This window comes from Neltuma alba, unplaced genomic scaffold (assembly GCF_004799145.2).
Source record: "Neltuma alba isolate B1F8T4 unplaced genomic scaffold, ASM479914v2 tig00013699_pilon, whole genome shotgun sequence".
In the NCBI taxonomy this organism is placed as follows: domain Eukaryota; kingdom Viridiplantae; phylum Streptophyta; class Magnoliopsida; order Fabales; family Fabaceae; genus Neltuma; species Neltuma alba.
Window position 1 is genome coordinate 1 of NW_021637862.1, and position 129,950 is coordinate 129,950.

At 35.4% G+C, this 129,950-nt stretch overlaps 14 protein-coding genes and 3 pseudogenes across 17 annotated transcripts; 8 read left to right on the forward strand and 9 right to left on the reverse strand.

The window, feature by feature from the left end:
* Nucleotides 1-6,493: 6,493 nt before the first annotated feature.
* Nucleotides 6,494-11,268, reverse strand: LOC114738860 (probable polygalacturonase; annotated as a pseudogene).
* A 3,753-nt stretch (nt 11,269-15,021) lies between these two features.
* On the forward strand, nt 15,022-16,808 carry LOC114738872 (photosystem I chlorophyll a/b-binding protein 6, chloroplastic-like). The gene is made up of 5 exons (XM_028926936.1): nt 15,022-15,068; nt 15,162-15,323; nt 15,430-15,467; nt 15,546-16,060; nt 16,515-16,808. The coding sequence occupies exons 1-5, from the start codon at nt 15,022-15,024 to the stop codon at nt 16,530-16,532; spliced, it is 780 nt and encodes a 259-aa protein (XP_028782769.1). The 3' UTR covers nt 16,533-16,808.
* Nucleotides 16,809-17,752: 944 nt separating this feature from the next.
* Nucleotides 17,753-19,690, forward strand: LOC114738859 (pollen receptor-like kinase 3). Its single transcript, XM_028926926.1, has 2 exons — nt 17,753-18,998; nt 19,125-19,690. Exons 1-2 carry the CDS (start codon nt 17,753-17,755, stop codon nt 19,688-19,690), a joined length of 1,812 nt encoding a protein of 603 aa, XP_028782759.1.
* Nucleotides 19,691-21,089: 1,399 nt separating this feature from the next.
* LOC114738868 (uncharacterized) lies at nt 21,090-22,941 on the forward strand. Its single transcript, XM_028926933.1, has 3 exons — nt 21,090-21,301; nt 21,429-21,550; nt 22,440-22,941. Exons 1-3 carry the CDS (start codon nt 21,166-21,168, stop codon nt 22,761-22,763), a joined length of 582 nt encoding a protein of 193 aa, XP_028782766.1. The 5' UTR covers nt 21,090-21,165; the 3' UTR covers nt 22,764-22,941.
* A 667-nt stretch (nt 22,942-23,608) lies between these two features.
* LOC114738858 (uncharacterized) lies at nt 23,609-25,351 on the reverse strand. The gene is made up of 5 exons (XM_028926925.1): nt 25,249-25,351; nt 25,055-25,127; nt 24,469-24,935; nt 24,186-24,354; nt 23,609-23,911 (listed from the first exon to the last, which is right to left on the reverse strand). Exons 1-5 carry the CDS (start codon nt 25,252-25,254, stop codon nt 23,892-23,894), a joined length of 735 nt encoding a protein of 244 aa, XP_028782758.1. The 5' UTR covers nt 25,255-25,351; the 3' UTR covers nt 23,609-23,891.
* Nucleotides 25,352-30,377: 5,026 nt separating this feature from the next.
* On the forward strand, nt 30,378-34,826 carry LOC114738874 (protein LAZ1 homolog 2). The gene is given in 10 exon segments (XM_028926941.1): nt 30,378-30,527; nt 31,184-31,240; nt 31,944-32,052; nt 32,685-32,869; nt 32,953-33,041; nt 33,229-33,478; nt 34,292-34,365; nt 34,367-34,520; nt 34,645-34,702; nt 34,705-34,826. Coding segments are annotated over 10 exon segments (1,248 nt in total).
* A 1,468-nt stretch (nt 34,827-36,294) lies between these two features.
* Nucleotides 36,295-42,118, reverse strand: LOC114738873 (inter alpha-trypsin inhibitor, heavy chain 4-like). Of its 3 annotated transcripts, XM_028926938.1 has the most exons (14): nt 41,641-42,118; nt 40,847-40,996; nt 40,534-40,746; nt 40,359-40,448; nt 40,153-40,269; nt 39,792-40,061; nt 39,264-39,420; nt 39,019-39,096; nt 38,075-38,175; nt 37,577-37,747; nt 37,369-37,443; nt 37,156-37,266; nt 36,551-36,910; nt 36,295-36,410 (listed from the first exon to the last, which is right to left on the reverse strand). In XM_028926938.1, the coding sequence occupies exons 1-13, from the start codon at nt 42,028-42,030 to the stop codon at nt 36,566-36,568; spliced, it is 2,268 nt and encodes a 755-aa protein (XP_028782771.1). In that variant the 5' UTR covers nt 42,031-42,118; the 3' UTR covers nt 36,295-36,410; nt 36,551-36,565. The 3 variants fall into 3 exon arrangements, with proteins under 3 accessions (XP_028782771.1, XP_028782770.1, XP_028782772.1); XM_028926937.1 differs by lacking the exon at nt 36,295-36,410 and having other exon boundaries at nt 36,446-36,910; XM_028926939.1 differs by lacking the exon at nt 36,295-36,410 and having other exon boundaries at nt 36,446-36,910; nt 40,847-40,983; nt 41,641-41,719.
* A 2,643-nt stretch (nt 42,119-44,761) lies between these two features.
* Nucleotides 44,762-48,939, reverse strand: LOC114738865 (protein trichome birefringence-like 16). 2 transcript variants are annotated; one of them, XM_028926930.1, is made up of 6 exons: nt 48,721-48,939; nt 48,027-48,178; nt 47,502-47,648; nt 46,926-47,177; nt 46,189-46,384; nt 44,762-46,011 (listed from the first exon to the last, which is right to left on the reverse strand). In XM_028926930.1, exons 2-6 carry the CDS (start codon nt 48,175-48,177, stop codon nt 45,183-45,185), a joined length of 1,575 nt encoding a protein of 524 aa, XP_028782763.1. In that variant the 5' UTR covers nt 48,178; nt 48,721-48,939; the 3' UTR covers nt 44,762-45,182. The 2 variants fall into 2 exon arrangements, with proteins under 2 accessions (XP_028782763.1, XP_028782762.1); XM_028926929.1 differs by having other exon boundaries at nt 47,502-47,654.
* Nucleotides 48,940-51,013: 2,074 nt separating this feature from the next.
* LOC114738862 (protein STRICTOSIDINE SYNTHASE-LIKE 5-like) lies at nt 51,014-52,556 on the reverse strand (annotated as a pseudogene).
* Nucleotides 52,557-54,760: 2,204 nt separating this feature from the next.
* LOC114738866 (protein STRICTOSIDINE SYNTHASE-LIKE 4) lies at nt 54,761-56,475 on the reverse strand. Its single transcript, XM_028926931.1, has 5 exons — nt 56,102-56,475; nt 55,892-55,959; nt 55,392-55,628; nt 55,175-55,307; nt 54,761-55,075 (listed from the first exon to the last, which is right to left on the reverse strand). Exons 1-5 carry the CDS (start codon nt 56,465-56,467, stop codon nt 54,791-54,793), a joined length of 1,089 nt encoding a protein of 362 aa, XP_028782764.1. The 5' UTR covers nt 56,468-56,475; the 3' UTR covers nt 54,761-54,790.
* A 2,383-nt stretch (nt 56,476-58,858) lies between these two features.
* Nucleotides 58,859-59,979, forward strand: LOC114738867 (uncharacterized). The gene has a single exon (XM_028926932.1). The coding sequence runs from the start codon at nt 58,872-58,874 to the stop codon at nt 59,337-59,339; it is 468 nt and encodes a 155-aa protein (XP_028782765.1). The 5' UTR covers nt 58,859-58,871; the 3' UTR covers nt 59,340-59,979.
* A 3,117-nt stretch (nt 59,980-63,096) lies between these two features.
* Nucleotides 63,097-68,334, reverse strand: LOC114738870 (aldehyde dehydrogenase family 7 member A1). The gene is made up of 14 exons (XM_028926935.1): nt 68,249-68,334; nt 68,004-68,142; nt 67,433-67,519; nt 67,199-67,330; nt 66,697-66,769; nt 66,535-66,557; nt 66,374-66,437; nt 65,562-65,607; nt 65,223-65,403; nt 64,662-64,838; nt 64,395-64,559; nt 63,985-64,223; nt 63,669-63,818; nt 63,097-63,542 (listed from the first exon to the last, which is right to left on the reverse strand). Exons 2-14 carry the CDS (start codon nt 68,136-68,138, stop codon nt 63,488-63,490), a joined length of 1,527 nt encoding a protein of 508 aa, XP_028782768.1. The 5' UTR covers nt 68,139-68,142; nt 68,249-68,334; the 3' UTR covers nt 63,097-63,487.
* Nucleotides 68,335-72,381: 4,047 nt separating this feature from the next.
* On the reverse strand, nt 72,382-73,934 carry LOC114738875 (protein LURP-one-related 6-like). Its single transcript, XM_028926942.1, has 3 exons — nt 73,560-73,934; nt 72,950-73,195; nt 72,382-72,838 (listed from the first exon to the last, which is right to left on the reverse strand). The coding sequence occupies exons 1-3, from the start codon at nt 73,797-73,799 to the stop codon at nt 72,692-72,694; spliced, it is 633 nt and encodes a 210-aa protein (XP_028782775.1). The 5' UTR covers nt 73,800-73,934; the 3' UTR covers nt 72,382-72,691.
* Nucleotides 73,935-79,100: 5,166 nt separating this feature from the next.
* On the forward strand, nt 79,101-81,706 carry LOC114738857 (guanine nucleotide-binding protein subunit gamma 3-like). The gene is made up of 6 exons (XM_028926924.1): nt 79,101-79,295; nt 79,451-79,606; nt 80,263-80,315; nt 80,495-80,539; nt 80,618-80,665; nt 81,070-81,706. Exons 2-6 carry the CDS (start codon nt 79,460-79,462, stop codon nt 81,473-81,475), a joined length of 699 nt encoding a protein of 232 aa, XP_028782757.1. The 5' UTR covers nt 79,101-79,295; nt 79,451-79,459; the 3' UTR covers nt 81,476-81,706.
* An 800-nt stretch (nt 81,707-82,506) lies between these two features.
* On the reverse strand, nt 82,507-85,991 carry LOC114738869 (subtilisin-like protease SBT1.8). The gene is made up of 2 exons (XM_028926934.1): nt 84,323-85,991; nt 82,507-83,515 (listed from the first exon to the last, which is right to left on the reverse strand). The coding sequence occupies exons 1-2, from the start codon at nt 85,947-85,949 to the stop codon at nt 82,845-82,847; spliced, it is 2,298 nt and encodes a 765-aa protein (XP_028782767.1). The 5' UTR covers nt 85,950-85,991; the 3' UTR covers nt 82,507-82,844.
* Nucleotides 85,992-105,296: 19,305 nt separating this feature from the next.
* Nucleotides 105,297-108,716, forward strand: LOC114738864 (protein SIEVE ELEMENT OCCLUSION B). The gene is made up of 7 exons (XM_028926927.1): nt 105,297-105,539; nt 105,660-105,752; nt 106,023-106,468; nt 106,566-106,660; nt 106,760-106,890; nt 107,277-107,744; nt 107,842-108,716. Exons 1-7 carry the CDS (start codon nt 105,324-105,326, stop codon nt 108,418-108,420), a joined length of 2,028 nt encoding a protein of 675 aa, XP_028782760.1. The 5' UTR covers nt 105,297-105,323; the 3' UTR covers nt 108,421-108,716.
* An 11,204-nt stretch (nt 108,717-119,920) lies between these two features.
* Nucleotides 119,921-122,942, forward strand: LOC114738863 (protein SIEVE ELEMENT OCCLUSION B-like; annotated as a pseudogene).
* The last annotated feature ends 7,008 nt before the right edge of the window (nt 122,943-129,950 follow it).

The window sequence follows — 129,950 nt, forward strand, 5'->3', positions numbered from 1 at the left end:
TCTTTTCACTATGATCGTGATGTTTAATATAAAAACAGAAATAAATTTAAAATTTTTTGCAACAGTTTATATGGTTTCGAAAGGAAATAAGGGGAAGACGATCAATTGAAAATGCTGTAAAAAATAGTTTAATTTTTAATTTTATTCTTACTTTTACTGAAACTTTTTTCAATATCTAAACGTGACTGTTTTGTGAGCCCTTTGATTTCTAGAACGCAAGAAAGGAAGTTTAGGGGGCAAAAAAATAAGAGACACTCGACCTCGTGAGGAGTCAAAAAAAGGAGTTAAGAATTGCGCGTTCGTCGGAGCAATAATAATGCGACACATGGCAGAAGCCCGCGGATGGCTTCTCCGCGTGGAGGGCAAGTTTTTCTTTAATTCGCGGCCGATCCAAGTCACGCGGTTTAATTAGTTATTTATTAAAAAAAGTGTCCCGGATAGAAATTTTTTTTTATTAGATAAATGGATGTTTTTATAGTACACTATCATGTGACATTTTCTTGTATCAAAAAAATCACATGTTATTTTTAAAATGTTTTCTCAGGGCAGTATAATTGGACTATAAATACAATAATAAATAAAAATGTAGAAAAGAAATAATTATGTGCGTTTATATTCTGATGGAATATTACTAATAAATTGATAAGAGAGCAAGCGAGGGTGCAGACGACTTCTTGTCGCAATGAACGTTCCCTCCACGCTCCCATATCAGACCATATTCTTTTTTCTCTTTGTATGGTTTATTGCGTTTCAAAATTATCACAGCGCCTCTATTTTGCTTTGTTTTTTCGTTTTAAAAAAATAATTTGCAGGCACCGTTACAATGGTTTATTTTAGGAGAATGAAATAAAGAATGGGGCAGGATATATGGAAGCAGAATAAAAGAGGTCGAATTTGGAGATATATGAGAAACGTAGAAGGGGGTAAGTAATTAAATTTAGTATGTATAGATATAATTGTTGGATATGGTTATTTGATTATGTCATATTTAAGTATTATTGGTTCTAATCAGGGGTGACTCTCCTACATCTATAGGCACCTAAAAATGTTGGATATCATTAATGTGTGTTGGATTTTTAATAGAATGGGGAAAAGAGTGATGGATAATAAAGAGGGTGTTTAGATGGAAATCAAATCATAATTTTAAAAATAATTTTACAATAAAATGTGAAAAGTTTATTTTAATTTATAAAAAGAGTTTTAAAAAAAGTACTTTTCACATTATCTAAACATCACAAAATGATAAGGGAGAGGAAGCGCGTTACGAGAGGGAGATATATGCGAGGGAAGTTTAGAGAATGAAGAGTGAGGAGAGGCGTGTGGAAAACGCGGGCAGCTAAGGGGGAGGTGGTTGGGATGATTGTGAGGAAGGTTTACGATTTACGAACACGTACTACTTCTTTTTTAATACTACAAAAATAAGCTTGGATTGAGTCCAAAAAAAAAAATAATAAGCTTGGAGGCAGCAAAGCAAATGGATGGTGACGATAACGTGGGAGGTGGATATAATTTAAAAAAAAAAAAAGCAAATAATGAGGTGATGTTAGGCAAAAGAGAGGAGGGAGGGCGGTGGGTGGAACATGTGATGTGCACATTAATGCAATTCACGGGACACCACCCAGACCCAGTCCTAGACATGGATTGATTCCCTCCCAACCTTTTCTTCTTTTATTTGGACCCACCGTTCCACGTGATCTTCCTCTCCCGCGCACTTTTCCCAAATCACCCCTGGCCTTTCTCCACAATTACCTCTTCCCCTTATTCTCATGCAAATACCCACCCATTCTCGCTTCTCTGGCCTCACCCACGACAGCGAGGGACAGCTAAGCTGTCCCTTGCTTTGTTCTGTCTTCCTCCTCATCCTTCCTGCCTTTTTTCCCCCAGCAGCCACCTCTCTCTGTGACCTCGCACAAGCACCAGATGTAAAGTGTTATTTATGGCCCGGAATATGAACAACATATATATATCTCATCAAATATTTGACTGGTAATACTAATTTAATCTAGTTTAATCTGTCATATTGTCCCTATACTATTGTGTTCACTTTTATTTTGATTCTAAATATAAGACCCAAATCCATTTTATCTCTTATATTTATGTATTTTTTCCCGAGGTCTTCCTTTTAATAATGGTAGTTCTAACCGACACACTTAATTGGTAAGAATATTTAGAAAATATAATATTTATTTATTACAAAATAAAACTTAACTTATTTCTTGATCTACTTAAATTAGTCATCAGTTCTTATATTTAGAACTGGATGTAGCATCTTTTCCCTGTCACGATGAAAGAAGGTTAGGTCACAGGATATATGATTCTGTTCAAGTGTTCATACTTATCTGATATGAGTTAAGAAAATTAAGTTATTTACTAAATAAAAGAGAAGGAGAATAATTCGCTATTGCCCTCGTTTATAGTGTGCTCAAGCATCAACCAGAATAATGAAGCCTTAATTTGATGGGTCAGGATTCCTTTCGTACGTGTCTCTTTCTCCCTCTCACAACGCATAGATCAGTGCGAGAACCCTTCAAGATGACGGAAGGGGGAGAAAACTCTAACACAGCAAATCTCTGAAGTACCTATCAATTTGCTTTTTTGTATTTCGGTTCAAATGATCAAACATTCAAATTCAAATTAAAGACAATCCCTCTGTCCAGAAATGCCTGCACTTGAACCCTTTTGCATATTCCGATCCTTTTTTAGGACTCTGATCGAGCTATTAAAAAAAAAAGAGAGGAACAAAACTCATCAACTCATAATCAGCATTCAATGGTCAATCTAATTCTTTGAAATGCTTGATTTGTAAAAAAAATTTTCCCCCGAGGAGCGGTGTTTCGTGATTTTTCTTTTCTAGTAAGAATGTCCCTATTGAATGGCCTCTTCTTACAATTGTGAACTTCTACCCTTTTTTTTTTGTGTGGCAGAAATGTGCACACACTCACATACGAAGATATTGCGTTGATTAATAGCCAACCTTGTTGACTGTGTAATTTAATTCATCCACATAAATTAAACTTGATTATAGATATGTTATGCAAAAATGGATTATGCCAGAGTTAGGCTTAACAATATATAGCGTGCATCACGAGCGTTTTAAACACAAGAGATTAAACGTGGCCTGACCATCCCGTTAATCCGTCTGAGATAACATCCATATATCATACGAATGATTCATAGGATCTAGCATTATATTGACTTTTCATTGGACTTGTCGTTGTTGCTGTTTTCTTTTTCAGTATATGTAGATACACAAGATCTTCGAGGGCGGAAGAATTTCAGAATGCATGGTATTATTAAATATTTGGCGTGGTGTTGCATTTTCAACCAGACAAGTTACCATTTAATTTCCTGGAAGACTCGTATATCTTCACCAGTCAGCCTTGTTCACTGCTTTATCGTCGGCTGCTTTCAATTTTCTTACTTGCTACGATTGACATTTTGACAAAGTCCCATCTAAACTGGATTTGTATATAATATTAACCTGACGTATTATGAGATTTAACACTTGAAATAAACCCCAAAACCTAAATTAATGAAGAAAAAAATCTTTATTTAGGTGGTCCTAAACTATCTATTAACAGCGATTCATAGTGCATCTTGAAACGAAGGGAGCGTGATCAATGATCGGGTCTGGTTACCTTGAGGGTATTATCGTGATTTGTCGATTTGAACGATGACAAATAATGAGACGCCGAGGACGACCTCATTAACCCAAGTGTATAAATTTATTAGTACTTTTTATTCTAAAAATTATAATACAACGGTCCCTCCTGTATGCATGTCGTGATAGTTTTTTTTTAAAACATAAGTTGACTTTGATGTACTATGTAATATGTACTCTTTAAAAATAAAAATCATTTATTTATCTTCTCAATTAGGCTATTTTCTCATTTAAAACCAGATCATCTCATTACAATTTATTTTATAATCATAATCTGATGACTACATGCACTGTAGTGCTGCTTGTGGAAAAAAAATATTTTTCAGGTAAATTTCAAAGGATATTAAAGATTTGATCTAGCATAAGCAAAATTATGAATGAGTACTCGGGAAAAAAAAATCAAATTGAGTATTGAATATATTTTAAACACTAAATCGTAACCAAAATAAAGAAAATAACTCAACCGAGTAAACTGAATTATTGTGGTTTGGTTTTTCGGAAGCTCACTAAATACGTAAGGGATAAGTTGTTTAAAGAAGTATATACGATGGAAACTGAAAATTTTTTTTGGCTCTTGTATATTTTTGAAGTGTTTTTTCTAGCATTTTTGTTATGAACCGTTATTTCCATAAGTTTGACTGTTGACTTTGAGAACATATAAGAGTAAAAGAAAAAAACTTTCAGGTGTGAATGCTTCTTCATGAATATTTTGGGTATTTAAGTACTTTATCCAATACAATTTTTTTTATCAAGTATCCCAATACAAAATTATTATCTTACATTTGAATAGAAATTGACATCTTTCCTTCTTTTCCCTGAAGTTTTGTGTTTTGTTTATAAAAGTCTTATTGTTGAGCCTAAACTTGGACAGAAACACAAAAGCTAACATTCTGCCTTTAATTTTGGTTATTGAGTTTTAAACGAAAATTATTTTCTGATAATCAAACCAAAAACTCAACACCGAATATCTAGTAAAACAAAAATCGAATCCAAAACTGAAGAGAAAAACTGAAATGAATTTGGTTTTGGTTTTCATTCAATTTTAGTTTGGTTCTGCTCACCTCTAGTATTAGTCATGAATTCGCTAATTAAGGACCTTGGGTGGGATGGAATAAAACTTTAAGAAAAACGGAGAAAAGAGATTAAGAGATGGAAAATGACGTCATTATTATAAAAATTGAAGGGAATAATTAGGGTTAAAAAATACTAACAGAAAGTGTATGTAATGAATATTATACAGAGAATCGATTATTTTCTTACCAGGAAAGCAGATGGTTTCTTTTACGCTACCACAGTGGGATGTAAAAAAATGGAAAATAAGAATATACATAATAGTCGTGGGATATTTATCATGTACTACATTATAAGGATATAAAAAAACGTGCACAGTCGCTCTTGTTGACTCTGGATGAGGGAAACAAATCACGTCTCTGGCTTCAATAAGCAATCCAACATTTGGTCGTTTTTTTTTAAGACCTTCCACCTCATATTATGATTTGGTTGACTAAGCGTTTATATATTTCTTTTAATAATGAGAGCCAGTTCCTTAGGATGTATGCTAGATTGCTCAGTCATTTTGCCGGTAACTGTTAATTGAAGTTGACGTAATAGATAAAAGGTTAATTTGTTTCACCGGTGGCGCCTTCTTTTGGTCTTTTATGAAATTATCGTCACGTCAGTGCCAACCCAGACCTAAAAAAATCGTACTAGAGATCATGATTTTTAAATGGATGAGGCATTGGTGACCAAGCCGAGCCCAATTAGTCACATGCGAATTTAGGCTTAGTTAGGTTTGGTCTACTGTTGACAATTCAAACGACAACACAGAGAAGGTGACCCGGTCACACCTCAGGTTTGCTGCCTGCTGTCCCAATTGGCTTTGTCAAGAATATACTCCACCACTCTAAAACTAAAATGTGTTAAAGGTTGCAATTTTTTTGTGTAGGAATTATAGGTTTTTGAAAAAATTTTGTTTGATTAATATTACACTGAAATTGTTTAAATAAAGGTGTGATGTCAATGAAGTGTTTTTTTTTTAACACTTTTGAGGTAATATTGATTCAACAAAAACTTCTCAATACTCAGCCCTTGCACATAAATTTCCAAGGCAAAATTCAATTTTAACCCATCTAAATTCATGTAGTTTAAAAAATAGTAAATTTAATTATCCGTGAAAAATGCGGAATATCTTCTTTTTAAGTATCCATTCTTTTAATGATGGGGGGGGGTGTGCAATCAGTAAAATTTAAATATCCATTCTTTTAACAATGTCCAATATTGTACCAAAAAAAGGGTAATGTCCAATACGGGTTACCAGTTACAGAGCACGCCTTGAGATTTGGGACTGATTAGTCCAAGTCTCAAATATTTATTTAGCTAAAGGGCAGAGATTACAGGATAAGGAAGAAAAAGTTCGGAATCACGGAAGATAATAAGCGGATTTGGATCAGGTCCTTTTCCCCAGTTTTCCCCATATTATATGGAATATGGAATTTGAGAAACTGTGATTTACGAATAATACTATAATAGCACTTGGTATAATATTTATACTACATATTTACGAGTGTAGAAGAATAAGAATACAACAATATAAAAATGTCGTACTGACGGGAATTATCAGCTCATGGCCAGGAAACTTATTTCTTGAGCATAAAAAATGACAACAAAGAACAACATCAAGAAACTTAATGAACTCTCTCAGGGAAATGGCGTCTATTCATATGTTATCTCGTAAATGTTCATATGAGCAGAAGAAAAATTTTCCTTATATACAACTCCATCGCATTGGAAAGCATCTTATAAAATGGAGCAAGAAAATGAAATTGCGAGAGCGGAAGAGACGACTTAAACTGCTCCGATTCCCAGAAAAATAATAACATACATTGAAGCCCCATTGACGGAAACAAAATACGGGAATTTGCGAACCAGACGTTACCTCAGATATCGTAGTCTATATCTGTTACATTCTGGGAGGCAGAACGCTTTACCAACTCTCCTTGCTCATTGTAACGGTCAAGATTCTCACAGGGAGCAGGAAATATGGTTCCTATTACACGACCCTGAACAAAAGCGCACTGGAAGATGCGCTTCTTCTTGTAGGTAGTCCCAACTGAAAAATCCCGAAATGTTACATTCCTTACCGGTTTTTCACTGCCGTGAATCCGAACTGGCACACGAACTCCCTGGCCATGGATAGTGGTGAAGCTTATGTCTTTTAGCACTGGAAGTGCCTGTGGGTCATACCCTGCGTCTGGGTGTTCATTGTAGTCTGTCTTGATAACAATGCCCACACGGACATTGTCAAATGTTAGATTCCGGTAGGTTATTTCGCGAACATAACCACCTCTTCCAGCGGCTGTCTTAATCCTCACAGCACGTCTGGATTGCCACACAAGAACGTTCTCCACGGTCACATGGATACACCCCCAGACATCTCACTGCCTATTGAGATTCCAGCAGTTGCATTTCATTCAAGGTAGATCTCAATTAATCTATCATTTCATTCAATGCATCGATTAGTTAAAGATATGGAACCTAATTTTCTGAGATTTCTAACAGTATTTACATTAAGGCCACAAGTACGTAATTTACTTAAATTCCAATTCCCATTTCCCAAGCAAGAACAGAGAAACTGCCGCACACAGCTGGGAGCAGGCATGATAAGAGGCACTTGGGAAGATCAATGTATCCTTTTAGGCAAAGGAAGCTTGATTTATACAGGTTTGTAGATGTGCAAGTTTTATCCTTGAAACAATATGGTAAGATGATAAAATGCAAGCATAAATTACAAGTGAGTCATGGTTTACCTGACCATAGAGCGAACAACAAGATTACGGATGATTATATTGGTGGAAGGTCTTCCATAGGCAATTCCATACTGATCCCAGCCACTTTTTATAGCTATTGCATCGTCTCCGACACTAATGTAACAGTCCTCTATCAGCATATCCTCAACAGAATCTGTTTGTATCATAGAAAGTGGGGTTTGTTAAATTCTCACGTGAAAATCTGACACCAATTAACATTTCAGTAAAAAGCAAACTAACAGACCATTTCTCAGATTGTATCCAGATAGCTCGTGTCATGTAATGATAATTGAAAACCAAGCTAACTAAGCATTAACAGAATTTAAATGTCAGGGTATCATTGTAGGTCCATCTTGTTGGTGCACAAACGGAAACTACAAGTTCACACAGATTATCAATACTGACTTGAAACTAAAATCAGATTATAGGATCAAAATTAATCAGTCTCAGACAAGACACAATTACACACATACATTCTACATACATACTCCTCTACCATACAGATAGAGAACACTTAATCTCATTCTGCCTTATTAAACGTACTCCCACAGAAAACTAAGCTGGGATTTGCAAATTCATCAACAGAACTAGCCTACTTGGTCCACAAAGTCCGATTGTGCATAAGGTTGAGTTCTCAAACATATAACGCACCAAATCCCACGGTTTTCTGGCTTCCTTATCATGAAGCATCTTTAAGTTAGTTTATTAGGTAACCACTAAAACTTGAAGGGCACACTAGTTAGCAAATCACGCATAAAAACATAAGAAATTAAGTTTGGGCCTAGTATAGTAAAGGACTTACCAGGGTCTATGCCATCAGTGTTTGGAGCTTCAAATACAGGAGCCAAAATTGTAACATTCTTTATTGTCACATTGCAGTCATATGGATGAAGGGTCCAAAAAGGAGAGTCACGCAAAGTTATATTAGTTATCACTATGTCACTCGACCACATGATCTGAACAAGTGGCCCTCTTGTGTGGTTGAGAAGCTTCTGGCGATATTTTTCCACCATGTTTGGCCCTGTCCATTTATTGTACCATTATGCCCTGTCCACCAGCATAAGCCATAGCATAGAATTACAGAAACTTAGAAGCTAAATATTAAAAGAAATGATATAAAGGGATAAATTTTGCTTTCAGCCTGCTTGCCTACCTATTAGTAGTGCACTGTACAATCTCATATAGAAGTATATTGAACAATGAGTTAATAATATCCAAAGCAAACTTTGCTGATAGACACATTTGAGTCCATTGAAAAATAGCCAAGTTTAGGGTGATATTACTCAATCAACCAATCAGAGAAGCAAGGTTGATGTGAATGTACAGTCTTACACTGTCATAGGCCTTCCTCACTTTTTGAATCCTCAAGAGTGGCTTGGGAGGCAAGCTGACTGAATTAAATAAAGCTTTGTAGTGATAAATTAAATACTAGAGCAACTGAATTCTCAATCAGTGTTGAAGCACAGCCGAGCACAATCACTCAATGATTTAACATACAAAGGAATGATAAAGAATGTGGACCCAAGGAGCTACAAACTCACACTTATGAACTATACAAGAGATCTCAAACATGAAGGAAAATTTTTGAGATGCACAAAATTGAATATCATTGGTCTCCTTTAGCTCATAGGTTCAGAACCAATGGTGCTGCCAAATATGACAGTAAGATTCGGCCACTACCAGTAGATACAGACTCTAATGTGCTTACAGTGATATTGTATACCAAGCAAATACCTTTGCCATTAAGAGAAGGCAATGATTTTGTCAATAGAAGAAAAAATAGCCTCACCTGTTATCACAACATCTTTAAGATTTTGACCATGAATCAAACTGCCATATCGAGGTCCAGGATGCTCCCTTCCATACCCATATGAAGGCAGTGGAGGCATCAGCGGCCAGTGCTTTTCATCCTATCAGTCATCACACAAAAAAATAATTCCAATTTAATGATGATAGCTTCCGTTATGAGGGAACAAAGACAGATTGGTGATGAGGATTATAAGAGGTAGCCTCATCTAAGGGAAGATTGGATTAGAAACATTGGCCCTACAATCAAAGAGATAGATGATACAATTTAATAAGAATAGGGTATAACTGAATTTGAGTCATTTGAGTAAGACTTTAAGCCAATTTCTTCCTAATTTCTAGCATCTTGTTTGATATGGTACTCATGTTGCCTTAAAGCCGTATATGTGATTGCATAGTTGCATTGCTTTTAAATGAACTTTTTAATTTTTGCCAATGCCACAAGCTTGATCATCCCTCTGTTACTAGGCTAAAGTTTATTCCTACAAGAAATTTTTCGAACCAAAATCATCAATATTGAGGTCGCGATAAAAGATTGTGCCAAACAACTCCAGTCAAGACAGCCAGATTGGTTCCAGCAGTCTACACTAGAAGTGAGTCAAAATCTTTGATAATGATACTTGCATTTCTAATTTCTTTCTTGTTATTCCCCATATTTTTCCTGTTCCTTCTTAAAACAATGTAGTGCATTGGATCTTAAACTCTGACCATGATATATTTGACTCAAGCAATATTTACATGGTAGATATGAAACAATTTAATATCTAACTATACTCCAAACCAATTATGTGGCATCATGCTTAAACAAATTCTAACAGGATCCATTGCATTGTCTCCAGACATTTCATTAGTTTTTACTGTTGGAGTGCCCTGTCTCCATTTCACACATTAGCCAAAGCCGAGTTACTAAACACGGCAATGCTTTGATTTGCAATCAAGATTTACAACCCTCCAAAGACAATCAACACAGATTTCACCGTGAAAATTTGTTCCACAAACAAGCAAATACAAGAAAGTTATCGCATAGACAATTTGAAAGAATACTTCATCATGTTAAATGTATCGGGCTCTATCAACAATCAAATCACATATCAAAACAATTTTAAGCTTATCACACACCTAATCAATAATCACCATGAGCTTAAATCTTGTATCACTTTCCAATGCTATGAAGAAGTTTTTAGCTCAGTTTGATATTTATATATAAGAAGGAATCTGACCTTGTAATTAAAGAAGAAAATGATCTAAGTTCCTGGTCAAAAATAACAAAAACACAGATATGAAATTTCCAATTACAGAAGATCATAGCATACGAAACGACTAAAAATATTGTCTAAATTCTGAAAATTTATAGTTTCTCCAACAACTAGTTCTTGAAATTTCCTTTACTTTTCTTCTTATTTATACAACTTATCCTTGATCGTTAACTTACAAGAAAAGAATTGTTATAGTTGCGTGATTACTAAATTTAAAACCTCACGATTCGAACGAAATGCAGAACTTTAATTAGCAGCGAAGAATCTTATCGAAACAGTAATATCGCAGATTAACCCACCTGAATACCAAGTATGACAGCATCTTCAGCCAGGAATAGAGTCATATGACTGGTAAGATTGAATGGTGCCGTTAGCCAACGACCTGGTGGCACATTTAGCTGCCCTCCCCCTCGCTTCCCGAACTTAGAGATAGCAGAAACAGCTCTCTCAAAAGCCTCAGTGTTTACAGTAACCCCATCACCCACCGCTCCAAATCCGTCAAGTTGAAGGCTATGGGTCGAAGCTTCGGCATTGGCCTAACTGGGACCCGACCGAATATAAAGAAGCCATCGACTATGTTCCTCTGCCACAGAAAAAACAGATGCAAATGCAACGATCCAAAGAAAAGTGAAAAGGGTCTTGTGCGAGGTCAAGAATGCCGGGATCCAGCGCTTAAAATCGAGCCTCTGGTGGTGGAACCGCCCAAGTGATAAGGTCTCCACCATCATTCAAGTACGAAAACGGGTAGGAATCAACTTGGTTTTAACAGCTAACGGGGTAGGTATCCGGAAAAAGCCTTTGCCTGCTGCACAGTGAACATCGATTCCTTTCTTGGGTATAGCGTTTTCAAAGAGGAGCGAGCATCCCAGGAAAATTTTGACCGAAGATGGTGTGAAATAGTGGTAAAGGTGGAAGATTTCGCGAGTGATTCAAACGCCCTTGTTAGTACTGAGCAGTCTCAGCGGTGCAGGAGATCCGTTTTGAAAATATGCGGTGGAGTAAATTGAAGGCAAGCTGTGTCTTACGATATGAGGTTGCTGAAGATGGACACTTGTTTAATTGCAAAACCACGGATCTCAAACGCGAAAGGAGGCCTGGGAATTTATAATCTGACAGTCTCACACGCCCAACCCCCCCTCCCAACACTTTCGACAATTATTACCGTTTTGTTCCCATGGCTATGTTTTAGTTTTTCCTTCTCCCTTTTCTGTTGACCTCGAAGATGTTCTGGTGTTCAGGTCAAGATTGTAAGAAATAAATGTCGCCGCATTAGTGAATGGCATGTAAAAAAACATATGCTAAGGTACGCCTGTAGCATAAGATTTATCTCCGGCTAGGAAAAAAAAAAAAAAAGGGATTTATCTCCCTCACCTCCCCCGGGGGGTTAGTCCTTTCATTGATGAGAAACGTATGTGAGGGTGCAAATTAATAGGACAATTCATTATTTGAGTATCACTAGTTCACTACTTTACTTTTTTCCCTACTGGGTGCAGGTATTATAAAAATTGGCATAATTGTGGCCTAGATGGTTTTCCCATTAATCATTAGTTTCCAAAAATATACATATAATCTAAAACAACACCATTTATGAGCACGAGACAAAAAAAAACACAATTTTTTTTTTTACCTGAAAAATAAAATTGATAACAAGTTGTTATATTTATGAGTTCGGGATTGTGCAAAAAAAAAAACAAATCTGTATCGTTGAATAATATTCTCAGTTCTCACTGTTGCAAAAAAAAAGAAGGTAAATGATTTTTTTTCAAGTGGATGTTACGTTGCTACTATAGAAAGATATGCGACCTGTCACTTACAACTGCCCCTATTTGCCACCTTAAGGCAAAACACATCAAATTTACGATTCATCTGCATCGATATTAACAATTTCACCTGCTCTGCATACCCATCTTATTTGTTGAGGATGAAATATACTGTTGGATTTCAGATCCGCCTTGATGAGCCAAAATATTTAATAAAATTATTTTCCTAATTAAATATAGTATAAATGAACAATTAATTTATATTATCCGAATCCGATACAAATATATTTAATTTAAACATGTTGAAATTATAATTATATATGTAGATTAAATCAGTATTTAACCTCTTCATTCAATACTGTAAATATATGGTAGAGTTTTTCTGGCGTTTAATTCAAATCATATATACATTATCTTATTGATTGAGATTATAGAGAGATAACGACGGATTGATTGATTTAAATGAATCTCAAGATATTTTGTATTCCCAGAATATTACTCCTTCTAATATTTAATATAAAAACTAGTTTATTAATTTGAGTAATTCAAGAAAATCAATTCAAATATTTAATTGTAATAAACGTGAGATAATTTTTTTAAAATACTCCTGTATAGCATTATATCATAGAGCAGATCAGTTTATAAGTATTAAAATCTTATATTTATATTTATGATCAAATGATCTCTCAGCTAATTTTCATATCAACATCAACGAGGGGAGGTGGTATTTTTCGAAACCAGTGGCTCCTTCCATCAATCACAATTACCCAACTATTTCTCTCTCTCTTGTGGCGCATCTGATCTGCTGTGTCATTGTAAGTTTAGAATGCACCGGCTCCTTAAGTCCCTGTCCCTCTACCTGGTCATGTATCTTGTGACACATAAACCATACACAATCAGCTGTATCAAATTATTATGTGTATTAAATATGCATACAAATAAAAAGCACATGCATAAATACTTTAAAATCCCAAGTAGTCCCTTGTTTTTGGTGAACTCCCAAACAGTTTCCTTATCTACTACTAACTCCCATTCTAAATATAGAGTTAGTTGACTAATTAGAGTATATTGAGAAAATAAGTTAAGTTAGTTATTTATAATAAATATGTGTCGTCTTTCCTAAAATATCTTTATTAATCAAGTGTATTGGTTAGAAGAATTACATATGGAGACGCAAAGTGGATTAGAGTTTTTATTTTATGATCAAAATAAAAATCAAAAGATCTTATATTAAGTACCAGATATAATAATTAAGGTCAGTTTATTTTCATAAGTCCTCATTGCTGGCGTAAACTCACAACTTGTGTCTGAGTCACATCAGTAGAATATAAAAACAAACCCCCCCCCAAAAAAAAAAAGAAGATGGTCAAAATGATTCTGGATGGTCCCGGAAAGCAGATAATATGAGCTCAGGTCCAGAAGCCATTTCCGCGAGGCATGAAAGAGGACATTAATTAGTAAGTGATCATATGTATGGATTAATTCTGCGTCTGCTCATTGTTCTCTTTTCTGTTTCGAACAAAGAAAGCCAACGAGGTTACTCATATATGAGTCCCTGCCTTGTCGAGCAAATCATTAGAATCTCTGGTTGAGAAGTCTCCATGACTAAGTTTTTAGTATTTTCTTACACGTGTTATCTCCTGTAAAAGTATTCTTATTTCTCAAATCTTCATGTTTAAGTCGTCGTCCACTTTTAAATTTCCAGTTACTATCATTAATATTGTTTTGTTAACAAATACTATCCATTGGCTCTTGCTTCACCAAAACTACCGGTCAATGGACGAACTAATTAATGAAGCTTCCCCTCAATGATTTGTTCGCCAACTCGTCCTGTCTTCCTTAGAAATTTAATACCCTATATTTTATTGCGGATGTCGAAAGCGAAGGTCAAAGTTATGTTTGAGAATATAAACAAATGAATATTATAATTGTCACCAAAAATGCCTTTCCGCTTCGAATTCTTATGCAATATATATAAATATATATATTCAGAGGATTTATAACAATATAGCTGAACTGCTTATGAAAAAGGCCGTGTGTATTGCGGTGACATGAAGCAATATATAATGGAGTGGGTGAGCTGGTGGCGAGTTCTTATCAGAACAAGTACAAAATTGAGCTCAATTCCTCTCAAACTCAAACGTTAACATACTTACCTAACGTCTTAATAATAATATCATTGTCCAAATCTCTTCCTTAAAAATTATATATGTCCACTATCAGCCAACAAAACACAAAATTAAAATATCATCACCCTACTAATCATTGTATTGACCAAAAAAGTCTCAACTCCTCAATTCAGCCACAAAATTATTAGTTTTTTTTTTCTGAGTGACAAAATTATTAGTTATTTACCGATTCGATTTCTCTGAAACATCGTTCAATACTAATCCTCGTCAGATACTAACTGATAGCAATCATCTTTTGGGCCGAACACCCAGAGGAAATCAATTTCAAGCTGGCCTCCAATTTTTTGGAATAACTATATTTGGGCTTACAACGAGATCAAAGAAAGAGAAGCAATTTCTTTTTGGGCCTCATCTGGGTCGTGACAAAAAGACCCATACTCACGTATCCTAAGCACGTGCGAACTTCACATGCCATTGGCTTGTGCTTGCTCCCCTTTGTTCCAAGAAATATCCATCACCCAGTTAGCAGATAAACCATCGCCAACTGAAAGTAGAACCTTAGCTTGTTCTTACTAAACTCTGCACATTTCAGGTTGATGATCCATGGCCTTAGCCACATCCCCCACGGCACTGTCAACTTTTCCTAACAGGTCTTTATTCAATCCCTAAAATTTTGATGGGCCTACCATTTAAACCATCCTCTGCGCTCTCATTCTGTTGTAACGTATCTAGTTTTGGTACAGAGAAATACACCAGAAGATCTTCCTGGGAAGAAAAGCAACAAGCCTTCCCAGAAAATTTATCCCCGGTGCCACGAAAGGAGTATCAAGCGTTTGTGAGCCACTTCCTCCGGATAGGCCATTGTGGTTTCCCGGTAGTTCACCTCCCGAGTGGCTCGATGGCAGGTAATCTAACTTGCTGATGAGATACAACGTTTAGTTTCAGAGTTTTCCTAATTCCTAGGACATGTTCTTGAGATATCAAAGTTTCTTATTTTCATGCCAATCACAGTCTTCCTGGAGATTTCGGTTTCGACCCTCTTGGATTAGGTATGTGTTTCATTATGCTGGATTAGGCGAAATTTACAGGGATTAGTTTCTGCCATTAACAAGCTTCAAATCTCTCAGGGTCGGATCCAGAGTTACTAAAATGGTTCGCTCAAGCAGAATTGATGCATGCGAGATGGGCAATGCTGGGGGTATCGGGAATTCTGATCCCAGAAGTATTAGAAAAGATGGGATACATTGAGAACTTCTCCTGGTACGATGCTGGTGCTCGAGAATATTTTGCTGACCCTACGACGTTGCTTGTGGTGCAATTGGGCTTGATGGGCTGGGTGGAGGGCAGGAGATGGGCCGATATGATTAACCCAGGGAGTGTTGACATTGAGCCCAAGGTACCGCACAAGAAGAATCCGAAGCCGGACGTGGGGTACCCGGGGGGATTATGGTTCGACCCGATGATGTGGGGACGAGGATCGCCGGAGCCAGTGATGGTGCTGAGGACCAAGGAGATCAAGAACGGTCGACTGGCCATGCTGGCTTTTGTAGGGTTCTTGTTCCAAGCTATTTATACAGGCGAAGGCCCTATTGAAAACTTGATGGCACATGTTGCGGACCCTGGCCATGCCAACATTTTCTCGGTAATGCGTTCTTATTGCTCCTTTCATTCTAATTCATTTGATTACCGCACTATGCACTGTCTTGTCTCTCGGCCTGTATATGTCAAGAAAATAGTATATAGATACACGAATAGATTCATTTGTAGTATACTCTCTCGTCTTGATTATAAGGTAGGATGACAGTTTTTTTCATCCTATTTTTAAGTTACATTATGACCCGTCATTTATCATGTGTTGATTTTATACTCATGAAGCACAATGTACATTAAATAAAAGCAAAATTTGAAAGTTATTAAATTTTAATAAGACAGAGTTGGTGGGATTCAAGATTTTTATTGGTTTTGGTGTGATAGGTTAAAAATGACTTGTAAATAAGATAAGAGGAGTTCATAAATGATTATTTGTTTTTTTAATTGAATGCTTAAAGCTTGAATGATGTGAGTGAATGGATGTGAACATAATTTTCCACGTGCAGGCTTTCACGTCAAGTTAGCGTCAAGGATTGAAGAGGCGATCTGTTTCCTCGGCGATCGCATGCTATTGCATAATGCTTTGCTCCTTGAAAACTCCTTGTATGCGACAACACTGTATTATTCTAACCACAACATTATATTTGCACCGACAGGCTTTGAACATTTCAGAGTTGGAATGTAATTGTTATTTATTCTTTACCTTTACACTGCGATCAACAGAGTTTCATGTTCCACTCATAATTGTATTATGAGAAAAAGAATTACATGGATATAAAATTTGCTGACATTTGAAAATATGTGCGCTGCTTCCCATTTCAAATCGCGACAGATATATTTACAAATGTTTGGAAATTTAAAAAGTATTTTCACAAACAAAAATTCTCTTACATATTTATATCAAGTTTTATAAAATTATTTTTAAAAAGTTAATCCAATCACTTCTGGTCATATTAGAGTATAGTTTTACGTCCCCTAATTATCATAGAAGTTCAAAAAAGAGTTTTGTTAATTAAAAATGATGGGGAAAAATAAATGAATTAATGTTGGTTATTAATGTAATATAATTTATTTAATTACATTTTTTATGACTTTAAATTCAATTTGTTTAAATTAATTCAAATAAATCTTGATTATTATTTTCCTACATAATGAGATAAATTTTTTTTTTTTGCCAGAACCTACACAATGAGATAATTAAAGGATATGCTAGGAGAGAATGTAGGAGTTTAGTGAAAAATAATTTAATATTTTTAAATTTTTTTCTTTTAGTTGGCGCTTCAAATTTTCGGATGTGTTAAATAAATATCAAGGGTGATTTTACTCTAATTTTCGCGGGCAGACCTTCACGTCAAATCGAAATTAGCGTTAAGGGTGGAAGAGCCGTTCTGTTTTCTTGGTGATTGTGCAATGTGCATGATGCTACTCCGCGAAGACTCCTCATTTGCTAATGGCACAACATATCTACAAAATTTCTGCAAGTCCAGGAATGTCGGAAGCAGAGGAAGGATGGCCTTAGAGAGGAATAGGCTATTTTTAGAAGGCGATGCAAATTTTGGGAGCTTCAGGATCAATGTGGTGTCCATGGCCAGACACAGCACACCAAAATGACGCAACTTTCTTTGGCTTCCCCTTCCATTCCAACAAAACAAAAAACGCAAGTCAACCAAAACCCTCACAGAAGTAGAATCTCTTCGAGCAGCGGTACATTTCAATGCCCACAACCAACCTCTATACCTCTGAAATGGCCGCTGTTCGACTCTCCCTTTTCTTCCTCTTCCTCCTCCTCACTCTTCCTTCTTTCTCTTCTTCTTCCGACACCGACGCCCTCCTCAAGCTCAAGCAATCTTTCACCAATTCTGCTTCTCTGTCTTCCTGGGTCCCTAATTCCTCCCCCTGCCGGTGGGCCGGCATCATGTGCGACAACAACACCATCATCGGTCTCCACCTTTCCGACATGGGTCTTTCCGGCAAGATCGACATTGACGCTATGCTGGAGATTAAAGGCCTTCGAACCGTCAGCTTAGTCAACAATTCCTTCTCGGGTCCTATACCAGAGTTCAACAAAATCGGTGCTCTCAAGGCTTTATACTTATCCACCAACCAATTTTCAGGGGAGATTCCCTCGGATTTCTTCTCCTATTTGAACTCACTGAAGAAAATCTGGCTTTCTGAGAATAAATTCTCGGGGCCCATCCCCAATTCCATATCCCAGCTAGACATGCTCCTAGAGATTCACCTCGAGAACAATGAATTTTCCGGAGCCATCCCACCTCTGTCGCAAAGCATCAAATCGCTGGACATGTCCAACAACAACCTTGAAGGTCCAATCCCAGAGAGCTTAGCGAAATTCGAGGCTAATTCCTTCAAGGGAAACGAGGGGCTATGCGGGAAACCTCTAGACAAGGCGTGCGACCAGCAGGGCGAGAGTAAAAATTCTTCCGGCCACGTCATGTTGATCATCCTCTTCATCGTCTGCTTGATCATCGCAGTCGCGCTGTTCTTAGTGGTTAGGTCAAGGCGCCGTCTAGACGGCGACTTCAGCGTGCTGAGCAGAGATAGCGTGGACGAGGTGGTGCAAGTGCACGTGGGGAGCTCAACCGAAAGCAGAGAATCGGATTCGAGCGGGAGGGGGACGGGTTCCAAGAGGGGCGTGCCCAAGAGCGGGAATGCGGATCTGGTGGTGGTGAATGAGGAGAAGGGCGTGTTTGGGTTGCCGGACTTGATGAAGGCGGCCGCGGAGGTTCTTGGAAACGGATCATTGGGATCGGCATATAAAGCGGCCATGTCGAACGGGTTAAGTGTGGTGGTGAAGAGGGTGAGAGCGATAAATCAGATAGGTAGAGATTTTTTCGACGCCGAGATGAGAGGCTTTGGGAGAATTAAACATGCAAACATCTTGACCATTTTGGCATACCACTTTCGCAAAGAAGAGAAGCTCATCATCTCAGAGTACATGCCCAGAGGCAGCTTGTTATATGTTTTGCATGGTACTAGCTCAACTCAAACGCACCAAACAGATCATACCAGGATTTCAACAATTATATATATATATATATATATATATATATATAGTAACCCCATTTGATCGAGAATCTTTGATCATTATGTTTCAGGTGATCGGGGAACATCTCATGCTGATCTGACCTGGCCCGTGCGTTTGAAGATAATCAAGGGAATTGCACAAGGTCTTCGCTTCCTTCATTCCCACTTCTCTTCCTACGATCTTCCCCACGGCAACTTGAAATCCAGCAATGTCCTCCTCACACAAGATTACGAGCCACTCCTCTCTGATTACGCCTTGCATCCGCTTCTCAACCCCAATTCTTTCAACGCATTATTCGCCTTCAAATCCCCAGACTACGTTCAGCACCAGCTAATTTCCCAGAAAGTCGACGTCTACTGCCTCGGAATCATCATCCTGGAGATCCTCACCGGAAAATTCCCTTCTCAGTATCATAGCAACGGGAAGGGCGGCACCGACGTCGTGCAATGGGTGCTCGCTGCAATTTCTGAGAGAAGAGAAGCAGAAGTGATTGATCCTGAAATGGCAAACACCCCTAACTCCTTAGATCAAATGCTGAAAATTCTCCAAGTCGGAGCCGCTTGCACCGAAAGTAACCCTGAGCAACGAATTAACTTAAATGAAGCCATTAGGAGGATAGAGGAAGTACAAGTCTAAAAAGTCCACATGTCAATATAGCTTAGTTCTTCAAGTTGGGTTTGCTTGCGGGGCATGCGAGGTTGTATATATGATCAAACGTTCAGCCATTCATGATTGATTTTTTTTTGAGGAGGGCATAGCCACCAATTTAACGCAGGCACAGAACAGCAGAGAAAGAGAAAGAGGTAGAGAGGGAGCGAGAAAGATGGAACATGGCTTCACAGGCACGAATATCTTGGCCTTTCTGGAGGTTATATGGACGCCATTGATGCATGAGAACTCACGTAAAAGAGATGGATGCAGCAGAGGATATATTGAAGAGAGGCGAAATGTGGTACCTATGGGAAAAATCAATGTTTCGAATCTAATTTGTAGAAGACAAGTGGGGGGAAGCATTTTTCTTGTATTGGGAAATTGTTTCCTCAAAACTCCCATCTTTAATCCTTGTCTCCCTCTCATTAATCAAGGATTTCGCAGTTTCTGCATCAAATCCTTGGATTGCATCTGTTTTTTTTTTTTTTGACCTGATGGATTGCATCTGTTCGCCACCCTTTTTGTAAAGTTTATTTTCTTATACATGTTAGGTGTGATTCGAGTTGTTCTCAATTAATATATATTCAACTTCCAAAAGTTTTGAATAAAGACAGGAAAACTGGATCAAAACTAAATATCTTCTTATACTTAATAATTTTAAGAAATAAGTTAACTGCTGATAACAGATTTATTTATTTTTCCTTTTTAGGTATCGAAAAATGTGGGCGAACTTAAGGATAAAAAAGCCAAAAATAGAGGTAAAAATTAATTCAATACTATGAATATCACCACAAGTCGATACAGACAGTTTTTGTCCACACATATAACTACTACCTCCCTCTCGTGTTTAATATAAAAGTTAGTTAAGTAATTTAAATATATTAAAAAAACTGTTAAATTAGTTATTTATAATAAATAAATATTATTTTCTCAAAAATATCTTTATTAATTATGTAAATTAATTAGAACTATTATTTGATTAAATTTTTAACATGTACAACTATTAGAAAGATTATTTTAAAAAAATAAATATGAGAAATAAAATAGGTTAAAATTTTATATTTATAATGAAATTAAAAGTTAAATTAATTTTTATATTAGAATTGAATAATTTAAACATGAATACAGTATCTCTCAAGATACAGAGAGTTTTTTAAGATTAGAAAAAGACCATTGGAGAATGCAGAGTTCAAACGCTGAGCCAGGCCAAGCATTGTTTGTCTACTCACGTCGTCATATTAAAATTACATTAGTGATTAGCCTCCAAAAACACTGTACCACCAGCCACCACCGAATCACATATGTAATTATATATATGTGTGTGTGTGTGTAGAGTTGAAAAACACGCACATCTGCAGTGTGTGTAGAGTTGAAAAACACGCACATCTGCAATCTTCTTTTGACCAACACCGCTATTCCCGGACACGATCCTGATTCCTGAACTCTTCGGCGAGAGAATAATGGAGTCTGGGCCACTATCGGCATCAGAGATCGCGGCGAAGTTGAATCTGCAGCCTCACCCTGAAGGTGGATTCTTCGCCGAGACTTTCCGTGATGGCTCCGTTCAACTTCTCAAGTCGCAGCTCCCACCTGAATGTAGGTGCTTCAACCTATCTCACTCGTTCTAATTTCTGTATAATCATACCAATCTTTCTGTTTTTCCTTCTCCGTTTCACCGCCTTCATTCAATTCTATCTGTTTCTACATTTTTTTGTTCCTTTAGATAAAGTTGACCGCCCAGTGTCTACTTGCATATACTTTCTGCTTCCGTCGGGGAGCGTGTCTCGCCTGCATCGTATTCCCTGTGCTGAAACCTGGCATCATTACATAGGAGAACCTCTTACGGTACGCTCCATTATATTTATTAATCGCTCATTTATAGAAAATTTTTATTCCCCTTTTAGGTTCTTCGCACTGAAAATGTTATCCACAAATTTTTGGTGGCAAAAGCACTTACTTAATTTTCCTTCACTTGTTTTGTCCCACTCAAAAGATATTACGAACGAATTCATCGACTAGTGGCTTTTTTCTTTGAACTGATCTTTGTGCCCTGTCTTTCTTTCTTGTCTTTCTTTAAATCTTTTTGTCTATAGACACGACAAATTACATCTCAAGTTCGATTCTTCTGATCAAAGACCTAAAGAATTTTAACCTTTTGTTATAAGATATATCAAGAAAGGTTTGGTGCTAACGGCATCTTTAACATGAGCTAATACTCTGTGTTAAATCTGCACCTAGTTTCCATCTCATGAACTTCTCTGTGCCTGAAGTTGGAGTGTTCACAGTCATATTTTTCTATGTTTTCTCGAGCGTTTCTCTACTCCATCCCTTAGCTCTGAGTACCTATCCACTTACAAAATATGGTGAATTTGGACTTGGTTGGAATTACTAGGAACTCAACATTAAAGTACAGCGTGGCTTTGTAATTATTACGTCTCTTTCTCCTATTAAAAGCATTAATCCGAATATGTTGCTTTTTAACCTGTTGGATGAACGTGCAGTGTGTAGCTTTTAACTCCCATCGATGGGCTATGATTCAGAAAATTAAACACATTCTTCTGAAAACTTGGCTTTCTATTTAAAGGCACCCTGATTAGCTACGAGTAATTGATTGTAACTAGGTGTTAGCAATCTGAAAGGAAAAAAAAAAACATCTGTGGAACTTCTTGCCTTGCAAATTTAATTTGATTCTTCCTGTTCCTCTTCTCTTCATAGCTTATGCGTTTTTTCGCAGGTAGTGGAAATAAATGATAAAGATGGAAGTCTCAAGTTTACCTGCCTTGGACCCAATCTGGCTGATAATCAGAAGCCACAGTACACAGTGCCTCCCAATGTGTGGTTTGGTTCATTCCCAACAAAGGATTTTGACATAACGCCAGATGGGTCTATGCGAGGAACTCCTCCTAGAGATCGTGAGAGCCATTACTCTCTAGTAGGTTGCACTTGTGCCCCTGCCTTTCAGTTCCAAGATTTTGAGCTGGGAAAACGTTCTGTTCTCATTTCTCAATTCCCCCACTTGGAATCTCTCGTCAATGCTCTCACGTATCCTGATTCCTGAGCTAGTCACTGAGTTTGAGAAACTATTTTAAGCTTGTGGTATTGGTTGCCAGATATCAAACCTCTTGTTCTCGTTGGTTCCCTTCTATTCAGGTGTGGATTACTTCTGTATTTTGTAAAATCTGAATATTTAGACCTTCAGGAGAATCAAATAATTGTTTTTCATACACTTATTTCAATATCAGTTAGCGTGATAAAGATCTCGTGGACTCAAAACAAATCCTATTTTGAAGTCCCATGGAAGATTTCGTGGCCTTGTCTCTAGCAATATCCGATTCGAGGTCCTCGATTTAGTGATCAGCAGCAAGATTTCGTGGATCTTCCGTTCTTTTGATATTTTTTAGACAGTCTTGTTTATATAGGTGATGCACAAAACTTTCTTCGTAACTATATAATAATTTTTAATTTTTAATTCTTAATGTCTAACCGTATAACTGGGAAAACGAGAATATGGATTAAATGCATTTTTTATAGCACGCCCCACACAACTCAAATGAACCTTACCCCGCAACAATAAATTCTACTTCATTTATTTCCAGAGACGGGTATTCTAGTTGAACCCTATTGGCTAAACCAACATTCAGAGGTAAACAATAGGATTATTCAATGGTTCAATTGAACAAAATGGACGTTATAAGCTGATTTGAATTGTCCAAATTGCTCGATTGAACAGATTATAAGATCCGCTTAGTGTGTAGCGTTCCTAATTTCGAAGTTTTTTTTTTTCCTTTTTCTTTCTTGCTTTTTAATTTTTTTGGGCTTTTGAAAACATAGATCACGCGTCTCCGCCGAAGAGACACCCTATGCAGGCAAGGCTTTTAAATATGCACAAAGTCCGGATTTTTTTTTTGGGCGAAGATCCCTCAAAGCTTGGAATCCTGCCAAAACGTATGTTATCAATTTATTATCTACTTATTTAGGGCTAAAATCTTCTGCAAGAAATTGCGACATGCTCCCTGGCATGCTTGAGCCTTAAAAGCTCTTGATTTTGCCCGGTTCATCCTCCAATTTGTCGCATTTCCTTGTCGCATTCATACATCCGAAATTACTGGTACAGTTCAACTTGCATTCTGCTTCAGCTATCACTTCAATGAACAGAGTTGTGCAGAATCGGAATACGAGAAGCCATTTATATCTCAAGAACAATATCTGCAATTAGAAAATATGAACGTACAATCAGATCACCATAATTACTTTGTATCTTGCCTTCTTTTTCTTCCCTCCCCAAAGAACAAGGGAACTCTGCGGGTAGAAAAGTACTCAAAGGATGTGCACTCAATTAATGTCAACTAGATAGGTGTTTGTGTTCAAACAACTTAAGTACTCAAATCTGCATGAACATTTAAAAAATGAATCATGTTTATGCATGAATATAGAAGTTACTGGTTGCTCATTTCTTTGGGATAAACAATAAATGACTTACATTCGGAATCTGTCTTGACCCACTTATTTCCATCATCGGCAACAGTATTGAACTCGTCTTCATCATTGTCGGATTTGGCAATTTGTTTGTCCTTCAGGTACTTCTTTTTAACCATCGTCGAACTTGGACCTTGCGGATATATCTTCTTATTGAGTATTGCCCTCAAAATCTAAAGTCAAAACCAGAGCAAAGTAAAAGTAAGATAATCAATCACAAACGAAGTATCATATACATTTCTGCAAATCTACGTTAAGGGCTAAGAAGAGAAGAGCACTGGCTTCACCTTCTCCATTCTGCTCTCTGTAGACAGTGGATCTTTGAAACTGGGAGTAGGATGAAGCCCACTCCTGCAAACAAACATCTTCTTGAGAAGAAAAGTAAGTGATTTGTTGCCAATTGCACTCTTATTGTTGTTGTTGTTGTTATTATCCAAACAAAGATCTTTTCCCCTGCAAGGAATCAAACTGCCGTTTGGTAACAATGTCTCTTTCTTTTCACAGTTTGAACAAGTATTCGTGTGATCAGCAGAGGATTCTTCCCGGAAGCACATCTTCAATTCATTCTGAAAATTGTCGCCTTCTTGTTCGTCAAGTGTAAGCTCTTGTACACAATCATGAGAGCATGATAAATCCTCTGCAACAATTCTTTCAGAGTCGTCTTTCAAATTGTTGTTTCCGAAGGTCCCAATTGCAAGGATTGCACGTGGCCAGTCACTGAACTCGTCTTTGCTAGCTTCATCCGCTACAAAAACTGGTGCGCAAATTAATGAACAAAACCTTAAATCTATATCATCGTCTATAAATCTGGAAATAAGATTCCTTCAATTGCGACAGATACAAATATGATAGAAAAGAGTGGAGAATGCTTACGAGTAGATGAACTTGAGTTAAGTTTGTTCTTCGCCTTACTGCCATTTAGCTTGCTGTGCATCCAATTAAATAGCTGCAACCAAAAGAGGAAACGACAAATGTGGTGAAGAATTAAGAAGCACTACCAACTCACTGTAACATGAGCTATAGGAATGGGTAGGAAGACAAATAAAAAAAAAAGAAAAATTGGTTACCTTCATTTCGAATTGAGGAAACTAAGTAAGGGAAAGATGATGGAAGATCGGCGTCTCCAAGAGATGAAGAGAGCGCGCAGATCCCCTACAGTTAAAGAGGTGAAGCCGTGGAGGAGTATAAATAGAAAGGGAAGTGTGGTGTGTGCAGAATTTTACAGCCAACCAAGTCGACGCCTCTGGTTCAAGTTCCCAAATCCGGCCCTTTGCCGCCACTTCTCTCTCGTCTTTTTCTTTGTCTCATGATCACAAATTATATATGGCTGATGGCAAAAAATGTGTTGGGAGGCTTGCCCAAGGCGCCACTATCTCGACTTTGTCCTAACTTTTTGAATCAAATAACAAGGTTCCCAGAGTTACCCCAGTTTCTCTGGATGCTAAGATCCAAATGGTAAAACAATGTAATTTAACAGCTCCAACGCCATCTCGTTACAGAGGAAATAAAGAGTACCGACTAGCAAAGTAAGGATGAGCTTGACAACCTAAGCAGAAATGACACGTAATAAATGTTTTCGAGTGAATAAATATGCCATTCGTGAGTTCTTAAATCATAAATTTATTTTTTTGTTCAAACAATACGTGTTTATATAATACCTACACTACTCAGGAGATATATAAATATAATCTTAAAGCTTTCAAAGATCATAAATACATTTCTAATATCTAAATACGATCACTGCGAAGGTGGCAAAAAATCCGATTGAGTACGTGTTTAATTTCAAGTTAATCGTGATCGAAATCATGTTTTGACCAAAACAATATGACAATAGTTTTGCCAGCCAGAAAGAGCTACGTACAAAATCACCACAACCACACATACTATAAAATGCGTAAAGATTAAATGAAAAACCTACACATAATCTAGGAGGATGCGTAGAGAATTAAAAAGAATAATTTATAAATAGTATTACCGTTCTTAATTAATATTCGTGTGATGATTAGGTGGGGTTATATGCATTACATAAAGTTTTCAAAAATAATTCACACTGTTAATTAGTGAATATTTGCTGCGGCTTTCATGTTTTAAAATATACTTCTATGCATATAATGACTATTAAGGGCGGGTCATGTGAGTTACACAAGAGTTAGATTTAACAAATTCTCATGTTGCATCTCGGTTTGTTGCCCCTAATAGTACATTGCTAGCATTATATCAGGATACCCGCTCTTCGACGTCTGTTAAAATTAAGATTGCATATATGATTTTTTTCTTTTGGGTTAAAAATTGCATAGTTATTTATTATATCTATCAACGTGCATGGCACAACACGTGCGCGAATCAGTGAAATTGTTTTTGGCTCAAATAATACAACTTATTAAACTTTTATTATTATCAGTAGGCGTGACTACTTTCATATTTGATTTTATATAAGTGTGCGTGTTATACTTTATATAGAAACGCATTATATTCATAAGTTGAGTAATGCTGTTTATCTTAAACGCTGTAAAATGTGGGATTTACATTCAAGTTTCTGTAAGACTAACATTTACAGCAACAAAAAAGCCATATTCAAGATAGAAAATATAACATAATATCAGAACATTGTAGAAGTTAGAAAATGGCCTGATTTGTTGTCACCAAATAAAAGAAGAACGCATGAGAGACTTCGAGATGCTCTGGAACATTCCCTTTGCTTCTCCTTCCCTCCTGATCGTATGTGGTCTCTTCTCTGTGGAACGCTTGAGAGACTTTCCTTTGTTTAGTCTCATTTGAGCTAATTAAATACGTTTCCATTCCACTAATAAATAAAAGATGATTTAATAGGTTTCAGAAATTACTGGATGATAATTTGTGAGCAGAGTTCGCGGGGGGTGTCCCTTACTCACCCGACCCCTGCGTTCTGCTGAGACGTCGCATCACCACCACCATTCCTTTTAAATCCCCTTACCCTTATTGCTCGTACATATTATTCAGGACCAGTACATATTATTGCATTAAATTTATTTTATTATAAAGAGCATTTTAAATCCAGACTTTCAAATAAACGTATAGTATGTGTCCCTGTGCAGGCATGCATGCAATTCTGGATGTAGATGTTGCTTACTAAGTGAGATTAAAGGCTAAATTTGATTCATATTAGTGCGGGAGAGATTACATTTAGGTGTGTGTAATACTAGTAATTAGTTGGAATAAAGAAGCGAACGCGAGTGAGAGGTAAATAATGGAAAAGAAAGAAAAGAAGTGAAGTCAAAGTAATGAAAGGTTTCTCGTACTTTGATAAACGCCAAATCGAGAAACCAAACCCAAACTTACCTAATTAAGTTGAAGAGTGAATATTCTTTGATTCTTGGTGAGGAATTCGAAAATCTAAGATTTGAGAAATGAAAGCGTAGATACAAAAGTGGGTGGCGCAAACACAGAACACGAAGACAGGTGTTGGAGAGGCTTAGGTGAGATGGGAGGGCACGTGAAGATGTTGGTAAGAAGAGTAACGGAAAACGAAGCCAGGCATGTGGGAGGTGGAAGGGAAGCCACGTGTCAAAGAACAGGCGAGGAGATAAAAACACGGGGACCGTACCAGACCAACACGTGGCTCGAAGGTGAAGCTGAGGTGAAATGTTTGTCATGGAGAGAAGCAAACAGGAGCACGTAAAATAGAGGGCACGCAGGAGATCATCCCCACAACACATGCGAAACTTTGATTGCTGCTCAAGGAACGCGCATGGGTTGGTGTCCCACGTAACACTATCTTAATCTTTTCACTCCCTATCAAGCTATCCTCACTCATTTGCGCCCTTCATTTCCTTAATTATTTGTTTGTTATTACTTACTCTAACTAATTAATCATTACACAAATTCATGCTTTAATTAAGTACTTAATCAGTTTCGTATTACGTACGTGCTAAACTCACGTGAATTACGCGAGGGTTCCTAATCGGCTGAATCTCTCTTCCCCCACCACCCAACTCATCACCATCTATGATATTCTTCGACTTTGGTCATCACCCTTATCCCTCTCCGTCTTAGTCTCGATGATTTCAATTTGAGTTTCAAGAATGACCTTCGTTTTGATCTGGTTTTGGATTGAACCACATTTCAGATTTGGATTTAATCCCCAGTATCAATATACTACCTCTGATTTTTAATATTAGAGCTAGTTAACTAATTTGAGTAGATTAAAAATATTAGTTAAGTTAACTATTTGTAATAAATATGTGAATATTTTTCTTTTTAAAATATTCTTACTAATCATGTATATTAGTTAAAATTATCATTTGATGAACCTTTAATATGTACCACTACTATAAAGACTACTTTGAAAAAATAGACAAATATGAAAAAAAAATAAATTTCAGTCTTTTATTTAAAATCAAATAGAATGTCGAACTAACTCTTCTATTATTATTTTTTTTGGTGAAAAACTAGCTCTTGGACTAGAAATAGTATTGTTGAAAGTATAGATAACCAATTTGTTTCTTTTTCCCCTGTTTTTTCTTTTTGCCAAAAGATAACCAATCTACTGGACTCTCGATCGGCGTCCACTAATACATTCATTTATTTTTTCCCCAAAAATTTATTGCCAATCATAGTCAAAGGAAAAAAGCCGCACAAAATCATTTATTCCTTTGCATGTTAATTAACTAGATTTGGATCCTCCGTTATTTATATTAGTATATATGGAGTTTGAGGTCGGGTGCACTATTTAATTAGGACTTGATTATATAAATACATGATTTCTGTATGGTACCAACAATTTTATAGCTTATAATTAGGAAAGTAAGATTATGTGATTCATTCAAATACAGTAGCGGAGGGAGGAAACGATGTTCCAAAATGATCTTTGAAAAGGATCTGCTTTAAACCAGATCTCAACCCAAAAAAATAAAATTTTGCTTCTGCCCTGTTCAAATATGTTGTCCAATTATAAACGACAAATGAAGTCCAAAAACAAAAGAGGACAATGGAAGTCATAGCATACCCCCATACGTGTCACTTTCAGGATTGAAAAGCAGGGCTTCTGTTAACGTGTCAACCCATAACGCCCAGTCTCAAGGATCCCTTTCGTTTTCTGTGTTCTGAGTCATCATTCTCATGGATAACTTGGTAAATAGATTTCGAGTTTTAAAGGGGAGAGAACATGGCCCCACGGGTTTTCAGCTATGTTTTCATCACAGGTCAGTAATATCTGCTCCTTCTTTCTTGCCCCGCGGATTTCCTTCTTCGTAGCAATTTGTTTATGTGATTGCACTACGCAAATCGAATTGGGATAGAATTGCGTTTGTTCATAGATATCTTCTTGTTTCACTCAGCTGTTTGATATTGATTCCATCATGGTTTCTCTTGGATTCATTTTACTTTTTATATTAAGCACTAACGATAGCCAAGCAAGGTGATGGTGATCAATAGCGATTGAATAGCGCAAGGGGAGACCATAAGGGTGAGAAGAAAGGCTTAGAACACCGAAGTCAGTAACCTTAAAAAAGGAAAATGAATCCAATAAAACTAATAGAAATAGGATTTGACGTGAAGAATTCATTTGATGACAAAATAATTTGTCATCCTGTTATTTATATTTGATGCATCATTGGAAGTAGATGTTGTTGCATAATTGATAATCTGATAGAATTATATCGTTTTAAAAATATATTCCAAGTACAAAGGTTATATAAGTAAAATAATTCGATTGAACTCATTAGTAACATTACTACACTAGGTTCATAAGTTCTATAGGTAATGGATAATTGTCAAAAATGATCTACGTAACCTGCACAAGAGTGGTGAGAAAATGATACTCAAAAGGTGTTTTCTGTTCCAGAAGGAAATTATGATCATGCTGTTCTTTTAGCGACTGAAACTAAACACCTGCTTGGTCAAATTGAATTATTCCTAATGAACATGTATCGTAGAGCTGTTGGCATATGAGGCCAAACAACTAGAATTTCAATGTCTGATAATAAGTTGACCACCAGTACTCAAGCTATATCTCTTGTACTCCCAATCCGCACAAAATACAGAAAAAGGAAAATGAAGAATGTGACACGTTTACTTTTTAGGTGGACCTGTCTACTGCCAGATGGGCTTTCAAATCCCTGCATATCCAAATAACGGTGCTTAACTGGTAAACTGCCATAAATGTGAAAATTTGCCAATTATTCATAAGTTCTGAGGTTCTAGGAGTCCAACATGAGGAATGGCATCTAATTATTTATCAAGCTTAGAAGGAATCTATAAAGATTATCGCCAACCAGCACTGATCATTGCGGGATTCTTTGTGGTTATAGCTTTAACACTCTCCATTTTTCTTATTCTGCAACATCTCAGATCGTATACCAACCCTGCGGTGAGTTATTTTCCTCATTGTAATCTAAACAGTCAAGTACATTTTTTAAAGTTCTTATTGTTCAATTGGTTTACCTTTGACATGCCATGAGCTATGCGTAAGTTTTATGATTCTTGGTCCTTCAGGTTGTTAATAATATTGATGTTTGGAAACTGTATTCATATACAGTTAGGACTTTTCCAAGAGCATAACATGCAATCTTTTGATTGTCACAGCTGTTAAGCCCCCAGAGAGGAAAAGAAAATACTAGGTGTTGTCACATATTTCTTGCTACATTGCATCTTGAGCAGGACCTATAGGAGTATTGGAGAAAAAATTGACTGCGTATATAGCACCCATGCTGATTTAGTTCATTGGATATTTAATTGTCAAACGTATGAGCCGGAGGTCACATAAATAATTGAGTGATTGAATTAAGCATACTATCCTTTAATTTGGGAAGTTTTAATGGTTTTACTCATGCTAGAGTTTCTTTGAACTCGAACATTACCAGTCATTATTGGCAAAGGCATTTACAATTAGCATGTTATCATGTGAATGAAGTTTTAAATGAAGTCTGAGTTAAGAATTTTATTCTCTATGCATGATCATAAAACCCACAATAAAACTCTTCATAGTATATATAATCTCTTAATCCATAATTAACTTGTATTCAGGAACAGAAGTGGCTTGTTGCTGTCATTTTTATTGTTCCAGTCTATGCTACAGAGTCCGTAAGTTTCTGACTCTAAAAATTGTATTCTTGATTTTGTATTGGCATTTTGGACCAGTGAATGGAAGCAATAACTACATGCAGATCTGAAGTTTTAAGACTGTATCAAGATGCATGCATTTGTTGATTGGTTTATATTTGAGCTATTCCCAATCTTTTGTTTGAGGAGACATGAACATCGAACATTGGTTAATTACTCTTGTACAATACCCTGCATGTGTTGGTGGATTCATCACTAAATTTGGGATTTGAAGCAACTTTAGGAAGGATGAGTTGAAGCACACCCATCATAACATTTGATTGATGTCATGAAATAGAGTTGAAGAGTATACTTCGAAGTTTGAATGCAGTTCTTTTTCCTGAAAGAGTTAATCCAACCATCCAAGTGCAACCTGAGTTTATGCCTTGATAAACAATTTTTACCTGAAGGAGGGATGTGAGGGGATTAACTATGGACAACCAGATATGTTGCAGCACTAAAGGCTTATGTTTGACTTCACCATTTTATAGTAATAAGATATTAAATTTCTATAGTGCACTTTCTTTTCAACTTCATCGTCTAATTGATGCCTTCCTCTGTCATGAGTTATTTCTCCTTTGAGAAAATTAAGGAAAAGGGGGAAAAGGATGTCTCTAATAAATCTGTGCATGTAAGTGACGTCAATAATAATACAAAGCTTCACTTCTGTCTCTTGTCCTTCCAGATTATATCTCTGTGGAATCCAAGATTATCACTTGCATGTGACATTCTGAGAAGCTGCTATGAAGCATTTGCTCTGTACTCTTTTGGCAGATATCTTATTGCTTGCCTCGGTAAGTTACTGTTACAAGTCTTGAGAGAACATTGTTATGTGTTCTGATATCTTACAAATCTAGGTCTCTGTCTCCGTTAAAATTAGCATGGCATGTTTTGAAAGTTTCAGTGGATTCAGGCTTTAGAATACTTTGACTGGCTCGGAAATCTGTGAAATAAAAATGAATAATTTTTATGTTCCCCACTTGTGTAATCTGTTCTAGGTATAAGGAAAGGGGAAAAAAAAGGATATGCAGATGGATTTCTTTATAAAGAAGAATATATTATTTGGGCTACTCAAGTCAAAGGTAAAATAGGTCATGTAAGTCGTAGAATAGATTGAGAAACGTTTCTGCTTTGCAAGTGGCGGATAATATACCTAAATCTTTACTTCAATGCTACCCACCTCTTTCATCGTTAACAAGAGTATCAGATAGTTTGGCATGACTTCACAATCATATGCTTTATGTCATTTTGCTTATTCAAATAAGGTTAGGAAAATATAATATTTCAAGTTGATGTTATCTTTTCTCTGAAATTACTGGCTCAAATTTTCACACTACTATTTTTTTGTCCGAGAATTCTGTTTAGAAGAGACAACATATCTTGAGTTTAATTGTCATTCTATCCTCTCCAACAAAAATTTTGTTAGGGGGTGAAAGAAGTGTCGTAGAACTACTTGAAAATGAATCGGGAGAAGAACTTGGAAAATCATTGTTAGAAGGATCAGATGAAAACTCCAATGTACGACAAAGATCATTCTACAACTTTTTTTGGCATCCTTCTGCTATTGGAAAAGATCTTCTCTCTATAGAAAAATTTGGTCTTGTCCAATATGTAAGTCACTGAAGTTTTCTATGGGCGGGACATTGTGAATTTGTAATTCCGAAAGGACACTGATATTGCCTGGTATAGTGCAGATGATCCTGAAGACTCTCTTTGCATTCTTAGCATTTTTGTTGGAACTCTTTGGAGTTTATGGTGATGGAGAGTTCAAGTGGCACTATGGGTATGTTCCTCGTACAAAATTTGATCCAGTACTATCTTAGTGCAGGACTGTATCACGTAATTATTTGTTGTTCATTCATATTTCAAATATATACTTTTCTTATCCGTTATTTATACATAGTAATAAATTCTAGCCATTATATCTCTATTTTCTGGTGATATTAATAATGGTACTGCATCTTTTACAGGTACCCATATATGGCAGTTGTATTGAACTTCAGCCAGATGTGGGCGTTATATTGCCTTGTGCAATTCTATAATGTCACCCATGAACGGCTTGAACCAATAAAGCCACTTGCGAAATTCATTAGCTTTAAGGCCATTGTGTTTGCAACTTGGTGGCAAGGCGTAGGCATTGCGCTATTGTGTGCATTTGGAGTACTCCCGAAGGAGAGGAAAGGACAAAATGGACTGCAGGATTTCTTAATTTGTATAGAGGTTGGTTCCTTCGTTATTCTATGGTGTAGACTTCGAACTATTCTTTTGTTAGCTACTTTGATACTCCAAAGAAGATATAAAAATTTTAACGTGTAGGCTTCTATAGGCATTTGTGCAAAATGCCCAAGTGAGAAAAGAAAGTTTAAATGCTCTGGGAGAGATTAAGACAGACTAAATGCTTCAGGCTGTAGCTAATTAGTCTAAGCTCAGTCATGATGAATTTCCTGTGAAAAGTACTGATGGGAGATTACTGAATTCCAGGACAGACAGGCGACCAGCTGATAGAGAATAGAGAAAAGAATCAGAAAAGATAATATTACCTCCCACCTTTGTTATAGAAGTTAGTTGAGGGGTTGAATTTTGTTTATAAAGCCTCAATCCACCTTGTCTCTCAAATTTATTATTTCTTTTCCAAAATATTTCTATTAGTTGTAAGGAATTCTCATTAAAGCATAATTTGAATGTAGATGATTAAATAGGCCAGTTTGGGCATTTAATACACATTTGATATAAATAATTAACTTATTAGTTTTTTTAATCTCCTCAAAGTAGTTATGTAGTTCTTATCTTAAGCATGGGAGGAGAATTAATTATTTGTAAATTTTGGATTGTGAATTAGGAGTTGAAGATAAATATTTATCTTTGCATCTCTGTGCTGCCAGACCGGCAGTCTTATATTGTCCTTATATTCTTTAAAATAAAAATAGTGGGCTTCTACTTTTGAAATGAGTCTCACTTATGAAGATGTATAAATGATATATAAATATATAGATTTGGACTGTTTGATCTCTGTTACGTTCCATATTGATGCAGATGGCGATTGCAGCTGTTGCACATATGTGTGTATTTTCCGCAAAACCATATCATTTTCTCCCTGCTTCTGCTATGGAAAGTTACCAAAGAAACAATAAAAGGGTCGCTGAAATTAAATGAAAACGAGGAAAAACCAGCTGTGCTTGAAGAGACAGAAGCTCAAGTTCAGGCTCCAGGAACAAGCATCAAAGAGAGTGTCCAGGATATTGTCGTTGAAGGTGGCCAACGGGTAAGTTCTTTGCATAGTAATGACCACCAAGATAAGTTTTTATAATCACTACTCGCCATTTAATCATTTCCTATGGGAAAGATACTGATACATATATATATATATATATAATATAAAAAAAAAGGTTGTCAAGGATGTGGTGTTGACAATTAGTCAAGCCATAGGACCTATGGAACAGGGGGTTTGAGAATTCAGCAAACCTTCCACCGCAAATCAGAGGCTTCAGAGGATGAAGAATCGATTGTAGAAGTTGGGAAAGAGGTGACGGAAAATTTTACGGGCGATGAGAATGAAATTGATGTTTAACCTGTAAGAAGAATTATTGTTGTGATAATGAGGATGAAATTTAGCCTTGCTGATGTTCCAAAGTCTGATTGTAACCTTAGGAATTTGAGCCGATTATGATGGAGTTTTCCTTCAACTCCAAGTCCCTGCTAAAAATTACTCCCTCCGCCCGTAACTTTTTTAAGTTAATTAAAACCAGTTATTAAAAATTATTAGTTAAAGGAGTTTGATTAATTGATTAAAATATGCTATAACAAGGATGAGGAAAAGTAATCCAGCTAGCATTGCATTATTACTAAAAACGATAAATAAAACGTCGTGGAAAATGATGTTACAGCGTTTGATTTTCTGTTTACCACCTGTAGTCGAAATGCTCTCCTTCAACCATACGCATAAATGTGATGCAAGCTCGATCATGATTTGTTCATTTTTCACAAAAGCTGCATTGAGAATGAGGGCTAGGGCGCGTGGGGACTATGGTTGGGGGGCATTGTTACAATATACTGCCCTTAATATGATATAAGAGTTAGGTTGAATGCTTCACTTTTAATTTGATTCTAAATATAATATTTTAATATATTGTTGCTCTTATTTTTTTATTTTTCTCAAAGTAATCATTATATTGGTTGTATATGTTAAATGTTTCATCATATGGTACTTCTAACTAATTACACATAGTTAATAAAAGTATTTTAGAAAAGACAATATCTATTTATTTCAAATAACTAAATTAACTAATTTTGGTAGTCTACTTAAAATTAGTTAACTAACTCTTATATTTAGGATTGAAGGTAATATATTACTTTGTAAATGTACATTTTTTTTATTAATATGGTGTAATGAGGATACTCCTTTGATAAGGAAACTTAAATTGATTTCTTGAGTAGACTCTTTCTAATTAAATCTATAATATATCTAAATTAGGAATTAAATTTCGAATTACTTGTTAATGCGACAAGAGTCCTTATCACCCATGAATTAGTTGAATTTAGAAAATAATTCATTTAAAAATTATAAATTCAAGCATCAAAATGAATTTCATTGCAATGAATATTTTATTTTAGAAAAAGGAAATATATGGTTTTTAGTCTTAACGTTGCAATCAATTTGAGTCAATTATGTAATGACGTGCTACTTATATGACTAATGAAATTTGGTCAACCTCCACCCCAAGTTTTTGGAACTTGGAAGTGATGCTGACTTGCTAATGACAAGTTGCGAATATGACTAATAAAAAACTATACACAGACAAATTTTCTTCAGAAATATAATTTAACATGATTAAAAAAATAAAAATAAATAATCCCCACACAAAAAGCACCGATTGATTTTAAAAGTAGTCGAGAACTCCTCCATTTTCTGCTATGTTAGCTCAAATTTCACCACTTCCGATGCCACGCATTACCGGTTGTGGCTGCTGTGGCTTGTAATGTATACAAGCCCCGCAAACTACACTAAACTTAAATGACAAAACGAATTTTCTCTATCCTACAAAAAAGAACATACTTTTCTCCCATTCTTAAATGTTCGAACTTCGAACAAACGAATCAAAGCACAGTCCGAACAAAAACCAGGGCCCCCAAACAGAACCCTTTTTTCGATCACCCAAAAAGGCAAAAAGACTAACCCTTTAACAAGCATATGACCTGCACATATACATGGATGTTCTCTGTTTTTTTCCCCTCCCTTTCCGATTAAAAAGGTGTAGAGATTGCAATATACAACAATCATATACAATTAATTACCCGAAATTTCAGCCTTCATTCGTTGCCATGACAGCATAACTCTGAGCAACAGCTGAGGCAGCCCAAGCATCCCAAGCCAATGCAAAGCTGAGTCAATGCAGTTAGACATTGATTGTTCAGCCGAGTACAGACGTTGATACAGCACGCACAACAGCATTGATCGCACAAACTGCTACAACAATATTGGGCAGCCTTCATCAATTGTTCCGCCGCTTCCGGCAACTTTGTCTCCCCAGCTCCTGGACTAATATTTTCAACTGTTGCACTCAGGTTGCCGAAGCCGATGCTTAACTTTGGGAGTCTGATTGTTCTCTGCCCTTGGACGTTGGTTACTTTTGGAGGGTGGCCTTTTTTCGAAACCTATTTTATGCAAAGACAGTTAACCAATGTATCTTTGAATCCATGATTTTCTATATTCCATCGCCGAACATATGAGTGGCAGAATAGATATATGTATTTAAAGTAGATTGCAAGTTTTCAAAGGACAGGAAAAAACCACACGTAAACGAGTTTCAATTAGACATGAAAGCTAAATATAAATATTTTTGCACAGCCGCTTGTCCACTTTACTTTGAAAAAGAGCTTACAAACTTTTAGGTAAATACCTCTTTGGCTCCATCTGATTGATTCACTTTCTTAAGCAACTCATCATTCTCAAGGAGTACCATACGAGTGTACTCGGACATAAAGCCAGTCTCCAGGCTTAGTTTTGCAACCTGCCAATTAAATTGATGGACAAAAGAAAGCTTTTGTAAGCATGAGAATTGACTGATGCGTTCCCAAGGCATCTGGACAGAAATAAATAGGAAGTAACAAACCTTATCTTCTATCTGTTTATTTTGTGAAACCCACGCTTGAGAAGTGAGATGCTCAATTTGTTGCTTTGCAAAAACCTAGTATGAATACACGTGATATTAAAATATTAATTAATTCGGTTAAATGAATATAATAAGCAAAAGAAAACTAGATAAGGGGGTTATAGAATACGAAAATAAAGAATGGCAAGCAAATAATGCAGAATCTTACCCTTTGTATAGGAATATCCTTTGCATTTCGTATCTCCAAAACCATTGTAAAATTACTGAAATCAGCTAAGATGCCTTTAACTGTTAATTTTTCAGGAAAAGCCCCCTTATACCTTCCACAAAACATCAATGGACCCTCTGATGAAAGATCTGGAATTTGGAATGGGCACACCTGTCATATAATGTCATTAGATGGAACCACAATGGCAAAGTAGAGTTATCTAAAGAAGTAATATATCGTAGCAACTATGCGACAAAAACAGTTTATCGGTCATAGCTAACGGGACATGCGGGCTCCATCATTGCATCTCATAAGAGTATTCAATTTCTAATATCGCTTAAAACAAGATACAAATACAAACCAGCACGAAACAAAAAATGGCGACACCGCAATAAATTACCACAAATCATCTTCAGGAGTCATAGCAGCATATTTTGCATCGTCAGAATCACAAAATCAGGATCAGGATTTTTAACGAAAAGTATTAAAATGTCTTACCTCAACTTCATCAAGATCATTAAGCATGTCGATGGTGATATTTGCCAGAATGATAGATGAAGCTTTATCAAATAATTTAAGTATTCGAGGTGTGACCAAATCTGTCCATTTCAAAATGAAGATCGTTCAGTCGGTCTATTGCACTAAAAACATGCATTAGCATAAGCAAGCCACGTAGAGCATGCCATTGAAAAACTTCGTGTTGAACACCCAAAATAAGTTCCCTACAGTGTTTGGCCAGCAAGTTACAGTATTTACATTGCAAATATTTTCGCATCAAACTGTATCTTGAATCGGCAGATAAATAAATAATGGATTAAGCAGCAACAAGGTATCTTTATTTGTCAGGCAAGCCAAATACACGATTTCTTTTTTCATTACTGGACTTGGCCATGACTTTTGTGAACAATCTAATATTTTAATAAAATATTAATACCTTAATATTTAATAATTTGAAAATCATTATTATTTACAACTCAATCTCTTAGATTTACAAGTGAATTTGTATAACTTTTGCATTGGTTATTCAAATTCTACGTATTGATCTACAAGTCAACCTCTTTAACTTACGAGCTATGCTTTAAAATTAATGAGCCAAACTTCAAAATTTACAACTTAACAAGGTTAAAGAAAACTCAAGTCCACTTGTAAATATGAGAGGTTGTCTGGTAAATCTAGCATGTTGACATGTAAATATAAAAATATTAATATTTTAATAAATAATATAAAAAAAAAATTCTTTGACTGGCGTTAGTCCACACAGACCAATCAACAGCCGGTCAAATTCGTAGAACTTACTTGTAAATAAGCTGGTTATCTAGGACCTATGCACCCCCAACTTAAATGGTCTACTTGTTTGTTAGGCATGTACTAATGGTAAGATCTGGGTCTATGAGAACCTTGTTCCCAATATCTTACGAAGTTAAGGAAAACTGATCACTTACCCACATCTAATGCAGCATCATATTGGCCCCTACCAATCGCAGCAAGCATGCTCAAGAAATAATGATTGCAGAACGGACCTGGCATATTCAAATAAAAGAATGGTAAACTCTTAACATCAAACACAACTCAACAAAAACTTTTAAGAGAAATATATTGGAAAACAATCTTCTAATGTAAAAATATATTGAAGGCTTCTCAAACATAACAATAAGAGCAAATGGTTTGAGGAGCAAGAAACACTGACCTATACCGAAAGTGTAAATCCGGGGGCATATTGAATCTTTATTGATCATATGCTCCTTCATAATGTCACAAATATGTCTCTCATCCTCAACAGATCCATCTGTAACCAGGAAAATCATTGGAATTGACCTTCGAACTCCTGATAGCATCTCTATTGCCTGAAGAGAAAAAGGAAACAAAATATAATACTCCAACCAAAGATCATGAACATCAAAGCTAGCACAGGAATAAATAGAGGCAATGGGATTTGGGGAATTGATTCTTGCATCAGGCTGAGCACAAATTGATATTTGCTTTTTCAGTGCAATGGCCTTAGGCAGTCAATAACTTCTGCTCAATGAACCTTGTGGTTATTTTCATAGATCTACCATGGACACAACAAGATTAACTGATAATAAATTCATTCAAAGATGGTTTAAAATGTACTTTGCAGTAATTCTAGGACACAAAAACAATTCTAGCATCTTGTGTAAACAACACATGGCTTTAGATGAGGATTCAAAGAAACTGTAGAATTGTTAAAATGTACCTTGTTCAAGGGATGCAAAATATTTGTGGCACCTTCTGCAACAAAGTTCATTTTAATCCATTCAATGGCCCTTTCAACTGTTTCCTGGGAAGCCAATTCCACTGATGTTGAAAATAGATAACTCTCTCCATTAAAAGCTATAATGCTAAATGAATCATCAGGGTCAAGCTTAGACAGAGCAGCAGATAATGCAGTCTTTATGTCATCGATTAGCTTTCCTTGCATACTTCCACTAATATCAACAACAAATACTATGTCTTTTTTGAAAACCTGGAGATTCAGTAGGACCAGCAATGAGAACACTGTGGAAAAATAAGAACCGTACAACATGCAACTTATGAAGTAAAGATTTTATACCAACCTTGCTGCTCTGAAGATTTCCAGGATAAAGGTACATGTAGAACATGTCCCTTTCATTAAAATCATGCAGAGGTGCAGATTCCAAAAGAATACCACCATTTATATGACTTGAAGAAACCTAACAACATGTAACAAGCTTGAGTATAGAACCTTTTAAAAGCTAAATCATAGAACAGAGATGAAGATAAAAAGGAACATGAGACTTACAGAGTAAGAAAAATGAAAATCAATGTTTGACCATTCAAGAACTTGAGAATCATACAAGAAACTGATACTCCCAGCATAGCGCCTTACTTCCTGAACAATCAGAGAAAAGAATCATTTATAATGTCCACACGTAAAACAATAAAGGAGTCCCCACAAAACTCAAGCAGAAAGGAACCTTCAAGGGATGACTTATTGTCTGGCATAACAGCTCACTTCCAACACCAGCATTCACGTTTATTTGTATCTTTTCTCTTTTAGGAATTCTCTTCCCAGCAGGTTTCACAAAAGCAGGAAAGGCAAATGGCACAATCAAGGAGAACTGATCATTGCCGTATAAAAGTTTCTGGGACCAACTAATTTTAATTGATAAATTGGAACCTCCGTCAATCTGTTACAAGTAAATTCTAAGAAGACATTGTCAGAATGAATAGACATGGATATAGAAATTAATAACGACCTATAACGTTTAAACACAGTTATGCACTTACCTCCGGTATATTTAAGGTAAATATATTGGGTTTGATGAAGCCCGCTTGTTTAGCTCCAATGGCATTTTCCTTTTCGTTGTTCTCTGACATAAGCAGTTGAGTACAATATGATTTCCTAGGAACACTGACCTCGACACCTAGAATTGAACCCTGTTAGCCAAATTATATCAGAACACAAAATATGCAACAAATTTGTTATTTGGAGTTTGAGAGAGTAAGCTTCATGTCTAACAGAGCAGAAAGCCTAGATGACTTTTTTGGTACAGAGGAAACAAGAAATAATCAGAAAAGCATTGATTCCCCTGGAGGGAGAGCTTTTCAAGGAGAAAAATAAAAAACATACTGAGAAATAATCAAGGATGAAGAAAAATTGTGTTCAGTTTCCACACCCAATTTGCCCAAAGCAACTGAACTTTAATCCCTTGATGAACAAAAACAGAAAAGAGACAATAAAAACATTCACTGTCGTACAGAGAAAGGGGAGCGAAGATCAGAGTATCAACAAAGGAAACAAAATTAGCAAACTTCCCTCAATAATCTAAAAAAAAAAAAAACATTTCAGATAACATTTTCGACCCTTGAGTAATCTCTGAGTCCCTAAACAATTAGATTCCTACTTGCTTTGATGTATTCATCAAAGTGATATTGAGAAAAGCAGGAACGAGCTTCCAATTGTAATTATAATAGGGAAAATTCTACGACACACGAAAAAAACAAGAAAAAGAAGAACAATAGGAAATGAGAGGTGGACTTGAAAATAACCAAATAAATGCATGTACAGTAAAAAAATTCACCTGTTCGCCCATAGGAATTGCGACACGACAATCACAGCTCCGGCTACCCTTAACACAGTGCACCCTCCAAACACCATTAATCGTGACAAACGCCGTATCCAAATAACAATCCGCCTGGAGCTCAATCTCATTCATCTGAAGCGGAATCAGCGCCGGCGGGTCGCACCTGCCGTGCACGTGTGGCTGGTAGCTCGGCATATCAGGGTTATCCACGATTCCCGGGTCATAGATGACAGCATAAACCATCGGCGCGGAGGGAAGAAGAGCTTGAAATGACTTGTCCATGGAGGTAGGGGGCTTGGGCGGCGCCACCGCCCTGTCCTTTCCGAAATATATGCGCCTGGCGAGCTTGAGACCATCTTCAACTGCCGCAGCGAAATCCTCCGCCATCAGAGAAAGGGAAAAAGGCAAAGCGTGTGGGGGGAAGGAAGAAGAAGAGATGGGTATGAACCGTTACGAATCAATGAAGGAGATCAATATTAATGCTTTTCTTCTGCATTGATGAAAGAAGAGAGAGATTACTTGGATATGGGAATTCTCTTTCTCGTTAAGATCCGGACAAGTGAGGAGGCTCTCCTCCCCTGAGGGTGGGTGGGGCCTCCTGTGATTGGATCTGCCCTGAATTTACCGTTGGACCCTCGTGGCTTCCGTTAACAAAACATTATTTTATTGGACATTCAGCTTTTAAAGCATCTTGACAGCTCCTGATATGCCCGAGTGTAACCCGCGTATTGTGACGCGTGGCAGCCATGTCGGCAATTGGAAGTGGACCCTACAGCTGCAATCTCCTTTGTGTTTTATATTACTATTTTTTTGCCAACGGGACCCCACCACTTTCTCAATGCCGATTCTGCTTTTATTATTAAGATAAAATCATTAACGGATGATTTGACCACTCGAAGTACTACAGTTTAGTAGTATTTTATTGAATTTATTGAATTGTTCAGGGCAACCGGCAAAGGAACTTTTTGTAGTTCTAAAGCGACTCTTGGTTGATCTGAAATCCCTGCGGTTTTCACTTTTTATTGTTTGTTTATTGAAGTTCACAAGAAAGAAAAATCCTTCAACTTGTCCGTGATTCTACTGGTTGTCATAGTTTATTCATTAGCACTTGGAGGAGCCGAGGACGTAACGGTAAGGAATTGACTAGATCATTGAGATGCTGTTTGGAAGGAGGAAAATGGCGAAGGAAAAAAATTTTTAATAAGCTCTAAAGTGAAGTTTTAAAATTTTAATTAAAAAAATAAGTAATATGAAAAGGTAATAAAAATTAATTAAAAACTTTTAATCGTATTTTTTAATTTTTTAAATCAAACTTATTAAAAAAATTTCTCCCTTCTTTCTCTCATTTTTCCCATTGCAAGTGAACCCTGAGCGATGTTTTTCATTCAATCAGTTTGTCAATGAGCATTTAACGTCTAATGTAATCTCTTAAAAAGGCTATTCTTTTATTAAATATACTAAATCTGGTCAACGGACTGTGTCTTTAGGACTTGTCTTAAAAAGGTTAACATCAAAATTAGTTGAAAAATATGTCCTTTTTTCAGATAAAAAACAATATGTCCTCACTACAGATTAGAATTACAAAAGACATTCTCTACCCAAAAAAAGAAGAAGAAGAATTACAAAAGATATTCATGATATTGTATAGCGTAAAGTGGTCATGTATACAAAACAACAAAGAGATCGTTTTTATGCTCGAACAACAAAGAGAATATCATCAATACATAAAATCTGAAGTTTTTGTTATATATGCATGAAATTTGAGAATCAAATCGTATTATGCGTGATTTTTGCGAATAATGTGATATGCACAGAGGAAGTACAGATTCCAAGAGCTAATACCAACACAGTTTAGGACAATTATCAAGGATACAACAATCCAATCAGACGTATAACCTTGCGTTAACTTTCTTATTAAAAAAAACTTAAATTTCAAATAGAAATCAAACCAATCAACAAGAAAATAACTTGCAATTACAAAGCATTATCACGGGTGCTTCAATTTTCCAATCGATAAAACTACTTGAGCTTCAATTTTGCTATCCATCCCATGATCTTAAAGGTAGAATAACTTTCCTGTCTTTTTTTAATTTAGGAAAAAAAAACCTTAATAACGATATTTAGCAGTAAAAAATTGTGTAAAACATTTTGGACGGACACGCTTCTTTGATTTTTTTTGTTTAATAAAAATATTGCATCTAAATCTCTAAATTAGTCAAATGAATAACGGCCATATTCATGCAACTGCATTATTGGTTTATTGCATATTTTATGTGCTGGCAATAAAAGTGCTCGTATCGCTCCACATGTCTAGTTGTGGCGTTGCGCGACAATTAAGTAAGGAGACCACTTGAAAATGTGCAAGGTTTGAATCCAAACAGTCCCATATCTGATTCGTCATTTTATAAGGAAGTTGCATTGCATGAGTAGAACCAGGCGAAGATTGCACAGCAAAACGCGTAATGTTAAGCGCAAGCCAACACTCGGTTCGGTTTGCCGAGCAGTTTATAGAAAATTATTATGGATGGCATCAGCATGTTTGCTAAGTAATAAAAACAAATATTTATATTTGGTTCCATAGTAATCCTCTTAATATAAGTTTTACAATATAAATATTTGAGTCCTCCTTCTGCCTTAAGTTTTGAGCTTAGCAATTTTTTTATTTATTTGAATACTTGATTTGATAACAACTCCTGAATTCCAGACTACTTTTTAATTTTCAATTAAAACAACTTACATAAATCAAATTTTTCCCATTACAATGTTCCTTCTACTGAAATTAATTTTTTTTTAAAAAAAGTGATCATCCTTTTCAATTTTCAACAAAACCCCCCCTCCCAAAAAAAAAGGGCTAAGAAAGAATCCTGGAACTGATGACGCCTCGAGATTCTCCTGATGAGTTAATTCAATTAACAACATAAGCCCATAACTCACGTCACATCGATGGGTACAACCGAAGTTAAAAAAAAATGCTAACAAAAAATTTTGGCGAGTTAGCCCACATTTCCTAATCACGCCTCTAACACAGAGGGTGGGATTATCTTGAGGTACCACCTGTCACCTGACAAGGTTTTAGATTTAGTAAGAAACAAATTAAGCGAAAAGCAGAAAAAGTCCATGCCAGCCGCCTAATTGTAGCTATTTTTAATCTGTAATATTATGTGATCATGAGGTTTTGTTTAATAATCTTAAAATGCAATAAAAACTTGAAATACATAGATTTTTACTGCCTTTCTGGCTTCCGCTGAATCCAAATCCAAATCCAAATTCATAGTTGACCATCTGCAGAGCTTCTCTTCCTACTCAGCGTGCAAAGGGGCAATGTAATCGTGTTATACTATCAACTAATATCACACAAGAGAGCTGTCCGGTGATCAATGCGATGTGAGCATGTCTCCCCACCAAACGACTTCGAATCTCCCACCAGATCAGCTCAAAAGTTCATCTTTCATCCCATGACCTCCTCAAAGCCAAGGGGAATGGCGATAACTGGCCCTTTCAATACCAAAGAGATATACTTCATTCGGCATCATCTAATTCTATATTTGTGCAAAGAGTATTTCATTCCATGTATCAGGAACACCAGGCAAACACCAATGTAGGCAATCCTGCATGCCAGGCTTGGCAGTGATGCTGAATCGTGAAATATGACCCTCATCCCTGAGCTGAGAAATTGCCGTTATGTCCAGGAGTTTGACCCCTGTTCCCTTCACGGCATGCGCAGCATTTTGATCTGTAGACTCCTCATCTAATATTTCCTTTCCGATCGACATTGGGGTGGTGTTGTTGCAACTTCCTCCTGTGTTCCATTCCCCGCCAAAAAAATGCCTAGGGGAGATGGTACGAAAGAATGCCTTCAAACCAGGATACTTCGGAAGCTGTGAATTCACCCAACTAACAACACTGTGAATTGTCAGATTCTTGGCACCCCAAATCACCGCTATTTTCTTATCTGTATTTGGCACACCACCAACATGCATTACCCACCTATTACCTTTGAGCTTTCCTCGATTCCAGTGGTGACCAGTGTTGAGAACCAGGACATCAAACTTATGAATAAATTGGCGTAAGAATGCTGGTGGCCGATCAAGGTGCATTGCATGATCAGTATTAGGGTTGTTTGCATCAATAGGTTCAATGTCACAGAGAGTTGCCGACCAGTAGTACAAGATGGTAGTATGGGTGCTTGGGAAACGGTAAGCCCATCCATTAGGACGAGCAGCACCCTCGGTTAAAACCAACCCATACTCATTCCCCACATCTTCTACATCAGCTGTCTCCTTGCCACCTGTGATCATGCACATTAAAGACTGAAACTGCTGCCGGCCCAATGAATCTCCAACAAAAGCTAAAGTTTTGTTTTGCATCCTAAATACACCAAGAATATCATTAATTGACTAGACATATATGGGATGTGGTTTCAAAAGGATCCAAATACTAGAGCCAATTTCAAAAACATAAGTGAAGACAAAATCTCTGGTGAAAAAATTTCAGCACTTTTCAGAATCATAGGTCCCTCAATTATGATTGGAAAGAATGAAATACCTTCTCAAGAACTTAGATCCTTCAAATTCCTCCATTTGACAATCTCTTGGCTGCCATCGAAGGTTCTCATAAGCAAAATCTGTACGTTGTGTCAACCGGCAAGCCCACATTGATGATAGCCACTGCTTGCATTCAAACCCTGAATACAAAGGCCGGTTGTTGTCCGGAACCCATTTGCCTTTTGCATAATTACAGGCTGGAGAAAGTGCCAACAGGTGAACAATAATCACTTGCAGTACTTACTAAAAGAAAGTTTAAGTCCAAGAATTATGCACACAATCAACGCCACAGTGGCCTGTTCACTGGTGGGCGGCGCCATTGAGCAGAATTTACACATGCAGTATCAATTTTGTCATCCCAATACAAGACCATGGGGATATATAAAGTTTCTCATATGCTAAACCCACTCAGAATAACGATTGAGTGCTACCTAGCATGCCACCCCTAATAAATAGAAACAACAAACAAAATGGTAGCTTTCACCAAACCAGGACAATGACATCTGAAGGTTTTGAACCAGGCCTATAAATTTTTTCAAGAAAAAAAAATAGTTTCTCAAAAATGATTATAGATACCCTCCAACATGAAACTCATTATTTGGAAGGCCGTTGCAAGAACATGTAGTAATTTTAGTTCAAAAAACAATATATTGTGTATATATATTTGAATTAGTCTGAACACATTAGGAACTTGATAGATAATACAATAGTTAGATATGTTAAGTAAAAATCCTTCACCTTTACGTTCTGTACCATTATTCCAATCCTCGTTGTTTTTTCTGTCATCTGAATAGCTTCGTTGTGGAGACTGATTCGAAGCAACAAGATCTGTTATAATGTTTGCTTCGTTTGATGCTTCCTTCCCCTCTTCTTGATGCCTTTCTTCACTAATATTTTCTTGACTGGAAAGAGTTTGTGCATTGTGATTGTTTCCAGCTTCCAGGACTTCTTTTGCTTCAGTTTTTTCATTAGATACCTTTGAGTGAATTTCTGCATCATCATAATGAAAGAGAAGGTTCAAGATTTAGCATAGCATTGAGTTGATATACACTCTAAAATGATGTCGAATGATGTTAGCATGCACGGGCTTTTGGAAGAACATGTCTGCATCACGTTATTACATTTAACCTACCAGTTGGATTACCACAAAAATAGGCATTACAGCTTGACTACAATACCAAATTAAGCATAAGACAGCTCCATATAAAGGTGAACAAATAGTCATTGATACAAAAGATGCCACCGAAAAGTGGCATAGCAGTGTGATCATTAACCCTTTATTGCCATTGAGGATAACAAAAGGCAGTATCTTACGTTCTGTAAGTGTGGTAGATATTATATGGCTTTCATCAATGCTCCTTCCAGAAGAGCTTTCCGCAGAAAATGTTTGAGTCAATTGCAGTTCTCCTTGCTCACTAGTGGACTCCGTTTTTGCTAATGGAGAGCCACCTCCACCTACATCTACATCTGCAGCAAATGATGCAGAAAGAACAATAAATGAAAACTGAAAAGGCACTGGGAAAAATATAAGCTTACTAGGTAACAGGCTTTCCAAGCTTGGATTGCAGGGTACTATTCACTATGTAGACACTAAAGATTTCATGCCCAATTTGACCACTCCACAGAACTATATGAGAATTATTTTTTTATTTTAAGGCAAATACAGTGCTTGCACAGCCCGAAGTCAGACAGAAGGATAACTCTATAACACTGCGAGAAAAATTTATGGAAGAATAAAAATATACATGCTTCTAACTTCATTTAAAAAAAAAAATGACTGACTAATATGGTCATGTTGACAGAATGTAAAAGAAACGAAGAGAATTATCTGATGAGAACCTGAAGATAGCTGCAGTTGTGTTTGAGGAGGAAGAAAAGATGTTAGACCGGGGGTTTTCTCCCAGGTCCATATAAGAATAGTCGCGGACATGAGAACAATGGAAATGAGAGAAATTTCTTTACCCTTCAACCCATTTAAGCCTCCCTTCATCCTGCATAAAGGCAAAATGTCCTGAGCCTTAGGTCAAATAAACCAAAAATCTGTAAAACTACTAATTAAAAGGTATTGTTATTAGATTGGAGGGGAAAAAGAGCAGTTCAACGAAATGAGTACAGATCCATTATCTTTGAGCTTCACTTACAACCGACATTTCCACAGGGAGGCGAAATAATAAGAGCATTTTCACATCACAAAGGAAGCACAAATCAGAAACTGGTTAAAAAAGACCAAAACACCAAAGCAGAAACATAAATAGAAATTAATTTGGCAGCCCTTCCTTTTTAAACCAGTTTCAGCTCAAGTGAAAGAAAGACAGAACAGAAAGAACAAGAGATGACCACCCTAATCAATTTGACGTTAATTTAAAGAAGATAAATATCGTGCATCTTAGCACATTGGCCAACTACATGTTAGAAACAGACAATTCAACAATTGCCCTTCCCTTTTGAAAATAAAAAATGGATCTGGCCCTTCTGGGAGAAGCACCTCACCCTCATTAGCAGCCATCATATAAGAAACAAAAGAAGATTTTACCTGATTCAGATACAAAAACAGCAACTTGCTGAATCCACGAGAAACTAACTACTCCAGATGAGAAGAATATATGTTCCCAAACGAAGAGTTGTTGAATCAAGGATAATAACGGTGCGAGTGAAGAGTTACCCAGCGGAAAATAATTTCCTAAAATGAGGATTATTAGGAAGAGGCAAAAATGTAGAAAATAATAAATTTCATTAAATTAGGGGCCAATTTGGAAGAATCTCAGAAAACCGAAATCTTAAAGAGAGAGAGATCCTATCAGGGGGTGGGGATGACGGAGATCGCGACCGACTGGAAATAAACAAGGGAAGGGCCAATAACGCCAGGACCTCCGTCGAAAAAATACCTTCGCGTGTTCAAACGAAAACAATAGTTGTCTTTGGAGAAGGAGGTGGGCCGCAATTTCATTATAACAATTAATATTTAGCGTAGGTTGGAGAAGTGAGTTCATAAATAAATTGCTGGGCAAAAAAAGAGTTCATAAATAAATACAGGACAATTTATTAAAGCTTTTATACATTATATCCATAGATATATATATTAATGAAATATTAAATCTTTGAAAAAATAGTGAAATATCAAATCTAGATCAGGTTTTTTTCCCCTAAATATATCTTACTAGAACAGTAACGATTGATCGATGATGACGATTCTTTCCTTGTAACCATCCTTTTCAATTTCCAAATTATTTTTTAGGCTTGCTTCTCGTCTCTGTCAACCTCTCAGGAGAGGAACTATATATACAAGCAAAATTTCCATGCTCATTTAAAACTAAATTAGGCAGTATCTTAGTTCTTTTTATAAAAATTTTAGCGTGTACGTAATTTTTTTTCCCCTCTGCGAGGTCTACAAATTATTAGTTCGTTATTCTATTTGAAATCCTGGTGAAGTTGAATATATCTTCTGTAAGATCTTATCTGAGAAGAAAGATGATACTTTTTCAGGAGCTGACAAAATTATAATTTATACCTTTCTTGATTCTTGCAGATGATTATGTCACAGTTTACACAAAAGGACATAGTTTTTGTTAAAATAATAATACGACCATATTGATTAAATTTATAATAGTATATTTTTTTGCCATCAAATTTATAATAGTAGATAAATCATGATTATGCTTATTTTAATAAAACATTATTTTATTTAATATTTGTAAAATATAATGCATTAAACCACGCTTAATGAATATAAAATAGTCATAATAAATATTACCTCATGTTCTTAATATAAGAGGTGGTTGATTAATTTGAATAGATTAAAGAGACAAGTTAAGTTAGTTATTTCTAATAAATGAGTATTATTCCTAAAATATTATTGTTAATCAAGTATATGTTGGATATAACTGCTATTATTACAAAAACTATCTTGAGAAAAAATAAATAAATATGAGAAACAAAATAGATCAGGATCTTATATTTAAAATCAAAATAAAAATGAAACGTGCTCTTATATTAATAAGAGAAGGCATAACAAAACAGATATAATAGTATCGGGAATAATATCACCGCTTCAATTTAATTTTGCGTGTATTTTTATATTAAAAATAAAAAATTTATTAGACCCGTTGATGACGAGTATAGAAAGTTATTTATTTTATTTTTAAGCTATTATTTATACACCATCAAAACGCCATACATATTTTTCCTAACTTAAAATTAAAAAGACAGCGTGAAATTGTCCTATGAACTTTAAATATTAAATATTTTCAGTAAATAATAATTTCATTCAACAATGCATCGAAAATTTATAAAATAAATAGAGGAATTAAATACTTTTTTATGGAATTAAATACTTATTACTTTGAATAGTTCGGCAACTGAATTTTGGAGCAACAATTCCATCAAGGGACGCGATGAAATGTTTTTGGTGTGATGCCAAGTGTCTACGTAGTTGTCACATTCGGGTACGAAGTCCCGACGTCCCGCGACCCACACGAGATGCATGATTCCATCATCAGTCTCTCTGTAGCTTTCCGGTCCATTCATTGCATTTTACGCACACGCTCTAATTCAGAGAAATTAAGATAAATATTTAATTATAATATGTGTTACATGGTTTTTTGCAAAATATTTACACATATTATTAAATCATATATCAGTTTATAAGTCAGGTAAATAAATTTGAAAAAATAATAAATATAGATATTTTAAAATGATTTATTTATCTTACTTAGTGAGTTAGTGTTTTCAAATTAGTTAATTGAGACGTGCGCGCGTGTGGCATAACATAACATGGTCCAAGGAGAGAATAAGAAGGCGTGAATGGATATGGGAGTTGTATTGATAAGCTAGGCATGGTTTGTAGGAGGTAACGGTAATTTTGCGGTGAAGTTAGAACCGAGATCTGCCATATAAAGATGGCCCTCAAATTCCAAAGCCCAAGTCACCAAGCTCAATACCAACCGCTTCAATATCTTTGAAGACTGCACAAACTCCAGTTTTTCATGAGTGACCTGTATATGCAAAAAGAATATTAATTTTAATACAGGCGGTTTAAAGTTTAAACACAAGCGATCACCAAATAAATATTTACCTGAAGCATAGCAAGCCAGAAGGATCCGTCAGGAGCAAGATGAATGTTATCAGGTCCACCGGGAAGGTTCTCGATGAAAGTCTCTGTCTTGCCTGTCTTCTCTCTTTGAGTCGATGCCTCAGACACCTATATCTGTTTTTACAGGAAATAAGGTATTAGCATTGCATAGAGGACAAGTAGAAAAGAAGGAAGTGTGTTGGCTAAGAGTTACGATAGACTTGCTTCCATGTTTCACAAACCAAGAGAAAGTCTTGGTCTTTTGAGAGAGCAACGCCATTGGCAAAGGCCAGGTTATCTAAGAAAAGAGAAGTGTGGTTTGGGGGTAGGCTTTCCTTGAGGTCTGGCCTCCAGCACATCTAGATACCAATTGTGAAGATCACATTTGGCGCAAGCAATGCTGATATATAAGCTTCCATCTGAGGCTTCTACCACTTCATCTACATTCCTATACTCAAACAATCCCTGAGTTCAGTAATACTGTGGTTCAATCTCATTTATAAATCACTTTCACCACTTTTTGTCCGAACTAAAGAAATCCTTAATAATCAGTATTTTTGTCTAAAATTTAAAAAAAAAAAAAATTTTTTCCTGATTAAATACAGCCTTGATTTAGAAATTTCTTACTTTGTTATATCAACACTGAATAGAGGAAAGTGGAAAAACAATTCCAACAAGCCAAGCAATCAAGCAATTCCAATTAATAATTATGCGACACGTAGTTGTTATTAATAACCATACGACACAGTTGTCACCTTAATTTAGAACCGTTCACTTGAGAAACAAGAACTGTGACACCATCACCTGTCACTTTAAGCAAACCCTGCACATCAAATTATACTCTTGAATCTCAGAGAGCCGAAATTCTCATCAAATCAGAGTCATAACCAATGGTCTAGGGCTCTTTAAGAGGGTCTGGAAATGGAAGAGTATTTATGTTGATTACCCTGTCAGGATCACAAACAATGACAGCACCTTGTCTTGTGACAATAATCCCGAGCATCCTACGACTGGGAATGTTCTTCCAGCGCTCCCAGGATCCATTTCGGTGTAATCGTAAGATCCAACCATGTCTTGTAGCAGTGTAAAGAGTACCATGCTTGTCCACGCAAACATCTTCAGGATCTTTCAGAATTCCTTCTCCAAGTTTGGTGAGGCTCTGTAAATGGTTGTTGACGGTAAAATGAGAAGATATTGGAGGACTTTCAAGTTCGGTGGGGTGGAGACAAGTACAACAGTTGAACTGCAAGAGCAATCATACCCACCAGAACCAAGCTTGAGCAAACCGCCAACCTCGTCATTATTACTCTAGGAATTGGCAACGCAAAAGATAATTATGGTGGGGAATAATGTATGCGTATATCATATACTCCATGCTCTCATATGCCGCTGCTAATTGACTAATAGAAGTAGGGTTTTGCAGGAAGGGTTAATCTTTTGTAACACAACGAACCAAGATTCAAATCTAGTGTGACAAAGGTGTTCACGTTTAGTGTCTGATAATTTTTTTGAACAAGATTTGTTCCAATAGGAGGATACTTATACTTAGGGGAAAAAAACAAGTTGACTAATTTGATTAAATTAAAAAAATTAGTTAAATTAGTTATTTGTAATAAATAGGTGTTATCTTCTCTAAAATATCCTTTTTAATCATATGTATTAACTAAAATTACTAGTTGATGAAACATTTAACATGCACAAATACTATAACGACTATCTTGAAAAGAAATAGATAAATATGAAAAGCAAAGTAGACCAGTATATTATATTTAAGACTAAATTAAATGCCAAACTAATTTTTACATTAAGGATTGAAAATAGTATATTGTATAAGAGAGAAGATTATGATACAAAATAAAAGTCACTTATCCAAAATTTTGAAGTATTAAATTTTTTTTAATAATGCCTCTCAATAACTGTTCTATATATTCCCTCTGGCTCAAAATATAAGCTAAATTTTGTTGGATGGCTTGTTTTTTTATAAGATAACATTTACTTTTGTCTAAGCATTTAATGAGTTTTTTTCAATTTTACCCCTATATATTCTCTTTCCTCTTTGATTCATTTATTGCATCTTTTACTTATTCTCTTCATTAATAAGGGCATTTTTGGGGGGGATATATACCTTATATATTTATTGTTTTAAACTGATTTTAACTAGTTTCTTAATAAGCGTAGATGGATAAAATTTAACTTATATTTTGAATTGGAGGGAGCAATTATGGATCATTAATTTAATGATAATATTTTAATCAATGAATGAGGGTCAGATTAAAAATAAAAATAATTGAATGGAGGGTTTTTATGACAACATTATTAATTTAATGGGTTTAACTGTTTTAACTATCTTAATTTTTGTGAAATAGGTAATGGCATTTAAGAACAATAGGAGTATATGAATTTTTTTTGGTCATATGATTTTCACCACCATGATAAAAACCGAAAGCATAAAGTGTCCTTTGGATGAGGTCAAAATCTATGCTTTATTCGGAGGTTAAAAATATGTGTCACGGACTCACGGGGCGCACATTTTGTCCCTAAGTGAAAATGCTGAGTACAAGTGAGGCCACAATCACCACGTAAGCACGCATAAACACATGCATCGACTGGCTTTTGGGATGTAAATAATTGTATAAAAATTAATTAATTAAAGAAAAGAAGAAAATTTGCCAAATACTCAAAGACGCTCATTGGCATGAACAACCAGCACAAAAGTTTCACCATATTAGACGCCTTAAAGCAAAAGGAGTAAGAAATCTACGGCAGAAGACGACCTATTAGTATTACCAAACTATGGAGATGTCTGTTCTGAATAACGGTAGGATGGGACCGCAAAGGAATGGAATAGTGATTCTCTACCTCTTTGTCTCTTGCTTCCTTATGTTCTTTATCTTTTAATATCAATCTATGCGTAAATAAAAACGAAATTGCATTTTTATTGTTATTTATTTATTAAGAAAATTTATAATTTTTCATTAGAATGCGAGGATAAAATACGATGTTTGCCATAACTATTTAAAGAAATATTTAATAATAATAAGAATACATGATAATTAAACATATGATTTAGTTAATGAGATAATGGGATTATATATTTTTTAACTGTTGATTAAATAAATCTTATCTGTCATTGCTGATAATTGAGCATGTGGAATAATGTTGGAGATTCCACATGAACGTGTAAGTTGTCAAGGATGCAACTGTCTGGCTGCAGAGATTTTCCAAGTTGGCGGTTACGTACGATATTTTGGGGACGCCGACCCCACAAATTACGGACCCGCCCCTCCCTCCATGGTCCATCCCTTGCTTTCCTTTTCAATATCATCACTGGCTACGGATTCTATCTTCGGGCTGTGTGGTGATTGTTATTTGTTCTGTGATATATATCAATGTGTGCCGGCCAGTTTTACTCTGTTCTGGAAAAACAGAGGCCAGAAACGAAAAACAAATTATGCTGATTCAGTTGTCTTCCCACACAACATGACATTGAGTTGACAATACACAATACAAAAGCTTAACTTGCATTGATAAGTAACTAGCTAGTTTTGGTTTCGCTGCGCAATGGTAATTTCCCAATGAAGTTGGAATTGAGACTTCCCAGGTAAAGATGGTCCTCAAACTCTAATGCCGAAGTCACAAAAGTCATCACCTTCCCTTCGCTATCATCAAATATTCTGATTATCTTACCGTCGCTTCCCACATTCGCCACCATTGCCTTCTTATTTGTACCCCTGATCACATTACCCAGTTTTGGAAATGAAGCCACCAAGTGCTTTAATACCTTTGAAGAGTGCACAAACCCCATTTCTTCAGAAGTAGCCTGTATATGTGACATGGCATCAGTTTTGAAGAAAATCGATTCAATTTATGCAGTTTGAAGTTTGAACCTGAGCACTGACTAATTCACCATTTTTATTACCTGAATCAAAGCCACCCAGAAAGACCCATCAGGAGCAAGATGAATGTTATCAGGTCCACCAGGCAGATTCTCAATGAAAGTCTCTGTCTTGCCTTTCTTCTCTCCTTTTAGCCAGTGCCTCAGACAACTATGTCTGATATAAATAAATTAAGCTGTCAGCATATATACTAAAAGTATAGAAAAGAAGAAGAGGGAATGTGAGTTAAGACGGCCTTACTTCCAAGTTTCACAGACCAAGAGATAGTCTTCGTCTTTGGAGAGTGCAACGCCATTGGCAAAAGTCAGATTATCTAAGAAAACAGAAGTTTCATTTAAGGCAGGATTGTACTTGAGCAATCGGCCATTAGGTCTTGCTTCCAGCAGATCTAGAAACCAGTTGTGCAGATCAAATTTGGTGCTAGCATCGCTGAAATATAAGATTCCATCTGAAGCTTCCACCACTTCATCTGCCAACCTATGTAGTTCAACTATTTCAAATCCTGTGATAACTGATGATTTTTCTTTTCATTTTTAACCGAACAGTGTTAGTTGATTGCGCATAACCTAGTTATTCATTATTTCATTGAAGAGGAATTATCAGTTATGTTAAAATCAATACACACTGGTCTACCCAAATAATTAAGCCTGGCCTGCTTTCTCCCGGAGGAAGCAGCAACAACTACGAAAACCCATGAAAGTAACTGTTTCCCGTTAATAATTATATGACAAAGTTGTTACCTTAATTTAGAACCATTCAGCTGAGAAACAAGAACCGTGACGCCATCGTCCGTAACTTTAAGCAACCCCTGCACACAAAATTACTCCCCAGTATCTCAGAAAGCTGAAAATCTCATCAAATTAGAGACCCAGACAGTAGAAAATGGTCTACATAGGTCTTCTTAAAGCAAGTTTACAAATCATATGTAAAAGAGGAGATATGTTGATGACCTTGTCAGAATCACAAACAATGACATCACCCTGTCTTGTGGCAGTAATTCCAAGCAAAGTCCGACTATGAATGTTCTTCCAGTGCTCCCAGGAACCATTTCGGTGTAATCGCAAGATCCAACCATCTCTGCTTGCCGTATAAAGAGTGCCATGTTTGTCCACACAAATATCTTCTGGATCTTTCAGAATTCCTTCTCCGAGCTTGATGACGTTCTGCAAATGGTTGTTGACGGGGAAAGAAGATAATGGGGGCCTTTCCAGTATGATTGGGTCAATCGGAGAGAAGTACAGAACTTGAACTGCAAGAGCAAGCAAACCCACAATAACCAGGCTTGAGCAAGTTGCCAACCACGCCATTGTTACCATTGGAATTTGCGATAATGCTGTGATACGAATGATATATGTTGATAACCAGGGAAAAAAGATATTTCAATGCCTTTTCTTATTTTGTTTGTCCTTAGTTTGGCTGAGGCCCACACGTGAGTATAGAGATACGTTGTATATCTAGAATATTTTAAATAAAAATGAAAAGATATTTTGCATTAATTTATGAATGCGCTCCTCCGGTCTTTAATATAAGGCTCAATTCTTGAGTTGATTATGATCCTAAATATAATACATATTTCTCATATTTATCAAGTTTTTCTAAATTACCCCTATGGATATTCTCTCAACTATAATCAAGTAGAAAAGGCAGAGGGGGTATTAAAAAAGATGATTATGATATTTTAAGAAAAATGTGTCACTTTTCTTATAATTAACTAATTTACCTAACTTTCTTAATCTAATCAAATTAGTTAAATGGATCTTATATTAAGGATTGGAGGAATACATTGTAAATCAGGATAGTAATTACCTGTTCGTAATAAAATTGAAATTAATTGTTTGATTGTTGAGATTACGAAATCCGTTGAATTCAATAATTTATGATTCTTGCTTTATTATTATTATTATTATTTTGCCTGATTATGATTCTTGCTTTATTATACGTACATAGGTGAATTTGTTGGATAGGATAACATGTTACGTTGCGTTCTATGAAAGAGATCTCTTTATGTGTTCGCATGCACGTTTATCTTATAATGTTATATATATGTGTGTGTGTAAGGATAAGATGGGTTAACTCATCCGGGTCAAGACATGCCTTTATCAAAGAACGCTTACTAAAATATTTATAAATTGCTCACCAATAAGGTCCTTACATCAGCAACAAAATTCGAACTTATAACCTTATGGGTTATGAGTCAACTATTTATCAACTAAACCATTTTTATTAGTTGTTTATCTTATAATATTTTTACGATAATAAAAGCAGAAAAAAATAGTGTGTGTGATTGTTATTTGCCAAAAACAAAATGTGTGCCTAGCCAGGATAACACGCCTAAATGTAAAATTATGATCGAGCTGATAATTAGAGATATGTAATTAGAATTTAAGAAAGTCCTCGATTATCATTTTCTATATGTATTTTGTGTTTTTCATCATTAAATTGATAGAAATTGTCATTATTTTTTAAGATTGCCCTCCAGTATAGTCACTTTATCCGATACAGTGAATAAGGGCATTTGTTCAGGCCCAAAAAAAGGGCATTTGTGGGAAGAAAAAAATATTTTTATGTTATTGACATCTTGCAGAGTGTCACACATTTTCAACCAATACTAGCTTATAAGAAATATCCTATATTTTGGACGCACAATTAAATAATATTAATGCATAATAAATACTCCCTTTTGGTCCTAATTACATGTTAAAGTTAACCATATCAAGGTTCTTGACAAGTGATATTATCTTTTATTCTTAATATAAAAACTAGTTAGAGGAATTAGTTTGATTTTAAATATAAAATATTAATCTATTTTGTTTTATTTATTTTTCAAATATCCCTATTGATTGTAAAAGTTCTGACCAAGGGGCAATCAAATGCATATGATGAAAACAATTTTGGGAATATCAACACATATTTGTAATAAATAACAAATTTAACTAGTTTTTTTAATATCTTTAAATTTTATATTTAGCCCTTATCTTAAAGATTGAGTGTAGTACTTGATGTCACAAAATTGAGGATAGGCTCTCTTACGTATGTGATTCTGGTGCTTTTGATTTCGGGCCTTCATAAATGGGCTTAAAAGTTGGGTCGGTCCAGGAGATAGATCCAGAATTGTCCCCGGGGGGGGGGGGAGAATTGCACAGTTAATCACTATCAATTCGGCAGTTAACAGCTTATTAGGTTTACGCTAAGGTGGCCTAGAATGGAAGAAAATTCGGTGCGTATAGATGGGATGCCACAAATAATAACAGTCTCTGTTTTTATTTTTTTTTATTTTTTGGGCGCCAACATGGTTGCTCTGGTTGATGATCATAGCTGGGTCAAAAACGTGTACCGACCTGAGAGGAGAATGTGAGAGCAAATCATTATGGGATAAATTTACCAGCCCATGTCAACTATTTTCCAGGTTGTCATATGAATCTTTTCATTATGCGACATGTGTGAACTGTGAAACTTTTAAGCAACCCGCCACGATTCTTTTATTCCGATTATTTAATAATCCCTTCATATTCGTCACAATCACAGTGCTGTTCCGGCGACAAAAGAAAAAAAAAAAGTTCAAAAATTTCAAATTCTGAGGCATAATTCCTTCATTATTAACACATGACGGCCTGCGTGGCCCCAAAAAAAAAGGGGTGGGGGGGACGCAGGACAACCTCACCCATCCCCATATATATATAGATGGGGAGAGAAAGACAGAGGAAGGAAGAAGGCAGACAGATGGGAATTGCCGGGTCGGAGAGAGAGAGTCAGACACAAAGTAGTGTAACAACGAAACAACCTCAGATGGAGGTTGAGAGCGTCAAATGTGATTCATGCGGATTCTCAGAGGATTGCACTGTTGCTTACATCTCTCGTGTTCGTCAGAGGTTTCAAGGTCGGTGGTTATGTGGGTTATGCGTGGAGGCTGTGAAGGACGAGGTTTTGCGATCAGACCGCCTCATCACTCTTGAAGAAGCTCTCCACCGCCATATCAGTTTCTGCTCCCAGTTCCGGTCTTCTTCCGACGGTCATCTCGGTAAAACCGAACACCCAATATTCGCCATGGGTCGGGTTATTCGCCGGAGCTTGGATTCCCCCAGACATATCCGATCAAACTCATCAAGCTTCTCTTTGCCGGTGGCTCATCAAGCTCGGAGCTCGCCTCTGGTTCGGTCCGAAAGTTGTTTCTCCTCCATCTCAGGTTGAGGTAAAACGCAACGCGGGAATCAAACCCATCAAACTCCATCTCTGTTTCGAGCGAGACATTAAAAAAAACAAAATGGTCTTTCTCTTACATGTGCTTTCTTCAAGATGATCATAGCCTCATAGGTAGTAATGAGCGTATTAATTAATTACTTGATTTTAGTAGTATTTCTTTGAATTTCCTTGCTTCCTTCTCTTGTAAATAGCATGTTCTGAACAAATTTTAGCTATAAATTCTCTGTTCAGTCAGTGTAACATGACAAAGGTGGATTACTCTAATATCTATCCGAGCTGACAAGAATTGCATAATCATGAAGTTTCTCAGCACTGATTCTGGAATAATCTAGCACGTTAAGCTCTGTCGGGTAGCGGTCACGACCATAGCCATGGGATAATGATTTCTGTTTACTTATTTGTCCGTAGTAAGCGACTTGATAGGTGCACGGGAACAGGTGAGCCAATCAAACTCGAGAGGAAAAAAAAAGGTAGAAATGGTTATGTCTGAAACTTCTGGCAGTATCGACGGCAGGAAATTTCCAACAAAACAAAAAGCGGAAGCGGAGGCATCATTACGTGAATTTAGATTTTCTTCTCTTTATTATTTTTTGTCCTGTATATCTTAACGATGTTGCTGGAGTTTTTATGCCCTCTACGACTCTTCAAACAGAAGAAATATTATATACTTCTAAAATTTTTAATGTAAAATCTAATTATTAAATTAATATTGATTTTAAATAGAAGATTTATTTCTTATATTTATCAATTTTTTGAATTATTTTTGTTGATGCTCTTTCAATCATAATTAAAAAGAAGAGAAAGAAACGATACGAATAAATATGATTATAGTGTTTTAAAGAAAAATATGTTATATTTTTTTATAATTAAATAGTTTATCTAATTTTTTTAATCTAATTAAATTAGTTAAATAGATTTTAAAAATAATTTATATGTTTGGGTCGAGTTTTAGATTGATTCTCCGACTTAAGTCTTTCACAGGTGTAATTAAGAAATGCATAAGCCGGGCGAAGGGTTGACACTTGACCAACAAACATGGGTGCCGTTTGGTACGGTGGAAATGAGGGGAAAGAAATGGAAATGGAAATGAAATCCACGTCAATTGTATATTTGGTACACCAGAACTCCATGGAATTGGCTTCCACATGGAAGCCAGAATGATGGAATTGGCTTCCATCCTAGAACCCCAAGATTTGCATTTCCATGATACAGAGTTCATTTTTGCCCCACCACACCCACCACCAATAAGCTTCATACACATCGCTAGCACACTTCACATGCACCTACCCTCGGCCATGAACCCTGTGAACGGCGACTCCGGTGACCAAGGTGGTGTCGAGCTTCTCACTCTCCTCTATCATCGTCTTCTTCTCCGCTTTGCAGATCGACGGCGACCATACTACCTAGAGGAAGAGACAAGTAGATCAACAGCAGCAGCAAAATACTGCTTAAAAGGGGCAGATCTCTAGTTGATGGCAACCAATCGTCGTGCTAGATCTCCGATGGTCGATGACCCATCATCATGCTACATCTTTGATCTCCTCTTCTGTTTCATCATCTTCCCCTATACCCACAAACTCTTCCTCCATTTGATATTCCTTTGCTTCTTACATCACGCATCAGCTTCCTTTTTGGTCTCTCGGGTTAGCAAAAGTCTTAGTGTTGAGGAGAGAAACTGCTGTGAGAAGAGGACGAAGATGGGTTTGTCACTGTCTAAAAGATTTTTGTATTTCTTAATTTAGAAGGGTATTCTGGCCTTTTCATATAAAAAGTAAGTCTCATTTCTATCGCATACCAAACACACTTTTAAACCCCATTTCCATCTCCATATCTGCTTCCATCTCCATATCCATATCCATTTCCATTTCCACCAAAATCAATGCCAACATACCAAACGGGCCCCATGGTATGTTTCTTAAGACAGTGTAGAAGAAAGCGCATAATGATAAGGGTGCTCCAGCCTCCATGCTGAAGACATCGAAGTTGGTAATTAATTAATTAAAAATTAATTCAAGCAGTTATAGTTGACTAAAACCGAAATACAATCAATCAATTTAGGCTGGTCAGCCTGGAGTTTTCTCGATAATACGAATAGTATGGTCAAACCCAGGCGTTTTGGGCCAGGTTAAGAACAGAGAGGGAGCAAGAGAGAGAAGTAGCACTCGAAAGTCCTTAGTTTTTTTTTTTCTTTTACTAGCATCCAAAGTCTTTACTTCAAGTTAATTGTTCTCTCTGTTTTTTTTTTTAGCCAACAAAGATGCACTACTAAGTAGCACAGGTACAAAGCATCAACAAAACCCAAAACAAAAAACACAAGTAAACCGAGCCAGAAAGTAAGTAACTGAAGAAATAAATAAAGATGAGAAACAAATTAATTGTTCTCACGAAAAGAGAGACTCGGGAGTTCCTTATGACAAAAAAGAAAACAATTAGGGGGCAAAGAAGGTCCTCAACCGTAATATTAACCAGGCACGATATAGACAAAAATAGACGATGTGGAAACCATTTTGTTTGGTCCACTTTTCTGCTTTTCCCCTTTACATGGCTTTAGATCATCTGGCAGTCAAGAAACAAAGATTTTTTCTGAATCTAAATCTTGGTTTGCCACGTTGATTTCGGTCATTAAAGTCAACCTAAAAATCTTTCCACTCTCGTACACAAATGAATACCGTAATTAAATTCAAATGTATTAAAATATCGGTGATGATGGGCAAATGGCAATATATATATAAATATATATTCCGAAAGGAGTGAGCAGCGAGTAGAGGTAAAACAAGATTAACCACCACTAAATATATATGTCTGCGTAAAATGATAGTCATTATGGGATTTGCAGGAGCCCACAACGACAGCGACGGTCCTACAACAAAATCAGAGTCATGATCAAGAAATACACGTGTTTCGTCTATGCTCATCTACCGCTTTTCTCTTTATAAATCAATCCAAAAAACATGTGACTTGGTTGCTGTACTGTACAGGGTCCTTTCCCGCCAACTCCCAATATTTAAGCCTTAAATATAAACAAACTATAAGGACACGCTATTCCCGTACTGTGGAGTCGCGGAATCCGGATGTCAACATTAGAGTTCATCTGAGTTCTCTTAGAAACAGGGGATGTTTGCAGACATCCAAAAATACTTTTAAAAAGCATTGTTTTATAAAATGAAGTAAATTCTTTTATAATATATTTATTTCATATATTATAAAAATATTTTTAAAATTATGATTTAGTTTCACTCAAACACTGCTAGTGTCACGTCTTGGGAAAATTACAAGTTCGAGCAAGTAATTGTACGTAAATCACTCATAGATAGAAGCCGGAAGGTTCAACTTTCGTATGCCCCTCGAGCCTGTAATGCTGCAGCTGACCATTTGGCGAAGCTTGGACTTGGAGGCTTGTTGGTATTTCACATGGTCCATGAACCATATTATGGACTTGCTGAACTTTAGAGCCAGTAATATGAGTTGAACCCGCAGGTCTAACCCATCAACCCGCTAAAAATAACGGGTTACGGTTGGTCAAAAGTCAACCCGCCACTATCTTGAAAAACATATCCCCCACCGCCATATTATTCTCAACTATCAAAATTGCAACTTCAAAAATGAGTTAAATTTATAAATTTCAAAAGGCATGAGAAATAACTCGAAAAATATTACTAATAATTATAATGTGACCCCAAAAAAAATCAAAATATTCATTGCCTCATCCAATCCAAGTCCTATAATAAAAATCTTCAGCGTTGCGTTTTCTTGAAAATATAAATCTCCCGTGACTGTGACGTGGCATATCTTTATTTATACGTCATTTGATCTATTCATAGGAGTTAGTCTTGCAAAAGAATACGTAAGCTTTCCCGTCCACAGCTATCTAAATTTTGAAAGCAACGCGATACTCAGAATTAAGAAGACCCCCAAGAAGAACCCCACAAATTCGGCACCCTTTGTGAAGAAAATAAAGATCACATCTCACTGACTTATCAACATCTGCCTTAATGTCTCTTAAACATCATCACAGCTGCAGAGATACGACATATTTAGATTAGATAGCATAACAGCCAAATATCACCCTCCTACAGATCATCTACTCTCCCGGCCGGAAATTGCCCTTCAACCCCCTCCTTCACAAGGATGGCTCACTAGCCAAAGTTGATTCCCTGAGCCAATGGCAGTTCACTCCCATAGTTGATGGTGCTGTCAATAGCAGAAATTATCAATGTCATTACTTGACTTCTTTTTGGCCAAACATGTCATTAACAGGACATGGAGAAACACGTAGAACAGAGCTCATAATTTGAGGGCTAAAAGCATAAACCTTACCAAGTTGAACGACGCATATACTGCTTCCAAGAGTCACTTCCAGCTTCACGACCACCACCAGTTGCTTTTTCTCCGCCAAAAGCACCGCCAATTTCAGCTCCGTTTGTTGGAATGTTTACATTCACTATACCGCAATCACTGCCCAGTGGCCTGCATGGTGATCACCGGCATGAAAAATATTGTTAACAAAATCATCAATCACAGAATCATCAGCTGCATCCGGGGATTTCAGTTACATTTGGGTGCCTAAGCCAGAATGTTTTACAGTAGCATATAACAACAAGATAAACAGACAAAAGAATCCATAAGCACTCACCCAATCCATCTGAATATAGCTTCAGGTCTTTTAGTAAAGATTGAACTACTCAATCCTTGAGGTACAGAATTGTTCAGGGCAAATGCTTCCTCTAGAGTCCGAAATTTCATGACGTATAGAACTGGACCAAACAACTCTTCCTTAACTACAGAAGCATCCGGAGATATCTCAACAATTGTTGGTTCTACAAAATTTCCTTCAGACTCTAGAACAGATCCCCCTGTCAGGATCTTTCCTCCCTGATAATCAGAATCAGAACATCAAGTAAAACATCTCCACGAAGTCTAAAATCCATCTTAAACAGAGGTTTGGAAATGGAAAAACAAAAAAGGGTTCACTAACCATGATACTGTCAGACCATACTCAAATAATACTTAACCAAAAGTGTGGCAATACAACACCATATATACCTGCGATTTTATGGCTGAAATGCCCTTCTTAAAGTTTTCCACTGAAGCACGGGTATGTACTGGCCCAACAAGGGTCCCTTTCTCCAGGGGATCTCCAATTTTGACTTGTTTATACAGTCCAACTAGTTGATCCACCACATTTTGATAAATACTCTCATGAAGAAACTGCAGTGCAAGAAAGAAAGAATAAGTTAAAAAACCTTCATTAGCTTCAGCATTTTTTCACCTGCAAAATGCATGAAAATATTAAGTTTAGTAGTTTCTTACCAGTCTACGACAGGTTGTGCAACGCTGACCAGCTGTACCTACAGCTGCAAACAAAATAGAGCGCACGGCTAGTTTAATGTCCGCATCATCCATGACTATAATCGCATTGTTACCACTTAACTCCAGCAAGCATTTGCCAAATCTTTCATTAACTGTTTGCTGGATCATCAAGCCCACCTGTGGTATGGAATTCATCACAGTCAGCTCAACAGCATACTGAACTAACATTTTATACAATGTCTCTACATAATCTCGTATTCTGCTTCTCACAAGTGGAGACGGAATATGAAAGCAGCCCGGGTAACCTTAGAAGGCACAGTATACAATCCTACTCTCACTGGAACATACAAAGTTTAAACGATCTGGTCATATTTTACAGCATCACTAGGAATAAAATATTGCAAATGGACCTTTTATAAGAACTCTATTGGCACCTAACTGACATCATTCAGGCGATAAAAAATATTTCCATAGAGTGAAAAATTATGTAACATGATTAATTAGTTTGATTATATAACCTAGAGGAAAAAATTATGTCCAATGACCATGTAATAGGAATACCTTTGTACTTCCAGTAAATGAAACCAGGGGAATGCGTGTGTCTTTTGCTATTGCTTGACCAATTTCAGCACCTCCACAGAAAGAAGTGAATATAGCACCAGGTAGTTTGTTCCTCTCAAGAACATCAGCTACGAGCTTTGTCACAGCAATAGTTATTAACGGAGTTGTTGGGGCACCCTTCCTTCAATGAATTGAAGATGCAAAAGACAAGTTATATGCCAAAGATGAAAAGTTGAAAATATGGGGGGAAAATGATAAGCCATAAAATAAAGACAAAGAGTGACGTGAGATCAGAGGATAATTCTCGTAGAATCTTCAGAGATGGATTCGTAGACTTACCACACAACACAGTTTCCACAAACTAATGCAATGCAGGCATTCCACCCTAAAACACAGTAGGATAAAAAAAACTCAGTTACAACAAAAGCATCTGAAAATTTCCAGAACAAAGTACACCACATGATGTGTAAAACTACAAGCAATGGACAAAAAAACTTCCAAGAATATTATGCGCACAATATGCCAGAATGCGTACATTTTATACAAAGTTCACATTAAAATGGTAGCAGTAATGTGTTTTCAATCAAATATTCAAATTTGCAATCTCTGATCAATATCAATATTGCATTAAATGAAGATCGATTGTCATTTGAAAATAAATTAACACAATCATTTCTGTGTAACTTAGACAGGAAGGAGGGGAACTGTATCATTATTAGAGAGGGGAAGTCCCATTGCGACGAAGGCATACAAGGACTGAAAGAGCGAGAGCAGGAATTGAAAATGGGGAAAAAGAAGTATTAAGTGGCTTTGGTGATTCCTAGTATTATTTTATTAACTAAATTTGTTTTATGTTCTGAGTTTCTGTCTAAAGGCAATCTTGCCTCTGTTTTTGCTATTTAATTCCATCAATTCCAGAATATTTTTGAAAAATATTGAAAGAGGACATAATGTGATGAAGTGTGATAACTGTGCTAATGAATAACCTAATACATACAAGTTTACAGAATTCAGGCACATTTACTTATTTATCAGAAAGAGAATTTTCAATCAAGTTCCATGCAGTCCCTTAGCATTCCAAAACTAGTGATATGTTAGTATTATAATATACATATATTCAAAGCTCTTTAGTAGACTCAAAGATAGCATACCTAAAACAGCACACGGAAAGTTGAAAGCAGTGATAACACCCACAATTCCAAGAGGGTTCCACACCTGTGATGTTAAATTTCATGCACTGTAATGAGTAATTATATCTTCCATAATATAATGGAACAGACATGAGTAACTGATAATAATGACAATACTGCACCTCAAACATCATATGATCTGGCCCTGTAAGAAACATGGAGGAAATTTTAGAGTTAATGCTCAAATAAGAACATCTTGAAGGGAATTATCTTCAAAACAAGAGATTAACTCTAACTGCAGACTATTTGAAAAAAGTCAAACCAAGCAGTTATATTGATCTTACGCTCTGATGGTATAATGGATCCACTCAGCTGCCGGCTTAGCCCAACAGCAAAATCACACATATCAATAATTTCCTGAAATTGATCGAGTAAAAAAAGAACAGAGAGAGAAGAGTTAAAAATTCATACTATATATGCAAAATGATATCTCTCTCACTAAGAGGGCTTGTCTTTGGAAACACTCAGTACATGATTGCTTTCAGAATGCATCTAGTCTTTGTATGAGCCAAACATTTTTTGAACGACCCCACAAAGAGCAGACAGCAACTTAGAAACTGAGACGATCCCCCCAGAAACATAAACAGGGCATAGGCCTTGCTGTCTGTTTGATATATTGAACAATTTTGATATAGAACTGTTTGCTCAGTATAGTACTCTTTAAATCCAGGCCACAGAATATAGGCAAACTAAAGTTTGGGTTCTTTTTTACCCCCAGAGCTGAAACTTTCAAATCGCAGGACAGAGGCATTTTGCACGTCAAATTTAATAAACTAATTCTCATACCTGAACCTCCCCTATTCCTTCTGCAAGTATTTTTCCCATCTCGAGCGACACAAGCCTACCCAGAGGATCCAACTTGGCCCTTAGTGCTTCTCCAATCTGTCTTACAATCTCACCTCTCTTTGGCGCAGGTATCTGAAGCATAATTTTTGGTTTCAAGAACAGGTAAATGAAGAAACTTCAACTGTATTGAATTGCCGAAACAAATTATGAAAGTAAGGCTACTTGAAAACTTACAGTCATCCATAGCTTAGCTGCTTCACTACAAGCACGCAATCCCTCCTCATAATCTTGCACAGTTGCTTCCTTTACTTGCGCGATGGCCTAATTTCAATTGACAAATAGTTACACTAATAACGTGAAAAGCATGACAAGATTCTTGTGAGGATTATGCTGTAATTTATGGAATTCATCTCATATTTTTACTTTCTTTCTTATCTTGAGTAAAAATCAGAATCTCCTGTCCGCCCCCACATCCGAATAACAATTTTTTGCTGAAAATGTTTTGCCTTGCTCGTCAACATTATATTAGAAAGCAGAGCAGCTTTTTAAGCAGTGACGAGAATTCCGGAACTCGACACATCAAAACCCAATTCTACATCCCAAAAAAATGAAGAAAATCTTGCCAGCATAAAAACGAACATGTCATCTAAATGACAAAGAAAACCATTACTCCAAAAATAATTAAGAAAAACATTGCATGAAACAGTAAAAGGGCCAGCTTTCGTTTGAAGATCTTTAACTACAATTAAAACCCAAAAAAAAAAAAAAAGGTCATAGTCGCGGTCGTTGTCGTCAAGAGGTGCACCTTATTGTTCGAAGGATTCACAGAAGTGACAGATGAACCGCTGGCCTTCCATTTGCCGTCTACAAAAGCGCCAATATTGGCGGAATCCAGACCGATCTCCTTCAAAAAGCCGTAATCATTCTTATCAGAACCCATTTTCCTGCGAATATCCACCCGCGCCAAGAAACAAAATCGATTAAGAAATCACAAGAAACCGAAAAGCTAAGCATCATAAAGTGAACTAAGAGCAAAGCATCAGTATGTACTGGTACTAGATTAGCAGAATCGGAAGCCCGGGAAACGTGAAGATCAGAGCTTATTGCTAAATGGTTGCTTCAGGCAGTGATACAGGTGCATAGATAACGACGACCGTGGATGGGATTAATTGTCAATCATACGTATCTCACGTGGCAGTGACGAAGATGATCGTGGCTCTATCATCAATGTTATTATTATATATCCTCCGTTCTTTTTCCATTTTTTCCCATCCAGGTATCTTTCTTTCTTAAAAGAATGTTTTTACCTAATACTCCCTCGACTAATTTTTACAAGATTTCAAAATTTAAACTAGTTTCATTTCTTTATAGTGTCTGAATATTAAACGGGTTTTCATTAATTTTATTCTTAATTAATTTTCTATTCTTTCTTATAATTTTTCCATATTATATTCTTTTCATCTTTTATCCTTATTAGTATTTCTTCTTTTTATGTTTTTATCTTATTACCATTCCAACTAACATGCTGTTGATGACGCCTTTCACCTTTTACCTTTTAAACGGATATATAGTACTAATAGTTGTTTATCTTTGGCCCAATATTACAGCGACTCTATTATTTTTCCTTTTTTTGGGTTCAAAATTAAGAGTGGGATGAAATTGGAGAAATAAATTGTAATACGGCCTAAATATAATGCTCCTTTTATAGTGTAATTTACACTATAAAATGAGTGTTATATTTAGGACCGGATGGAGTATTTGCCAGCCAAAAATTGTAAATTTATAATATACCTCAGGTTTTTAATACAAGAGCTCCTTTAATTATTATTTTAGTCTTAAATATAAAATCCCAATCTATTTTATCTATCATATTTATTTATTTTTTTTAAAGTTGTTTTTATAGTTCTAGCCAATATAATTGATTGGTAAGAATATTTTAAAAGACAACATATATTTACTATAAATAACTAATTTAACTAGTTTTCTTAATCTATTTAAATTAGTTAATTAATTTTTATATTAAAAATAAGAAGCAGTATATAAATAATGAGTTTGTTTACAAAAGCAGAATAGTTTAGGGTTAAAATGACATTGAGGTGGGCGGGTGATTGTCCTGGGCTGTGGCTGGGGGTTGTCTCGATTTCGCCTGCTGGAGTTTGGTTCTTTGCTTGTTCTGTTTGGGCTTTTGAACCGCACAATTGTACCGCGAACCAGAAAGTTAAAAGATCAACGGTTGTGATTTTGTGGTCATGTATTTGATGTGAAATATCAAATACGCAGACGCGCACATGGATAACTTAGGTAAAGACTTTCATGTAGGAACACTGATCTGTTGACTCGCCAAACATGTCGCTTCCCTAATGGTTAATGCACATGGTTTATCATCTAGTTTAATAATAAAATGTACTTATGATTCACCACCCGATAATTACGAGGGGGAAAAAAAAGAAAAGGAAGCATACTAACTAGAAAGAAAAGGGCGTGCCGGGTTGTAGTACTATTCAATTTTAGTTCAGAGAATATAATCTTCACAGTTGAAATTATGAATTTCAATCTCAATCAAAGTTAATTTTCATCCTATTCAGAAGTATTGTACACCTTTTAAATAAACCATTTAATATCGGAAACCGCGCTGAACTTTGATTACAATAATACACTATTATTCAGAAGTATTGTACGCCTTTCCGGAGTCATTGCCGCTTCAAAACAAAAGTTTCACAAACACTGCTCCCATGCACGTTGATGTGTTGGGATTTGCTTGAAATGATAATTTGAGCTTTTAAAAATAGATTTTTCATCACGATTTACAGAATATAAAATAAATATACAGGTAAAATTTTATCTCACCTTACACAAAAATACTTATAAACACTTAAAAGAAGAGTATCCAAATAAAGTTTGTTAATGCATTTTGAGCAAAGAATTAGTAAGTTAAATAAAAGATTGTAAAATACTACATCCGTTTCTTAATATAAAAGTTATATAATTAATTTATAAACATTAAGAAAATAATATAAGTTATTTGTAATAAATAAATAGTTTTTTCTAAAATATTTTCATTAACTATGTGCATTATTCAAACTCAAACTATCTATTGATAACATGTACAATTATCATACAGATTACTTGGCAGTAGGGGAAAAAAAAGACCGAACCAATCAGTTCAACCAGAAAACCGATAAACCGATTAGTAATTTGGTTTGGTTTGTTGTTGAACCAGGTAGAAGTTGAGCCAATATCAAACTAGTCAAACCAATGTGAATTGGTGAAAACTGGCAAAAACCAGTGTGAATCGATTTGGATTATTATGTTGCTATCAATCATATTTTTTTCTCATTCAGCTCTTAATATCTCAATCACTACAGATTTGAGAGAATTTTAATGAAAATTTTGATATCAATGATTATTAATTTTAGTTATTGATGAATCTTAAAGATAAAAATTCTCAATGTTATTGTACTTTGTTATTGTTACAATCACACTATTATTATATTTTCTTGTATTTTGTTATTAGTGATTATTAATATTGTTATATTTTGTTATTTTTAATTAAATTATATTATTTTAATATGACTGGCTTGATCCTGAATTGATCCATATCCGACCAACTAACCATTAGACTACTATCTTAACCGGTTTAGTCTGATTTTTTGTTTCTTGCTTGGGAGGCAAAATGGACAAATATAAAAAACAAAATTAATTAAAATTTTATATTTAAAATCAAATTGAACTTATAACTAAAAGAATGCATGCAGTGTGAATTTTACACTAAGAGTTGGTCAAAACTTGTTTTTTGGGCCGCAAGAGTTAGCTATGCTAACGGGTTCATTAAGAATATCATGAAGAGTTCTTCAAAGGCAAACATTAAACAATAATAAAAATTCAATTCACGCATTAGATAAAGAGGTTGGTCTGTCATTTGTTTTATAAGGTAAAATTTGCTTCAACATAATAGCTAGTGCCTTGCATAAAAGTGTGATAAGTATTAGTTTAAGGGAAGAACCCAATCTCTGAAAAACTAGTCTAATAAAAAGGAGAATCTTTTAAACTTATAAATCCTATAACATTTGTGAGGTTTCCCTTCTATGGGTAGTTCTTTTTAGTTGACTAACTCTTAATGAAAACACTAATGTAATGAAATTTAAGAGGATAGCCCAATTCCAAAAAATTAATCTATTAGAAGGGAGAGCTTTTGAACTTATAAATTCCATAATACTTGTGAGGTTGCTAACATGGGTTTCACGACAAAAAGATTTAATACGTCAAATAATAAAAATTAAAAAAGAGAGAAGAAGTTATAAAAAAAAATGGTTAGCGCATAAAGTGCTATAGTTAGCGCATAAAGTGCAGAAGCTTACTTTCAAGTTTCAACCAGTCAATTAACACTTCAGCTACGGGGGTAAAAAAAAATCAAGTGACACGTTAGCCAACAGGATTAACATGTTGCATAGGAAACTGAATTGGAAAACATTTTTTATTATTTTCTAACTTCTAATTCGTGAAACCAAAGCATGTTAACTTCCTTTCTTAAAAACGTTGACAAATTAATGTTCTTAGCTTGCAAAAATAAAGCTCTTTAAGACTGTTTGACAAGAGATACAAGATTCAATTAAAGCTCTAATTCTTAGTTCTTTTTTTTTCTTGGTATCTTTTTTTTTTGGGTATCTCTTCAACTTGCTCATTTTATTATATTATAATTTACAATAATAAGTTCTATGAAATAATCATTTTACTAGTCTTGTCAAGTGATTCAGCAATACTACTAATCCACTCACGCGATAAGCATCTCAATTAGAGCCCTTATTTGGTATTTTCCTCATTTTACTTGATCTATCTGTAAATAATAAAATCAAGAAAGCTAGATTGACTAGCTGTTATCCAAGTTTTTTTTAAAAAAAATGGTTCTTTTCACATTTTTCTATTTATTTTAAGAGGCCTGGACTTTAGAGTTTGAAAATAAGCTAACCCGTGAATAATGAAAACGTTAAAACTTTAAGATAAATTAAAGAAGCTAAAATACAAGAGGTCAACTGAAAGAATATAATCTTACTCTTCCGGTCCTAAATATAAAACCCTTATATTAGTGTGTATGAGGGTCTTATATTTAAACTGGAGGAGTATTAAAATTAAAAATCAAGCAAAGCCTGGAATGGAAAAGATTTGAAGTTTGGAATGACTGGTTATTACAAGAGGGATTAAAAAGGAGATAAAACCAAGCACATGCAAATTAAATATATGGATTAGGATAAGCATAAGGTAGGTTAATTAATTTAATTTGAAGCCACATCTAGTTAGACGTTGTCGTCATGTACAAGGCAATTCCCCATTTAGACTAATACTGGGACCGTCGTCTTCCTCTAAAACTCTTAAATCATATTTAGCAAGGCTTGTCAAATTAAGTTAAATCCTCTTCCTCTTGGGAGAAAACACTTAAACCACTTTCTTGGAAACTTCCAAGCCCATCCTTTTAAAATGCATATGGCTGGCGATGATTCAGCAGTATGTGGATTCGCCATAAATGTAATCCAGAACTCCGATCACTCCAAAAACAAAAGCTTGATCAATCCCAGGTTTCACCATCACATTGTAAAGATCCTTGCTTCCCATCATTAACTCCTCCACTTCCTTCTTCACCCCTACCTGCACAAACAAATATATATATATATATATATATATGTATGCACATTGATAAATCATGGAAGTTATTAATTACTTAAGAATATATGAGCATATATGAAGGCTACATTTTACCTGGGCAGCTACGTTGCCTTTGGAATCAACAATGCTACAAATCTTGTCGGGGAAATACCCTCTGATCTCGAAGTCCCAGGCTTTGTTTGTGCTCTTGCTTGGCTCAGTGGAGATTCTAATCAGATTATTCCTCACCAAACAGGAATTGGGTTCCTTTAAGCTGAAAACCAGGTTCTTTGATCCTTCGTAGTCTAAAGAGTACCCTCTCCACTTCCTATAGATGCTCAGTGCCTCCACCATCCCTCCCTGTACTTTCCCCATACAAAAAGGTTAAAAGATTGGCCCTTTGATTATATAAGATTATTGATTGAAAGCAATCGATGCCCCTTTAATTAAATATTGTAGATTAAAAAAATCTATGCAAGAGATTTTTATGCATAATGCTCAAATTTGAATGAATAATATAGAATATCAGATAATTGTGATAAACAGTATACTTGTGATTAATCAAACAGTTAAACAAATAATCGATGATTGAATTGCGGCAATAAATATATGTTTAATGGTCGCTTACATAATAATCTTAGCCAATTATGCTTCTACGAATTAATGGAGATTACTTGTAGTAATTAAGATTATAATCAAGAGAAACACACACCAACTTACGTACCTTTCGACGCATGAGAAGCAAAGCATCGCCATCTCCATCTCTGAGAATCAACTCACCCTTAGCTCCGAGAATTCCACAGCCATCAACTCTGAACACAACCTTCTGAGACGAGCAATCTGTGACCACAAAACCCCCTCCATTCACAACATGAGGCCTTCTTCTCACCACAAACACCTTCTGAGAAGCCGAACAGTACAGTTTGCTTATTATAGGCATCATCGTGCTCGTCTTCCCAGCCATATATAGCCACACACTAATCAATAACCACAACCTCACCCTGCAGCAATCCTAACTTCTTCGCTGATCTTCTTCAAACCCAACAATCTTGTGCTTTATATACACACACAAAGTAATATTGGTGCCTACCTATTATGAAGAAGAAAAAGAAAACTCAGATTGTCATAAAAGAGATCCTTGTAACTGCTCTAGGTTGAAGGGTTTGGCAATGTTTGACGTAGGTGAAGCGAGAATATTTATACTAATATAACCAGGCATGCATGAATATATATAAAGTTTGAGGTTGCTTGTAAGAGACAAGCAAGCATTGGTGGGTCTATGCATACATATAGCTTCACGCGCTTGAAAGTGGCCAAACAATTCTTAGGGTATGCGTGCGGGAGAGGATATAATTGGTTATTAGTTTGGCCAGTGAGATATTAGTCTATGATTGAAAGGAAGGGCGGCAAAGCCAAGAGAAAGAAGCTTTATTGTTTGAGTCAGCAAAATGAAGCCTAAAATAATTGAAAGCTAACGATTTAGCTAATGGTTTTCAATAAAGAGATTCGGGAGCTTTTTGAATTTCCGTGGGGTTAATCGAAAGTTGTTTCCTTGGGGAATCTTTGAATTATTCTTCTGCTTTTTGACACATAAACTGTTGAACTACTCCTATGTATTTCTTGTTTTTTCTTCTTCTACTTTCTGGAAGAAGCGGAAATTATACTCCACAACTCTTTTGGGTATTAAGGGTTTGAGACTTCGAGTTATACATGAACAATTTCTATAAAAGGGGACTATTTTTATTATCATAAGTGAAATATTTATAGAAAAACTTGGCAAAACTAAACTTCTAATAATTTCACACAATGTCTCATTTTGATTAATTAATTTTAATAAGTATATTTTTAACCATTTTGTCATGACACCATTTACGAAAAATGCTAATATCTAAAATTTAAATTTTGATAAAATATTCTCAAATACTAATTTATTAAGTTTAATTTTCAAAATAATAATAATTTAAAAAAACTTTTTAACACTAAGAGAATCAAGCTAAAGTCTTGTATGAAGTAAGAAGATTAAAAGTGTATTTGTCCCGGGGAAAAAAAAACTTTAGTTTCTCAAGCCACGTACACTGCATTTTTATTCATCCCTCACAAATATAATATTTAAAATAAAAATTACAATTTTTATACCATACATGTTATATATATGCGCAAAATAGTAGGCGAGGGAGGTTCAATTCCTAAAAGAAATAAAAAAGAAGGGAGAATTCATCACAAAAATTTCACATGAAATTAATTTAAATAGAAATTTTTGTCAACATTCTTGAAAACTTTCTAATATATATAGATGTTAGGTTCTGGTTGAAATTCTCGCTGCTTTTTATTTCAGAGAAAATTTGCGTGAATTCGGGTGAAAAAAGAAATCTGCGAGGAAACTAGCGTGTCATAACAGGAATGAGCTAGGGGCCAGGCCGACCGCTTTTGCACAATATTTATTCTATTTTTGTGAAAGGAAAAAACTGTAATTTATCTGAAAGAACTTTTGCAAGATAATCATTTTCCCCCGTAACAAAATCTGTTCTTACGATGGATTATTTGAGAGAAAATTCGTGAAAAAAACTTTTCTCGACCTCCAAAACGATAATATGCCACATATCTTTAAAACTCTTAAGCAAGGAAATCTCATATTAATAAGCTTTTAAATTAGAAGTCAGCATGGTTTGTAAAAGAAAAAAGAAAAAGAAAAAGAAAATGTCTTGTCACTTTTATTTTTATAGATTTATTAATTGATGATTACATAATCAACCCATTCACAATTCCTAAAAGTAATAGTCTAACAATTCAATGTATTCAGAATATATATAGTGGGAATCAATGTGAGAATCCCACAAAAAAGGTGCCTCGATGGTGTCTTAAATATAATTACTTCCAATACCTGTACAAAGGCCAAAAAAAAAAGGTTTACAAATTAGTCGATTCTTTTCTGATGAAAAGTCCTCGTATATTGTTTCTGTGAAGTAATATATAATATATTTTCGAGCGTGTTAAACTTTCTTATTTCTATTTTGTTATACTCCCATCCCCACCACTATCACAACAATAACAAATACTCCTCCGGTCCTAAATGTAAGACTTTTATACACACTAGTATAAGGGTTTTATTTAGGACCGGAGGAATACTAATTATAAAAATGAATAAGCTTCGAGCTTGCCCAACAAAAGTTATTCGTATTGAATTTCTGTGTGCCTATATACAGCTTCAAATTATACAGTGTGTGCCAATCCTTATACTTGAAGTTTGAAAATAGCGTCATAAGTTGGGAGTTACGTTCTCGTTTTTAAAAGCGTGTTTATGATGATCTTGAAGTTTGGCGAACATCCAAGACACGTGGCGACCATATAAAGGATGGAATAACGTGGGCCTGGTGACTTGATTCTTAGGCGCATGCAATAATTCAAAACATTTGATCAACTCAATATTAATGCAAGTAAAAACTAATTTTGCTTAGTTTTAGTTTATCGTATGGCTTTTGGGTTTTAGCTTTATCTCTTTCTTTTACAAAATATATTTTCAATCATTCAATTCGAACACTATCACCCTCAAATAATATGCCAATCATTATTATTTTTTAACATCAAAATTAATACATCACCCGTTAGAAATATTTTGTCAACATTTTTTATTAACTGCTTAGAGTTAGAGGATAAAAAAAATACTTTATTAATTTAAGAAACCAAAATAAACCATCACGTAAAGTAAAAATTAAAGGTTAAAGTTGCTTTTTTACGTATCATTTATCGCATTTTTTCTTGATAGGAAAACAAAATAAGTTTCCTAATAATTATAATTTACAAAGTACCAAAGCAAGTATAGCATAAAGTCGTAAAGTACTTTCTGATATACAAGAAAATATATTATGAGAGTGAAAAAGAGCCAAAATTTCCTAAGATTTTATCGCATTATTTGAGTTTCACTTAATTATTGGACAAGATGATTCCATAAACGGAAAGAACTGGTTTGCGGATGCTAGTAGTAGATTCTTCTTTCGGCCTTGTTTTTATAAGATAGGATCCGGAATGCCTGGCCTGCCTCCATGATCGCTATACAACTTCCCAGGTTAATTCAAACACGTTATAACTAATTAATATGCCGAACTATTCATAATTTACGTCATCGAGTCAAACTGAAAACTACTAGTTTTATTTGATGTTAGTTAAGAACTTAAGATTGTTTTGGTGATTAATTTCAGTTAAGATCTAGTATAGTTATGGTGACTAATTTCTCCGGGTGAAATTATTACGTCAATTTATAAAATAAAATTGTAAAAAACCAACTGAGTCATGCATTATGAACAGTAAAACATCTTATATTTTAGTAAGCTATGTAAAATACAGGCTCAAAATTTAATTATAGTTACTTTTGTGCGTGTGTGAATAACATATAGAAGTTATAATTTTTGGAAAAAAAATTATAAAAAGACCGGTAATTTATGCTGTTAAATTTAATTTTATAAACAAGGCTCAACTCTCCGCCACATGTTGAAGACATGGGAAAAACAATCAAGCCAATAAATATTGAAATAATAATGCCATAAATATAATTTATTGACACGTAATTATTTTAGGAAGGAAAAAACTTATGTCATTTCTAGTATTCAATATGTCAAGTCATCCAATCACACATGAGATATGATCACGTGTCTCTTTTTTTTTTTGGTCTTACATGAATTTAGAATTAAATGTTTTTAAATGCTAATATTGTAAAAATATGATAGGTGATTATGTGTGATTGAAGAATTTAATATAATAAATATAAAAAACTTGACATAAATATTATACAGCGATAAATGATACATTTTTTCATGGTTTGGTGAGGCGTGACAAAAATGTTTTTGACGGGCAGGTTTTGAACATAAGTAGCATCAAATTGCAGGGTTTTGCCTACTAGCCCACCAGAAATAAAAATGTGAAGACTCCGGAGTCCAAACCCCAGAGAATACCGACGGAAATTGGATCGTGAAAGCTGGTGAGATTAATCCATCACATAATATTATTTGAAAACCCTGTTTAATAAAGATGTGTCACCTGCAAGACCGATTAGACAGTTGGGTTTGAGGATAATTTGATGCACAGCGAGTTGTCAAGATTGAATGGCCGGTTTTAAGGCTTCAATAATAGTAACTCTGGTATATATAATTAATTTAAAGATATTTAAAAAATTAATTGAGTTAGTTATTTATTACAAATATGTATTGATATCCCTAAAATATTATTTTTAATCATGTACATTAGAATTACTCTTTATAAGAATTCCTTACTATTTTGGTTTTAAAAAAATTAGGATTTTATATTTTAAAATAATTTAATTATTAACTAACTCCTATATTAAAGATTTGTGATAATAATAATAATAATAATAGTATTCCAAACAATCATTTCATTTTTAATAGTGGGCTCTGCTCCTACTATTAGAACTACCTGTTGTGAGAACTCCTTATAATTAATGAGAACATTTTGATTAAAAAAGCGAGAAACAAAATGAATTAAAGCATTATATTTAAGATTAGATATAATTTTTAATTAGCTCTTATAATTAAGGACTTGAGATACTAGTAGTAGTAGTAATAACATACCAAACAATCATTTTATTTTTAAACGTGGGCTCTGCTCCTCAAATGAAGTTCAAAATAAGTCCTGCTCCATATAAATTATAAATAGTTTTTCTTTTTTTTTTGGTAATAATGCTATTGGACTGGATTGCTTGCCCTCCATGCACTTGCAGCAAAAGAATGGACAGATGGAAACGGTATTTTTAACTTGGAACAAAGAGTGCGTGGCACAATCTGGAGCGTTGAATGGAACAAACGGTCAGAATTATTTTCTTCTTCAAAGTTCTGGACCAATAAAAGTGCAGAGTTAATGCACTGAAACGATCTCATACAAATGGAAGATGGGGACAGCATCGTCAAACCAAGATGTTTATGCAGAAAATGGGGAGGCAGTGGGGGCGCTGTACATAGTGTTTCCTCAAAATCAGGGCTCAAACTGATACTATATGATATGGCGCCCAAAACACAAGACTTTCTCTTTCCCTCAGAAGCCGTCACGTGCGGTCTGAGTCCTCCATCGTGCTTTTCGCACTTTCCTGCTCTCCTTTCTTTTGCTCCCCCCTCAATCTCACTACAAAACACAAACTCTTATGCTTCACCATCCTTTCTTCCTTCATTTCAGCAGTGTCCCAACTTTGCTGAATATGTGTTTCTATTCAAGCTTGCAGTTGCAGGCTTTTTCTCAGCCGTCTTTACCATTTCTAATTTAATGCCCTTCGCCATTATTGTCATGCACTCTCTCCATCCTCACAGGTTTCAGATTCTCTCTCACTCTCACTCCAATAATAACACCTTCCCTTCTTCCCTCATTTTCACCCTTTTCACCTTCCTTTCCTTCGCTCCGTTACTTGTTTTTTCTGCTTCTGGCTCTTAATTATTGTCTCTCTGCTGGTCTTTTCATATGGGTATATCGCACCTAACTTGATTTTACTGCTTCTTCCCTTTGCCACTCACTATTACTGTTCCTTGTACTCCACTGTCTTGCATCTGTATCAGTAGGGAGTGTTCCCATTCCTACTTTCTTCTCCTTCCCATTCTTTCTCTTCTCATCTGCTCACAGGGGCGAGTAATGGCTACTGCAGCTGGCCGGTCTTCTTTGGGTCCGTCGCTACCGCCGCCGTCCCCGAAGTCGCCGCCCAAGTACCCAGATTTGCACGGGAAGCGCCGTGAAATCGCTAGGGTTCAAATGCTCGAGAAAGAGATAAGTGTTCTCCAGGTGAGTCTGAACTTCCACACTTGTGTCTCTCATGAAAAAGAGAACTTGTTAAGAGTGCTTTCACCACACCTCATTGGGCAATCTGTGACGTCTTGACAACTTTAAACAGAGTCTCAAATATCGATACCTATTGTCAATTAAAGAATGTTTAGGATACTCAAAAGAATGGGCAGCCCCTAGGCTCGTGATATAAAATTATACACGAGCAACTGATAACCTCTTGCGGGGATCTTCTAGCTGCTGACGCTTCCTCTATTTCGTAGCCAGCACCAACCATTTAGTAGGCATAGAAACATTGTTTTCACTTGCATGATTTTTGAGCCACCTATTAAGAACCTCCCTGTCCTGTGTTTAGGACAGGGGAGGCTTTAAGCTTCTAATTGCTGAGTTTGTTAGAATGCCATGCTTTATTTTTCCCCCCCTTGACAATGCGATGCCCAATGTTGAATGGTTGATAAATGGGCTTAGCGATGGGTTGACCATAAACAAGCCTTGATGATGTTTAAAAAGCTTAAAATATTATGTGGATGAACAATTTCAGTGTCAAACTTTCCAGGATGCATTTCGTGAACTGACAAGAGTCAATTTAGTAAGAACTTTATTTCCTGTTTTCTTTTTAGCTCAAATCAAATTCATTTCAGTTTTGCTTCTAGCAGGACGAATTAAAATTCACCGAAGGCCTTCAACCTGCTTCAACGTACTGCAAAGAGTATGTTTACTTTTGGAGTCACTTGTATGCTTTTCAAAGTATGAAACTATGAAGCCAGAAAAATTGCTCAAATGTTTCCTCTGAGCAATTTTACATGTTTTGAGTAGCCTAAGCTAGACATATGCTACAATTACGGCTAACATATATCCGTTGATGAATGAAACGTGACAAAATTACAGGCTAATCGACTTTGTGGTGGCAAACGCGGATCCCCTGTTACCTACGTAAGAATTGTCTGAGTTATTTGTCTCTTGCAGTTCAAAAGAGATCACGATTCTCACCCCCTTTTCTTGTTAACGCAGAAACAAGAAGAAACACCGGTTATATCGCCGCTTCTGGAAGTGGCTCTGGTACCCTTTCCTTGCCCTGTAACTTGATATCTTAATGCTAATGGTTGTGTGTGTTCTGAATTATGACTCCAAAGCCTGGACGGCGTCTTGTTTCAACAAAAGGAGTTTTGATGAATGTGAAGGAAGTACCATACAGGCTTACACGAGATAGAACAGAATGCTTACCAAAAGCAAAAAGATTATTTAGAATGATACCCCCAAGAAAAAAAGAAAATCTGATGCAAAACTTTAACTTGCTCTTTGAAAGGATGTAGAACTTAATCACACTGTTCTAAGATAACTTTTCTTTTCTGTTCATTGAGGCTTTCTTAGAACAATGTGATTAAATTTTGAACGACAATCTGGTGAATGAAGATTCGTAAGTGATTCAACAATTTCTATTTCTAACATAACTTTTCTCGCAGCCGGATGCCCAGTTTGAATCTGTATTGGATCTGCTGTTACTGCTGTGATGGGTGCAATCTTCGTCTAAAATTACCACAAAGATGTTGTAAATGCTGCAAATTATGCGACTGCACTTGTTGTCTTCCATCATCATGTAGCATTTGCGTCTTACCAAAGTGGCGATGCTTCTCTTGTCCCAAATCAAATTGCTGTAAACACAGCTGTCGCTGCCAAAATTGTTGTATCATCCCACGCTGTTGCAAATTTGACTGTCCTTCCAGTCCCTCTTGCTGCACTTGCAAATGTTCTTGCTCATGCTCTTGTCCTAGCTGTCCTGTGGTAAACCCATGTTGTTGCTTCATGTCAAGGTCCTGTTGGAAGAACTGTTACTGTACATGCACATGCCCAAGAATGACAGTGTGTTGAACAGTGACGCGCCAAACCAAGGGGAAAAAAAAAAAAGAAATCAAGATATTGGAGTGTTTTGAAAATAATAATAGCAAGAATGATAATTTTGCAGCGTTTAACATTATTTGATGTGAGTTTGTACCTAGAAATGATATGTTAGGCATGCTTATGTATAAAACTATCTCATCCTGTACATGTTGAAGTCCTCGTTGTATATTTTTCTGGACCTTAGCTATGTTAGAAAGGGTAAATGCTTCTATATTGAAAACTGCTTCAACATTTATAAACGTCGGAAATATGGAGATTTATTTACTGTTTCCCTGATTCCGAGTTAGACACGGGACAAAATTAAATTAATTGGGCAAATTTAATTGCTCAGCTTAGACCCTTTATTCTTCGACCTCTCGGCCATTGCAATTCACAAGTCAAGCGAGGGATTACAACGGTAAAAAAAAAAAATGAGGCAATTTTATAACACAGATCCATCCTGCTAACTCTGCCCGGCTCACTAAGGACAAAGGGAAAGTTAAAAAGTGTTTTCCTTTTCCTTGAACATTTTTTATTTTGAGAGTTGTCAACGAGTGGGCCTATGGAAAATTCAGAGATTCGAAATGATCAAATGGCAACAAAATGAGTGACCACCACCACGGCTTCTTTTTTTCTGCAGAAACAGAGCACGGCACCCAGGACCGGTCTTTTCAATTGTTTCATTGAGTACAAGCATCAATAATCAATAATCATCGTCTTACGGGAAATTATAACATGTGAAATTGTGAAGATCTAATTTAGATAAGTTTGACAGATTCGAAAAACCAGACTATGCCCTTTCAATCACCGTTGCGAGCAGACTGAATATGCTTGTCTGTTAAGTCCCATGTTAATGAAGAATTCAAGACTTGGAGCAACCTTAGATCATAAGATTTTTACTCCCCCTTAAACTAATATTTGGACTTGAACTTTCTTTTAACTCAGAAATCAAGACCTTAACAGAAGGAGTAAAAGGAGTTTAGCCCCCCTTCTTCATAGGGAATAAGAAAGAGAACTTGACGGAATCTGAAACAGGGAGAGATTTAATTAATTAAATCCTTGAGAAGGATATCTGCTACACGGCATCAAGCTGCATCCCGCCAAGTTACATATTGTAAGAGTCACCTCTATTTGTTACATTCGTTTAACTGAGACACACCACACAGAAAAGCAGCCTCTTTTTCTGTTTCATCCTTTCCAAATCAACCTTTTTTGTTTTTGTTTTTTTTTTAAAATCCACACCATCCCCACTTGTCCTGCTTATATCTTCTGGAAGCTCCGTTTTATGCGTGTTTTCTGGTAAGGGAAACCTCTGTTAGGCTCGACATGGTGGTAATCTAAGAGCCACAAACATAACTCACTAATCTAACTCTGTCCAAGCAAAAGCAACAGGGCTCGCAACTTGGTACTTGTCGTTGCTCCACACAATGCTTCCAAACTCGGACCTAATCGAACTATCAGCACCCTTCTTTGATACAAAAGTCACCGTGTACCTTTGCCTTTCCCCTACCTTCTTAAACACCAACTTCGTGGGTTTCACCGTCATTCCAACTAACGAGGACGGTCCGGTCGCGGCCACATCATACACAGAGCCGGCTTCTCCAACGTTGGTCAAAGTGCGTGTGTAGCGAACCGCCCTCTTGCTCCCAAACACAACGGAGAAAGATGGGTAATTGAGCTGACCGGGGTCGGAAAATTTCCTGGAACAGGTGACGTTGGGGCGCTTGGCGATGAGTTGGATTTGTTGGGGGCTGTACCGTAGGGAACACAAGAATGCAATGTAGTCGGAGGCGGAGGCGTCATAGACCAGTCCGGGAGAGATGGCTTTCTGAGGGTTGACGTGGCCGGCGCCGTGAGCCATTGGGGTGGAGAAGCCTCCGTCGGCGGCATCTCTGAGAGGGGAATTGGTGTTGTCACGCGTATGGGCGGTGGTCATTAGCGCCGATTTGATTGCACTCGGGCTCCAATCTGGATGAGCGGCTTTCAGCAATCCGGCCAATCCACTGATGTGTGGGCAAGACATGGACGTCCCTGTAAATTACCCAAGCACCCAAAATTCAGAAGCGAAGATTTACTCTAAAAAATCGATAAGATCATCTCCTTCACGAAAATCCTAAACTTCAAATTTCTACGAAGTCATTGCCCAGTTTTATTTTTTCGTTTTACATGAAAATTGGAGAAATTGAAAAAGTCAAGAGGTTAGGTTTGTGATCGTGATAATAAAAATTAAAACTATTTCATGAAGAATATTAAAATTAAAATGGAAATTATACACTATTTTTCAAAAGTGATCTATGATTTTTATTGTGGGGATGCGCTCCATTGAGTCGCTGAAAATTGAAAATTGAAAATGAGAATTACAAAATTCCAACTTTTTTCTGACTAAAAGGGTGTTTGGTAACCCTCAGAAGCACTTTTCTATAAAACGAAACAAACTCTTCACATATTTATTTTATAAACTAAAAACACTTTTAAAACTATGATTTAGTTTCATCCAAACACCCTTAAAGCAAAAATATAAACTGATTTGCTCAGGAAAAAGAATCTATGGGTAGACAAAAGTATGATCAGCATGACCAGGAACGAGACGATGATCCATTTGGATGCATGTACGGAGCAACAAAAACCTCAATGTCAGTAAAACCCCATTATTTATAGGACTAACTAGTATTGTGTTGACCTGACTCGCATAGAACTATAACTACGATATGCGTGTTAATTTTTATTTTTTTTAATTTTTTGACCTGGAAGATATGCGTGTTCCAAATGTACATGACCCCGAAAACAGATTTTGGCGTAACAAAATTGCAAGAGTAAAGAGTGGACTGGGAGAGATACCTGACATGATGTTGAAGTTGGTTTTACGACTGTCCTGAGACAATCCAGAGGGCCCAATAGCTTCGGACCAACCCGCTAAGATGTTAACACCAGGCCCAATCACATCGGGCTTCAATATCTGGGGGGTCACTAGATTGGGCCCTCGGGAACTGAACGCTGCCACCACAGGCGACGGCGTCACATTCAACACGGTCCCACCGAAGCTCAAAATAGCCGTTGGGTTTGGATCCGTCCGTACATACTCCCTGATCTCATCACCCACCTTTCTCCCCACCTCCAGTGCCGGTAGCAGGTGACTGTCCGCCACCAGTTCCTCGCCGCTCGCCGCAGTGTTTGCCAGGATCATACCAACGCCTCCGGCGTCACGCACCACCTCTCCCTTCTCCACGCGCGCATTGATCCCCCTGTCACAAATCACCACTTTCCCACGAACCACAGAGGGGTCGAGAGAACCGGGCATGCACATGCTGGTCGAGCTATTCGACCCTCTGTTGTAAACCAAGCTCACGGGTCGGTCACCCATTCCTTTTCCACTGTAGAGTGAAACGCCATTGAAGCGTTTATTGCTCCCCAGAGAAACGTAAGCCGGGAAATCTCGGTCCAGAGTTCCGGCACCGACGGTCATGATCCATGGAGCCACATTCGCCACCGAAGCCTTGCTGGGTCCGCTATTCCCTGCCGAGCACGAGACGAAGATGCCTCTCTCCATGGCTGCGAAGGCTCCGATGGCGATAGTGTCGCGGTAATAAGGGGCGGAACCGCCGCCGAGGGAGAGTGAGAGAACATCCACTCCATCCTGGATGGCCCGATCCATGCCCGCGAGTATGTCGGACGCAAAGCACCCAGTACTCCAGCAAACCTTGTACGCAGCGACACGCGCTTGTGGGGCCATCCCACGGGCAGTTCCACGGGCATAACCGAGTAGGCTGGCATTAGGGACGGGGGACCCCGCGGCTGTACTTGCGGTGTGAGTACCATGTCCGTCTCGGTCACGGGGCGACACTGCTTCTTGTTCTTTCCGCATGTAACTGCCACCGGAAGCCATGTGGAAGCCTCTGGAGAAGCTACGAGCCCCAATGAGCTTCTTGTTGCAGAGCGATTGGTTGAAATCAGGACCGGACTCACACTCTCCGCGCCACCGCGATGGGATCTCGGGCATTCCCGTATCGTCGAAGCTCTTAGATTCGGGCCATACACCAGTGTCGAGAATGCCGATGATGACATCGTGGGAAGCTTGTTCAAGTGCCAGAGTGTTATGGCCTTGCGACGTCCCGGACTGGGTTTCGAGACCCAGGAACTCCGGGGTCCGAGTGGTGTGAAGTGTGTAGACGGTGTCTTCGTATACCCCGAGAACGGAATCGGATCTACGGAGAGCGTCGACTTGAGAAGCGTCGAGGGAAGCAGCGAAGCCATTGTAAGCAGAAGTGTAAGAATAAAGCAGAGAATCGGAATCAGAGGAAGAGGAAAGAGACTGGAGATTGGCAGAGTACCAGTCACGGGCAGTAGGGTAGACGGAAGGCTTGTCATGGTGTTTCATGTGAACAATGTAAGTCTTCTTGGCCATAATTGAGGAGAGACCAAGCAAGAGAAGGAGGAAGAGGAAGGAGGAGGAGGCCACGGAAGCCATGGCTGGGACTGGAGAGAAGGAAGGGAGACAGGGGAAGTTGGAGAGGGCAGAGTGGAGTATATAGTGGTTTAAATAAATAATGAGGGAAGGAGGATGGGATCCAGAAGGAAAATTTTGAGGGGATACTCTTGTCGTGTCTATGCTGAACAACAATTATTAAATGGGGCCTTATTCCATCTTTAATTACATAAATACCATCCAGACCACATTCTGGGTCATCGTCGTCGGTGCCGTCACTCGTGCTTATAATCTGTCCCTCACCATCTGATTGAAAATTGCCGTCTTTTATTGGGCCCTCTTGTTTGCTTTCTCTAAACAATGGCGATGCTAAATGGCTTTTAAGTTGGACTTGGGTCCAATTCATCTTCTTTATTATCTATTACATTGACATCTTCTCTTTTCTTGAATATTGAACACGCATCTCAAAATGAACACATCCGTCATTTTTATGGTGAGAACTGCTGACGATATTGAGTTGTTTCACAAAGGATTATATATCTGTATAATTACTTGAAACACTATAAAGGAAAGGGCGATGCCGATGAATAGGGAGGGAGGGAGGGAATAGAATCTGACAATCTGCACTCACATGAGCATAGGAAGGTGATTAGATAACTAAATAATGAGTGATTAATAAGCAATGGAAGTGGAGAGTGGGGTGGGGGGATTAGTTTGGGAAGGCGTCTGTGCACAAGAGGATGCATGTGAAGAGAGTGAGGACAGGGGGCACAGCTGGAAACGCGTGGAGGGGGAAGTGGGTCCCAGGAGTCTAATAAGCATCATCATGTTATGGATATGGGATCTGCATTTCCTTATTCATAATTTCATCTGGGTCTTTTTCTTCGATACATATACGTATACACGCGCGCGCGCGCACACACATATATATAGGGAGTCTTGTGATGTTGTGTGTTGGTGGCAGGGGTAAATGGCTGTTCTGAGTTCTCACCTGCTGCTTCACTGCACTGTTGTGCTTCGCTTTGATGACATAATCTCTCCTGTATGGGCACTTCCCCTTTGCCTTGGTTTTAGTGCTCTTCTCCCTCCTTTCTTTATTCTGTTCACTTTCGTAAATAGAGGGTTAGTGAATTATTGATACGCGTTTCAAGTAATTCATACGGCATTCCCACAGTCATTCCAGCAAAGGAGGCCCCACTGGAATTGGTAATATGAGTTAAAAGGGTTGATGACGGCCTCGAACTGTCATTTTTGTCAATTTGCAAAAGCGTCCAACTTGCTTCAACCTACTCCCATCTGTAGGCCAGCCAGCATTCCAACTCTGGACTCTCGTATTCACAGGCGTTTAACTCTATATGCTGAGAAGGGTCACACTCATTTAAGATATCCATCTATTTTTAATATAAAAATTAGTTTAACATTTAATTTGATTTTAAATATAAATCTCAATCCATTTTATTTATCATGTTTATCTTTTTTTAGAATAGTCTTTGTAATAATTATGTATATTAAAAATTCTAACTAATATATATAATTATTAAAGATATTTTAAAGAAGACAATACGTATTTATTATAAATAATTAATTTTAAATAATTTTTTTAATTGATTAAAATTAATCAATTAACTCTTATATGGCAACATGGTAACCCTTAGGACTTGGCGAGGTTGAGTGATCAAATCCATGAATATTATAAGAGTTGGGAGTGTGTGAATCCTCTTCCTCGTAGAAGGGTTAGAACAAATACTGTGAAAGAGAAGCATGCGGTCCAAGAGGAGGAAAAGGTGGTAAGATTAGCCACCGGGTGCCATGAAATTATTGGGTTTATTCGATTAATTAATGCATTGTCAATTGCTTAGAGCTTATTTAAATTCATGTTGATAAAAATGATTTTTATTCGGACTAACTTTTATGAACTAAAGGTAGGATAGGATTCAATTAATTAATGTTGTACTACCTCTAATTTTAAATACAAGAGCTGATTGATTAATTTAAATAAATTAAAAAAATTATTTAAATTAATTATTTATAATAAAGATATGCTGTCTCCCCTAAAATATCCTTGTTAATAAAATATATTAGCTAGAATTACTATTTGATGAAACTTTTAACATATGCAATTACTACAAGGATTACCTTAGGAAAAAAATAGATAAATATGAGAGATAAAATAAATGAGTGTCTTCTATTTAGGATCAAATTAAAAATCAAACTAACTTTCACATTAAAGACAGGAGGTAATATAATTTATGTTTAGACAAACTTTTATAAAAAGAAATTAATTGAACAAAAATTGCAAATGAAGACTCGATCCCATACTACAAATATGAAATCTTAATGAAATATCTGAAATACTTCTCAATTAAATTGTGATTTGGTCTACTGAAGTTGTCATTTACTAAAGTGAACTGGTCATTTCCTATAGTCAACTTGTTATGTGATATACTTTCAGCCAAGTTGTAATTTGATCTACTGAAATTGTTATTCACTAAAATAAACTTGTTATTTCTTATAGTTAACTTGTCATTTGACTGAGGGGCATTTCAGATATTTTATCAAGATTTCATATTTGCAATGTGGGATCGAGATTTTATGTGCTATTTTTCAAATTGAGGATCCCAAATCACAATTACACGTATTGAAGGGTTTTTATTTGCTATTTTTCCAAACTGGTTTAAGTGATGTAGAATATTGAAAAGTTAGTCTCCACATATTCAAATTTAAAAAAAAGGGCCAAAAATTAGAAAAATCTGCTAATTTTTTAAAAGGATTTTTACACAAAAAGGTCAATTACCAAACCACGTCAAACATCATTAAAAGGCCACAAACATCATTAAAAGGCCAGAAACAGAATTTTGAGGTTGATAGATTAGTTAGTACCACTTCACGGTGGCGTCGAACAAGCCTTCAAGCTATATTATTATACTATTCTACATATTCAGTCTACCGGGTGCATGCGTGAAAAGAGCGGGAAAAAGCTGTTTGAATTACTGAGGCCAGGTCCACTAGGTCCGTTTGGATCAGCGATTAAAAAGTAGCTTATTAAAAAAGTAGCTTTATAGAGAAGTGAAATTAGATAAAAGCTAAATTGGATAAGCTGAATTGTGTTTGGATTAGAGTTCAGAAAAGCTAGATTGCAAAAGTGAGATTGGTAAAAGGTTGTTTGGATTATGATTGAGTAAAAGTAAGTTTGGTTGTAAAATGACCAAAATAGATATGAGTTTTAATAAATAATGAAACATGATTAAAAAATAATTTCACATAAGACAATAAAATTAAAATAATTTAATATGAATAAGTCATAAAAAGTATTTTAAATATAAAGTGAAACATGAAAAAATAAAAGTATATTTTTAGGAGCATATTTAAAAATAAAAATATACTTCTAACTTATTCATTATTTTCAACTAATTTTAACTGATTTATTATCTACAAATTAGTTATTTGAGGCTTATAATAAGAACCAAAAGAGATAATAAATTTCTTAACTTTCTCTCTCTCTATATTTCAAAAGCTATAAGCCATAAGCTGTAAGTCATAAGCTGTTAATTTTAGCTTATAATTTATTGTAACTTTTCAGACAAAAGCCCGATTGCAAAAGAGCTCATCCAAACAGACCCAATTATGTCAATCGAGTTTATAGAGCTTATAAGCTACTTATAAGTCAAAATAAGTGATGCCAAACAGGCATATGCAGTCGAGTTTTACGAATTAGCCGTGATAGGAGGCGGGAATAGTTGGTTACGCAAATTAAGGGGCAAGATTAACAAAGTGGCAGGGGGCCGATGATTGTGCATGTCACGTGTTCATTTCAAACTGGACCCCCCGTCCACATCACCCTCGTATGCTTCCAACTTCAAAGTTGGTCACCCCTCTTTGAATTTTTACCCCTTTCAAATCAAATCATAACCGCAAATATCTCCCGCGTCTGCTCCCTCCCATTCCATTTTTTATCATCAGCTTAGATATTTCCACCAAAAAAAAAAGCCAGAAATACTTTCTTTGATCTAGGGGTGAAACAGGCCAAGCAGCCTGTCAGGGGCCTATGACCTAGCCTGCATTTGGCCTGACCTGACCTGTTTCTTAAAAAAGCCAGGCTCAAGCCTGTTTGAAGGCTTGTTTAGTTAAACAGGCTAGGCTTAGGCCTTTAAAAAGCCTGTTAGGCCTGTTAGGAATTTATAATTATAATATATGAAAAAATTAATTAATGGTATTATTATTAATGTGCTCTTTTAATTTATTTTTTAATTTTAATATATAGTTAATAGCTTAATCTTTTCTTAGATTTTGAAGTTTAGATGACAAGTGAAGATAAAAATATAATTTAAAATAATAATATCAATAAATAATGTGATTTTTAAATCTTAAAAATATAAAGAAAATAGGAAAGAAAAATTTTGTTCCAAGAATGATAAATTAACTAAATTGCGTATTATATTAATTGAAGTATGATACCCTCTTTATTCATTATAAAATTAGTATTTTTTCCTTTTTATTTATTTGTCTTAATTTTAATTTTTTGTGTGTACTTAAATGTAGTCTTATTCCAAATTTTAACATATAATTACAATTAGTTTTCAATAATATTCTTATAAATTATAATTAAGATTTAAAATAGTACTTATGATACTAAAATTTAAATAAAAGACAAGACTAAAAATTTAATTATTATGTATGTTTTTTTAATCTTAGCTTTTTTTAAAAAATAATAATAATAATTTAAATTTTTTAAAAATATAGGCCTTTTAACAGGCTTCAGGCCAAGCCAGGTCTTTATACAGACCAGACTCAAGCTGAAAAATAAGCCTATAACAGATCACAGGCCAGACTCAGGCCAATAGACTTCAAAACAGACCTGGCCTGCGCTGTTTCCACCTTTACTTCGATCTCACAAATATATCCAGTTCCCTCGTGCCTGCTCTTATAGAGGAACCTAAGCTATGGGTTCTATATCACAAATTGTCGTATATAGGGATGGATGTGTGTGAAATGTGTGTGGGTTCCTTTCCCAGTAGGGGAAGGCTGTCTCCAACTCGTCATAAATGGGGTAAATTTTAAGGACAAAAAACACTGGTTTTAAATTTTTAAAACCAAAACAACGTCAAGTATTACATACTATATTTCTGATAGACTTTCCAGTTGTTTATGTTTCATTCAATAACATTGAAAGTTGAATTTCATAAGTCATCAGATAAAGCTTTTGGATAGAGTTTACTGGATATTTTTGTTGCCAGAAACGCCAAAAAATTCATCCCAAGTTCCAATAATCAAATTGAATTAAAGTAAATCTATAAAAATTGATATGGTAAATCTCTTACACTGACGATCCTTTTTTGCATTTTTAACCCTAAACTTGTTACAGTTAATTAGACAAGTTGCTTGGACACAAAGCAAAGGGAATATCTTTAATTAGATGAATTTTACATGAAAAAGTTTTGGCCAAATAAAGGGATTTGAAATAATTTTTTTTGAAAAAAAGTTCATAACTCACCGCTTTAATTAAAGCTTGGCTGATTTAGGGATAACTAGTCAAAATAACAAAAGGAGAAAGTGAAAAAAGAAAAGAAAAGAAAAGGATTGGTTTTGTTAGGGGGTGTTGTAAAAAGTGAAAGTGGACAAAATGATAACCAACAACAACAACATAACATGATTAACGTTACAGCTCAACATGTTGAAAAGATTGCAGCAGACCCTAACAAAGCTAGCAACATGGCCTAACATATATGACAAAAGATATACACCGAATAAAGAAAGTTCTTCGGGTCAAAAAATAAAAAGAAAGTTCTCTGTGGTTCAACTGTTAGGGATCATTGCCAATGAGACTTCATCATTCTCTTTGTTCCGAAATTACTCTCAAAACCATCAGAACGGAGACACGAGTGGCACACTTCTCAAATTTCACAATACTCTATCGCATTATTCCCTCTTCCCATGTTTCATACTCTTATCGCCTTCAGCTCCGTTTTCTATTGTTTCCTTTCCTTTTCAAAAGCCGATTCGCTTCCTTCGCCGAAAAATATAGATCCTCTTCTTTGTATTGCTTTAATAATCTCGCCAGGCTGAGATCATTTGGATTCATGTGTCGTACGCCGGAAAAATATTAGTTGTATTAGTTCTTTCCAATGATACAAAAGAGGAGAAGTAACAAGAAAAGAGTACCTGTTTTGAATTAAACATATTATTTTATAGGCGCAATATATAATGTAATGCGTATTAATTAACCCCAGAAAAGGGGGAGGGAGATGAGAAAGGCACATCTTTTCTGGGCAGCCATAGTGACATTTTGGTGTATTTTCGCACTTCCTCGATGCGTTTTGGGGAGAGTGAGCCTCCCCACTAAATCAAGGCACATACTCCGAGTGATGAAAATACATATCTTAATACGACACAAAGTTAAAGATATAATAGAATGAGGCTGATTATTAAAGGCCCCCCAACCGAGGGTAGAGCGGGACTATAATAATAATAAGCGGTGCAATGGAGGAACCGAAAAGCTGGTTGCTTGGGGATAAAGAATAGAAAGTGGAAGGGGGGGGGGGCTACCCAGGTGTCAAATAATTTGAGTAATCAATCATGTCTCACCAGAGTTCTGAGTAGCTAGCCGTCTCAACAAGTTACTCATCTAAACTCGATTAAGAGTATGTAAAGGAAGACGACCCACATCCAACAGAGAGTACATTTGATGACGATAATAATGATGAACTTGAAGGCGTGAGAAAAGAACGAAAAGAAATGGGATGAGTGGTGAAAAATCAGAGTGACTTTAACACTTTAATAGGGATAGGGATGAAGGCGCCACAGTCACAGATCAGAAAGTTCCATGCGCATGAGAGAGAGCACATGTGAAGATGCTGTGTGTTCTACCAACAATGGCATTGGAAATTGCAGACAATAGCAGCCACAAACTATTGTTTATTCTGCTCTTTGCTTGAGCGTGCAATTGCTTGGACGATTCACAACCCAACACCTCCTGTATATACTGCTACGTACCATGTACTTCTACTATATCCTCTTCAACATTTCACTTGCTTCCGGCCGCTTTCATGGACTCATCTGCTGCATTATTATATGAATATGTAGTTAGCAGCCACGTGGACTGATTCAAATATCTAAATATGTATAGAAAACTTATAAGATCAGACTAGCGACTTCATGATGCTTTGAAAAAATATCTTATGATATGAATGTTGATAGATCCAAGCTTATGATATATCTATATATCAAAAGGAGAAAAGTTTTGCTTCCTTGAGAAGTAGGAAAATTTTCAAAGATTCATCATAGGTCTTCAACTCGGGGGATTGGTTTGCCAAATTCAGGGTCACCTCCTGTAGTATATATAAAAGCAGACTCTTGTAGTGAGGCAGACTATGCATATTGTCCGTGTCAAATGTGGTGTTTATTTAAAATTGGCTCAGTGTTGATATTAGAATGGACATCTGGGAGCGAACGATGAATTGATGACAGATTTCTGTAAGTTGTATGAGTGGAAATCATAAATAAGTGACTGAATTTAGAAAAGTATCACATATGTATAGAAAGATATCACATATATATGTACTTATGTATTTATATGTATTCATAGGTATGTATGTATGTATGTTTGTAAAGGCAATACCATCGTCCATATAATAATACAACTCAATTATTGAATTTTATGCACTCCATTAGGGTCAATGCCCATAACATAATTTTAAAAAATTATAGAAGGTCACGGTGTTCATAGAAAATAAGATGTTGTTTTATACTCTTCCAATCTTAAATATAAGACCCTTATATACACTATAAAAGGGTTCTTATATTTAGAGTCCGAGGAATATTAAATTTCATCCAAATATATTAGAATTGTACTTATTCAATATGTAATATCGAATCCATAAAAAATATACTACTTATAAAAGTCAGTTGGTGAGGAAATAACTAGTGGGAAAAGGGAATGGGGATAGTTGGAGAAGTGGATGCATAGTGGAGGTATGTAGAAATCGATTATAATATGATCCAAACCCATAAAAGACCTATGAAAGATTCATTAAAAAGTACTCTAGCGTTCCGATTCTATTTATAAATTTTAGACTGGGAGAAGAGTTTGTCACAATATTTAATATTTAATATTTTTTAATTTTGTTTTTAATTATATAATCTCTTTTATTTGTCACACCGTTTCCTCTCACTTATCATATTTGTAAATAAATTGAAGGTATATTTGAAAAAAGATATTTATTACTTATTTATTATTTTAAACTGATTTTTAACTGTTTGTTTCCATTATATACAAATGATCTTAAATATAGAATATAGTTTGTGGTGTCAAATTGCACTCCACGAGCTATGAACATGATCTAGGAGGTGTTGTGCTTAAAATGAGGACAAGCGTGGGCTTAGGCGCATAAGAAAAGCACAAAGCCCATCAGCCATTGGCCTCGCCGTTGCCAATCTAAGGACAAGCATTCCACTAGCAGGCACTCATCGACAAATAACATTTTGCACTCACTGCTGCCCCTCCCAATACCCTCTTCTTTCTTTATGTACCTGTGTTCTAAAGGTGCCCCACCCACCTCCGCCTTCAGATTCTACCACCTAGTTTTTAGCACTTCGACGGTCTTTGTTATTACCAATCTCGTTCCGGAAGCAGGTAATTTGTATGGAGAAATTTTGGTCCCCAGAGCAAATTATTTGTACTATATTTAACGTGTATTTTCTAATTTTACCTCTATTTAATTCTTATTAAAAAAACGAAAGAGATATATGAATGATTTGTAAATATATAGATATAGAGAAAAAATTTAATAAGGATAAAATTTTAAAAAAATTTATGCATTTCTTGATAGCGAGAGCATATCACAAGTATTAAGGATTAAAGTGATACTTGTTAGTATGACGATAATATAGTATCATATTGACCAAGTTGTCTCAAGTTTCTGTTTTTCCCCACACTCTTCTTCACGAGCTTCGTCGTCCCCTATTCAAAACCCTAGCTATCAGCCCAATATGTATCAGCATCAGACAGGCTGTCCCAGCCGATGTGCATTGATGCATTTGGTTGAGATGGAAAGTAGGGACACAATTATCGCATTAGAAGGCCCAACCCCAATGCATGCCGTCCATCCCATTTACTCGTACGTTTAGGCCCTTATAGGACTTATTTAAAGATTAATGGAATTGGACTTTAGAACTACATAAATATAATCCCAATGTGCTTGATTTCAGTTTTCGGTTTGTTAACCCAGCCGTGCAGATTGATCGGTTCAGGTGTCTGACCCAATACGCACATTCCACTTTCATGGAATGCTCTTCCTGTTTTAAAGCCGACATAGTCACCAACGCGCCATGTGTTAGTAAAAGAGAATAGTCCTTCATAACACAGTAAACTAATATTCGAGTTCCCGACTTCTCGTAGTGCCTAACAATATTTCGAACAGGATTGCTTCATTACCAAAATACCTATTTTTCTCATAAATGTGCAGCTCCATTCTTAAACAGAATGTTGTGTTCATTTTAAATTTTGCATGCACTTATTTTTTTTTTGGATATAGTTTTAGTTGGCGATAATTAATAAATATCCAAATGCGTCATCCTCGACTTAAGCAGATCTCTCATTTATTAAGCAAAGCTGCCCGAAAAGGCAAGGAGTAAAGACCGGACCTCGCTAGGAGAAAAGAAAACAAACAAAAACATAGGGCATAGGACCTAGCCCGCTTTAATCAGCCTTATTAGGACCTAAGAATTTAGTGTTGCTAGTTTACCGGGCCCGTTAGTAGAAACATGGAAGCCCAATAGTTTAGCAAAAGACGCCCAATGTCAGACTCAATAGGCCCACAAAAACGTATATTAACCCGTCACTGTTCTAAAATTTCATCAATGCTCGGCACTACAAATCTACAATGGACAAAATCGTGTGGATGTTTTCAAGTTGTTAACACTACCCGTTTACGAAGTCGATACAAATAAATAAGCACATGTCATGCGTCATAATTACCACAATAAATTTGCATGGTAAAATTAAGTTTTACCACATCCCTGGGGGCTTTTTTTAATATAATTCTCCAGTACTTAGTATAAAATTTATTTAACCAATTTGAATAGCAATAAAATCTATTAGGGTCTTGTATTTATAATCAAATTTAATTTTTTTATTAATTTTTATATTAACAATCCGTTTTGCGTATTAGATAAGTAGCCTCTTGGTCTTTGTCGGCAACTCAGTGCCGCATAAACCTCTCAAGAGATCCAACTCGTATTATTATGGTCCTATTTTCGTCATTAGATTTCTGGGTTCTCTACTCTACTTGTTTAATTCAACATTTTATTCATCAATGCCACCAACCAAAAACCACAGCTCGTAAGAGAAAAGGGGCCCCATCATAACTCTAACACCCATGGGGAATGGACTTTACCTTCAAATGTTCAGTGTTGCTTTGCATGTGAAATCTGACACACCTGCTCTCTGCTTTCGTCATCGAGAAATAGACCAGACTTGCTCTGTGTTTTTTTGTTTTTTTTAAACCTGAAAAACTGGTTTAGCAAGAAAGAAGACGCTAGAAGAGAGAAAGGAGATTCCGTCTCCACCACCACTATAGGACAAGATAGAACAGTGGGAAAAAGAAGAGACTGGCTCTCTGTAGAATCTTCAATCTTCTGGGCAATGTGAACCCATTTCGCTTTGTTTGATGGTAATCGGTAAATAACACGGGGACAACAAGCGTTGCTCTGCGCTGCATTTTTGGGAACTTTGTCGCCATGCCATTTAAAATTAAAGTGATTATTATTTATTTGCATGTGACCTGAGTACCGCTTTTTTAAATACGCGGGCTTCCTCCAAAATTACCCTTTCGCCCGTGGCTTACCGGCTTTTGGTGCCTTTTGCCATCAACTCTTCTTATCCGTTTTCACACACCACTCATCTTTAAGCACGTGGTTGGTGGGACGTATAATTAATCTCACTTGTGTTGGAAGGTTTAATGAGTGAATAATTTTTCAGAGAACTGGTCAGAGACTAAACGTTAGTATAATGTCGCGCGTGGATGCTGAAATTTGCTTTTCAAGCCCCTAATTGTAGGATTGCCTACTAATATAATGCTCTGACGTGGCTTGGTTAAGTCATGTGTATGTGTGTGTGTGTATTCTAGTTTAAAGAATGAATCAATTTAAAGTAGTGACATGCAGTTGATGCCGATGAGTGAAGTACATTGGTGTATACGGTACGTTATACGTGTCCTCACAGGTATATTTAATTTATACAAAATGAATACAATGAGATATATCCGCGGAAAAGGCTGATGTCGTGAGTCACGTTGGGATCCAAAGGTCACAACACAGTGGGGCAATGTTGATACTTTGTCGCTTTTTCATGGTGGCTGTTCATAGTAAGGGCGTTGGAGTGGAGTTTTGGGAATTTTGTCCCCGGCCCAATTACTAAAGTCGTGTATTTCAGATTTTTGCCAACCACAAAATCATCCTCTCGCTTGTCAGTTGTCACTTTTCATGCTTTTGGTATCCACTCCTTTTCCCGTTTTCACGCATAACTGATCTCTAAGCGCGTGGGACATTTTTATTTATTTAACGTCACTTCCATTATCTTTCGTTCTCAATATAAAATTTTATTTTATTTTTATTTTAATTCTAAATATAATATTTTATTTTATTTTATTTCTATATTTATTTATTTTTTTCAACGATACTCCTTTTAATAATAGTAGTTATAACCAATATATTTGATTAGTAAGGATATTTTAGAAAATACAATATCTATTTATAACAAATAACTAACTTAACTTATTTTTTAATCTATTTAGTCAACTAACTCTTATATTTAAGATCAGAAGTAATGTGTTACAGGGTAAAAAGTACTTGTTTGAAATGGTACCATGCTTTGAAAACAGTTATTTAATCTGGTTCTAGAGAATACAATGTAGATAAGGAAAGTTTTATTCTCACTTCCGGAGAAATATGTTGTTTGGATCTGTTTATTTAAGTACTTTTAAATACAGTATGTTTCATATAAATTGGGACAAAATTTTCTTCTTCTTTTTTTCACCAGAAAAATTTTCTTATTTATCTCATATTAAAAAGTTGTTTATAAATTATTCTAAACAAATATATTGTGTGCAAAATAACAAGGTGTGTAACCTAAAACAAATAATGAGTTTGGTTGCATATAAGCTTGTTTTTGTTGGAAGGTTTGCGCGTGGGGATGTTCATGATGATTCACGACTCGTTAGATTATTAGAATCTCATTTCTGTTTAAATAATAAAAGGTCATTGGCCAATAATTTTTTTTGGGTGAGATTGTTAATAAATAAAAAGCTGGGATCAAAAGTTAATATATTATATTATGATTAATACTACTAATTAAGGAGAAAGTTAACAAATCCACGTGAATCACGTTGGGATCGAAGGTCAGGTTTAGGGGGTGTTTGGAGAGAAACCAAACCATGGTTTCAGAAGTGCTTTTACGGATTACGAAATAAATATGTGGAGGAGATTGCCTCGTTTTGCGGAAAAGTGCTTCTGAAACCATGGTTTTGGGTTTCCCAAACACCCCCTTAATTAATTGAAACACATGCTTTAGGAATGGAAAAGCTAAGGGCCTGTTCAGTATCATGTTTTATATCTTCAAAAAACTGTTTTTAAAACCAAAAAGTCAGTTTGAGATGACTTTTGAGGGGGAAAATAGCTTTAGGGTCAGTAATAAAGTAGTTGTCCGAAGAGAATACTCCTTTAAGAAGATTTTAATCCTATTTATAATGATGTCATTAAATTTTTAATATTAATATTTTGTTTTGTCTTCTATTTATTATAGAATAGATTTTTTTTTGAGGATGTATATATTAAATAGAATTAAAGTTGTAAAATTATTATATTTTAAAAAAAGTTAATAAAATTTAAAGTTTTTTTTTAATTTATGTCAAATACGTTAAAAATGTCTTAGAAAGAAGCATATTACATCTGGTCAGAAAAAAAGAGGAGTATACTGCACTGCTCCTACGCTTCAAAACGGACATTTAAAATTTACCAAGGGTTCTAACAACTCCTCTAGTGGTGTGTTTGGGTGGAGGGGAAAGATGGGAGATCCTAACGTAGATTTTTTATGAGGGTATAATTATAAGGAGTTACTAACAACTAGTAGTTGCTGCAACCAAACAGGGGGTTTTGCATTGCGGAATGCACATCGATGTGGAAGGTGGGAGGATCGACAGGTAGGCTCCCAAACCCAACAAAAGAGAAGCCTGGAACCAATGGATGAACATATTAGTGGGTTCCAGATGATGAGCTGACCAATCTGCCAATGCTTTGCTTTCTCACTAGACAATGGTGCTCTTTTGCCCAACCAATAATGCAGCTTGGAAAATCATGTGATGAGTCCCCACATAATTAAACACAATGACGGGAAAAATAGTATCATGAATTATTCTTCCAACCCTATTTAAAAGTTACTTCTAACATATTTTACATAAATAAAAAAACTTTAAATTTTAACAAGTCTCATTTAAAATTCAACAACTTTTAAATTTTATCTTTATTTAATATATATTATTTTTCATATAAACAAAATCAACACAATAATAAATGAAGAGTAAAATTATATATTAATATATAGAATTTCTCTTAATGTTTTACAAAGAGAACCGAAAAACATCTTTTTTCTGTCTTATTAGAAGAGTACTTTTCTACATCCTCACAGCTCTACTCAATAATCAAAGAGACAAAAAGGGTGTTTGACAACATCAATAAGTAATTTTAAAAAGTAGTTTTCTGTAAAATGAGATAATCTCTTTCACATATTTATTTTATAGTTTAGTTTTTACCTAAATACTTTTAAAATGGGTAAAAGGCAACCCTAATGCGGAAACCACCATCGTCCGTCCATGTCTGCCCTTTCATAGTCATTCTTCATTCTGCACCGCTCGTCATGCTTTTCTCCGCCTTGTCCTTTTTCTCCCGTCTTCACGTACTTTTTTTTTTTTTTTTACCAGCACCGTCTTCACGTACTCTAATCTAATTTCTCGCCCTCACATCACACCACGATACTGGCTCCCATCTTCCCTGCACTGCCCAAATTATTACTCAAACCGGCTCTATCCTGTCCGGATTTTTTCATATCTTAATTTTTTGTTTCTATATTCATATAATGCTCATTAGAAGAAGGGGCCATCGCTTTGTGATCTTATATTTACTACTTTTCCGGTACTTAATATAAAACACATTTAACTAATTTGATTAGATTAAGAAAGTTAGGTAAGTTAGTTAATTATAAGAAATATCACACATTTTTTCTAAAACACCACAATTATCTTTCTTAATACCTTATCCCCTCTTTTACTTGATTATGGTTGAGAGAGTGTCTATGGGGGTAATTTAGAGAAAATTGATAAATATGATAAATGGGTCTTATATTTAGGACTAAAACCAACTCAAGAATTGGGTCCTATATTAAGGAGCGGAAGAGTATATTATTAAAATCCAATGCTTCGAACTCACATCTTCGATTCCTGATCTATTTCTTACTCCTCCTCCTCTTTTTTTTGGGCCTATGGGGACCAATATTTCGTATTTGCATTTCACGTTACTTTTGAGTTTACGGCCTCTTTAAGTAAAAATTAAACTATAATTTAAAAAATTATTTTACGGTATTTATATTTTATGTGAGAAAAAAAAATTTTTGATTCATATGTAAATATTTTTTAAAAATATTTTTCGGCATTCCAAACATGTCCTATGGGTCTTTAGCATGAAAATTGTTTTTAATAAACTATAATAAATATTTTGTCATATTCTTATTATAAGTTTTAAATAACTAATTCACAGATAATAAATAATTAATTAAAATTATTTTAAAACAAAAAATAAGTTAAAAATATTTTTTGTTTCTAAATATGTCTTTATAATAAACAAGAAAAAAGATTAAAAAGAATGTGTAGAAAGAGAAAATATAATAAGAGAAAAATAATTAAGAACATCATTAAAAAAATTAACTAAAGGTTGAGACAAGTGCCCATGTTGAATCTTATAAAAATAGACCATACTATTCTCAAATTTAAAGTTCCTAAATAGGATTAAGAATAAAGAAAATTATTTAATTTTCACTTTTCTCGTTATTCATGTATACTTAGTGCGCATATAAATCATTAGATACGTAGAAGCTACAATTTTTTTGTGAGATACAGAAGCTTTGTACCCCGTAATTCCCGTAATTCTCATTATGAGCCCTCTTTCAAAAACATACGAATGATTTTTTCTTTTTTGAATAAAGGTAATCACAAATACAAAAGCAGGCCCCTATGAACTATGATTAGCCACACATGAGGCAAGACGCTGGAGTCATAATTGTTAGTTCATTGTCGTTTAGCGACGGACGGTCGTGAAAACTCGTGCGCGCAGCTGCATTTTTAAAAAACTGAAACAAAAGCCAAAAATTATAATCTTTTTTCCGCCTTAAAAATTAAAAAATGGAAATTCTATTCATGGACCTTAAAATAAATTTGAGTTGCATAAATTAAAGAGTTCAAAGATTTGTTTTTTCCCTTAAAATATCTACCTTAAGTGTGTGTCTTCCCAATGAGCTGCTTCGGTGTTTGATTGAGGGGTAAAATGGCGTCGGGGAGCAAATGAGCCCAAAACTCACTCTATAAATCAAGGACAATGACAAAAAAAAAAAACTGAAATTTTATAAATATTAAATAAAGAATGTCAACAAAAATTTATTATTATTTACAAATTCAGATTTGTCAATACCAAATGCAGTTATACCACGAAACTTAATTTGGGATTTGTAATTTCCAGTTTTTTTTTCCTGTAATTCTTCCACAAATCAAAGGTCCAAATATTTTTATTTACCCTGGGTTTGTGGAAATATCTACCGAATCCGATTACTGCACAAGCTTTTAAAAATTATATGAAATTTTAAATATTATTATAAGGTTTAAAATTTATCATCAAATTGTTTTTTAACTATCATGTCCACTTGAATGCAGAAATCATCACGTTAATTAGCTGCCATTGTTTTCTATGATTCATTTAATGCGTATAATTTAAAACTTGACACAAAAACATGATATGCGTTACCCTAGGAGAGCATTTAAAATAATTCTTCTTACTGTTAATCAGTAAAGATCAAATTAGCCAGACAACTAATTAAAAAAAATGAATTAAGTTGCTATAATCGAGTGCATGATTTTCTTTTTTTTTTTGCTTCAAAATTGAGTGCATGATTTTAAATGCTTACAACTTGATGTGTGTATATATATAATAGTATACTGTTTTTATTAAGTATTACCTTCTGTCTTAATTATAAAACATCATTTGTAGAAATGAGATAATAATATGTATATTCGGCATGATATAACATTATAGATATACTCCTCCGATCCTAATTATAAGACCCAATTGACTTATTTGAGGAGATTAAGGAAGTAAGTTAAGTTGGTTATTTATAATAAATAAGTATTGTCATTCATAAAATATCCTTGCTAGTTAAGTATATTGGCTAAAACTATAATTATTAGAAGGATTATCTTGAAAAAAAATACATAAATATAAGAGACAAAATGGATTGGGGTCTTATAATTAGGATCAAATAAAAAGTCAAATAGAGTCTTATAATAAGGACCGGAGGAGTATAATGTTTCTTTCTCCTAAAGAAACAAGAAATTAATTAGTTTGATAGGTCCGGGGGGCCAAGCTCTGGTTAAATATTCCTGGCCTAGTCAGCTGAACGTGGCATTTAAATGTAGGCTTGAGCTTTGCCTTCTTATTGGGTCAAGCTAGCTCAAGCCAGACCGCGAAGCCACGCGAGAAGCCGTTGGCCAGCAATTTTTTTTGCTTCAACATGTTCGCACATTTGATTTTATTGAGCTTTATGCGATTTTAAATTATTTTTCTCATTCCTTTAAATTATTAACACTAGCAGCATTTAATCGAAAAGTGTATAACATTATGTCATCAATTTCATAAAAAAGGTATAATACTTGGAAAATCTAAATTATTATAAGATTGAAATTTTTGAATTGATTGGTTCTTTCTATAAGAGGCATTTTGGAATTATCTTTTTCTACACATTTTCACCTTTTTTTCACTATTCCTCTCCCATAGTTGTCCTCTTGTAAATAATGACATGTTGAGAGAAAAGTTTTTTCTTGGCATATTTATTACATTTGACTGATGTCAATAGATTTCTTAAATAATACAATTCGTTTATTTAAATTTTATAAAAAAAATAATCGAGGGAGGATCTTTTCACTTTTTCGAAAAATATATTTAGTCTTACGCATGCATGTGTGTATTTTTAGAATTATAATTATAACTACAGTAGAAATAATCATACTAATTAGACGACACAGGTTTACTGAGATTAGTTTTCTTGAAAGCAGAGGTTCGCTAAGATTTTGATCCACAACCTGTAACCAAAAAAGTGAGCCGAGACTCACGTATCACATTGTTAGTTATCATCCCAAAACTCTCAATTGCAACGGACCCCATATGTTATCCGCCACATGTTAATTATCAATGTCAAAACACTAACATTTCCATAATACTGCATATTATATATAATCAGCCTAGTTCTTGCTAACCATCGGGACCACTCTAGATCTTTCTCATTTCTCTATCAGCCCCAAAGTTAAAAGAAAATAGAACTGTCAAAACAAGCCAAGTCCACCAGACCAGTTTTTTTAAGTGAAGGGCCGGGCTTGTATTTTAGGTGATTAAAAAGAAATTAAACTTAAAAGAGCTGGTTCTATAGGGCTTGAAGATAAAAAGGCCAACCCGTTAGGACTAAGGGCCGGCCCTTTTAAGCTCGCCTATTTTTTTTATATTATTAATATATTTATAAAGTTATGGATTAGTCTTTTATACATAAGTTTGAATTAGAAAAATATTTAGAAAAACCAATATTCAAGCCAGATAATTGAAAATAATTAGATATCTTGAACTAGTGGAAGAACAATTAAAATCGATTTTCAATTATTTCAAGAATGGCAGTAGATATTCTTAGCATTCTAATCACTACAACAGCCAGTAAATCTTCTTTTACTATCGGTTTACATATCTTAACAAGGTGTAAAACTTTTCTTATTCGAACAAATATCCAGGCTCTTATTTGTACTCATAACTACTGAATAGTTTTATTATAGATAAGGTAGATGAAGACGAACACCTTAATATTTTTATCACTAAAGAAGAGCTCACTTGTATTGAAGAACAATCAAATATTACTGATCTTGATGATACTAATGAAGATGAAGACAAAGTTAAAAATAATAGTGATGTCTGTGCTGTTAATCTTTAGCTGCTAAGTTTTTATCTTTCTGTTTTTCCTGTTTCGTTAGATTTTTATTTTTTTTCTATACACCATTAGTTTATTTTACTAATATTTATTATTTGAATAAAAAGTCTTAGAAGTTTTTTTAATTTTAAAACAATTAAAAAGAATTTACATTTAAAAAAAACACAAAAAGGCTCACCTTTTTAAATCCTAAACCCACATGTTTAAAGACTAAGCTTTAATAATTAGATAATTTTAAAGTGTGTGAGCTTTAAAAAGCTGGCCTTTTTAGGCCCTAGCCCTTCAGGGCGGCGTTTATGGATGGCTGTAAACAAAACCCGTATGTACTCAGGTTTGTGTAAAAAAGACATTACGATTTGAGGACAAAAAATTGGATGCATTTTAGAACTCGGAGAAATGTTAAATCTCCATTGTAGAAACTAAATTATAATTTTGAAAACAATTTTTTATTTGAATTGTGTGAAAGTATTTTTTTTAAAAAAAGCAAACATGCCCGTACTCAAACGATCTTGTTTTGCCGGGGGAACGTGTCAGAGGATATTTCAGAGTATGAACCGGCTTAAACCTTCCCAGCGTGAAAGAGACGCCTTTGTTTGTTTTACCGGTAACCATAAAACCCCGTTTCAGATGACCCGTCACGGTAGTGAATACGCAAGAAGGGCTCTTTTTGTCCGTCCAATTACGAATTTCGGATAAACTGATCAAGTTAAATTTTATTTGAATTAATTTATATTATTATTCTGATTTTTTTTTTTTGACCGGAGATATTATTATTCTGATTTGAAGCATGGACTGTTGCTCCTGTTTAAAGTATCACGTGAGTGAAATAGGGGGACCTCAGAACGGCAATTTCAATCCACATGTCATGCTGTGCCAAAGCGAGGAGATATTATTACACCTCGTATCCGGACCCCAAGGCCCCATTATCCAACTAATCTGACTCCGGATTTATCCACGAGCCCAAAATTTTCACCATTCAATTAAAATAATCTCAAGGATAGTAACGGAATTTGGCATCACTCCAAAACAAAAGTCTCTCCATCCATTGTGTTATAAATAGGGTCAGAAACGCGGCTTAAGGGCGCACTCAGTTCTAGAGACACTCCTCATACCCACTGAATCAGTCTCCCTCTGTGATCATGGCCTCACTGGCTCCTAAGTTCTCACTGAAATCTATCATTCCCGGCGGTGGCGAGGGTGAGCACAACCCTCTCACCATGTCCGACGACCAGATCCTGGAGCAGATCATCTCAACCCATGTCCACAGTGACACTAGGTTCGATGTTGGCCCCCTCTTCTCCCTTGTTGACAACACCCTCACTCGTTCTACCCACATTGTTGACACTGTTGTCCAGGTTTCTCTTCGTTTCTCCTCAATCTCTTTCTCGTGCGCTCTTTTTTTTTTTTTTGTACTTGCTCTTAGCTTCTTCTTCTCCTGCCTGTATGTTTTCTGTCACTGGTGAATCTTTTTACAGGGTTCCCAAGTAAGCTTGGAACACATCGACGACAAAAACACCCAAGCCAACTTCTCCTCACCCCTCTGCACTCTCAGGCAAATTTCTTCTGAGGTCATACCCGAATCCTTCATCTTCTCTGGCACATGCAAAGATTATAGCTAGGAGATTGAGATTTTAGGATAAAGAAACAATTTTGGACTAAGTGGGTAAGGGTAAAAAGACAAATTTAAGTCACGTGAGTCTTTCGATCCTGTGACGGCTTAAAATTATTGAAGGAATTTAACAAATTATCAGGTGTTGTAACTCGAAGAGAAAATAAACAGAGAACATCTGAAGACACCATGATCTTACTAAACTTTTATTCTTTTTTTGGAACGGAAGATGCAATGCAAGCCTCCGGGTGAGCAAGTGGCTCACAAGACCACAATGTCGATTCTGGGCAAGCTATCACACTATGAGTGGGACGCAAAAGCGGTGCTTACTCTTGCGGCTTTCGCCATGGAATATGGTGAGATCTGGCTTCTTGCTCAGATGCAGCCCAACGATTTACTGGCGAAATCAGTGGCTATGCTGAAGCGAGTTCCGGGACTCGCCAAACCCGCCTCCCTGCAGAAGCACCGCCAGGCCATCGTCGAGCTCAACACTCTGACCAAGTCCACCTTGCAAGTTATCGAGCTCATCTTCGAGCTCGAGCGGCTCTCCTCGTACGACAGCAAGGATGTCCCCTCTTTGGTCACTGCCACCGAACAGATCCCACTTGATGTCTACTGGGCCATCATCACCATTGTCGCCATCGTCACTCAGATCGATTGCCTCATCACTGAGTCGTAAGTTTCTCCGTCCCTTGAAATTGTCCTCATCAATTCGTTTGGCGTGCTTAATATTATTTGTTTGATGTGGTTATAACTGTTTGTCTGAATACAGGGAGCACAGGCAAGAACTGTCCCACTATGGTCAGAAGATTAACATAATTCTCAGCAAGCTGAGGAAGCAGATCGCAGAATGCAGGCAACAGATAGGTTAGTAATTAATATTTTGGTTGGGAACTCGTGTGGCTATATATCTGTCGTTGGATTGAATTTGAAGGAGGATGATTTATATAATATCTTGTGCTACAGAGGTTATGAAAATCTATTACAAAATCAGGAAGACTATGCAAACTCCAACGGAGACTATGGAGGTGCTCAGGCTCCTCATTTTCTCGTACGATGTTCCAAAACCACTGTACGATGGTGCCTCCAAAACCACGGTTAGTGAATAGTGACCCCTCTTTTGTGCTCTGTTCGAATAAAAGGCGTGTTGTTGTCAATCGGGCAAACCCCTCCCCAAAAATCATGTCCTCAGTCCCCTCCCAAATTATTCGGAAATTCGAGTGTGTCAAACTGGGCCGGACTGATAATGACTTTGACCCGACCGGGGTGCAATAATTGAAGCACAACACTGTGCAGGGGTAATAAACGTTAACTAATGTTTATGGGTGGAACACGAGATACCTTTCCTGCCTGTACGCGCGTCATGTGTACACTGTGCAGGGGTAAAAAAAAAACAAGAAAAGAAACTCCAAATTAATTAAATTAAAGTAATACCGAGGTCTTGTCTTTTGAAGTTGTTATTAATGTTAAAATGCCTTAACAGGTGAGCATTGATGTCTTGAGAAAGAAGAACGTTTACTTGTTCATATCCACACTGGACATCACGGAGGAAGAGCTGTCGGTTGTGTTTAAAATCCACGAGGCCATCAGGACAAAGAATCAGACGGATCAGCACAAGATCGTGTGGGTTCCGATCGTGGAGGAATGGACGGACCAGCTGCGCAAGAAGTTCGAGCATCTGAAAGCCAAGATGCCATTCTTCGTGGTGGAGCACTTCGGAAGCGCCGCCGGGTTCAAGTACATCAAAGAGGAATGGCAATTCAAAAAGAAGCCCATGGTGGTGACCATGAACCACCAAGGTAAGATTCTGCACCACAACGCTTTCCATTTGGTCGAGTCTTGGGGAATCAAGGCCTTCCCCTTCACCAAGACCCGCGAAGAAGAAATTCACCACAGTCGCCAGTGGGTCGAAAACATCGTCACCCACATTCACCCCAGCATTCCTATATGGGTACGTATGAATACTCTCTTGCTTTGCAGACCTCAATTCGTTATTTAACATTCGCACGCGCATATGTATTTATCGAAGATGAATTTGTGTGAAACAGTTCAAGGAGGAGAAATACATCTTCTTTTATGGCGGTCACGACAAGGATTGGGTCCAACAGTTCACCAAGTATGCCACGGCTATGGCTAACGATGCCCTGCTGAAGGAGAAAAAGATCTCCATTGAGATTTTCCATGTAGAGAAGGAAGACAAGAACATCTTTAGCAGATTCTGGAGCGGGATTGAGAGCCTGTTCGTGACAAAGGTGCACAAGACCGAGGACGATGACGTGACCAAGGAAGTGCAGAAGATGCTGTCATATAAGAATGAGACTGGGTGGGCCCTCCTGAGCAAAGGATCTGAGGTGATTCTCACCGGGCATGGAACCACCGTCTTGAAGACGGTGGCTGAGTACGAGAAGTGGAAGGAGCTTGTGAAGAGCAAGGGATTCGAGGGGTCGTTCAGGGATTACCACGAGAAGGCGGTCAGGCTCCTTCACCGCTGCTCCCACCTCGAGATTCCGAACGTTGCCGGGAAGCTGCCGGAGAGAATCAGGTGCCCAGAATGTCCCAAAACTATGGAGATTTTCATCACCTACAAGTGCTGCCACGAGGAGGCCACTACTAATTCTGCCCGTTGAAACTGAAGCTCGGTGAGGGAAATGCAATGTTGTGTGGTGACGAACGATTGAGTTTGTGTGGGGGTTGTGGAGAGCTTGACCTGTAGAATGTGTCACAGTACGGGACCACGCTTTTTCGCGTAAATTATCAGAAAATAATGTAATAAAATATGAATGCGTCTCTTTAGTTTGTGTCTAGTGGTGTCCTTGAGTTTTCTGGCATCGCCGCCGTGCATGGACTTGTACCATGCTTTGAACTATAAACTAATGTATCTTTGTTTTGAATAACATAGTGCTCAGTGTGTAGTTTACATTTTCGGTCTTTGCTCGATATTTTTCTGCTTTCTGGACTACATTTTTGATTCGATGAGAATGATGAATAAAGGTAGTACGTGAAGAAATTGAAAGAGCGGAGTTAATTTGGTAGGATAAAAGAGGAATATGATCGATTAATTGTCTCTCTTGTCTGCGTCATTATTTTGATTCGAACAAATAAAATTGTTAATAAAATAATTTTTACTAACATAATTAATAATATATAAGATAATATAATTAATAATTAATTAATATGTGTGTATATATATATTTATAAAACATAATATTAAATTATCCTTGTGATGGAGGAAAGAGTACAGCAGAAAGGCGTTCTGAAGAGTGAAGAGCGAAGGACCGAGGAATGAAAGGCTGAAGGCATCAATTATTGGGGGTTGTTCTGTCATCTGCCATAGGACCCACGCCAAACGTTCCAATAATTTAAGTCAGAAGCAACTCCCAACTGCTTTTGGTGAAACCATGGTTTTGGGGTTCCAAACCATGGTTTGACTCCAAATCATGGTTTCATATTTTCTGCTACTGTTTGGATGGTATTTTTTTCAAACTATGATTTGGGTTTTCAAACCAAGATTTGAAGATACATCCAAACAGGCCTTAATTGTCTCTCGTGACTGCGTCATTATTGTTCATTGTCTTGGCAGCTTCTTGTTTCTAATGTTGGGCTGGTGCAGCTTCCAAGTTAATTAGAGGGGACTGATAAAGAGGAAATTAATTGCTCCTTTCGCCCCCCACCAGTCTTTTTATGGAAGATGTGGTTGTTAATGTAGTAGTAGTGAAAATCAAACAAGTGAAGGTGTCTAATTTATCTTGGTCCAAAAAAAAAAAAAGGTGTCCAATTTATAAGTTCACCCGCCAGCAGTGCATATTTTGAGCTGAGATGCCTGGCCTCCTCTCCGTTGTATGACATACAAAAGTTGAATTAGTTTCATTCGTTTTATTAGATGATACTTAGAAGTGTGTGGATATTAACTGTGTTTTTACTAATTTTATCCCTAATAATTTTTTTATTATTTGTTGTTATCTTTTATCTTATTAACTGTAGTATTTTCTTTGCTCCCTTATTAAATAAGCACATATTTAAAAAAGCAATATTCAATTTTTATATATTTATTGCTCTTAAGTAATTCTAATTATTTTCTTAAATGGTGTAATTTAGTTAAAAGGTCTTGTAAAAATGACAGGAGGAACTGAGAAAGTATTTCCTGTGGACTATAATATAATAAGTTAGTTAAATTTATTCAGGCACCATGGAATAAAAGTTTGATCATTAAATTTGTCTTAAAATGATATAATTTTCTTATTTTATCATGAAAAAAACAAAGTTACATTTAATGTTAACTTTTATTATTTCTTATCTCTCTCCTACATTTAATAAGAGTGAAAGTAAATAAATTATAACCAATAAGAGTTGGTCCAGTTGGTTAGGAGTCGGCTCATAACCCACAATATCGTGAGTTCGAATCTTGTTACCGATATGAGGATCTTGTTGATGGACAATCTATAAATACCTCTGCAAACACTCTCTAAACCTGGAAGCATGCTCTAGTCCTGGTAAACTTTCGGGACTCAACTCACATAAATTTTTTTAATAAAAAATAGTAAAAAATTTAGATTAATTATTATGATATTATATATTTTAGATCACAATTTTTTTCCGAGCAACGTTCTTATATCATGTACCGGAGAGAGTATTACTTTTATATGGATGTGCTGTAAATTATCGGATACTACCCGCAACTCTTGATCGTAATTATTACTCTAAGTAATGCTTTGAAATCAATACAATAAGTAAGATTTTTATACAAATTAAATTGTGATGGCAATCTCTTGATAGCCGTGATGACGTTGCCTTTAGAGTCGTCACAAAAGTAAAGACCTTGGCTTGAGTGGTGCGTACGTGAGTGATAATGACAATTGACAAAGAACAAGGAAGTCTTCGTTGGATTAATTAATAATGAACTAATTATTGATTAAATACAAGCAAAATTTATGAACAAAAATTACAAATGACACTTTACTTGTTGTCCCCACCCGAGCTCTCTCGAGAGAAGGTGTGCTTTTTTCTTTGGGTTTTTATTTCAAAAGTCCAAAAGAAAAGAAGAAAAAGTGAAAAACAGACTGCTATGGGTTGTTAGGCTGAGAAGGTACAATGGGTTATTTAAATAGAAATCAAATTATAATTTTAAAAATATTTTTACAGTTTATAAAATAAATACGTATAAAAATTTGTCTCATCTTATAAAAAATGCTTCTCAACGTTGTCAACCACCTCCAAGTCTTTTTCTATTGTTTATGTTTTTTTAGCTTTTTTGGCGAAAATTATTTATGATTTTTTCTTTTTATGTGCCTACTAGCTACGGGGGACCGCGTGCATTTTAGTCAAGGATTTGTTGGGTGAATCTTTCAATTAAATTCATATAATAGTCAGGAGAGAATATTATAAAATATCACTGTTGTACAAAGATCTTTGATATTCGGACTTGAAAATTTTTTTAATGCGATTTTATAATGACTTGAATTTAGGGGGTGTTTGGATGAGGCAAAACCATGGTTTGCAGAATAGCTTCTGGAGAATAGATTCTGGAGAGAATAGATTTTGAAAGAATAGATTTTCTGAAAAAGTGATTCTGATAAAGTGAGAGTGTTTGGATAATTATTGTCAGAAGTGCTTTTTGATATGTAAAAATTACTAAAAAGGACATAAGTTTAAATGATAATTACATATAATATATATTTCATAATATATGTTTATTTGAAGTAATAAATTTATTAATAATATATATTTTGGCAACATAATAAATATGGCATAAATAATATAAATAATAAGAAATTAGTGTGTATATATTAATAAAATAAATATGTTTTTAGGAAAATGATTTATTTTGCCAAAAAATATTATTTATATTATTTATAAATATAAATAATATTTTATAAATAATATTATTTATATTATTTAAATAAGGGATACCTAAGTATCGCCCCCCTGCGTGTTGTTCCCTCCGTGAGCTGAAGCCCAGTAATTGTCCCAGAAGCTATGCCCCGCCTGATTATCTGAAACCAAGGTTTTGCCCAAAACCTTGGTTTTAAAAAAAATGGAGGTGTTTGGCAAACCAAACCATGGTTTGGTAAAAAAGCCAAACACCCCCTTAATGTGTTTTGGAATATAGCGAGTAGCGACAGCACCAGTAAGACGTGGCAATAGATTACTGATTTCTGAAACTACAGGCATTGGCATTTTCTCTTTTGGCTTGGGATGCGAGCAGAACTGTTACAATTATTTGGTAAAAAACAATAAGTTTCGAAGACGATGTAAGATTTTTTTGGGAGCCGGACGAAGCTTGAAGATTAAATTTAGAAAATTCTGTGTTCATAGTATTTTTAGAAAATTTACCCATAATATTTTGCATAAAAAGGAACAAAAAAATTTAAAAAATTAATTTTGTACTAGTTTAATTTTTTTTAATCAGAGGCTTGTGGATATAATTGTTTCCACTCCGTCTCCCTTCAAAAATGCCCTTAACACGTAAGCAGTCAAAAAATAATCATATATATTTAATGCCCTGGGGAAGGACATGCGGCGTCATTATAGTTATAGTTAATCGAAAATACCAACGTGCTAATAATAGATCATTGCGGCAGATGGGGATGTGGTTATGACTGGGATAGCTTGGTCTTTTCATAGCGTAGCCGGAGGAGTTGGTATGAGCGTACTACGTGGCTCCTTATCGGAGAACCACATCTTTAACTCTCTCCTCCTCTCCAGAGATTTCTATCATCTCATCCTCAGATTTCCCCCCTCGTGATAACAGTGCTTTTTTTTAATAAAAAAAATCTATTATTTTCAATAAATATTGACCTCTAGTTTACTGGGCCCACTTTACCCTTTTATCTCTTCGTTCCGGCAGACAGTGGATACCAACACTAGAGGGGAACGGTGGAAAAAGAAAAGTGAGATATTGATATGGAACACAGTGGCCCCAATAAGCTCCTAATCATGTTAGCGTGTTTGCCAGATGTTGAGAATTGCATGAACATTTTCATAATATATTCGAGTTAAAAGAAATGAAGAAACAACAGGCGATTTATAATTACGATAGTGTTTTATTTTCTAATTAAGAAAAAAAAAACAACGGGCGAAATGGGGCAATGGATTCTTATGAAGCAGAGCGTGCTTGAGAACGAGGCCAAGAGGACTCCATCACCCCTACTCTCTTTTTTAATTTTTTATTTTTAAAAAGACGGCTGTTTTTTGTCTTTGTAAATACTACTTCCGGTTTTTAATATAAAACCTTATTTGATTTTTTATTTTGATCTTAAATATAAGATCCCAATCCATTTTATTTTTCATATTTATATTTTTTTTTTCTAAAACAGTCTTTCTAATAATAATAGTTCTAACTAATATATTTGATTAGTATGGATATTTTAGAAAAAATAACATCTATTTAAGACGAATAACTAACTCAATTTATTTCTTTAATCTTTTTAAATTAGTTAATAAATCTTTATAATTAGGATCAGAGTTTGTAATTAAAAAAAAAATGAAACATTTTGTCAGATGGTAAACAGATGGGAGGTGTGGTGGAATAAGAGCCCCAGGCTGGTTTGATTCTCACTTTGTAGTTTGTACGCCTTTATCTCAAAGCCCGCGGTCCCGCAGATAAAGTTCATACTTTATGCCACAGATAAGACGCACACGCGTATCACGTTGATGCTGTTCATGTAATAGCTCCATTGGCTAATTTAAATAAATTTAAAAAATTGTTAAATTAGTTATTTATTTTAAATAAGTATTATAATTATTTGTATTAAATATGTACTCCCTCCGTTCCTTATTACTCCCTCCGTTCCTTATTATAAGAGACATTTGATGCTTATGGCATGTTCCTATATATAAGAGACACTTATAAGTTGTCTCTACTTTTTTGTGTTGATTTACTATTTTACCCATATTTATTATCTCCAACTCACACTCTCTCTCCCTCCCACTTCTCTTTCTTTTAATAATTTAATTGTTCTCTCTCCTTATTAATGAGGGCATTTTTGAAAAAAAAAATTATACTTTCTACACATTAATTGTTCTTAACTAATTTTAACTGTTTTTTTGATCAACGTACTTTGGTTATTTGTCTCTTATAATAAGAAACGGAGGGAGTATAAGAGACAAATAACCGAAGTATGTTGATCAAAAAAACAGTTAAAATTAGTTAAGAACAATTAATGTGTAAAAGTATAATTTTTTCCAAAAATACCCTCATTAATAAGGAGAGAGAGCATGAGAGAGAACAATTAAATTATTAAAAGAAAGAGAAGTGGGAGGGAGAGAGAGTGTGAGTTGGAGATAATAAATATGGGTAAAATAGTAAATCAACACAAAAAAGTAGAGACAACTTGTAAGTGTCTCTTATATATAGGAACATGCCATAAGCATCAAATGTCTCTTATAATAAGGAACGGAGGGAGTATTATATTTCTTACAATACTCCTATTGATTATGTGTATTAGCTACAATTAAGGTTGTCAAACTCATAAGTATGAGCAAACTTGTAATAGGAATGTAAACTCAAATGATAAGCTTGTAAGAGTTTACTTTTATTTATAAATTGATATTAAAAATATATAATTAAATAATTAAAATATAAAAATATAACAATTTCATTGAAATATATTTTAAATCCAAATAATTAAAATTAAATTCATCACCTTACATAATTTATCATATTCAGCAAAAAAAATTTTTATAAAAATCACATATAAAGTCTCTAAATATCCTAAATTCAAAAATTTAACGTAAGGGTGAATTGATATAATTTTATAAGTTAAGAATGTAAAAATAGTAAACTCGATGAGTGAACTCATAAGTTGAACTAAGCTTATGCCTAACATGAGTTTAACAATGACTCGACATAAGACATGATTTTATAAGTTAAAAATGTAAAAAGGCTAAACTTAAAGAGTTAACTTATAAGTTTAACAACAATAAATATAATTACTATTTTATAGAACTTTTAACGTGTACAATTATTATAAAGACTATTTTTAAAAAATATAAATACAAAAAAATGTGAATTAATGTCTTGTATTTAAAATCAAATTGAACGTTAGACCAATATTTATTAAGAATAAAAAATAATATGCATAGATAGGTAATATTAACAGGACTAGTAAATAATAATAAATTAATAATATACCGGGCGCATGGTGCATTACTATTAACAGAAACAGGGGTTCATTTCAGTGTCAAATCATGCCTCGGATGGGAGTCCTTTCACTAAATAAAAAGGGGTAAAAATCCTATAACTAGAACTAGTAAACCAGAGTGGCAGTATAAATATGAGCCAGTTCACGAGGGTGCAGATGAAAAGCAGCGCCTGTTAGGGTATGTTTGGCTTAAGAGGAAGGGGAGGAGAGGGAAGGAGAAGGATTTTAATATTATCTCATTTCGATTTATAAAAAAAGAGGGGAGGGGAGGGAAAATATTTTAATATAGATAATTTTGTTTTTATTTTATTTAAGATATAAGCATAATAGTCACAACATGACAAAATATGGATATAATGGTCACAATATAATAAAATATGAGTACAATAGTCACAGCATGACAAAATATTACATTTTCCCTCCAAATCTTCCCAATTTTGGAGGGGAGGTTGATGAGGGGAGGGAAGGGAAATTTTTTAAAAAAATTTCCCATCCTAAAATTTGTGTGTTGCCAAATAAGAAAAAATGATTAAAATCCCTCCCCTTCCCTCTCTTTCTTTCCAAATCCCTCGTACCAAACACATTCTTAAAGTAACCGTGTCTTGAGAGTTGGCACTGACCATCAGCCCACTTAAATATTTTCTTTTTTATAAAAAGCTATTATTATTAGTATGGGTTGAGTTTAGTTTGAAATGTTAAAATTAAACTGGGAATCCCAAGTTTAAATAGCGGGTTGTAATAAAATCATATGAGAATTAATTTATAATTTAAGAAGATATTTTAGCAAAATTAACACATTTTTTTTATCAATATTTAATTTAACTAGCTTTCTCATCCAAATTAGCCAAGCAAATCTTTTATGTGTGTGTATATATAAATATCACATGTTTATTTAATCTTATAAAAGTGTGCATAGTAACACAATAAATAAATTAAAAAAAACATGGACAATGCTCTTTATATAGCTACACAGATATAACGCTTGATCACGTATGCAATGATATGAATAAAACAATGTTCATGTGGTATTTGAGGGCTAAAATCTTCCAACTATACTGTATAATTTATTGAGAATTGCATAAAAAAAAAAAAAAAGGTGGACTAGCCTACCAACCCTGCAGTGAAATGGGTTCAAAGCGGTGCAAACTGAAATAGCCTGTAGTCCTCAACTCCTCTCAATCCTATCCTTTTCCTTTTATTATTATTGGTTTAAAATTTTAATAATTAGTAAAATTATAATTTTAGATAATAAATACAAAAATAAATATTAAATTATGTAGTATATAGTCATAATTTTTAAGTATTAAATCTCAATTACTAAAACTTTAATTCAATAACAGGGTAAGAATAAAAAAGGAAGAGACCATGCGCTGGCCTCCCCTGAACGCGGCACAGCATGTCACAGTTTTATCTCCATTTTCAGTTTCCCGCTCTTTATCCATTAAGGGTTCAGTGAATAGATATTACTGGGTGTTTCAATATTATGAGAAGTATTTTTTTAAAAAAATATTTTTTTACAAATTAATATAAATTATTTTATATATTTATTTCGTATCCTATAAAATTACTTCTAAAACTATGATTTGGTTTCTATTTAAATATCTATTAAGATTTGGCATGTTTAGCAACACAAGCTAGCTTTTGAGATCCAGCTCCTACCCACTATAAAAATACAATCTCTATCCCATCGCATCATTCATTTGCGGTAAAATATATTGGGGTGTCCGGCTATTAAAAAATAATTAATTTTATGCTACTAAATTTCACTTTAAAAAATGCGAGTCTCCTGTATATACAATTTTTTTTTAAGGACTACAAAAAATGTATTCATAAGGTCCTCTGAAAATTACATTTATGGCAAGATTTTATTGACATAGCACAAGTGTTGAAAAATAAAAGTGTTTGGGTGAAAATAAAATCATAGTTTTAAAAATATTTTTACAATATATAAAATATATATATAAAAGAGTTTATCTCAATTTACGAAAAAATATTCTTTAAAAATATTTTTTAGTAATTGAAACACCTCTGACTCTAACATAACAGCCGTGGATATGATGCCGAGGAAAACGGGCATGCTTTGGTTTGGTACTGTACCAATACAAACGCGCACCATTTGTATCTTAGGGGGTGTTTGGCAAAACCAAAACCTAGGTTTTAGAATCACTTTTCCGCAAAACGAGGTAACCTCCTCCACATATTTACTTCGTAATCCGTAAAAGCACTTCTGAAACCATGGTTTGGTTTCTACCCAAATACCCCCTAATGAAATGCCTAGCAACGTAAAACCAGATTAATTTTTGTCTGCATCTCATTAACAATTAAAAACCTGAACAAACAATGATTCTTTTTCATTTTCCGAATGAAAAACAATGTTTCTTTTTAGCAAGTAGCCGGAAAACCCCGCTGCCTGCAACGCCAGACAACTTCAGCTTTGATTTACCACAAGCCACGGCCTGACCGAGGAGGGCTTTGGATGAAACCAAACCATAATTTAAAGAATAGCTTTTAAAAAATAGATTTTGGGCCTGTTTGCATTACATCCCAAACCCAGGTTTGGGAACCAAAACCATTGTTTGGGTAAAAAAAGTTGCCAAATAGGAGATAAAATTAACAAACCATGGTTTTGGTCTGAAACCATGGTTTTGAACTCAAAACCGTAGTTTCAGAAAAAGTGAATCCATTCTGCTTCTGGCTCAAATTAGAAAGTATGATTGTGCCTGTCAGAGTAGATCTCAATGATAATATGATTTTAACACCCCTTAATTATTTTTTTATAAACATATCTAATCTTATATTTTATAAATATATATACACATTAATTAATTATTAATTACATTATCTCACATGTTATTAATTATGTTAGTAAAAAATATATTATTAACAATTTTATTCCTTCATATTAAAATATATTATAAATTCATCTTTTATGTAATTATCCTGTTAATTTATGCCTCATTTTAGTAATTAGCACATATAAAAAGTGCTTCTGATAACAGCTATCCAAACACTCTTACTTTTCAGAATCACTTTTTCATAAAATCTATTTTCTCAAGAATTTATTCTTCAAAAGCTATTTTTCAAATCATGATTTGGTTTTATCCAAACATCCCTTTGTAAAAAATGCATTTTGTAAAAAAAGTGATTTTGAGAAGTAAAAGTGTTTGGATAGTTGTTACTATGAGTACTTTTTACATGTGCAAATTACAACAAAGGGTATAAGTTAATATGATAATTATATAGGGGATAGATTTTATAATATATTTTGATTTGAAGAGATAAAATTGTTAATAAAATAATTTTTACTAACATAATTAATAACATATAAGATAACATAAATTAATAAATAATTAATAGAAAAATTTTTTTTTCCGTGGGTAATGGGTGAAATAATTGATGTTTGTGATCGGTGGGCGATTTCGAGCTAGTGAAATAATGGGTGAAATAATTGGGGTGTTTTTGGTCAAATATACCGCTGGCCTTTTGACTTGTTCATTATTCAAATTTCAGTCTCCAAAAGTGACAAATTTCCGCTTCTAGGCAAACTATGGTTTTACCGCATCAAACCAAGGTTTCAGAACAAACCAAGGTTCAATATTATTTGGATGACATCCCACATAAATCATGGTTTTGCCTCCCAAATCATAATTTTGGGGGCACCCAAACAAACCCTCAGTCTTTCCTTTCTTATTGACTTATTGTCACAGTAGCAGTCCCCATAAATAGTGATAGCATTTTTTTTTGTTGGGTAAATTAAAAGGACAACTATTACATGTAGAGGTAGGAATCAAGGCCGACTCGGTCCTCCAGGGTTGGCCCTTTAGGGTTAGCAAGCTTAAAAGAGTTGGCCCTCTAAGGTCGAAATTTCAAAAACCACAATTTGTTAGTCCCAGCCCTTAAGCTAACCGGCTCAGTGTCGGCCCGCGGGCTTTTGGCCCATTTAAGGAAAAAAAACTATTTTTTATACTTCTCATATTTTTTATCAAAAAAATAAAAATAAACCAATAAAATTGTTAATAAAAAACATAAATATGAATAAAATTAAGTCACAAGCATGTTTTGAAACTTCGTCATCACTACAATCAATTACTCCCCTTCATAAGTATGTTTTTTTTTTTCGTAACAAAAATATTAAGTTTTTCTTCTTTATAGGAATTTACTTTTAAATTTTCAATCTAGTTATTATTTTACTTTAATGTGAAAAACATTGCTGTTGAAACTTATGAATTTCTAATTCAAATTATAGAATCACAAGTTATATAAGTATAAAAATACTCTATTATCAAATATATATTGTTTAAAAATATCAACACGTATAATATAAATCAAATCATTATTAAAGTCCAAATTAACCTATTTTTTAAAAATTTAATTGGATAAATTATTGTTTAAAACTAAATAAATCAAATTATTATGTAAAATTTAATTTTAAAATGATAATAATAACTAAATATTTGAAATATTATTGAAAATGTAAAAAATTAATAATATTATAATTTCATAAAAAATTTACAAAAACAAAAAAAAATTATAAAAGGGCCTATACGGGCCAATCCTAGACCCTTTAGGATCGGTCCTTTACTCCTTTTAAGTCCTTGGCCCTTCAAGGCCAGCCCTCTAGGGTCTGTTTTTCTCATTTCAGGAAAAAATTTCAAATCCAGTTTTTATAATTTCAAAGTCTAAACACATCGGCCTAATGGGTTCAGTCTGTTTTTCCGGTTTTAATTACATGCCCATTTTCCTTATAAGTGGACAAGAAAACTTTTCCGTTGACTCAAAGCACGTGAAGAATTGGGGGGGGTGATATCCTGCAAATTACACATGATAATTATAATTATGATAATAAATAACAACGGCAATAATAAAACGAAAAAAGCAGGAATGATATTGGTAGCTATTCACTTCACACAGTTCGCCTCCACCAACGCCGAGCTCCAGAACGAGTTTTGATCAGCTGAGCTTCATCACGAAATTGGAAATTCACCTCATGGCTCCTTTGAGGCGTTCTCTGAGATCTCTCCTTCAAAGCGAGGATGAAGAAGTTCAAAATCCTTTGACCATGTCCGATCAAGAGATCTTGGAGAAGGTTTACGCTACTCATGTACCCAGCGACACCAAGTTCGATGCCGACTCTCTTTTCACCATTGTCGACATCATCCTTTGGGGTTCCACCCATATCGTGGACAATGTCTTGGAGGGAAACGATGTGACCCTCAAGTTTGTCGATGACAAGCTTCCCCAAGCCACCTTCACTTCTCCATTGTACATGTTGAAGGAAATTTCTTCCAAGGTTGGTACTCCTTTAATCTTTCCGTTTTTCTTAATTTACGCGCATTTTCGCTTCAGTAATTATGGCTCGTAATTAGATGTTTCGGGATAGTCTGGTTTCTTCCGGTACACGGATTAGGAATTCAGCTAAGATAAATGTATATGAAAGGGTAATGACGGTTGGATGGTGGCAGATGTGCTGCAAGATCCCCGTGATGAAATTGCTCACAAGACTACTATGACGATTCTGAATTTGCTTTCCGACTATTCCTGGGAAGCAAAAGGTATTCTGACTCTTGCCGCCTTTGCTCTGGAATATGGCGAGTTTTGGTGGCTTTCTCAGCTTCAGCCAAACGATGAATTGGCCAAATCAGTAGCCATGCTGAAGCGAGTTTCTGCACTGACAAAGCCTGCAGCTCTGCGAGAACATTTCCTGGACATTTATGAGGTAAATAATCTGATCAAAGCCGCTATGCAAGTGATTGAGGCCGTCTTTGAGCTTCAGAAGCTCACCTCTTATGATACAGTGGATGTGCCTGCTTTGGCACATGCAATGGACCTTATCCCTGTTGGTGTCTATTGGGCTATTATCACTGTCGCAGCCTGCGTCACTCTGATTGATTGCCTCACTACTGATTCGTAAGTCATGCTTCATCTTAATTGTTCACTATGCCGCAAATATGTAGACTGACTATAATTGCTATGGTTTCAGGGAGCAAAGGCAGGAATTGTCCTATTTTGGGCAAAAAACTAGAATAGTGCTGGCCGAGTTGAGGAAGCTGATCCTGATCTGCAAGCAACAGATAGGTTAAGCATAAAGAGCTGTCTGATCTTCTAATATATAACGCTCTTACGAAGTTTTTAAGTAATTGTATTTTCCCTACTTTGAAGTGGAGCCGTGTAGGATGCTGATTAGATGATTTCTCTGTAATTACAGAGGAGTTGGAGTCCTATGGAAGGCTGGTGGAGCTCTTGCGAACCCCAACTGAAATAGTTGAGCTGTTTAAGGTCCTGATTTTCTCGAAGGATGGACCTCAGGAGCTGTTTGATGGTGCTACCAAACAAATGGTTTGTAACTCTTACTAGTACTACTGCTATTTCCTTGCAACCCTATACAATGAGGACATGTGAAACCTTTTTCTTTTCCAGAAAATGCGTTATCACTGATAACTAAGTAATTCTATTCGAATATAAGTACTTTGGCATAATTTCACTAGTTCCGCAGAAAGGAAAAACTCATTGAGGTCTGGCAACATTATGTTTGTTAATCGTACAGCCTAATTTGAGTATTCTGTTAAACTTGTATTGTAAGTTGTCCGCCAAAATATGCAAACAATCTGGCCCTGTTTATCCTGTCTTTATTCGGTGGTTTGCATTCTTATGATTTTGTTCAATTTGGTGCCTAAACAGGTTGACATTGATGTGCTGAGAATGAGGCATTTGTTCTTGTTCATTTCCACTCTAGAAATCACAGAGCAAGAAATATCAATTCTCTCTTCACTTTATGAATTTATCAAGGCAAATAATCAATATAAGATTGTGTGGATACCCATCGTAGAGGAGTGGAATGACCAGTTGCGCGAGAAATTTGAGATTCTGAAAACTACGATGCCATGGTACGTGGTGGAACACTTTGGAAGTGTGGCAGGGTACAAGTATATTAGGGAGGAATGGCATTTCAGGAAGAAGCCGGTGGTTGTGGTGCTGAACGCTCAAGGGAAGGTTCTTAACACTGATGCATTCCACCTGATTCAGGTTCAGGGGATGAAGGCCTTCCCTTTTACAGCCTCCAGTGGAACCAGAACTGAAACCAAGGTTGAAAGTAGCACCAACTGGGTCGAAACAGTTGTTTGCAATATACACCCCTCCATTGACCTTTGGGTATGCACTTTAGACCACACAATGCTCACCAAAGAAAAACGAAAATCTCTTCAGTGTCTTTGCTTTCAGCTTACATTAATCATTCAATTTGTAACTCATTGAAACAGATCAAGGAGCGTAAATACATATTTTTGTTTGGCGGCAATGACTCACAGTGGACTCGAAGGTTCACCAAGTACGCCACTGATCTTAAACATGAACCCATCTTAAAGAAAGCCAGGATTTCAATAGAGTTGTTCTATGTAGACGAGGACAGGAGCCTCTTAGGTCGATTTTGGAGTGGCATAGAGAGCTTGTTCGTGCCGCAGTCTTATAAGACTGTTGAAGCCGTGCCTGATGAAATACAGCAGATGATTTCACACAAGAACGAAGGAGGATGGGTTCTGTTCATCAAAGGAGCGTCTCTGGTGCTGAGTGGTCACGGCCCCACAATCTTGAAGACGGTGGCAGAGTTTGAGAGATGGAGAGAGAGCATGCTGAAAATGGATTCGAGTTCGCTGTCAAAGAATATCACCAGAAGGTTAAAACATATCACGAAATGGTAATGCGCGGCAGCCGCAGCTGAGGGAGCTCCCAATTCTCCGGTTTAAAGCATAAGCCTGGCTGGTTGTGTTAGAATGAGGAAGAGTTTTCGGACTATGCTTCTCTCTAGTCTAATAAAGATGCCTATGTTATCTATCTGGTATGCTTATGTGCTGTTGGCTTAGTTTGTATCTGTCAAATGGGGAAAAAAAAAAAAAAAGCTTAGTATGTGTAAGTTCCGTACCAGTATGTGTTTCTTGCTGTGCTAGGACACTCTTTGTAATGTTACATCTATGTCGTTTAATGTGTTAAGTTTAAATACTTGCCTGTTGACTTCATAGTTGTGCGATTAATTCTAAACAGGAATTACCTTGTTATGATAACTGATGGGAAACGTAGAGGATGGATTTTAGGATTTGAAAAGTCACATGAATAGTTGGTCATTCGTTCAGGTCGAGATACGCTTATTCTATAGTTCCTTTTTCCATCACCCCTTTATATTTTGTTAATTTATAATTTTTGATCTCTTAAATTTATCTTGATGTTGATTTTAGTCCATCAAATTTTAAACTATAGATTTTGATTTAGATATTTATTAAATTATATAGATCAATATTTAAATGAAAGAAAAAGGTGAAAATTTATAATTTGAAATTTAAAGAATCAAAACTAAAATAAAAATCAAAATAGAAAATTGAATTAATTTTTTGTTTTTTTACCAAACAGAGACTTATATGCTCAATAGTTCTAAACTTCTAATGCCCTGTTTTTCTCCGTTTGTGTTTTTGGAACGAAGGGAGGGGTATATACTAATTTTCTTCTGGTCACCTGATGCCCCATGATTTCGTGGTAATTTTCATTAAAAAATGTCCGACGTAATTTTTATCTTCGAAATGCTACATTTATAATTTTTGTAACTTAAGTAAAATGCAACCACTTGTCATGAGGACAAATATAAACTAATGAAATCAATTTGCTAAGCTTTTCCGATACTTAAATAAATTCTGTAAATCACTTTTTTTTCACATTATGTTTAGTTTATTAAATAGAACAAGGAAGCAAACAAAACTAACAACAAATTTGACTATGATTATGATGAAGGCAGTGTATTGATGATATGCTGCAGGAATGTCATTTTTTAAATTTTTTTGCTCAAAATTTTAAATAAGAAAATAAGTTAAGAAAGTAAATAGTATCACATTAGTTTATATGTTCCTTATAAAAAATTAACCAAGAAATCGTTGTGAAAATACATCTAATGTCCCAACAGCTGGACCCGACTATCCTTTATAGTTTTTTTTTTTTTGATCTGATGCTATCCTTTATAGTTGAGGCAACAGCAAAGTAGATAGGACGATAATTACACAGTACATATAACGTATAATAAATTACACATTATATATAATTACTAATAAAAATTACATAATATGTTTTTTAAAATTAAGTGTTAATTTAATTTTTTGTCCCTCGAATTTAAATAAATTTTGGCTTTAATCTTCAAGTTGCAAATAATATATTTTGATTCTTTTAAAAGGTAAAATAGTTTATATATATTTTTTTAAATTAAAACGATTGATACTTTTAAATAAAAAAATTTTAAGTGGTTAGAAATCTACAATTTAAAACATGAGAGACTAAAATCAAAAAATATAATGATAAATTTGAGGAAATAAAAATTATATTCCCCTAATATTAAACCGGGGTGATAATTGATAAAAGGTGCCACGTGGAGGAGTTAAAAGGCAACTTTTGTGCGCAACAACTCAAGAAAAGTGAAAAAGAAAACGTGCGTAACAGAATGGGATTTGAAGAAAGAGGGATGCACAGTTTTCGTCCGTACTGACACTATGAATTAAAGCTGCTTTTTCCCACTTTACTTTATTTAAGAGGTGGGGGCGAAGTCACGTGGGAGCAGAAACCGGATGAACCAAAGGTTAAAAGAAGTTTGGCATCGCACTGACTTTGGATGCGGGCTTGGAACAAAAACGTGCAATGGGAACGCGAGAATGAGGACAGAGTGAGAAAACGCGGCAGAGGCAGAGGACGAAATGAGGTTATCGGGATGCGATCATTGGATGGTGTGTTTGCGGTTCACGTGACGTTGGTTTCACCCGATCATAGTCACCACAACGGATCAACTCCTTCCCGTTCTGCTTCCTCTGCCTTCCAGTTTGGTAATATTATCAACATTACTAATTAATTAATTACTACTTAATTACTTTATTTAGCCGGCTTGTGACACTGGGATTACTTAGACGACAATAACTAAATTTTTTTAAACATGTCATGTTCTCTAGTCACATATATAACCATGTATTGTATTTTTGAAGTATTATATTTAATTTATGAATGCATGTGAAAATAAAATAAAATTCAAGGGGAAATCATGTGGCCCATGATTTGTGCTTGCGTCTGTGAGTTTATCCATTTGAAGGGCATCTGAGCCTTTCAAATGAGGGGGGAAAACAGGCAGAGAGAGATTTTTAAAAATAATAATAATAATACGACAATTTGTTCATATGGACAAAACCCCAAAAAAGAGTACGTCAGCGATGGGCCCAAGGCCTGACGTCATAGGCGCGACGTTTGAGGCGTTGAGCACTTGAGCTGGAGGCCTGAAGCTGGACGTCGGGTCGTCCCCCCCGGAATCCCGACACACCCCCACATGTTACACGTTCTCCGTGTTTTTTTTCTCTTGCATAAAAAAAAAAAAGTTTTGTTTTAGTATAGTCGTTGGGAAAAAAAAGTGGTTTTTATTACCAACCATCACTTGTTAATTAAAGTTTCTGAATGTTGCCCCCACTTCAATTCATTAAATATAAGAGAAAACGTGGTCTAAATTTAAAATATTTTCATGCAAAAATGGGTAAAATTAAAAAATTATAATGAAGATAGAAATTAGAGTTGTCTTGTACATTCTCTGATCTTATTTATAAGTTTCAAATACAAGAATAAGGGTAGTTTATTTTATAAATTTCAGTTTGGAGTTGTCTTAATATTTAAGTTATTTTTAATTATATTCTTGTTATCATATTTTCCCTGCATTGTCTTTTATCTTTTTTCTTATTTACTATAAAAACATAATTAAAAATAAAAGTATATTTATAAAAAACGTATGTAAAAGTAAAAATATTTGTTAACTAACATTTGTTATCTTTGAATTAATTATCTGAAATGACAGCAGGGGACACTTTTGTTGTAAATTATAAATGAATGGCCTCCTCAGTGGTCCCTCCCTCGTCTCTACGCTCTTTATGGTTCGCCCCACTGTCATCAATTAATAAATGCCCTGCGATCAAAGGCGCCTACCGTGTGGCCTTCGCTGTCGCCTTCCATGAGTGGGAATGGGGATGGCGTTTGGTGATTAAAATAAGACTGAAAATACATCAGAGAGTGAAAAATAAAAAATAAAAATAAAAATCATCTCCAACTCATGGCACAGCCTGAGCCTCTTGTTCTTTTCGGCTTTTTGCGTTTTCACTGTGCTTGCATGACTTGCATCATTCAGGGAGTGTTTGGATAAAACTAAACCATGGTTTGGAGAATAGCTTCTGGAGAATAGCTTTTGAGGAGAATAGATTTTGTGAAGAATAGATTTTGTGAAAAAGTGATTCTGAGAAGTGAGAGTGTTTGGATAGTTATTACCAGAAGTACTTTTTATATGTGCAAATTACTAAAAAGGGTATAAGTTAATATGATAATTACATAAAATATAGATTTTATAATATATTTTAATTTGAAGGAACAAAATTGTTAATAATATATTTTTTTACCAACATAATTAATAAATAATTAACATGTGTATATATTATTATAAATATAAGATTAAAAATGTTTCTGGAAAAAATAAATATTTTTTACCAACAGGAAAAATATTATTTTATTTTAAAGATTATAAATATGAAATATCATGATATTTTTTGACAAAATAAATAAGCACACATTAAAACAATTTATTACTTATTATAGTAATTATCTTTTCCGCTTTATGATTCTTTCAGGCTCACTCTCTTGCTGCGTCAGGACCAAATGACCGTAAACCATTTCTTCACGCCAACAACGCAAGCGAGTCAAGGGCATTTTTTATCCAAATAATTTTCTGACAACCCAACAGCGAAAGCTTCAGCACCAGAAGCAAGATAATTTTGCTTTCCACAGAACCAAAGTTTTAGAGGTTAAAACCTGGTTTCAGATGAAAACCATGGTTTCAGATGAAACCATGGTTTCAAAATATTGGAGGCTGTTTGGGTAGCATTTTCCCTAAACTATAGTTTGGGTCCCCAAACCATGGTTTGGGGTACTACCCAAACAGATCCTGAGTCCACATTTCTGAAGCACCGTTTTCGCTTCCTTTCGCTGGTTCCTGTACGTTTGCGTATCTACTAAGTGTAAAACGTTTTCTGCAAACGCGTCTTTCCCATTTTTTTCCCTCATATAAGATAAGGCTGGGAAGAGATTTTAAGAAAAATTGCAAAAAAAAAATCCTGAAAATTAAAAATTACACACAGAAACTTGTTCACAAAATTATTCTCATTTGCCTATCAATCACTGACGAAACCCATTCAAATATTATAATAGGTTCCTATTTGTAATTTTTCTATTTTTAGGGCTTTTTTTTGTGATTTTTTAAGATTTTATTTTAACTTATATTATTTTGGATTCTTAAGTTAGTTAAATAATTTGTGTAGATTAATAAATTTTATTAAATTAATTATTTATAATAAATATGTCATAAAATATCTTTTTTAATAATATATATTAGTTAAAATTATCATTTGATACAAAATTTAACATGTGTAATTATTATAAAAATTACTTTAAAAAATAGATAAATATGATAAACAAAGTGAAGTAATATCTTATATTTAGGGTTAAATTAAATATCAAAGTAATCTTCATATTAGGAATCCGCAATGGTATAAAAATACTGATAAGCATTTAAAATTTAAAATAACTAAATACAAACAAGCCCGCAAGTCGTGCTGACTTTCTTTTCTTTATCTTTCAAAGTACGATGAAACTAATGAACTCATAAATGCATCATAAGCTACGACTTAATCTTATGTTTTCAAAATCCATCTAAAGCGTGACGGATTAGATTAGGCGGAGATCCATCCCTTACGAACAAATATTAAAATAAAACACGAAAATACAGATTCATTGGGGGGGGGGGGGGGGAAGAAAAAGAACACCGAGATGTATAGGAGTTAAAATGTTGGTTAACTTTACGAGGCAGCCTTACGCTGATTGATTCGCACAAAATTCATATAAGTGAGGAAGTGGTGTTTTATCAAAATCTCCTCTGTTAACACCGACATTTAGGGCAGAAGATAATACAAAATCTTCTTAACATCTACCCCTTTTTATAATCATAATTCAGAAACTTTAACATTTTTAAAAAAATTAAAGATCACCTGTTTAATGATGTTTTCAAAATTTGCTATATTTAGTTGGGTGCAAGACGTGGGGAAAACAAGAAAATTATTCAGAACAAACAAGCTCATTGATGGGCATAATTTTGAGAATGATGCATTATTTAGTAACGAAGAGAATATTGCTATAATTTTATGTTCAGCCTGCTTAGCTCACACATTCATGTTTCTTTCAAGCCTTTCTATTTGTAAACATATTTTTTTCACACAATATACGCAATAAATATGCTCGATGCTTTGGTTTGAATGTTCTTTCTTTTTCTTTTCTTTTTTTTAACATGGCAAGCAAGAAATATATTGCAAGTTATCTTAACTTCATAAAATGTCATGAATAATGTAATGATTTTTCAAACTCACGAAACCATAATGATTTTGACATAAATATTTCTATTTAAATTAAAATTATTATTTTGTATGTCAATATAAAACAGGATATCTAACAAAACAATCAAGACAAAATATCCTAATCTCTATCCTGAAACGCATCCAACATCCATGAACCAGGGGATCCAGAGCCAGTAATGAAAATGTGAAGAGAATCTTAAGCGTTTGGAGGGGGAAACCACTTTTTTTCAATTAAGAATTAATATGATCTTTAGTTCATCAAATTTAAATAAATTTTGTTTTAAATTTTCAAGTTTCAAACAATATGTTTTGATCTCTTAAAGGACAAACTAATTTAGGTTTTTTAAAAATATAGAAACTAATATTTTAAATGAAAAAGGTTTAAGGGTTTAAATTTAAGAGACTAAAATCAAAATGATGATAAATTTGGAAGAATAAAAAACCATATTAAGCTTGTCTTATATTAAACGGGGGGTGATAATTGATAAAAGGTGCCACGTGGAGGAGTTAAAGGGAACTTTGGTGCCTAACAACCCAAGGGAAAGTGAAAATGAAAACGTGCGTAAGAGAATGGATTTGAGGAGGAGGGATGCGCGGTTTTTCTTGGTACTTACATTATGAATTAAAAAAGTGCTTGGATATCATAAAAATTAGTTTTAAGGGTTTTTATATAAATCAAAATAATTTTTTTATATATTATTTCATATTTATAAAATATTTTTAGATAGGTATTGTTTAGCGGGGACAGTCAAAGCTGCTTTTTCCTACTTCACTTTAATTTTAACAGGCGGGGGCGAAATCATGTGGGATGAACCAAAGGTTAAAAGAAGCGCGGATGCAGTCAGAACTTCGGATGCGAGTTTGGAACAAAACGTGTGATGGGAACGCCAGAATAAGACAGGAGAGTGAGAAAACGAGACCAAGACAGAGGACGAAATGAGCACATCGGTGTTGGGATGGGATCTTTGGATGGCGTGTTTGCGGTTCGCGTGACGTTGGTTTCACCCGAGTCACCACAACGGATCACCTCGTTCCCCTTCTGCTTCCTCTGCCACCAGTTTGGTGGTAATATTATCAACATTCCTTAATTAATTAATTACTTAATTACTTTATGCAGGCCGGCTTGTGAACAATGGGATTACTTAAACGAGAATAACTAATTTTTCTAAAATATGTCTCTGGTCACATATATAATCATGTATTTTATTTTGAAATATTACTACTCCCGTTCTTAATATAAAATCTTTTTAAATTTTATTTTAATCTTAAATATGAGATTCTAGTACACGTTTATCATATTTATTTATTTATTTAAAATAGTTTTTCTAATAATAATAGTTATATTCAGTAAACTTAATTGTAAGAATATTTTAAGAAATACAATACATATTACTAAGAATAACTAATTTAATTTATTTTTTAAATATATTTAAATTAGTTAACTAGTTTCATCGAAGTAGTAATATTTAATGTTATAAATTATAAATGTACGTAAAAAATAAAATTCAAGCGAAAATCATGTGGCCGATGATTTGTGCTTGTGTCCTACGAGTTTATCCACTTGAAGGA

Coding starts and splice junctions, on each gene's coding strand:
- LOC114738872 (XM_028926936.1), top strand. CDS start 15,022: ATGGCCTTAGCCACATCCCCCACGGCACTGTCAACTTTTCCTAACAG. Junction 15,069..15,161: donor CTGTCAACTTTTCCTAACAG/GTCTTTATTCAA, acceptor GTTTTGGTACAG/AGAAATACACCAGAAGATCT. Junction 15,468..15,545: donor TTTCGACCCTCTTGGATTAG/GTATGTGTTTCA, acceptor CAAATCTCTCAG/GGTCGGATCCAGAGTTACTA.
- LOC114738859 (XM_028926926.1), top strand. CDS start 17,753: ATGGCCGCTGTTCGACTCTCCCTTTTCTTCCTCTTCCTCCTCCTCACT. Junction 18,999..19,124: donor CTTGTTATATGTTTTGCATG/GTACTAGCTCAA, acceptor ATTATGTTTCAG/GTGATCGGGGAACATCTCAT.
- LOC114738868 (XM_028926933.1), top strand. CDS start 21,166: ATGGAGTCTGGGCCACTATCGGCATCAGAGATCGCGGCGAAGTTGAAT. Junction 21,302..21,428: donor GTCGCAGCTCCCACCTGAAT/GTAGGTGCTTCA, acceptor TTGTTCCTTTAG/ATAAAGTTGACCGCCCAGTG. Junction 21,551..22,439: donor ACATAGGAGAACCTCTTACG/GTACGCTCCATT, acceptor GTTTTTTCGCAG/GTAGTGGAAATAAATGATAA.
- LOC114738858 (XM_028926925.1), bottom strand. Junction 24,936..25,054: donor TAACTCAAGTTCATCTACTC/GTAAGCATTCTC, acceptor TTTGCGCACCAG/TTTTTGTAGCGGATGAAGCT. Junction 23,912..24,185: donor GGTCAAGACAGATTCCGAAT/GTAAGTCATTTA, acceptor TTCTAATTGCAG/ATATTGTTCTTGAGATATAA.
- LOC114738873 (XM_028926938.1), bottom strand. CDS start 42,030: ATGGCGGAGGATTTCGCTGCGGCAGTTGAAGATGGTCTCAAGCTCGCC. Junction 40,270..40,358: donor ATTTTCATTTTTCTTACTCT/GTAAGTCTCATG, acceptor ACATGTTGTTAG/GTTTCTTCAAGTCATATAAA. Junction 38,176..39,018: donor TGATGCTGCATTAGATGTGG/GTAAGTGATCAG, acceptor TGAAATGGACAG/ATTTGGTCACACCTCGAATA.
- LOC114738865 (XM_028926929.1), bottom strand. CDS start 48,177: ATGAAGGGAGGCTTAAATGGGTTGAAGGGTAAAGAAATTTCTCTCATT. Junction 47,655..48,026: donor ACAACTGCAGCTATCTTCAG/GTTCTCATCAGA, acceptor CATTTGCTGCAG/ATGTAGATGTAGGTGGAGGT. Junction 47,178..47,501: donor ATCTACCACACTTACAGAAC/GTAAGATACTGC, acceptor ATGATGATGCAG/AAATTCACTCAAAGGTATCT.
- LOC114738866 (XM_028926931.1), bottom strand. CDS start 56,467: ATGGTAACAATGGCGTGGTTGGCAACTTGCTCAAGCCTGGTTATTGTG. Junction 55,960..56,101: donor TTGTTTGTGATTCTGACAAG/GTCATCAACATA, acceptor TTTTGTGTGCAG/GGGTTGCTTAAAGTTACGGA. Junction 55,308..55,391: donor TTGGTCTGTGAAACTTGGAA/GTAAGGCCGTCT, acceptor TATTTATATCAG/ACATAGTTGTCTGAGGCACT.
- LOC114738867 (XM_028926932.1), top strand. CDS start 58,872: ATGGGAATTGCCGGGTCGGAGAGAGAGAGTCAGACACAAAGTAGTGTA.
- LOC114738870 (XM_028926935.1), bottom strand. CDS start 68,138: ATGGGTTCTGATAAGAATGATTACGGCTTTTTGAAGGAGATCGGTCTG. Junction 66,438..66,534: donor CAGATCATATGATGTTTGAG/GTGCAGTATTGT, acceptor TTAACATCACAG/GTGTGGAACCCTCTTGGAAT. Junction 64,224..64,394: donor TTTCAGCCATAAAATCGCAG/GTATATATGGTG, acceptor TCTGATTATCAG/GGAGGAAAGATCCTGACAGG.
- LOC114738875 (XM_028926942.1), bottom strand. CDS start 73,799: ATGGCTGGGAAGACGAGCACGATGATGCCTATAATAAGCAAACTGTAC. Junction 73,196..73,559: donor TGCTTCTCATGCGTCGAAAG/GTACGTAAGTTG, acceptor GGGAAAGTACAG/GGAGGGATGGTGGAGGCACT. Junction 72,839..72,949: donor AAGGCAACGTAGCTGCCCAG/GTAAAATGTAGC, acceptor TTGTTTGTGCAG/GTAGGGGTGAAGAAGGAAGT.
- LOC114738857 (XM_028926924.1), top strand. CDS start 79,460: ATGGCTACTGCAGCTGGCCGGTCTTCTTTGGGTCCGTCGCTACCGCCG. Junction 79,607..80,262: donor AAGAGATAAGTGTTCTCCAG/GTGAGTCTGAAC, acceptor TGCTTCTAGCAG/GACGAATTAAAATTCACCGA. Junction 80,666..81,069: donor CGCTTCTGGAAGTGGCTCTG/GTACCCTTTCCT, acceptor CTTTTCTCGCAG/CCGGATGCCCAGTTTGAATC.
- LOC114738869 (XM_028926934.1), bottom strand. CDS start 85,949: ATGGCTTCCGTGGCCTCCTCCTCCTTCCTCTTCCTCCTTCTCTTGCTT. Junction 83,516..84,322: donor CAACTTCAACATCATGTCAG/GTATCTCTCCCA, acceptor GGTAATTTACAG/GGACGTCCATGTCTTGCCCA.
- LOC114738864 (XM_028926927.1), top strand. CDS start 105,324: ATGGCCTCACTGGCTCCTAAGTTCTCACTGAAATCTATCATTCCCGGC. Junction 105,753..106,022: donor TCAGGCAAATTTCTTCTGAG/GTCATACCCGAA, acceptor TTGGAACGGAAG/ATGCAATGCAAGCCTCCGGG. Junction 106,661..106,759: donor AGAATGCAGGCAACAGATAG/GTTAGTAATTAA, acceptor CTTGTGCTACAG/AGGTTATGAAAATCTATTAC.